This window comes from Sarcophilus harrisii, chromosome 3 (genome assembly GCF_902635505.1).
Source record: "Sarcophilus harrisii chromosome 3, mSarHar1.11, whole genome shotgun sequence".
NCBI lineage: Eukaryota > Metazoa > Chordata > Mammalia > Dasyuromorphia > Dasyuridae > Sarcophilus > Sarcophilus harrisii.
In genome coordinates, this window is record NC_045428.1 from 59,812,096 (window position 1) to 59,956,274 (window position 144,179).

Sequence of the window (144,179 nt, forward strand, 5' to 3'; positions counted from 1 at the left end):
CCTTTCCCCACTTTAGAATAAAAATTATTTTCAATAGAGAACTGAATTCATTATTAATCCTCTCTCTCTATTTTTTTCTTTCCTTTTTCTTTTTGTATGTGAGGGATGATAAACATAGATAAGGAAAGAAATAACTCCCCCCCTTTTTAAGACTGTATGTAATATTTAAAATCATGCAAGTGTTTCTTTTAAAGTTACTTTAGAATTCCTCCCAAGAATCAAAAATTATTAAAATCATAATGAATTAAAATATGATATACACACCCTTTATAAAAGGGAGGAAACTACATTGACCTATATAAATACCTTAATATTATTGCTCCATTTCTTCCTTCACATGGACATAGTACATCTTCAGTCATAAGCAGAATGAAGTCCAGGCTTCAAAGGCAATCTCTTGCCCCAGAGTTTCCATTTTCAAAGGCCAAACCTTTTTCTTCTCTCAGGCATATTAGCCTCATGATTTGTCTCTGACAGTTTAAAAGTTCCTTAAAAAAGTTTCCCAGAAATATTAATGAAATTTATTTGGAAGAAGACTCCGAATCACTTTTGTTTCAAAACAGTCTCAAAATGGCAGATGTTGACTGAAGGAACTGAAGACAGAGATATATTCAACTTGGAGAAGTAATTGAAATTTATTAATGTTAAGAGCAGGAGCTAAGTGGGAGGTCCTCTGTGAACTAGAGAAAGTCACTATACAACATTGTAATCAAGTGCTTAATCATTAGTTTGCTTCAAGGCTCAATACACTTCCAACATGATGTCTTTCTTCAGCATCACAAGAATTCGTGCTTTTACTGTGTCTTCATAGTGCTCCCTTCCTCCTTCCTTCCCTCCTTCTCTCTCTCTCCCTCTCTCTTTCTCTTTCTCTCTCTCTGTATATTAATGTATATATAAATGTGTACATATTTATGTGATATATATGTATATTTATGTACATATGTTTCCAAGTTTTATCTCTAATTAACATGTAAGTTCCTTGAGGCAAAAGCTACTTCATTTTTGTTTCTGAATCATAGGACCTAGTACATAGTAGATATTTCGTAAATGTTTATTTATTGATTCATTATCTTTTTACATTAAATCTCATTTTCCCTCAATTATAAGGAAACAAAAATTTTTAACATTTGCATTTTAAAATTAAATTCTTTCCCTCTCTCCCCTTGTCCCTCCTTGAGAAGTCAAACAGTTTGATATAGATTACACATGTGCAATCATGAAAATTAGTTCTATATTAGTCATGTTACAAAAGAGAATGTAATCTAAAAAACCCCGAAAGAAACCAAGAGTGACATAGAAAGTTTTTTTTAAGTATTTTTTCAATCTGTATTTAGATGCCACTAGTTCTTTTTCTATAGGTAGATAGCATTTTTCATCACAAGTTCTCCAGAATTGTTTTGGATCATTGTGTTGATAAGAATAGCTAAGTCATTCACAGTTGATAATTGTGCAATATTGCTATTACTATGTTTGATGTTCTTCTGGTTCTACTCTTTTCACTTTTCATCAATTCATGTAAATCTTCCCAATTTTTTCTGAAACCATTCTCATCAACATTTCTTATAGCATGATAGTATTCTATCACCATCTACTTGTTCAGTCATTCCCCAATTAATGGACAACTCTCACTTTCCAATTTTTTGTCACCACAAACAGCTGCTGCAAATGTTGCTTTTCCTTTTTCTTTGAACTTTTTGGGATACAGATGTAGTAGCAGCGTTGCTGAGTCAAAGGGTGTGAAAAGTTTTATAGCCCTTTGGATATAGTTCCAAATTGCTCTCCAGAATGGTTGGATCAGTTCACAATTCTACCAACAGTGCATTAGCATCTAAATTTTTCTACATCCCCTCTAACACTTGTCATTTCCTTTTCTGTCATGTTAGCCAATCTGATAGGTGTGAAGTGGTGCCACAGAGTTGTTTTAATTTGCATTTCTTTAATCAATAGGTATTTAGAGCATTTTTCATATAAATATAGTTTACTTTGATTTCTTCTGAAAACTGCCTGTTCATATGATTTAACCATTTATCAATTGGGGAATGAGTCATATTCTTATAAATTTGACACAGTTCTCCATATATTTGAGAAATGAGGCTTTTGTCAGAGAAAATTGTTATAATTTCTCCCTTCCCCAGTTTCATTTTTCTCTTCTAATGTTGATTAAATTTGTTGAGTTTGTGCAAAAACTTAAACATTTGACAATTAAAATTAGGGTGTAGCTAGTGACTCAGTAGATGGAGCATTAGGTCTAAAGTAAGGAACACCTGAATTCAAATCTGGCCTCAGGCACTTAATATTTGTGTGACCCTGTGCAAGTAACTTAATCTGTGCCTTAATTCTCTGAAGAAGGAAATGTCAAAGCACTATAATATCTTTGTCAAGAAAATTCCATGGACATTATGGCATTCTGTCCATCGATTCACAAAGAGCCAATACAACTAAACAACAACAACAATCAAAATTAATTTATATATTACTTTATACATGTGGACTTTGTAGGGCTAACATTTATGAGGATTTTATTTCCTCTTAAATATTGTGCCCATAACTTGACAAATTGCTACCTGGTTGGTGGTAGTGCTCGAGATGTGATCTAGAAGTCCAAACACTTGGACTTTTCATAGACATTTAGTATAATTCAGTTCAATTCAATTCAACAAATTTTTGTTTAGTGCACAAGACACTGTGGGAAGCTTTGTGGACACAAAACCAAGAAAAAAAATGAAATCACCAATCAAACGGCTTGAGCTGACCACAAAAACCTTAGCACTTGTATCCTTTCCCCAAATTGGGAAAAGAAGAGAGGAGAAGGAGAGGAGAAGAAAAGAAAATTGTAGATCTTTTTGCCACTGACCACTGAGGTCATGCTGAGGATTGACCCAATTACATCTTTCTTCTCATTTTCTCAAAATTCTTGCTATATAGGAAAAAAGGAAACGAACAAAATGTTCTGACCTCAATCCAAATCTCACATTAGATTCCTCTCTTACCAAGCTGGGAAAAAAAAAGAATCCAATTACGAGGTCTTGTGGCCAGCTCTAGATATGTGTTGGGGGTGTGTGTATGTGTCTGTATGTATGTATGTGGTGTTTACACATACAAAGAAATTTCAGGAAGAAGAGTGTGCTAATTACTGGGGGATCAAGAAAATCTCTATGCTGAAGGGGGCATCTGAATTAGGTTTCAAAGGAAGATAGATCTTCTTTAAGGTAGAGGAGAAGATATGTATTAACTGTATGGCATGTTTTTCCGCTTATACATTTTGGTGTATAATATGAGCATGTGCAGTTCTCATCAACTTGCTCAGATGGTGTCTCCACGTTAAGATAGTATAGAAATGCCATCTGCCTTCCAGCATCCTCTATGGGGAGATGCTATCTGAACAAGCTCCTTAATAAAATATTTAAGTAATACTATTAAAGTCATATCATATTTTAAAGCAATATACATTATAGAGCAAGCTCTAGAGAAAATATTTAAACCACCTAAATATAATTAGATACATTAACAAACCCTTTAATCATTTTTATTTAGTGCTTGTTCCATTAGATTCCTCTAGGCTGCAGTAGATCTAACTCACTTTCTAGCACAATCAGGGAGGCAAGATGACTGAACTTTGAGAGGAGGAAGGTAGCAGTTTTTGACAAAAGCACTAATAAGGCTACTCCCACTGTGAGACCATGTATAAACAGCATTATAGAGATAAGCAAAGCAGAAAGAGTCCAAACTTTTGGGATGATGCTTCCAACTGGTGGATCTCTCTGACTCTTTCTCTCTGACTGTCTGTTGGTCTGTCTCTCTGTGTTTCTGTCTCTAAAACCCTTTTAGGATGTTGTGGTATATGAAGATAATGGAATATTATTGCTCTATAAAAATGATGACCAAGTCGAATTTAGAAAGGCCTGGAAAGATTTACATGAACTGATGCTGAGCAAAACAAACACAATTAAGAATACATTATACACTAATGCCAAGATTGTGGGATGATCAACTATGACATACTCGGTTCTTCTCGGCAGTTTCATGATCCAATGCAATCCCAATAAGCTTTGGATGGAAAATGCCATCAGCATCCAGAGAGAAAACTAAGGAGATTGAATATAAATCAACACATGATATGTTCACTTTTTTCCCTTTGTCTTTTGTTTTATTTTTTTTTTTCTTATGGTTTTCCTCTTTTGTTATGATTTTTCTCTCCCAACATGATTCATAATATATGAAAGTGTGAATTTATATGAATAACCAAAATATGTATTTTTTAAAAAAATGTTTAAAAAGAGAAAAAAAGCTACTAATAAAATTTTGCTCTTTAGAAGTGCTAAGGTCTAAGTTAGCTTTCAAGTTCTCCATCTTGTCAACACACAACTCTTGTCATAGTATACACAGATAGAGGCAGAAAAAGAGACAGAGACAGAGAGAACAAACTACTTCATTATTCTTAAATTTCCTCATCTTAAAAGTGATGGGGTTAGGTTAGATAAGCAACTGAATCAAAATCTCAAAACACCATGACAAGATAGAAACATAGGTTGCATCTACTAAAATGAAATTTAGAAGTGGTAAATATGAAGTCTTACACTTGGGTTCAACAAATCATCTTTGCCAGTATAGAATTTGATAGATGTGACTGAACTGTAGTTCATGTGAAAAATATCTGGAGATTTTTAGTTGATTATAAATTTGATATGTTGTGTGTGACATTATAGTCGAAAAATGTTAATGAAACCCATAATTAAGAGAGGGAGTGTCCAGAATAAAAGTGGTGATAGTTATGACCTAGCTAGACTAGTCTTGTACATTGCAGTACTATGTTCAGGCTCATATTGCCACAGTTTAGTAAGGATGTTGAAATCCTGGAATGTGTTCAGATAATGAAGAAATTAGAAATCATAGTATATAAAGTCTTTTTGGAAAAACTAGGAGTGTTTAGTCTGAAGAAGGTTTTGCTGGCATGTGGTGACTGACTTTATGGAAGAGGAATTACTTAGTCTGCTTGGCTCCAGAAAAGTAAAATGGAAGCTGTGGATAGGATTTGAAAAAACAGATTTATGGGAGGAACATCACAGCACCTCCTGAATAAAATCCAGAACCGTGGAAAGAATTTTATACAACAATGGGAATAAAAAAAATGCAAGTATATAAAGAATATATATTGACCAGATTATAACATGAGAAATCTATTGAATTAGATTATTAGTATATACATACATATATATGTATTTATACATACCCATGTCCATATATATGTGTGTCTGTATATGTACATATATACATAACTATGCATGTATTGAATAGGAACTTACATACAATTATAATGTATAATGTATAATGTACAATGTACAATAATACAATATAGCTGAATCTAGAACTATATAGAAGAGAAGGTTCGATTATATTTTTAAAACTATGCTATGCTTTTAACACTCCTAAACTGTGCCTTACCACCATTTTTGACATAAGAATTCTTCTGAAGAGCTATTTTGCTGAGATTTATGAAATATCATAGTTTGAGAATGATGTAATAGGGAGATATATGGCAAGTAAATTAAATAATCTACATTGTATAACAGAAAATGATGAGTATTCATGAAGTGCTCTTAAAGACATAATTGAGAACAGATATAATTGAAAAAGAAAATAAGCATGTTCTATAGTGAGAGTAAGGTTAATAGTTGTACAGCTCAAGTTTTATGTTTATATTTTTGAAATATCAAAAACTCAATTTCAAAAATTTAAAAAAAGCTCAGAAAAGGCTTTTGATGTTGCATAGATTATCTATGACGGATTTGTGGTAGGACATGGACACTCATCACACAGAATGAGAAGAATGACTGATGAGCCATATTGGTGGTCCCATATCAAAGATATTCATACATTAATCTATACAAGTTTAAGGGAAAACTTTTTAATAGTTAATAGATGTTTAAAAATTGAATTACTGGCTTTTGGATTTCCCTTACCTGGAGGGATTATAGTAAAAAAAATATAGTAAAAACTGAATGACTACTTAATGGATATGCTATAGATTGGATTTCTATTCAGTTAGGCTAAGTTTTGGGTAACCATTTGGTTGTTGCTGTCTCTTCCAAATCTGAGTTGATAGGATTCTGATTTCTAATACCCCTACCAGTCCTAAAAGTCCAATGAAAGGAATACATACATGCACGTATGCCTATATATGCATATATGTATATATAAGCACACACATCTGTCTATATTTATATCTTTTGAGAGACAGAGACATAAAGACAGACTTAGAGATAGAAAGATAGAAATACACACACACACACACACACACAGAGAGAGAGAGAGAGAGAGAGAGAGAGAGAGAGAGAGAGAGAGAGAAATTTTTTGGTCTTGTGATTTTGTCAGGGAAAAGAGAAAAAAGTGGGGAGAGGAGTTTCTCTTGTGAGGAAACTTGCTTCTACCAATATAACTCAGTTATTTTTCTTCACTTGAATTAGAGAATTGTTTGGGCTTATTGAGAGGTGAAGTAACTTTCATAGAGTAACACAGCAGAGACAAGACTTAACCTAGTTCTTCATTACACTGAGGATGGCTTTCTATTTGCTATCTCTATTGCTTCTTCATATATACTTTTTAAAAAGTCTCAATTGGATATTTATTCTCATTAAGTCCACTTTTTTGGGGGGCAATTAAAAGAAATAATTTGGCCATTACCATTTGAAACCTTGCCCCCAAATAGAACTTTTGGCAAGAGGGAGGAGATGCTTTTATAGTGGAAAGATACTTGAGCAAAATACAACCATAGTACTGAGAATTATTGTGTTGTATTGTTGTTAATTGTTATTGTTGTTGTTAGGGGTGGTGGTGGTAGTGATGTTATTATTGAGTTGTGTGTGTGTGTGTGTGTGTGTGTGTGCGCGCGCACGCATGTGTATTTGCTTGAATGGTATAGATTAGCCATGTGGTCTGGGCAGATGGAAATAGCTCAAATAACAACTGGATGTTTATAAATGAAGTCCTTGACTCCAAAAAAAGTCTGTGTTTAGTCTTATCTGACATTCTCAAGACTAATGCCATCATAAAAAGGCTCTAGTTCCCTTTGTCTAACTCATAGCCATGTCTCAAACCTTATAGCCCCTAGAATTTGTAGACTGTTGGTGGTTACAAAAAGTCTATATTCTGTCAACAGAGAAAGGGGTGGTGGGGGGAGAGAGTATTTATTATGTGCCTAATGCTAAACAGTCACAATATTAAATGCTGAAGATTCAACTATAAGCAAAAGATACAAAAGCCAGTTACTATTTTCAAGGATCTTATATTCTAAAGGGGAAAAGGAGCTGAGAAGGAAAGGGAAGGGAAGGGAAGGGAAGAGAAAAGAAAGGAAAGGAAGAGAAAGGAAGAATGGGCTCAGGGCACTGAATCATCCTGGGGCAAAACAGAAAAGCCTGGAGAATCATGAACAGAGCCAGGGGGGAAGTCAACATGGATGGTTTGAGTTTTTCATGAAATAGTGTCACTAGTCAGGAACTGGCCAATCAGAAGAGAAGCCACAGGGAAGAAGAATCTTCCAAGTAAAGAAGGCTGTGGATGCAGAAAAGTAATCAAGAGCAGAGTTGGGAGAAAAGCTTACAAATGATCCTTGTCCCTGGACCAGAAAAGATGGCAGTCGGGCATTGGACAATGAATGATATATGCTTGTATTTTTGGACCTTTCATATATAAATAATTATGCCCTCGTGGATTGTGTGCTATTCAGTAAACCTTGTAGCAAACTTAGTGAGTAACTGTTATGTTATTTGAAATTGCAAGAGTGTATCACCACAAGTAGTTTAGTTTTCAATTAGACTAAATTGTACTCTTCATTAGGAACATCAGATGATCTGCTTTATTATTAGCCATAGGACCTAGTAGCATCTAAATAAATAGTTGAAATACCATTTTAACTAAGGGATTTCTATAGTGAATCATACCCATGTTATTATTATTGTTTAATAGTTATTGGGTACTCATGTTAAATTCATAGCCTCTGTTAACATGTAATCATATTTTCTAGTGTTCACCCAAGTCATTCATAAAATGTCCTTTTGATTCTAAATTCTATTGTCAGTCATTTCAAAACCAAATTTCCACAAGCTGTTCATCTTTTCATTACACTGACCCCAAACTCAAACAATCAAAATTGGCTGAAGTAGTGAATTAGCAATTGAGAAGACATAAAAAATTATTTCTCAAACATAATCATCAGGCAAACCACATATATGAACTAGGGAGGACCTGAAATGGGATGCAGATTGTTATTCTAGTCTAAAACAATGAGAAGTTTGTTTATGGAACAATCATCCTTTGATTTCATTATTTTTATTAAATTACACTCATAAAGAAGTGAATAGAATGCCCTGTAGAAATACAATATCCTTATAAGAAAAAAAATTCCACCCTTTCCATGTACATTTTAATGATTAGAAAAGCTATCATATGGTTTGGATAGAGGCCCAGGAAAAGATCCAAATAGGATTATATTTTCTTAATCTATTAGGGTAATGTATGACTTCCCTCCATTCTCCACTCTACCCCATTCTAACTTGGCAGGCATTATTAGTATGCCCTGCAAAGTAAGATTCCAGAAAAAGGCTCACATGTAGTTTATCATCTCAAGATGCTGTTGGTGTCACAACCTGAAACCTTACAATGAACACACTACTGACTCTGAAGGGCATGTATGTATTTGAGAATTTGATTGATTAGAAGTACCCGGCTAGTAGTTAGTCTAATCAGCACTATGCAAACATAGAAGGGATTATGATCCATGCCCTCCTTGGGGTACTAGTCATGCTGAATATTTATATCATTTTCAAAACTATACTAATTTATGAAAACTGGAAAAAAACCCTAGTGTATGAAACAGGAATCTTTTGTACTAAAGAAAACATGAAATATGTTAAGTCTAAAATAATGGAGAAAAAATGCTGAATAATGTCAAATTCTAAATGACATTTTGTCTGCCTATCTTGCATACCTAAAAATGGCACCAAGCTGGTGTGGAAAGTTATTGTGCATTCAAATGAAAATGTTGATGGAGATAGTATTTTCATTATCTATGAAGGAAGAAACAAACATTTATTAAGTATACTTTAAAAATATCTCATTGCATCTTTACAACAACGCTGGGAGTTAATCCTCATTTTTACAATTGAGAAAACCAAGGTAGACAGAAGTTAAGTGACTTGTTCAAGCTCACAAAGCTAGTAAGTACTGGAGGTTAGGTTTGAACTCTGGTCTTCCTGATCCCAAATCCATCACTTTATCCACTGTTCAACAGCCTTTCAACTTCACAGGGTTATAAAATTGTAAGGTACTAATTCTGTGAGTCACAGCCATTGATCTTCCTTAGATTGTGCCCTGCATCTAGTCATTCTTGGTGCTATTCTTCATATATACAACTTTCTATCTCTTGTCTAAATGCTTTTGCATCGTCTTTATATCTGGGATGCTCTCTCTCTTCATCTCTATCTACTGAAACTCTTGGCTCCTTTTAAAGGATCAACTAAAATGTCACTTCTTTTATGCCCAGAGAGTATAAAACTGTTCGTCTCCTTTGATCCAGAAGGCTCACTACTGGGTCTATATCCCAAAGAGATCATAAGAGAAGGAAGAGGAGTCACATGTGCAAAAACGTTTGTAGTAGCTCTTATTGTAGTGGCAAGGAACTGGAAACTAAGTGGAAACCCATCAGGGAATAGCTGAATGTAATGGAATATTGTTGTTCTCTAAGAAATGATGAGCAGGCTGATTTCAGAAAAACCTAGAAAGACTTAGATGAACTGATGCTGAGTGAAGTGAGCAGAACCAAGAGAACATTGTACAGAGCAACAAGATTATGGGATGATCAACTGTGATGGACTCGGCTTTTCTCAACAAGGGGGTGATACAAGGCAATTCCAATAGACTTAGGATGGAAAATGCCATCGATATCCAGAGAGATAACTATGGAGACTGAATATGGATCAAAGCATAAAATTTTTACCTTTTGTTTGTTTTTTTGTTTTCTTTCTTGTGGTTTTTCCCTTTTGTTTTGATTTTTTTTTTTTTTGTACAACATGACAGATATGGAAATATGTCCCCTAGATGGCAAGTAATCCAATATATGTTAAATGTGTGCAATTCTTCTATACACATTTCCACAATTATCATGCTGCACAAGAAAAATCAGATAAAAAATGAGAAAAAAAAAGCCAGCAACAAAAAAGAGCGAAAATACCATGTTGTGATCCCACATTCAGTTCCCACAATCCTCTCTCTGGGTGCAAATGGTTCTCTTCATCATAAGACCATTGGAACTGGCCTGAATCATTTCAGTATTAAAAAGAGTCATGCCCATAAAAATCGATCATCATATAATCTTGCTATTGCCATATACAATGATCTTCTGATTATGCTCACTTCACTTAGTTCATGTAAGTCTCTCCAGGCTTCTCTGAAATTATACTGTTGATTGTTTCTTATAAAACAACAATATTCCATAATTTATTCAGCCTCTCTCCAATTGATTGGCATCCAATCAGCTTCCAGTTTCTTGCCACTACAAAAAGAGCTGCCACAAACATTTTTGCACGTGTGGATGCCTTTCCCTCCCTTATGATCTCTTTGGAATACACTTCTGTATCCCAGTAGAAACACTGCTGGATAAAAGAGTATGTAGAGTTTCATAGCCCTTTCAGCATAGTTCCACATTGCTTTCCAGAATGATTGAATCAGTTCACAATTCCACCCATGTATTAGTGTCACAGTTTTCCCACATCTCCTCCAACATTCAGCTGGCTTTGATTCTTTAAAAAAATATAGATAAGCATTTATTATTTAAGTCTATTTGGCTCAACCTCTGTCTATGAGGCTGCTAAAACTTTTGCTTTCTATTCACTATTTAGGACAATTTCTATGATTTGTTGACTATTGGCTTTTTTTAAAAACTTTCTCTTTGACAATTGTAGAGAGACCTTGAGTGAATGGTATCAATTGCCCAGTATTCACTTATTCCTTTCCTTTCTTTCAGTCATTGTATATATATATATATATATATATATATATATATATATATATATGTGTGTGTGTGTGTGTGTGCATGCATGTGCATGCACACATGGGCAGATTGTGGAAGTATGGTGGCCACTAAATCAATTATCTATCCTTGTCATTAGATTTAGAAAATAGTATATACCTCTAGCAAATACTTGACAACTCTGGCAAACCAGTTACAACTTAACATACTTATTCAATGCTTGCTATAGGCAGGGCACTGGGCTAGATGCTGGGGACATGACAAAGGAGAAAAATAACCAGATTCCAACATCTGACTTGACCTTCTAGGTCCTCTATCTCCCCTCCAAAAAAAAAAATGGGGGTTGGACTACATGATATTTAAGATCCTTTCTAGCTCTTAATCTGTGGGATTGTAAAGAGGATCCTTGTTCTCTCTTGGGGAGGAATATGGAATAGGTGACCTCTGAGGTTTTCCCCCAAGTCTCTGATTGCGTGATTTTATGACTCATGGATTTACTTTACCACATACCTGAACTCCTTTGGCCAGGAAGGCTGTTTACTGACTGGACTGAGTCCAGGCATGGATTCTGAGAGTCTAAGTCAACACAGTTGTCCACTATGCTTTCTACCTTGCCAATGGAATCTCAAAAGTTCATTTGCCAGATCAGCTTTTTATTGATGAACTTCCTTTCTGTGTATGATCCCAGCAAATGATAGGACCAAGTGATCTGACATAATTTCCACAATATTTCTGGGAGATGCAATTTCTGGGAAGAAGCACAATGATGTGTTAGAATTTTAGAATGCAGTCAGTTTAATTCATTAAGACCTATTCTACATAAGAGGCGGACAACAGGGAATATCAAGTTTTTAACATCCCAGATGTAGGCAGTTCCTCTTCTCATTTGCTTTTCCTTCCACAGGGTAATAAATAGGCCATTGCAATGTAGGGGGAACAATCCACACCTACCTATCAAGCCATCTGGTTAAGAGAACTTGACTAAAGCTGGTTAAGTTATTGTTCTCTTAGGGGCTATTTGTGCTGTGGAGTATCTACTTCTTCTTTAGATCTTTAACCTTTAGACAAGTCTGCATGTCTGCCATGATTTATTTTCGGTATATTTTCTTGACCTTCTCTTGGCAGATGAATTTAACATTATCTGTCTTGAAAATGCTGCTGACACCGGCTTGAGAGATACAACTGTGTTCTGTTTATGCCATGTTGAAAACCCACTGTCCTTTTTTGGAAGCTGTCGCTATATATCACTGTCAGGGTTCTGAACCACTAAATTGTTATTAAAAATTCAGGGGCAATAATCCATTTTGAGAATAGCATGAGGGAGGTGAATCCTGTAATAACTGATTGACATTTCAGGAACAACATAATTCAAGGCATGCTAATTCCCTTAAACCCCACTTTCCTTGGATAAGTGTACACTATATAAATAACTTTGATTTCCAATCCCTTCCCAGCAATCCCTTTAGAGGAGGCCTGGATTTTAAAAAATCAGGTTAAATGAGATTTGCTCTCACTCTCTGCCGTACTTCAGCCAGAGAGATATGCCAGATTCATGGCTCTGATAAGTGACACCCTAAACAGTCTAGTATCTTGTTACAAATGACTTTTATGATTACTTTAAGAAATTAGTCTTTAGTAATAGTATCTGAATCTTCTCAAAGAGTAGCACTCAGCATAGTGTAATATGACAAGCTTTGGATGGGGAGACAGAAAACCTGACTTTTAATTCTATCTAGGCTATGATCTTTGGCCAAATTATTTTCCCTTTCTGGACCTCAGTTTCCATGCTTGTGAAAATAGTGAGTGGGGGAGGGGCTTTAGATTAGAGGCTGATTTAGATCATTTCACCTTTATTGGACTTTAGTTTTCCCATCTATGAAATGGAAAGATCATTTAATATAAATGATTTCTAAGATTCTTTCCATCTTCAACAGTCTATGAGTAGCTTCCAGCTCTAAAATTGTATCATCTAGTATTTCAACCACTAGCTTGATGGTGTTATTGTACAAGTTACTTGACTTGTTGGCAGCAGTTCCAACCGGCTTGGAGAGCTGATTTTATTTTCAATATGAACATTTAAACCTTGCAGATTGGTAAATGTTACATTTACTTTATAGTTTTGTTGACTGTTAAGATATAAGAAAGTGTTGTAAAAGTGTTAATGATGCTAATAACACTTAAATGTATGTCAGGGGTAAATTTAGTTCAGGTGTCAAAACTCTGATTTTACCTCTGTGATTTAATCCTTTATAAGGGATTGAGTCCTTCCTCTGAAAAATGAGGGGTTGGACTAGATGATCACAACAGAATTTTGTAGATTAGTCTCTAAGTCTAAGGTCTAGGTTTTTACCAAGAGATAATTATTGTTTTCTGCTAAGGTGGATAAATATTCCCTTATTTAAGAGGTTTTTGGGTATTTTCATCCCATTGACCATTTTGTCAAGATAAAAAAGCCCTCATCTTCCTAAATAAAAACAATAAACCAAAATTCCACACTGTTTATTTCATCTGCCATACTTGTCATTAAAGCATCGTATTATATCAGTGTAAACTGAAGGAACTGGGGACATTTAGTATAGAGATGTGTGTGTGTGTGTGTGTGTGTGTGTGTGCGCGCGCGCGCACAAAAATAGTCTTGAAGTACTTAAAGGGTTGTCATATCAAAAAAGTATTTGACTAATTCCTCTTGGACCCAAAACTCAAAGCAAGCAGTTCATGTACAGCAATAAACTAATTAAGTGCTAACATTTTGTTAGGTACTATGCTAACTACTGGGGATACAAAGAAAGGCAAAAATGGACCCTGACTTCAGTGAACTTACATTCTAATGGAGTAGGCAGCAGTACATAGGAACATACAAGGCAGATGGAAGATGACTTTCATGGGAAAGCCCTAACAGCTGACTGAGTAGGTGGGAGTGTAGCAGGAAAGAACACCTGTAGAAAGTGGCATTTGAACTGGTCCTTGAGGGAAGCCAGGGATTCTTGTGGGGAGATTAGGAGGGAAAATATTGCAGAAATGAGGAATAGCCAGGTTTATATTGCCTTCCCTCCAAAATAGGAACAGCAATGGCTGACAATTATATTATATTTATTGCATTTGACCAGAAAGTATCATGTAAGAATATATTCACTATATAAAAGTCAAACAAAGTTGTGCAGTAAATAGATGCTGGGCTTGGAGTTGGAAAGATCAGAGTTCTAATCCCACCTAGTTATTAGCTGGGTAACTAAGGTAAATTGCTTAACTTCTGTAGGTCCCAGTTTCCTCATTTCTAAAATATGTGTGTGGGGGGGTCCCTTTCATGAGCCTAGGCAGAAGGTAATGTTCTATACAAAATATTGTAGCACCCAGAGGAATGTAGCTATCCATTTTTGTGTATGTATTTTGGAGGGCAAAAGCAATGATGAGATGGCTTTTATGGAGATTCTCAAATAAATAGATTAAGTGGCTTCTTTACCTACTTCTAAGGCAGTAGCTGGCTTTACTCCAGTATGTCCCAGGATCACACTAGGGACAGTGCTTCGTCTCTATTGACATTTTGTCCTAGATTGGTCCTGCTCGGTACATTTGTCTGTCTCCTGTCCTTTATTGATTTCTTTCACCTTTACAGATTTAACACTTATCCTTGGCAACTTGACAATTCTTGTTAAAATGAAATGTGTGTACCCCTCTTGGATCTTGAGAGGATCTGTTGAATTACCAATGGATGGTGAGATTTGAGTATCTTGAAGATGGGAAGCTCTAACAGGACAAGCTGTGGTTATTAGCACATTTAGAATTGAAATGCCTGCTGATAGAATCAAAAGTGTCTCTAGATTTGGAGTAAAAAATAGTTTTGGAGGCATCTCCATTTATAGATGAATTTATCTCTGTCAACTCAAACTTAACTTTTTGCCTGTTAGTAAACTGGAGAATTATCTATTTTGTTCCCAACAATCAATGGACCCTCTCTAATGCATGAACAGAAGATAATAACAGTGTCCCCTTCTTGTAGCATAGGTCAGGCTCAAGAGTTGACTGATAAATGATAGTTAAGCATTTTGTAAAGAGAGCTCTAAAAATGCTAAGTAGTAATAATCATTCCCCCAGACAAATAACAAGTTGAGCCCTAGAACAAACACACATTCATTCTTGCTGTGGCAGATTCTGAGCTTCTTAGATAATTCCACTGAGGGCTGAAATCCTTCTTTTTAGCCCATTTCTATGAAGAGAAAGGTCTTTTAAAATCCCCCATTGGTCTTCCTTTCTTCTTATGTATTCATCCTCCAGCTTAACTTACAACACATTCAACAGAAGGACAGGGGACTCAAAGGTAGTTGGGGGTCCAGCAGGTGTCATAACATGTTGGCAGGAAAGTACTTTCCAGTTTTTGGTTGTATCAAATCATTCCCATTGGCTCAGGATAGAACATTTGCTAAATAGGTACTGGCTGTTAAAACCTGGCATACTTTCACCTGATGTGTTCTATTCCTGAAATACTACTTTGATGCCAAGAACAGAAAATGTTCAAGGATGAGCAAGGTATCTTCTAAATGCAATTTAATGAGTTATCCCCTCCCACCTTTAAAGGAAGCAAGCCATTTTATTTTGCTTTTAAGAATGAACAAGAATTCAATTCAACAAACATTTTTTGGGTGTTTACTATGTGGAATCAATTCTACTAACAGAATCCTTGTCTACTTGTCCATTAATTCTTGTTCATTCTCGTCCTCAAGAGTGATTAGAGAGGATTTTTGTTTAATCATGGGCTGGATTAGATATTTTCTAAAGCCCCTTCCAACTCCTTCATTCCATAATTTAGTGAAGGAGTTTACCTAGAAGGAAGAGAAATGTACACAAAAGGCTGCAAAACAAAGTAGAATGTATGAGGCAGGCAGTGTGTTACAATAGAAAGATTAATATTTTTGAAATTAGAGGATCTTGGTTTTAAATTCTGACTCTGTCACATATGGACAATGAAGTTCACTTTTCTGGACTGAGTTTCTGCAAGTGTAAAATAAGAGAGTCAGACAAAATAAACTAGAAGCAATCAGATTAGCATTTTAAAAACTCCTACCAAGTGCCCTTAATTGTCCCAGATGTTGGGGATACAAAAACAAAACTGTTCTTGCTTTCAAAAAGCTTACATTCAAAGGAAGGAAACAACATAAATACATATAGGCTTATATAAAACATATATACATAAATATGTGTATAGATAAAAATAATTTTTATAAGGGAAATAAGTAGCATTTGGAAGAACATCAAATGTTGTTTTTAAGTTATTTTAGTAATATCTGATTTTTTTGTGACTCCATTTTGGGGTTTTCTTAGAAGAGAGATATTGGAATAATTTGTAACTTCCTTCTCCAGTTCATTTTACAGGTGAGAAAACTGAAGCAAAAAGGGTTAAGTTACTTGCTCAGGTTCACACTGCCAGTAAGCATCTAAATCCAGATTTGAACTCAGGAAGATGTTTTTCAGGTTCTAAGCCCAGTGCTCTATTCATTGCACTACATTGCTGTCCCATTGTTTTACCTAGCTGCCATTGAATGTGTTCATGCAAAAAAAGTGGGGGGGGGGGGAGAGAGGGATTAGGTGAATCTTGACTTTAAAAACCAACCAACCAAACACAAAAGATTCCAAAACATGAGGACTGAGAGAATTCCAGGCATGGAGGGCAGTAAGTATTAAGACAAAGAGAGGGGAAATGGAGTGCTTTGAGGAATAGTAAGTAGATCATTATGGTTGGATCATAAGGCATAATTTGAAAAAGTAGGATGGAGCCAAGCTGTGAAGAGCTTTAATTGCCAATCAGAGGAACTTATTCAAATATTATTACTTGATTCTAGAAGTAATGGGGAACCATTAGAGTTTATTAAGTAGGGATTCAGAGTCATTCCTGCACTTTAGCAAAATCACTTTACTGTGATGGATTGGAGTAGGTAAAAAATGCTTATCACACAGTAGGTGCATACTAAAAGCTTGGTTTCACCTGAGGGATGGAGACCAGTTATTGTAATTATAATTACTATTGTGATTTTCCAGGTAAGAGATATTTTCAAATTATGCCTTATGATCCAACCATAATGATCTACTTACTACTCCTCAAAGCACTCCATTTCCCCTCTTTATATCTTAATACTTACTGTCCTCCATGCCTGGAATTCTCTCAGGGGATGAATTAGGGTAGTGGCTATGTGAGGGGAGCAAAAAGGTATGTCATAGAGATATACCAGGAGGGCCAGTTAGATAGTGTAGTGGATAGAGCACTGGCCTGGGAATTGGGAGGATCTGAGTTCAAATCTGACGTAAGATACTTAAAATTTACTAGCTATGTGATCCTGGGTTAGTCACTTAATCCCAATTGCCTCTTAAACAAAAAACAACCAAACAAAAACAAAACCAAAACAACAACCAAAAACAACAAAAACAACCAAAACAACAAAACCAAAAACAACAACCAAAAACAAAAACCACCAGGAAATCTTAAATTAACAGAGACTGAGGTAAGAAGGAGGTATAATCTGAGAATGGAGAAAGGCCAAAACAAAGGAAAGACTGTTGTGTATCAAGGAACAAAGAGACTAGTTTGACAAGATTCAGAAGTTTGGGAGGGGAGGAATAATGTTTGTAAGGCTGGAAAGACAGGTTGGGATCTCTTTGTATAAGGTTTTTAATGTTAAACAGAGGAGCTGATAGTTTATACTAGAGGCAATATGGAACCAACCATTGGATTTGGTAAAGTAGGAAAGTCATATGGTCAGGTTCTGTACTTAAGGAAAACTACTTTAGCAATGGTGTGTAGGATGGACTAGAGTATGAAGAGAACTGAAGCAGAGAACAGTTAGGAGTTTATAGTAAAAATCTAGATAAGAGATGACAAAGCTTGAACCAAGCAGCCATGTGAGTAAAGAGAAGAGGTGAGATTCCAGAGATAGAAATGGGGTCCTCCAGTGATGGAGATATAAGTTAAGCATCCTGTAAGCTTTGATAAGGTAAATGTATCTCATATTTTCTTGAGCATTTATCAGTTTCCCCTTTCATTAATAGATGGGGAAAGGGTCATGCTGAAGTCATGAAGAATAGTGCTACTTTAATTTAGATGCTCATGGATTTTTGTCATACACTGTCTCATACAAGCAAAGGTAGCAAAACATCTGGAAGAAGCAAGTATATAGGCAACATCCTTTGATAATGTTGAGATATATACTGTATGAACCTCATATGTTAGCAGAGAAGAGGAGCAGGATCAATCATTTCTACATGAGAAGATAAATAAACTGATTAAGAGCTGGGTCCTGAAGTAAATAAACCAAGATGAATTTATGCAGTTACTTGCTAATTCAGAGTAGGAAGAATATCATTGTAATGCCATATTAGTTTGATATGGGCAAATTCAAAGATACCCAAGAACCCCAACAAATTTGGAAAAATTTATAACCCAATCTTAGAATTTGACATGCCAAGAGAGGGAGAAATATAATTCAATGACAGAGTTAAACAGCTCTCACATAATATTTAATAAACGTTCTCATTCAGCTAATATCCACTTGACATTTCTTACAGTTTTTTTTTTAAAGAAACTATGACAGAAACAGGAGACATTTGAATATCCACTGACCTACTTATTTGATGCATTTTTTTAAGTGGTGCATTTTGCTATCCATTTCAACATCTTTAAATAACTGGAAATGGTTGACTTCAAATTGAACTTCTTGAGGAATGATTTCTTAATCGAGCAGCTTTAAACCTAAATTAACCTCGCCAATGACCATTCCTTCTTCCATAGCAAGTATAAATGCGACTTTTGAAACTCTAGTCACATTTTTTTTTTTTACCAATTATGTGGAAAGGACTTCAATTTCCACAACTAAATTTTTTTTGGTCTTAATTAAACTCTTACTGAAGACCTACTCTATTTTCCTCCTGGGACTGTTGCAACTAATGAAAGCATCAGTGTATTTGCAAGCATCTCTGCTATTGAATTCCAGCTACAAATTGAATGGTAGACTAAATTGGTTCCAGAGGGAAGAAGAGAGAGGAAGGAAAGATAGCTGAACTAGGGAGTCCTCTCCATTTGTACAACAACAGCTGATTTTTTCTCTTTGTAAACAGTTGCTAGTAAATACCAGGGCTTTCAAGACAAAATTATAAATGAGGGGAAGCAACAATACCCTACAAGAGCAGAGGGAGGCAGAACCTCTCACCCAGATCTTACCTGATGTCCCTAAGGCTGTTGGCACAATGAACTAAGCACTAGATTTGTAGTGGGTAGACCTGGATTTTTAAATACTGACTCTGCTCCTTATACTTATATAAGCAGCATATACTCATGGCTATGTCATGTAAAAGCTGAATTAAAATTTTGATTTTTCCATATGCTATTAGTGTAATCTTTAATAAGTTGCTTCATTGAACTCAGATGGCTCCTGAGGAAAAAGGGAGGCTGATGACCATGTACAGTTCTCCCTCCCTTAAATCCAATTCATTTATACATCATGGCATCACCTACCTGATGTCATGCTCATCTTCACTGCCACACCGAGGACCAGGCAACGCTTTTATTTCCCTTCTTTCCTTGCTTGTTTGTTTCTTTTTCCTTTTCTATCTATCTTGGGGCTTAAGGGCTAGATATTATTTTTAAGGACCATCCCTTAAACCCCAGCCACTCTGACTCTCATTGATCCAAAGGTCCCAGTCTAAGTCCAGTTGGTCTTTGTTTTGGCCCAGATTGGCTCAGATTGAATGTAAATAGAAATTGTTTCCATTTTGGCCAGAAAACCTGAGCATCTTCAGCTCCCAGACTGATTTTTTTTTTGACTCAGTGAAAGAAGCCATTCACTGCCCATTTCTTATCTAGCCTTTAATCAATGAATAAGTGTAACCTCAGTCAAACCGAGACCCATTGAAGACCTTAGCTTAAAAAGGCCAAGCTCTCCCACTACAATCTGGGCCATCTCTAGTCATCATGATCTATATCTTGACACTGGACCCAAGATAGTTCCAGGGGAAAGAATGAGGCTGGTGACTTTGCACAGCCCTCTGTTGCATCAATCCAATTCACTTGAGTGTCATGGCGTCATCTCCCTGATGTCACAGTGTTTTTTGAGATGGAAGGAGGAACAACAACTTCACTTGTAACAAGGTAATTTAACTTTTAATTTAGAGTTAATTTAATATTTAACAAATTAACTTGATACCTAAGTTTCCTTATTTGTAAATTTATTTGTGTTGGACTCTATGACCTCGAAGGGCTATCTTGGCTCTATAATAAGTACTAATTACTAGGTATATCTTTGCTGCTACTGGACATTTTCAGCAATGAAATAATTTCATAGGGCATGGAAATGATACCAAATGATACTTTGGTGGATCTCATTCCTTAAGTGATATAGACTGAAACCCTCCCAGGTATTTTCAGCCTGTTTGATTCTGATCTGTTTCTTTAGTAAATCCTCCATAGAGGATTTTCCTAAGCACTCAAGCTCTTCTTTTAGGATTTTTGATATTTTGTGGAAACTTTGGAGACTCATATATCATTTCTTGACCTCACAGTTTGGCCCATATAAACAATAATAATTGAAGTGAAAAAAATCTATCATGCTTACTATTTGTATGACACTGGGAAAGCTATTCATTTTCAGCCACAGAAAACTCCTGATAAATATATTGCAATCTGGAAATTAGAGGGAATTCTTATGCTAGAAATGTCCAGACAGTCAAAAATCACAGATTCTTGGTGGAGGGATTAATGAATAATAAAAGCCATAAAAGGCATGATCAAAGATATATATAACTAGAAAAGAATATGACCTGGAATCATGTAATTAAATTTAACTTGCTAAGCATTAACAACCTACTATGTGCAGGGTACTATGCTAGATGCAGAAAATATCAAGAAAACAAATAAAAAGCTAAACATGAAAGACTGCACTCAATAGGTTTACGTTCTGAGGTGGGGAACTTGTAAACAAACAGAACAAATCTCATCTGACAATCTTTCAGATATCTGAAGGCTGATGTTCTCCCTTTTTCCCTCTTTTTTTTCCTTTTTTTCCTCTCCTTCCTTCCATCAGGCTTGTGATTTTAGCGGCTTAGGGAATTTTCAGGAAGAATGCTGGCTCTACTAATGCAGATTGACATCTGCTTTACAACTTAAAGTTTTAGAGAGTTGCCTGAAAACTTATTTGTAAAGGGACTTCGGCAGAGCCTCACAGTCAGAAAATGACCCAGAAAGGCCTGATTCCAAAGCCAGTTATCCCTTTACTCTACCAAAACTGCCTCTGTTTTCAGTGTCAGTCCTCTCTATTATGATTACAAGGAAAAAGCAAGAAAAAAAATTTAAAGGTATCTATTGCGGTCCCTATCACAACAGAATGAGGATATTATTTGTAGGACTTGATTTACCTTAGGTGGGGCCAGCAGGTAGGATGTTTTGTGTATATCTTCTGCACCGAAGGTGTCCCTTTACAAAACTTCCTTCCTCTCCCAAAGATCTCTCTGATCTGCCTGCCTGCCAGGTACCTTAAATTTCTATCTCACTCCCTTGATTAGGTGATATTGCTGAAGCAAGCCCTGCTGAAATGATAAATATTGGCTGGAAGGGGTGTTTTGTAAGCCACTGTGGGCTGGACAGGCTGACCAGTTCAATTCAGCATCTTATCACCTAACCTACTTCTTTCTCAAAGCTTCTGGAGATTAGAGCTGTCACCATGGTGATAGGCAGAGGTTGGGTGAGCCACTGGCTATATGGTGTCATGGTTTCATAGGTTCAGGAAAGGCGTGAGAGATGCTACAACCCCAATACTTTGTCCAAGAGTTGCTGCATTGGCTAAAATTAATATTTTACCTCAAATGAACTTACTAGATTAATCAGCCAGTCTCCTAGTTGATGCCTGAGGGAAATGAGAGGCCAAAAGAAAGCTGGCATATGTGCATGCTGTCCAGGAGTGCAGGTTGGAATCTTGGATGGCTACAGAGCATTGGGGGGGGGGGTACAGAGTTCATGGAGATAAAGATTAATGTTACCCAGTCTGCCAGTTTGCCCAGAGCCAGCCTGGACAATGAATATGTCTTGTTTAGACCCGTTTACTGATTCATTTGGTAATAAGTAAACTCATCCTCATTCTCTACCAAAGCACAGGAAAAGACTGAAAACCTGGGAATCCTACTCTTAGTAATCCCACCTAATTAGCCTAGTTGGATTTCTTCACATTGAAATCAGGTGATTTTTTTGTGTGTGTGTGTTTTAATATAACTGATAGGAATTGGAACAGAACTGGCTGTCATTTGCTGAATCAGGGAAAACAATCATAAACCTTGCTGAGGAAAGGAGTCCCTTTTGTACTGAGGTTTTGTTCAAAGTGAATTTTCTTGCTAAAAACATCTCTGAGGTCAATGTTGATTATTATTGTTATGTGTGCCATGGCTGCTAACAAAAAAAATCACTTCATGACAAATCTGCAAAGCCTGTATGCAGTGATGTAGGCTTAAATTCCACATCTCTAAGCAAAATTATACAAAAACCTATCTCTGTTCCATTATCCTCAGAAATGACTTTGCCTACACATAGGGGTTACTCTACTAGGACCTACTTATGCAGTAGCTATAGTTACCTGTACAGGAAAAATAGAACAAATACTTCAACAAGAACCTATAACGAGGCCAGGGCAGCTAGGGCTTTGCCCAGGTTGCAGAAATTTAAATGGTACTGACAGCACTTACAGCAGGAAAACAATTGAGTTTAGCACCTATTTAATAAGAATAGCTAGTTAAAATTGGAAGCTATCTGAAGGTACTTCCTCCTCTAAATGAGCTCCTTCATTTCCTTGCTGGAAATTTTCTTAGCAAATGTCTTACAGTGTCTTAGTATCTTTGTCTCACCTCCAAATATACACACATACATTATATATCTATGCATATACATATATATATATCTATATGCATACATTTATAGTATATATCCATACACATATATATCTATGCAATACATATGTGTATATGTATGTGCATATGCTTACACTACATATTCTATACATACATTATATTTCTGTACATATGTGTAGCTATACGCATACACTTATAACATACATTCTATACTCACAATATATGTCTATGCATATACATATATATGTGAATATGTACATATATGCATATATATCTATGTGCATCCACTTACTATATATATAATATATATACAATTGTGAGCTTCTGGGTAGTAGAGACTTATTTGTGTTTAGTTTTTGCATTCTTAGCACCTTAGGGTACTATGCTTAAAATATATTTTCCCTACTTGACTCTGAACTATAAAAACAAATTGCAGGCTTCTGGTCAATCAAAAAGACTTTGGAAATGATACCAAAGATAGAACTAAACACAATTTGGTTATAGGCAAAGCAAAGAACACTATATCAAGGTGAGTAAAACTGGGTATTGCATGAAGCTTGAATGCTTCCAAAAGCAAATATGTGTAGTTTACCATTTATGGAACATTTGGTAAATATTGGACAATGCAGAGAATGTATATTCACAAGTCTCATCATGTTGCCCACATTTCAGTAAATTCTAGTGACTCTTGATTATCTCTTTCTATCTTTCCAAATTGTTACACTTTTACTGTACATTCATAATCTCTTTGATCCAGTAACTTTGGTCTCCTTATAATGTTCTTCACATCAGATATTCCATTGAATGACTCCATGGTCTTTCACTGGCTCTCTGCCATGCCTGAGTTCCCTATCATCCATCAAGTGTCAATAAAAATATCACTTTCTGTAGGAAGCCTTTCATGATCTACCTTAGGGCTAGAATCTTCCTTCCGAGATTGCTTCCAAATTTTATATATATATATATATATATATATATATATATATATATATATATGTGTGTGTGTGTGTGTATGCATATATATATATATACATATATATACACACACACATACACACACACACTTACACACACATATACACATCTTCTATGTATCATATATATATATCTTCTATCCTATATATGTATTGCCTGGTACTTAGTAAGCACTTAATGAATGCTTTTTGACCAATTCCTCACCATATTTATACTCCATTTGTCATCCTCATTCCCTCCCCTATCACTCCATTACCTTTGGACTCCCCAGCATGGGTCATAGTCTTGTGACTGTAATAGGTGAGCTTTTGCCTGATTTTGCCTCTCCTTTAGACTTTCCAGACATCTTCACATCATGTCATCATGCACTTGTCCCTTCCTTCTCTTTGTATTGTCTCCTTCTAATAGAATGTAAGACCCTTGAAGACAAGGAATTTTTGTCTGGGCTGAGGTTTCCCACTGCATCTGGAGCCATTCCAGCTGTCCTGGATCTTGCCATTGTATCCAAAGAGCTCCAAAGAAGAGGCTGAGGCTGGTAACTTTGCATAGTCTTCCCTCATACAAATCCACTGCAAGTCACAGCATTACCTTCCTGATGTCATGGTCTTCTTTAAGAAAGGACAAATAATAACAATTTCTATTTATATTCTTAGTGCTTACTAGAAATCCTTCGTCTGTCTATTTGCCTTTTTCTATCTGTCCTCTTCTCTTGCCCTCCTCTATTTTTACTCCATTCTTCTCTCTTCTCCCCTACCATTTCTATCTTTCCTCTCCCTTTTCCCCTCTCTATCTCCTGTCTCTTTGTCCCTGTCTATCTTTCCCTTTCCCTTTTTTCTCTTCCCTTCCCCCTCTTTCTTTCTCCTTCTCTTCCCTTATTCTTCCCCCCTCTTTTTTCCCACTCCTCTTCACTCTCTCTCTTCTCTCCCTTCCTTCCACTTTGTCTGTTCTTGTATTCACCTCTCCTTTTCTTCCCTATCCCTCCTCTCTCAATTAAAAATTTATTTGTTTATATTTTCTGACTATTTATCCATGGAGAAAAACTTTTCACTTTTTCTATAATAGTTCCCTAAATATCTTTGATATCAAACTCTCATCAGTGATGTTTGATGTAAACATTTTTTTTCAGGTTGATCTCTTCCTAATTGCTCTTCCTACTCCTAATTTCTGAGTCACTTAATCCATCCTCCATTGTAGAAGTGTCAAATATGTCTGATGCCAGTCCTAGTTATTCTTGAACCAGGTTAAAATATAACTGAGAAATATTTGGTAAAATAAAATGAAATGTAATATACATAGCATATTTTAAAACTTGTCAATATGTGGCCAGCAGGGATCCTCACATAAAGATTTGTTAGCCATGTTTCTATTTGGATTGTATACCACTTCTCTACAGAGCTGCCAAATTAATATTCCTAAAATGCAGATCTGATCATGTTACTCTGCTGATAAACCTTCATGGATTGGATCACTTCTAAGAGTGTAAATGGTACATTGAATAGAGTGCAGTGCCTGGAGTCAGGAAAATTCATTTTCCTGAGTTAAAACCTGGCCTCAGACATTTATTAGCTGTGTGACTCTGGGCAGGTCATTTAATCCTGTTTGCCTCAGTTCTTCATCTGTAACATGAGCTGGAGAAGAAAATGACAAAACCACTCTAGTATCATTGCAAAGAAAAGCCCAAATGGGGTCATGAAGAGTCAGACATGACTGAAAACAACTTAACAAAATTGCTTCTAAGATAAAATACAAAAGATCTCCAGAATATAGTTCCAACCTTTCTTCTTCACTTTATTTTAAATTAGTCTTTTTCATAAACTGTGTAACAGCCAAACTAGTTGTTCCTGGAAATGAATGTTGCACCCACCTCCTCCCTACATCCCTTTATACAAGCTGTTGCTCAGGCATTTTGATGTAATGTGTCTTCATCTTATCCTTTCAGAGCCCTTTTCTTTAAGGCTTTCCATATCCTTTGGTTAATTGATGTTGTTGTTTTCTGTTCTTCTTGACTCTTTGCTATCAAATTTGTGGTTTTCTTGGGAAAGACACTGGAGTGGTTTGCCATTTCCTTCTTCAGTCCCTTTTATAAATGAAGAAACTGAGGCAAATAGGGATAAGTGACTTTCCAGGGTCACATAACTGTAAGTGTCTGGGGCTGGATTTGAACTCAGGAAGATGTCTTCTTGACTCCATGGATAGTGCCTTGTTCACTATATCCCTTTCTTATTAATACTCTTTCCTTTTTTCAAATGACAATATTGACTAATCTGTTCACTTATTTTATCCTTCAAATAGAATGTAAACTCCCTGAGAGTAGGAACTCTTTTATTATTGTCTCTGTATTCTAGGTGTAGACCAGCACAATGCTTTGCACACAGTAGGTATTTATTGTTTAACTAAATTGTTTGCCATAAGAGTATGCAGTGTAGGTTCAGAAGATGATTCCAAAAAAAAGTATTTGAAAAATATTTTGAAAATGATTACACTGGTGATGACAGATGCCAGCATCTCATCACAATCTCTAATTTCTTCTCTTTGTCTTTTAATAAAGTTAGGTTTTTAAAAGATCTTTCTATATGCCAGTGAACATTATGGACTGTCTCCTTCTGTTAGTTGGTCTTACTAGAGAGACTTACTCTCTCTTACAGAGGGTAGTAGGGCTTCCTCTACTACCTTATATAAGGTAAACAGGAAAGTGAAACTACTCAAGGAAACTCCGATTTCCTGGGCAATTCAGACAAGGGAAACATGTCTTGAACTAAGAATCAAAATTCTAGGCTTCACAGGCAGACCATACAAGCATCCCTACTCTGAATAAGTGGCTCAGAAAACTAATCAGCCAACCATTTTGGAAAACAATTTGGAACTGTGCCCAAAGGCCATATAAAATTGGGTATATCCAATTAGCAGCAGTAATTGTAAAAAAAAAAAATTGAAGCAAGTTTCTCTAATGGAATATTGTTCTCTGGGAAATGATGAGCAGGATGCTCTCAGGAAAAAACAAACAAACAAACAACAACAACCTGGAAATTCCTTCATGAACAAAATGAAATATACTTTATACAAAGTAATAGAAATGTTCTGGGATGACCAGTTGTAAATACTTTGTTATTCTCAGTAGTACAATCATCCAAAACCACTACAAGGGTTTTATGATGAAAAATCCTATCCATACTCTCTCTCTCTCTCTCTCTCTCTCAATCTCTCTCTCTCTCTCTCTCTCTCTCTCTTTCTCTCTCTCTCTCTCTCTCTTTAACATAATTCTTGAGAGTTTTTATTTTTATTAGGGTAGGAGATCTTTGTTTGCTTTTACAACTTTACTTTTATGGAAATGTTTTGTATAAATTTACATGTAGTTTCTTAATTATGTGTGGGGATAAGGGAGAAAAACCAGAACAAACTTAAAAATTTTGTTTTGAATGTTACTAGGGAAAAATATGATAAATAAATAAATTTTAAAAAACTGGGTATATATATCCTTTGAGCAACACCACTACTGGGCCTTTATTTTAAAGAAAACAAAGAAAAAGAAAAAAGAATCTATATTTACAAAAATATTTCTAGCAGCTCTTTTAGTGGTGGCAAAAAATTGGAAATTTAAGGTATATCCATTAATTGACTGAACAACTTCTGGAATATGATTATGATGGAATATTATTATGCTATAAGAAAGAATGAATAGAATCTTCTGGGAAGATGTATATGAACTGATGCAAAATGAAGTGAGCAGAATCAGGAGAACACTGTACACAGTTACAACAACACTATATAATGATGAATTATAAATATCTTAGCTATTCTGAGTAATACAATGATCCTAAGTGGACCAAGAACATGTATTAGAACTGATATGGTTAATGCTGATTGAAATGGGTTTAGCAGTCTAACATATTTGCTTATATAACTGTGGGGAAATATGACCAAAAAAGGTATAAAGAAAATAAGGAGAAGGGAACATGGAACTGTGAGAAATGGGTGATGTATACAGGGACAGAGACTCACAGAGGGGAGTAGGGGCTGCAGGGGTGTTAGGTGCTCCAGAGGTGTTAGGTGCTCCAGATAGGCTATAAACCTTGAGTACTCAGCCAATGGGGAAACTGAAAAATGAAATGAGAATAGGAAACAGAGAATAAATTGCTATGTATTTATTTTAATGTGTGTGCCTATATTTTTGAACATTCACTCTTGCAAGAACATTAATAAAAGTTCTTCCTGGTTCAGCAGTGACTTCATGGAGTTCTTGGAAATACATTTGTTTCTTATAGATGAAGTAAGAATACAGATCAAAGTATAACTTTTTTAAACCTTATTTTTCTTTTGAAATGTGGATAATATGGAAATATAGTTCACTTTACTACATTTGTACAATGGATATCAAATTGCTTACCTTCTCAAAGAACGAGAAGGAGAGAGAGAAAGAGATGGAGGAAAATGATTTGCAAGTCAAAATTTTGAAAAATGAATAATAAATATTTACTTGTAATTGAGAAATATTCAGCAAAATAAATCCATATATGTAGATACAAACATATTCACACACACATTTGTATGCATAGATATCATACATGTGCATGTATATATGTAAATGTGTCCATATATGTATGCGTTTATAGCTTTCTCTTTCTCTCTCAGACACACACACATCACACACACACATATGTACACACACACACACACACACACACACACATAATTGCAAGGAGCCATATCAGTTCTCCTCTGGAGACTGCTTTCTTGAGATACTAGTAAAACTTAGGGAGACAACTTCCTGCCTTCCTAGCAACCAGATGGCCCAGTGATAGAGCCCTTAGTCTGAAATCAATAAGACCTAAGTTCACATCCAGCTTCAGATACAACTGTGTAATCTTTGGCAAGTTATTAAACTTGTTTGTCTCAGTTTCCTCATCTGTAAAATGGGGATAATAATTGCACATGTTTCCCAGGGGTGTTGTGAAGGTCAAATGAGATAATAATTGTAAAGTCCTTCATACAGTGCCATCAAAGAGTAAGTGCTATTATTTTAGTTCTTCTTTATGTGCTAATGTTTGAATAAATCAGAATTCTCAGGGGATCAACTCATAAGCTAGGTGTGGCACTGCTATGCATATTCTCCCAGCACTGTTCCTGTATTACTAGCACTTCAAATTTTGAAAATTGTATTAAACTTCCCAAGGTGACTACTTTAAAAGGAATAGTGCTTATTTGGGTGTAGACAATCTGGATCGTTTATTTAAAAATTGATCTTGTTACCTTATAGTCATACCTTGAATTTGTTGGTGACAGCTTCCTTTAGTATGCAATTCCTTTTATCAAAAGATTTTCCAAAAGAGCTAAAAAAAAATTTTTTTTTTGGTACCTGGCTTAGCTACTGGCAGGGCTCATCTTTAAGTACCCTCATCTTTCATCTGAAATGGTTCTGACTGAGAACATTGTTTTTTTGAAGTAAACATTAAATCATTCTGCTTGATTTTCAAAGATATTCGGCCCTTTAGAGAGCTTTGGGTGGCTGGGTCATGCCTTTGTGCACACTCTGTCTGAGACATTCTCTAATCTGCTTTTTTTTTTTTTTAAAAAAAAATATCTTGCCTCAATAAGATTTGATCTTCTCTACCTTTTTTTTTTCAGTATTTGATGTAGTTTTCAAATTGTCTCAAAGTATAAAAATATACCCTCCCCTCACTTCTCCTGGGTGAAAATCTGGGGGATTTTAAGAATGTGTCTGGTCTTAAAAATATGAAATCCTTTGTTAGTCTTAGAAATGTGAGATCAATTACTTATTCTTGTAATTCCCTAGCTCTTTAGTGGCCAACAAGAAAGCCAGACTCGGAAAATAAGACTAGGCTTTGCACTTGGACAAAGAATCCAACGAGCTCCTGTGAATGCATATGCTCCCTTTGGTGATGGGTTTAGTCTCCACTGGACCAATAAATCCCTCCTAAGTCTCAGCTTTTTAAATCCTTCAAGGAGGACTGGAATAAGGGTCATCAGTCCACTCCGAAAGATTCTATTCCTTTTATGTTCAATAGAAATAGTTGTAAGAAGTAACAGAACTATCGTTCTGTACTTAAAAGAGTTTTGTAGCATTTACTTTCTTGGAAGTTAATGATCATTCAGAGGCCCACACATGTGCACACGTGCACCTGGCCTTCCAGTCTTAGGTAAATCACCTTTGGAGATCTGGTCCAAATATAATGAGTCTGATTCTCTGAATGTCTATTTGTGCTACTATTTCCTGTACTTATAGCTTCTTTTACATCTTCAATGTGATTTGGATCCCAGCTACAGTATTTCAGGGGTTGAATACATTGTTTAATGAAAATATCGTAATCTAATCTGTATTTTCACTTTCAGTCTAAAATGTATTAGAAAATCTTTAAAGAGTAGATCCATTCGGGCTATTGGAGAGAATACAAATGTTTAATTTTATGACTCTGGAGTTGTTCTCTTCACATTCCTAAAAATATACCTTATTTATCACACTATTACTCTGCCCTGGAATGCCCTCCATATCCCTGCGTCCTCCTCACTTAGACAAACAACAAGGTGACTGTAAATTCAGACTCATGGAGTAAAATCATTTAATTCCTTCTAAAATGTACAATATCAATGATACTATGAAAGTTAGCTTGAGTTTTCCTGTTGCTGATAGGTACAATGACTAAAAGTCCCTGAGTTCCTGTTATGACATGGGATATTGTGTCAGTAACGAGTTTCAGGATAAAGTTGTGAAATTAAATTCTGAATGTCTTAGACTAGCTATTCCTAAGGTACTCTGAAAGTAATAAGTGTGTTTTCATTATTTGCTGTACTGTCATTTATCCTCAAAAGGCATTAACTAATTAAGCCTCCTAACACTCCTGAGAACAGCCAAGTCTTGTCTATGGGTTCTTCCTTCAATATACTTAAACTTTAGTGAAGATAATCATGAGTCCAAGGACTTTTTTGGCTACTTTTATTCTCTTTGATTTTGAGAGCTTTCCTAGTCCAAAGAAAATCTGATCCTGTGATGATTTTCATATTAGAAAATAGACAAAAATTTACTAGAAAATCAATGGATGAAGAGGAGTAATGGGAAAGATCTCAAAAGACAGGTGAAAGCCAAATCATAGAGGGCTTTAAATGAAAAGCTGTGGATTTTTTTATAGAAGTAATAGGCAGCTGAAGGTGTTTTATCTAGAGAATGATATGGAAAGACCTGCATTTTACAGATACTAATTTTGTAGTCTGAAAGAAGTTGGCTTGGAGATTGAGTGGAAGATGAAAGATTAATTAGGAGGCTGTTATTGTAGAACAAATAATGAAAGTCTGACATAGAGGGATGCCTGGGTGGATGGAAAGGAGGACATACATTCAAGAGAACCTATGGATATAGGGCTAAGAAAGTATGATTAAAGAGATGAAGCTGGTGAGGGAGAGAAGAGGTGAGTTTTGAAGTGGCAAACTTGGGTGATGAGAAGAAAAAAGGAAGTTTGGAGGAGGAGTTGACTTAGATGAGAGGATGGCATTGTTTTGTGAAACCAATGGAAGATTCACATGGAGATAGCTAACAGATATTTTGTAATGTATATATAGATCCTAACTCAGTCATTGTGTGGACCTTGATGGTTCAAAGTGAGTCTAAATAACAATATTTTCTCCTGTTTTGGACAGAAGTCCTGGCCTTCCCCTCCCAGGCTGTTTTTTTTTTTTTTTTTTTTTTTTCTGATTAGGTTTAAAAAAGACCATTCTTTTCCTTATTTCTTATCTAATTTTAATCACTGATTGGGTATTGTCTCAGTTAAAATGAGTCCTGGAAAAGACCTTAACTTAAAAAGGCCAAGGTCTCCCATTGCATCCAGGGATATTGCCATCTATATCTTGCCTCTAGAACCAGATGAATCTGGAGGAGAAAGTGAGACTGATGACTTTGCATAGCTCTTCCTCCTTAAATCCAATTCACTTGCATTTCGTGGCATCACCTCCCAGATGTCATGTTCTCTCTGAGAATGAAGGTCAAATAACTCTAGATTAGAAGAGAAATTAGAGTTGGATTTGTAGATGTTGGAGTACTTTGTAGAGATGATAATAGAATTCATGAGAGCCTTTGTAATTACCCAAAAAGGAAGTACACAGAGAAGAAGAAAAAGAAAAGAGAGCCTCAGGGGGCATTAATGATTAGAAATTTAAAAGAATGAAGATGACAAAGTGAAGGAGGCTGAAGAGGGGCCAGATTAATAGCGTTAGGGCCAAAAGAGAAAAGTGTCATGGAAGTTGAGGGAGAAGAAAACATCTTAGAAGATGGAGAAGGTTGTTGGTATCAAAAGCTGTAAAGAAGTCAAGAAAATGAGAGGAAATCAGAAGATTTAACATTAAAGAAATTCTTGATAAATTTAGAGAAAGCAGCCAAATGGTGAGAAGCCAGATTGTAAGAATTGTGAAGTGAGTAGGAGATGAGAAAATGGAAGTGAGAAGTGTAGGTAAATCTAGAGCGGCTTATTTTGGGATGCTGTTTGGCACTTTTTTTTTGTCTTTTAATACCCTCCTTGAATAAATTACTCGTGTATATTAGAAACTTCTGAATTGTTTTTGAACCATTGGCCTTTTTAATTTCTTAATGTTCAGTTTCATTTTCCTCCATGTTATTTCTCTCTTCTCCAATTCTCATGTTTTCTTGAAGTCACTGAGTATTTGGATATACATTGACTTAGTTTGGAAAATCTCCTTGAATTTTCCATGATATTTATTTCATTTCTTATTCTCTATAATAGATGCTTATATGTAAGCTATAATTTACCCTCATTCTCCTTTAACTTATATTTACACATATAGTTTGGGTCAATCAGTCAACAAATGTTTATTAAGCACTAACTTTGTACAGAGCATTATATTAGACCCTGAGGAGACAAAGGAAAAGAACAAATACAATACTTGCCTTCAAGGAGCTGAAATTTTGATAGAAGAGTCAACATGTATAAGTCAGAACAAAGAAGTTAATTACAGACTAGAGGGAAAATCACCTTAGAGGAGATGATGTCAGTGGCTGAGGTAACTAGAAAAAGCTTCCTAGAGTAGGTGATCCTTGATCAAAGTTTTAAATGAAGTCAAGGAATCTTACATTTAGTCTACTAACAAATAAATATTTATAGAAGGTCTAAAAGAATGTATAATTCATAGTATCCTATGCCTGCTTTTCCACTATTTCATTGCTATAATTTCAGAAGTGAAAGGGGGGACATGCTGAACTGGGGATCCTATTAAGTTTTCTTTGTTTCATTGGTTGCAATAAGCAAAGCACTTGTCACCCAGGAGGCAACTTACCAGTGTTTAGCCTTGCTTCCTTCACTTAACGAAGCAAGTCTTTAGATAGTAGATACCCTCTTTCAATGGAACCATATCCTAAATCTTTCTAATATAGCAGAATGTGCCAGAACTTATGTTCTATTGACATAGTTTTCAAGAACCCAAAGTGACTTTAATACTATCATGAACTACTAGATTATGACTTTTGAGAAGATTCATTTACCTTTATTCTTATGCTCTTAAAATTGTATCATCAAATCTTCGAGTTAAATGAGACCCTATAAATCATCTTGACCTTCTTCTCACTTTAAAGATGTTCTGGATTGGCAAGCCAGACCTTCAGTAGTTAGTGCTTCATTTTGTTCCAGTATAGAATGCAGATAGGCCATCTGATAGTTGATAAAAAAAAAATTATTTAACCAAAGTAGGAGAAGGATATTCACCAAGGATAGGCATTGGAAACATTCAATGGATTTAAGGTTCCTTGTCTCTGAGTTTCCCATTATGGTCCACTAGTCAATGATAAAAGCATACCAGGAACTCCTGTGAGCTGCTTTGTATATTGGTGATCAGAAGTGATATCATCAGCCTAAACCTTTAGTCCCATGAGCCAATCAAATCTGGAGTTTGGTTCTGATACTTTTCAAGTATTACTTGCAAAGGGGATATAGGGGAGTGATTACAACACAGATCCCATCATAAAAGGTGAGTAAACAAAGAAGAGAAAAGTCAAAATGAGACAAATAATTAATTATTGGTAGACCAGGACCAAAACCCAGATCTTATAACTCTCCAGTTTGATGCCTTTTCTACTATAATCCTGGTTCCAAATGAGTTGTTTCATGCAGAGCTCATCAAGGTGTACAATGGAATGAAAGACCACACAGACTTTATTAGGCTGGATTGTTCAACATTTTGTTAGTATGTCTCATCTTTGACTGAGTCTGGCACCATTTTAGTTCAATAGACTTGAGCTATCTCACAGTATAATGGATAGAATGCCTCTTAAAATCTCTCTTTTCCTTTGGAATGAAACTCAAACACAATATTCTTTCTTGATTCCTCCATCTGCTAATGGCCCCCCTCAAAGTATTTAGCATTTAAACTACTTTGAATCCTTGAATTTACTTATTGACTCCTTATTTATGCTATATTTATTTGTGTACATACTTTTTTTTCTCCATTAGAATGTAACCTTCCTTTGTGTAGGAATTGATTAATTCTTTAGTGGTGTAATCTTAGCATCTGGCACAGTTCCTGATACATAGTATAATGAATACTGAGTTGATTGCAGCTGGAATCGGGAATCCTCAGATTCAAATTCTACTTCATATGCTCAGTAGACCCTGGAAAAGTCATTTAATATCTTTGTGCCTCAGTTTTCTCATCTGTGAAAATGAGACTTTGGATTGGCTGGCCATCTTGTTCAACTATAAATCTATGATTCTGATTATATGCCATATTTGGAGAAAGAAGGAAAGAGGAAGCTACACATATATGTATTTTAGCCTTAGGAGAAGATTATGTTGTTAGGTGTACAAAAATGATTATGGAAATCAGTATGCAAATGAGGTTAAAAGGGGCATTGTTATAGTACTTCTAACCCATCACTTGTGTCAGTCTAGCACTCTTCCCTGGAAGAAGTTGAACAGTGCTGTGTTAAGCTAATATTGGCTTACACAGACTTTTTCAGTGTGAGCATACAGTAGTTATTAACCCATCAGAAAATTGTTTTTAAATATAAATAAGCCAGAAGCATGTCATCTGTTTCCCTTAAATTATAGACATTTCACAATTATGGGGAATATTTGGCAAAAGATTAGTTGAGGGTCTTATAAGTCAAAACCATTTGCAAATTAGTTTTATTCTCAACTCTCCTCCCCCATTAAAACAAAAAACAAAACAATACTCATTTCTGGTCTCTGATTTTTCTTTACTATATTTATATATCAATTGTTTCTGTCTTTGGTCTCTAGATTTGTTGATTGGTTATCATCAGAAGACAACAAATTCTCTCACTTTGGACTTGCTTTTTTATTTTTAAAGTTAAAAAATTATCTCATTTCACACACACAGACATAGCACCTAATTATTTCTATAAGCAAAGGAGACAGTTATGCAGATGAGGAAGCAAAAGATGAGACAATTTAAGTACTTTCCCAAAGTTGTACATCTAGTCAAAGATCACAGCTGAAAGCAGACCCAGATCTCTTACTAATTTCCCTATTTTGTATCAAGGTCTGTTCATACTTTGGAAATGCGTGTTCTTCAGTGTTGAGGATGAAGAAAGATGAAGATCATTTATTTCAGTGATTGCATTTGAATATGACTAATTTAATTTATCTTTTGCTAATCCCTCCCATCTCTAATGAAATCCCTTTCCTCTGCCTGACCTTGTCATAAAGATCATCCTGGATTTGCAAAGACTATGTCAGTGGACTGTGATCTCTGGCAAGTCACCAAATCTCTCTGGGGCTCAGTTTCCTTATGAAAAAAATAGTAAATTGTATTAGATGTTCCCTTCCAACTCTTGATTTATGTTTCTATGAGCTGGAAAGACTTCATATATAAGGAAACCCTACGTCCAGGGGAATAAACCTAGTTTAACTCCAGAAAAGCTCATCACCAGAAGGTTGGCTTCCAGTTGTTGGGTTTTAGTAGTGGACAGATGCAGAGCCTGGAATCAGGAAGACTCATTTTCTTGAGTTCAAATATGACCTCAGACACTTACTAGCTAGGTGACCCTGGGCGAGTACACATTTGTCTCAGTTTCTCATTTGTAAAATGAGCAGGAGAAATGATAAACCAGACCAGTATCTTCACCAAGAAAATCCCAAATGGCATACAAAGAATCAACAAAACTGAAAATTACTAAACAGCCACAATTACAGTTTCTCAAGATTAGAGGAGTCACCACCAGTATATGTGTAAGAAATAGCCTCACTAATCAAATCAGTTTAACATCTACTTAATACTAAAATTCTTAATATTCAGTGTATTGAAGAAGAATTTATGGGACTTAAATAAGTACTGAAGTAAAAAGAACATCTAGCAATGATTGATTTCTGTTGAAACAATCTCTCCTATTAGATAGCATTTGCATATTAAGCTTTATATATGATATCTCATTTGATTCCTTGTAAGTTAAGTGCTGGCATTATTATTCTAATTTTACAGATGAGTAAGTAGAGAGAGGTTAAGTGATTTCTCTGGGCTCACAGCAGTATTTGAATTCAGGTCTTCCTGACTTAAAGTCCACCACTTATCTACTATAATACTGAACTGCTTATCTACTGTAGTACTGAGCAGTTTCCTTACCATTCCTGCCAGTATGGTAAGAAGATGGTAAGAAGAGAAAAAAAATGGTTTATTTCTAGACTCCATTTCCTCTTCTGTGTTCAGTGAAGAAGTCATAAGGATAGGAAGAAATTGTTCTCAAGGGAGTCTAGCACAATTAGGGATATGTACTATAAATAAGCATGAGAGGCAGTTTGGTATACTTGACAGAAATTCAACTTTGAAGTTTGAAAACATGGGTTCAAGTCTCTCTTCTGACATCTCACTGTTCCTTTGACTCTGAGCGAGTCTTTTAATATTTCAGCCTTTCAGTTTCTTAATCTTAGCTTTTACTTTCAGCCTTTTACCCAGAAACAACTTTCCTTTTTTTCGTAGTAAATTTATTTGTTTTTAATATACATTGCTTTATGATCATGTTGGGAGAAAAAAATCAGAGCAAAAGAAAAAACCATGGGAGAGATAAAAAAACAAAACAAAACAGAAAAGAGAAGTGAACATAACATATATTGATTTACACTGAGTCTCCTTATTCTTTGTTTGGATGTAGATGGCATTTTCTGTCCAAAGTTCATTGAGATTGCTTTAGGTCGATGAACTACTGAGAAGAACCAAGTCTTTCATAGTTAATCACTGCACATTCTTCCTGTTATTAAATACAAAGTATTTCTGGTTCTGCTTGAGAAACAACTTTCTAAGAACATCAGTTATAGAATAGTTCCTAATCTGCTTCAGTAGTGTGTTTTACTCATTGGAAGTTTCCTATTTCTACAATAATGAAATTCCAACTCTGGCTCCAAATAAATTAAAATAAGATTTTCTTCATTGTCAGACATTCAATAAAAGTTTGTCGTTATTGTTCAATTGTTTCACTTGTGTCCAACTCTTCATGACCACCATTTGGGATTTTATTTTTGGCAAAAATACTATAGTGTCTCACCATTTCCTTCTCTAGCCATGTGCCAGGTTCTATGCTAAGTGCATAGTAGAGTTTTAAATTCATTTTAGCTCTCTGGGATTCACCTTCTTCATCTGTAAAATGAGGAGGTAGACTAAATAGTATGTATCATCTCTAAAGTCATGATCTTTTGAGAATAGTGAGAGTTGGGGATGGAAAAATCAAGTCTATTTGGAAAGATTAAAGAGGGCTTTGTTGTGCCGTAGTTCTCTTTTATTGTTCTGTCTCACTTTCCCTAAATTGTTCTGCCTCAATTTCCTTAATTGTTCTGCCTCAGTCTCCTTAGTTGCAAACCCCTCTCTGGTTCATTAAGACTGGTATAACTCAGAGGTTAAAAATTGTCAATGTGTAAACTCAAAAAGGGGGAGTCCAGACTTTCTGGTTCTAGCCACTTTCTTAACTCCCCGTAAGTAAGAATTTATGGTCCTTTCCCCCAACCTGTTAGAACCAAATTAATGGTTCCTGCCTGGAGATTCCCTGATCACCAGAGTTTGGACTCCACCCCCTGCCTTTGTTTAGCTACTGTATATAAATATGTCAGGGAGAACTCACATTTGCTGCTGGATGTTGGATTCTTGGAGATGATAGTCTCATTCAGCCCTGGGACCAAACCATGGATCCATTTGGTCCCAGTAAATCTCTTCCTCTCAAATAAAATATTAAAAACTCTCCAACCTATCTTGCCTCAGTTTCTGAGGCATCACAGCTTCATGGAAGAGGTAGAATGTGAACTAAACAATGAGCAAAAAGAATATCAATATGGATATTTGGGGAAAATCCTTTGTAGAAATAATCTGGGGAGAATCTAAAAATATCTAGAAGCAGGAAATGTTGGGACAAGATCAGAGAAGAGAGAATAGTTCATTTTGGATGAAATACTGGGTACATGAAGTATTGTAATGTGAAGAAAAGTTATAAACCCAAAACAGTTAAACTGTGCATGGAAGACATATAGTGCCACACTAGAGAAGTTTGTGTTTTCAAGAGGCAATAGAGAACCACTGAAGATAATGAGATCAGATATGTACATCATGAGGATAACTTAGACATCAAGGTAAAGAGTAGACTGGAGAAAGCAGAAATGAGATGCCAATAGTCAATTCAGAGGCTATAAATCAGTTGAAGTGGGTGAGGTTTACTTCTGGACTTCATTTCCTCTTCTGTGTTCAGTGAAGACGTCATAAGGCTAGGAAGAGATTGTTCTCAAGAGAGTCTACCACAGATAGACTTATGTACTATAAATTATTATGAGAGGCAGTTTGATATAACTTGACAGAAACTCAATTTTTTTTTAGGGGAAGGTGATGAATTCAGTTTGGATATGATGACTTTGAGATGCAGGCTAGACGTCCAGATAGGGGAGACACTGCCAGAGAAAAGTTTAAAAGGGAGTCAGAATTCTGGGTGTTTGTAGAAGACTGGTCTGAAGCTACATCTTGGAGCATTGCCATTGGTCTTTCCCTTTTCCCTAAAGGAAAGGGGTATACTTTAGTGCATGCCTAAGAATAGAAGCTGGATGTCAGATTAGACTTAATCCAATAATATATGATATGGGAGTGAATAAACTGACAAAAGAGAAAATAAAGAAGATAAAGGAACTAAGGACACTGTTTGGGAGGAGCATGGGAGGATGAAGAGAAGTTACTAAGATTGAGAGGCAGGGATATTGGGAAGAGGATAAAAGTCAAACAAACAAAGAGTATTAAGAAAGAGGGAGTTGCCATGTCAGATGTTGTAGAAAGAAAAAGGAGGATGGGGACTGACAAGAAGAAAGCAATCGTTTGTCCATTAAGTTGTTATTAGTGACCTTGAAAAGAGTATGGTGGAAGGGTCAGGAGCCACAGTGTAGGAAGTTGAGGCGCAGGTTAGGTTAAGAAAAATAGATAGTGAGTGTAGACATCTTTTTCTAGATTTGACTCTAATGATAAAGAGGAAAGAGAAAAAGACCAAGATTATGGTTTTAGAGGTAAGATGAAGGAAAGAGTTTTCCCCTCTCAGGAGAGAGGGAATCTGAGCATGTTTATAGAGTGAAAGACAGGATTGTCTTTCAAGATAAAAAACTATAATTGCTCTAGAATTGAAGTTCTGTGATTGCTAAGAATGACATTTGAAATATAGGGGTTGGGAAATTCTGGTTTAGATGAATTAAATTTTGGCTAGAGCATGCTGAACAGTACAGGGTAAGACCTAGAAGAGAATATACAGAGAGGATGATGTAGTGACAAATTGTACTAGCTTCTCATGTAGCTAGTTTATAGATACACAAACTAATTGTGTGACTATGGATAAGTCACAAATTCTAGGAGAATCATTTTCCTCATTTATAAAATCAGGTGATCTCTCAAAATTTGTAAACCTAAAATAGAAACCAAAAGTGGCTGGTTTTTTTTTTTTCCAAATATGTCTGCTTCTTAGGTAACATATATAAATCCCTCTCTGAATTTTAAAGCAATATATAAATTCTAGCTATTTTTATCATTGTTGATTTTATTATTACTATTAGACTAGTCATAGAGTTTAGGGCTGACCAGCATTGCTTACATTGTCTAATTCAACGTCTTCATTTTATATATGTGGAAACTGAGGCCCAGAGAGGACAATTAACACATTTATTGTCACACAGCTAGTAAGTCAAGATTATAAAAAAGGCCCCTTAAAACCCAAAGTCAGTGGCTTTTCCCACAGTTCCAAGATAATCCTTTTGAACCAAAGGTGAATTGGAAACTCCAGGAGGACAGAGACATTTTTGTTTTTGTATCCCCAGCAACTCATGTTTTGCTTGGGGTTATTGTAGAAACTTAATAAACATTTGTTGAAGAACTGAATGGATGAAAATGGTTGCTAAACAGAGAGTAAAAATAGTCGTACAATTTTACCCAATATTTTCCCTTTGCTGTTCATTTAAGCCTGTTTACAAACAATTAAGGCTACTTGGAGAAAAGGTGTTAAATAATTACAGTGTTATTAGGGACTTCTTTTTGGTAATTGACACCACTGTTATGTTAGAAACAAAGAGTGTTAATTCTATTTTAAGCTTTTGGGGAATGAAAGAAAACAGTAATTTTCCTGGGGCTACCGAGCATTTTCTGTCTGCTAGGAGGCTGGTACTGGCTAATATCTCCAAATGGCTCTGTAACCTTGCTCAGATCCCTCTTTTCTAGAAAGCCATCTTTCTAACAAGCTCCGGGTCTTCTTCAGCTCTGTAGCCTAATCATGACAGAATAATACCACATCTGGGTTGTTTCCAGTTTATCTTCCAGTTGTAGACATCTGACCAGGTCAAAGCCCAATCATTGCATCAGTCATTGCAGTTGGCTTTATGGTTTATCCCCTGCTAATTCCCACTTATCTAGAGATCCTCCTTCGCCTCCAAGCATCTTCTAAGAACATATACTGGGAGGCTGAGGAAGATTTAGAGAATAATGAGTTGAGAAGAAAAATTGTCTGAGAGAGAGAATATATGTGTGTGTGTGTATAAATATATATACATATATGTGTATGTATATATGTATGAATAAACACAAATATTTATATAAATTCTATATGTTTGTATATTTGTACTTAATGCACTTATATATGTAATATATAATAAATATATAAAATAATAAAAAATATAAAAATAAATATATATCTCTCTATCTATATAAATACATCAAGTGGACTTTCCTTTTTACTCCCTCCACTCAAATATCAAAGAATCAGAGATTTAGAGAGACAGCAAGTCTAACTCCTTGATTTTATGAGAGGGGAAATTGAGACATTTTCAAAGAGTCACATAGGTTTTAATGTCCAAGGTAGGGGCTGGACTCAGGTCTTTCTGACTTAGGATATAGAGTTCTGCCCACTACTTCATATTGGTAAGGCCTGGAATCACTGGAAGCCTAGATGGGTGGGATCAGGGATTTGAGTCTGCCCTTAATCCACATTTGGGTCGATCCAATTAACCACCACCATTTTCTTCTGGTTGCCTTCCTCTTGCTCTCATTGCTCCCTGACAGACATTTTAGCATCTTGTTTCCCTGCAAACTCTAAATTGCCACAATCTTCTCTCTTCTGCTTGTAGGGTTATGATCTAACTGCTAGACAGCAGGGGGCCCTGTCTGTATGTATTGTCCTCAGGTAGGGCTGGTGGTTACCCGGAAAGCGGGCGGGCAGCTTGCCTAGACTTTGTTCTCTGTGGGTATTGCGCTGGCTGCTCCTTCTTACACTTCCCTCGCTTAATAAAAACAGCGTTAACTTTACCCACATTTGTTCTTGGCTTCCATTACCAAACAGCCCTACCCGCCACCCCCAACCGCACGACTGCAGACATTCAGCCGGGCTGTTCTTAATGTCAAGCCTCCCTGGCCCTTGGAGCTCCTTCCCACACACGTCCTTTTGGTGGGCTTCACCAGATCCCATCTGATCGCCTGTGTGGAGCCCGGGGTGGGCAAGGAGTGAATGAGTGAGCTGTCAGCTCTGTCCCCTCCCCTAAGTTACCCTTTAGGCAACTTTTCAAAGAGAAAATTCAAATTTCCAAAGGATTAAAGTACATTTCAAACCCACAATCTCCCAGCAGTTTAAAACCTCTTAAAACATTACCTTGGATCTGCTCCCTATGTGGAGTAGAATTGAATAGTACTTGAATAGCTCAGAGGGCTACCATCTTAATTCAGGCTTTCATCACCTCTTCCCTGCACTATTGCAATAGCCTCCTAATAATTCTCCCTGCTGTAGTTTTGCCCCCTCCCCAATCCATCTTCCGTGCAGTTTACAAATTGATCTTCCTAAAACACAGATTTGTCCATGTCACCTCACTACTCAAAGACCATCAATGGTTCTTTGTTGCCACCAGGATAAAATAGTCTTCAGCAGGGTGCTTAAAGTCCTTCACACTCTGGTACCCACCTACCTTTCCGGGCCTGATTGCATTTTATTCTCCATCACACACATTCCATTCCAATCAAATGGGCCTGTTAGATGTTTCCCATGAAGACTGTTCTATTTCAAGCGTTGGCAGACTACTGCCTAATGGCCAAATCTGGCCTTCCACTTGTTTTTATATGGCCCCTGAGTTAAGATTGTTTTTTTAAAACCATTTTAAAGTACAATAAGACTTTATTTAAAAATATAAGAATTAATAAGAGGTTTTCCCTGTTTTAAAATATAATAAAACTTTATTTAAACATATAAAAACATTCTTAGCTTACTGGCAATATAAAAAAAGGCATTAGTTTGCTGATCTCTGTTCTATCTCCTGACCCAGCCTATATACGAGGGGTTCTCATGACTGAATGCTGATTGCTTTGACTCTATCCTCCCAGATAAAGTGTATCACTTCCTCAGAATTCTAAGATATTCTTCAGTTAGGTTATTGGTCTTTTGAATACCAGGCAAGAAGATAAATCCAAAAGGACCTTGAGTTTCTAGTTACCTAATAGGGTCATGAAGAGTCTAATATGACTGAAGAATAATTGAATAACAGCAAAAAAGTTAATAGACACTGGAGGAATGCAGGAAAGTGGGGTGATGGTAGCTAATATTTGAGACCAGATTTGAACTCAAGAGGATGAATCTGACTTCAGGCTGATCAGTCTATTCTCTGTTCTATCTCACTGACCTTATACATAGTAAATGCTTAATCAATGTTTATTGAATGAATTATTAATATTTAAGACTTTCCTCCCTTTCTTCCTTCTTCCCTCCCTTCCTTCCTTCTTTTCTCCTTTCCTTCCTCTCACCTTTCCTCCCTCTATTCCTTTTTTCTTTCTTTCCTTCCTTCCTCCCTTCTTTTTTTCTTTTCATTTTCCTCTCTCTTCTCTCTCTTTTTTCTTTCTAGGATCATTTTAAAAAATTCTTGCATTCAACATCGTTTTCATTTCCTAATACACCTCAACAAACAATTTCCTAATACAGCCTTCCCTTAAAACAAAGATTAAAAAAAATAAAGTCCTGCAAAACCAACCAATACAATGATTGTTGTCTATCAGCACATACAACATTCCCTCCATTTTTTTCTTTTCTTCCATAAACTACCATTCAAACCAGTCAAGCTCTCAGTTTCTGAAAAGCACTTCCTCTATTTTCTGAGCAAGTTAATACCTAGGAGGTCTCCACTAAAGAATAAATACATAAATTCAATGAGAAATGTGAATAAATGTAATTAATCTATACATAATCTGCTTTCCTGTTACTTTCCACTCATTTCAATCTATAAGATGGCCTTTCCTTCTTCTGAACTGAAATCCCTGTGTTCATTATCTCTCTAAAAATGGAATCAAATTTTCTGTTTCAGACTCTCAGACTCAAACAAGAATTTAGTGCTCATCTAGCATGCCCTTTACCTGATTTAGATTTGCTTCTGGGTCCCATACCTCACAACAAATGCTTACCCAGTCTTTTCTTGAACACCTCCAATGAGAAGAATTGCCCTTATTCCACAGCAGCTTTTCCATTTTAAGATAGGTTTAATGGTTAGGAAAATTTCCCAAATATAGTGAAAAATCTGCTTCCAAGGTACTTTTATCTTTTGCTTTCAGTTTTATCCTCTTGGGTCAAACATTAATTTTAATATTTTTTCATATCACTTCTTAAATATTTGATAAAAATTATTATATCTTTTTAAAAACTTTCTCTGAGGTAAATATCTCTCTTTTTTTACCCAACAGGTAAACTAGCAGTTATTAAGCACTTACTCTGCGTCAGGCACTGTGCTAAGTGGTGGGGATGCAAAAAAAGCAAAAGCCCAGCCTTTGCTCTCAGAAAGGTCATGGTCTAAAAGGGGAGACAACATTTAAACAATTATTTACAGCACTATTTACAAAGAAAACAGAATAAATTGTAGATAATTAGCAGAGGGAGGAAACTATCATTAATAGAGTTTAGAAAGTGGGACATTAGCAGGGACTTGAAAAGAATATGGGAGCAATAAGAAATTAGGAAAAAGAGTTGTAGACATGAGAATTAACCAGGGAATATTCTCAGCTTTGGGAGATGGAACAGCAAGGAGAATGATATCCTTGACTCTGAGTATGTGAGAGTGTGTAAGGTATTAGGAGATTAAAAAAGATAAAAAGGGACCAAGTTATGAAAAACTTTAAAAAACCCAATAGAGGGTTTTATATTTGGTCCTACAGGTGATAGAGGAAATGGCTAAGTGGCTCAGTGGATAGAGTGCTGTTAGAAGCCTCAGCTTCTTGAGTTCAAATCTGGCCTCAGACACTTACTAATTGTATGACCCTAGGCAAGTTACTTAATTCTGTTTACCTCAGTTTCCTCAATTATAAAATGATCTGGAAAATGCAGTGGGAAACAACTCCAATATCTCTTCTAAGAAAACACCAAATGGGATTGTGAAAAGTTGAACACAACTGAAAAATCAGTGTACAATGACAATAAAAGGTAATAGCCACTGAAATTAATCTAATGTGAGGAGTGGAGTGATGATATTGACATTGTCAATCCTGTACTTTAAGAAAATAAATTTAAGAGCCTCCTGGAAAATGGATTTGAGCAGGAAGACACTTGAGTCATGGAGACCAAATGTTAGATCATTATAATAATCCAGGTATGAGATGATGAGGCTTATAAGGAGTTTGAATCAGAGGAGAAAAGGGGAATAAAGAGATGCTGAGAAGACAGAAACAACAATATTTGACAATGTATTAGATAAGGAGTAAAGTGAAAAAGAGTATGGAGTCAAGGATGATATTTAGGTTGTAAGCTTAGTTGAATGGGGAGATGGATATCCTCAACACTATTAAGGAAATTAGAAAGAGGGGAAATTTTTGGGAAAAGAATAATGAGTTCAGGTTGAGACATGCCGAGTTTGTCTTTGAGATATTCAGGATGCCAATAGATAATTGGAGATAAAAGTTTAGAGATCAGCAGGCAGTTTAAATCTAAGAATTATCTGCAGACATAATAATTGAATCCAAGGGAGCTGATAAGCTCATCATATGAAATATGAAGGGATAATAGAAAAAGATCCATGATTAATGGACATGACCTGGATGAAGGCCCAGCAAAAGAGATAGAGAAGGAATGGTCAGACATGTGGGAAGAGAAGAAGATAAGAACAGTGTCACAAAATCCTAGAGAGAAAAAGCTATTGAGGAGAAAAGGGTAACAGTGTCAAAGGCTACAGGAACATCAAGAGGAATGTACATTAAGAAAAGACCATTAAATTTGTTCATGAAGACATCATTAATGATTGTGAAGAGAGGATTTCAGGTGAATAATAAGGTTAGAAACCCAACTGAAGAGTTAGGAAAGGTATGAGAACTGTTAATTGCAGGTGACATTGTCAAGGACTTTAGGCTGAAAATGGAGAGAGCTATAGGATGATAGCTACTGGGGATAGATGGACCAAGAAAGAGATTTTTGAGAATGAAGAAGATATATATATATACACACATACAGTAGGAAAACAGTCAATAGAGAGAGAGAGATTGAAGATAAATGAGAGAGGTGGGGGGGGGGGTTGATAAAGGATACCATGTCCTGGGGAAGATGGGATGGAATGGGAAAATTTACACCTGGCAAAGAGAAGGGCCATATCTTTATGTGAAAATAGTACCTATAGGGATTAGTCACCATTTTCCTTATAGCCTCTGTCACCCTCCTTGCTATCTTCCTTCCAGCTTCTCAAAGTGGTCCATAAAATGTAGCACCCGAAATGGAACTTGATATTCCAGATGTTATCTGATTTTATTCTGACCAGATATGCTTAGAAATCAGAGGAGCCATCACCTCCTTCATTTGGAATCCTTTTTTATCCTATCCCATTCCTTATAATAAAAGTTTTTTTTTTGGGGGGGGTATCCTAATATGCTAATCTCTCATACTGAGTTCATTAAAACCCTTATTATATATTTTTTTCTGATGAATGGTTGTTTATCTATGTCTTACCCTATATTATACTTAAAAAGCTGATTCTTTGAATTCATGCACAGACTTCAAATCTATCTCTGTTAAATTTCATCCTGTCAGCATTTACTATATAACTTGTTTGTAAATTTGTTTATCCCAAATAAAAAAAATATTGTAGGATAGAAAGATGAATTGTGATCTTTTTTCCCACCCTCTTGGTAATGAGGTCATTTGGGAAGTTGAGTGTTTCAACTTATCCATAGCAACATAACAATTTTGATTTAGCATTGATGTGGAAGCTCTGAGTATATCTATGGACTTTCCATTATCAATTCAGGATCCAAGAAGCATTAAAATAAAGTGTTACTGTAAGAAGCCCTATCTGCTTAAACATTTCTCAGAAGAGCACTGTGTGCTTGAGATGGGCTGGATGCTCAACCTTCCCATTTTCATGAGTAAGAAAAAAAAAGCCCCAGCCCTCTAGAACTGAAGCTTTTTAATTGATTATAAAAACAGCAAGAAAACATAGCAGTGGGGATTGTTGGCAGGGCTTTAGAGCAAGTGGCAAATCATTGCATATTCATTTGTTTCTCATTGGCCAAGATGAATCCTCTTTTGGTATTCAAACAAATGTGCTGTGAAGTTGTGGAGGACAAGGTTTCACAACTTTTCCTGGCTAGAGGCCTGAGTAGTTTCTAGGTGAAGTGACAGAGGGCCAGAAATTGGTGGCAAAATATCATAGTCAGGGGTGGGAACTGTGGTATGCTAAAACAATTCCTGGAGAATGAGAAAAAAAATGTTTCATTTGGGGTGTAGGGAATAAGAAGTTAGGTGATGGTCAAAAAATAAATGGTGAGCTTTGCGTGTGGAGAAAAGATTTTTAAGGGGGCAGATGAAGGGATATAATATTGTTTAAACATTTGCAGGGCCATAATGTTGAAAAAGCATTTGATTTTATCTGCTTGGCTCCTGAAGGGAGACATGGGAGCAATGGGGGAAAGTTGCCAAAATCAGACTTAGAAATGAGGTAAGGTTGAATTTCCTAACAATTAGAGTTGTGCCCAAATGGAATCAACTACTTTGGGAGGTAGTGAGTTTCCTCTCCCAGAGAGACTCTAAGCAAAGACTGATTACAGAGGGAACTATTTTTAGGCTATTTAGTCTTCTTGTTTCATCTGTACTCTGATTATCTGTTCCTCTAACCTGGAATACTCCTCTTCCTCCCAGTATACATAAATCCTCTCCAACCTCCTACCTCAAGCTGTATTTCCTCCATGAAGTCCTTTCTGAGAGCTTAATCCATGCTGAGCTTTGAATTTCTATTGCATAGTCAGCACACCTAATTAAGGACTTAATTATTCCATGAATGTAAATCTTTCCATATTTCCCATAATACCATAGCATAATTCAGCACATATTTGAATGTAGTATGGATTTGATTTATTCACTGACCAATGAAATCATAGTTTCCCCCAAATATTGATGTAAATCTATTACTAGTAGCAAAACTATAAGAAAGAGTGGAAAAGTTATTTGGGACTTAGTGATGTTGTTGGTATGTGTAAAGCATCACCAGTCTCTGGACCTCAGTTTGCTTATTTGCAAAATGAGGTTATATGGTAGATTAGAAGTCTGAGGATGCTTCCATTACTAATTTATGTAATTTGGGAGTTTTATCAGATTCAAGCTAGTCCATAAAGTCAAGTTGTAGAAGAATTTCTTGCCAATGCAGAGATCATTACAAAATTTTTAAAAATGAGAAATTGTGGGGGTAAAAGAAACAAAAAACATAACATATAGACAACCTAATTATAGGAAGTATATTGCAAACTAACCAATAAAATAGAATATATCATATTTTAAGACCACAGCAGTCTGGAAAAATCCACAATGCATCTAAAAATTCTCTGACAAAAAATTCCAGAAACTTGGGATCGTTAGGAGTCTTGTCTATCTCTATTAATCTACATCAAAGGAATGCTTCTTAATGAACAATTTTGAGCAAAATCTTATGGCATTGAACTGTATTTGATAGATCCTATTAATTCCTTTGTTTTATAGATAAAGAAATTGAAGCTCAGAGGTGTTAATGACTTATCTAGGGTCACACAGCTTAAAAAAATCAGCATAACCAAGATTTCAACTCATATCAACTAATTTTTAATCTAATATTCTTTCTATTGTACTGTAAAGTTTCTTTTCTAGAAGAGTATACACCTATTTGGGTAGGGATGGGTAGGCAGGATTAGAATTTTTCCTTTCAATATCTTTCTAGAATCCATTCTTTCTGCACATTAAAGATCAACAGGAAGTAAAAGCATGATCCGGGTGTGTTGATAATTGTTTAACAACTGGATCACTGAAGAAAAAAAAGCAATAAACCATTTAAACTCATGACATTTACTTTAATCTATATTTTCCCTTTTACTTTCTTAAGTCTAGAAATCAACAAAACAACAATTTGAGTCCTGATTTATAGTGTTTGCCAATTTCTGAAGTGTAAATGCTCACATTGAAAATTCAAAAATTGCACTCTCAAGACTAAATGGGCTGTTTCCAACACACCCCTGCATAAGACTGCAAATCTACAGGTATTGTGAACACAACTCTACCTTTTTCCATTTTCTCTGTGGATTTCAGTTATTTCGAGACATTGATGCTGTTTTTTTTTTTTTAAATCACGTTCTCTACTCTGGAGGGAAGGATTTACATATCATGATTCCAAGAGTGATAAACAATTGACCTCATGTGCAAAAATATATTACAAACAAACAAAAAACTTCCACTGACTAGTTGGTATCTTAAATATCACCTTTACTTCTTTACCTTAAATATAATGAGTCTTCAAATGAAAACACTCCTAAAAGTGGATAATACTATAAGCTGCTAGCAAGGTTTTCTACTTTAAAGGCTCTTATAGCAAACTTTCTTGGCAAATTGAGAAGCTAGTTGAAGGAAAATAGAAGAGGAGTTTTTGGTAGTTTGCCCCATGTAGCCTGGGAACTGTTATAGAGAAATAATAAAGGTTCATCAAAGATATTTCACAATTGGGACAGTCCTGTTAGGATGACTATTGGTCCTAGCAGAAGAGAGAAGATGCAGGAATGCAGAAACTCTTTTCTATTCTTCCCTTCTCTTTTCTTCCCAAACTAAAATCAGATAATTGGTAATAGTCATGGAAATAATAATAACTTCAAGAAAACCTGGTTTTTCTCAGGGTTAGAAGATTTTCTTAGTTCCTAAAGGCTGGTGGATGGGCAGATGGTGGTAGGTGGTTTCTACCAGAAAAACTGGAGGCTTTAGAATTTTGCTGAGTAGTCTGTGAGTACAGTCATTAGTTGAGAGTGGTAGATTTTTCAAATCCATCTGCTGAGATGACATTAACTATGTTGCCTTTCTCCATTTTCTTATTCACAATGGTTTGAGTGGGGATAGTGGAGGCAGCCACCTCCAATATTCACCATTTTGGGGCTGATTATTCCAACCTATCTTCAAAAACATACAAGAAAAATTTAATAGTAAAAAAATACTATTTTCTACAGTATAGAAATAGGTAGCAAACCCCTTACAGCTAATAGGAAAGGGAGACGTTTTTCATTCTTACCATCACTATTCCCATTATGGTGCAGTGGAAAAACAAGCAAAGTAAAAGCCAGAGGATCTGAGTCCTAGGACTCAATGTCCTGTTTCTTAGCTTTGTCACCTTAGATGAGACCTGTCCTCTGTAGGCTTCTGTTTCCCCCATCTGTAAAATGAATGGGATTAGATTAGAGGATCTCTAAGATCTCTCCTACCTGTAATATTCTGTGACCCTCTCCAAACCTGGAAGCCATGTTTCCATGGGAGCTGGATTTTGCATTGGGCATTGGAAATGGAGTACAGGGGAATGGTGAAACATGGTCACATGCAAGATGGATTAAATTTTTTTTGTTCAGCCTTAGAAAGCAGCAAAAGGTGGAGATTGCAAAGGGATAGATGTGTGCCTGATCTCTAGAAAAGCTTTCTAAAAATTAGGGATATCCAGTACTAGAACAGGAGGTCTTCAAATAGCATTTGGATGCCCATTCACCAGATTTGCTATGATAAAGATTTCTTCTATGCATGAATTGACCTATTTTACTTAAATTAAACTGCCACTAATCTATATATAAAGATTTGTGTGGGTCACAAGCACTTAGGAAATTTGATGATCTCTGGCTGAGTTTTCAGGGACCACTGGTTCACAGATGGGCACGAATGGGGAAACTGACATTGTCTGGTAGCAGCTAGACTATCACAGAACAGAATAGCTGGAACCACAGCCAGCAGCCAGTTCCAGCAAGGAGCTTTCCTCTGTGTAGTGTGACTCTGTGTTTCTTTCTCTCTGACCTTACCACCAATTTCCAGTGCATTTGCACTAAATCATTTCCTTTCCTGCTGTTCCTTGCAGTGGTAGTAGTAGGGTGAGGGGACATAGCACTGTGCTTCTGACTGGTAGCTCAGACTATGCACAAGGCTCAATCCTGTGGCTACTTCTAGGGGATAGGACCACCTAGAGAGCATTAGAAGATGCTATTTCATTTCACAACCCAGTTCCTTTTCTTTCAAAGATTTTTTTTTGACTTTATAGAGTATAACTTTTTAGAAGACCCTCAGTTATTTCAAAATTATGGTCTGTGACCAACATTGTTGATATCATTTTGAAGAAGGGTAAATTAGCTTCATTAAAAAATCATACCCTCAATTTGTGATCCCCCCACTTAGTCACTGATTATGAGAAACCTTGCTAAATATTATTCAGCATCATAGAGAAATCAACTAGGAGGGGGTGGAATAGGGAAAGACAGAGACAGATGGAGACAGAGAGAAAGAGACAGAATGACAGAGACAGAGAGAGTTCTTGGTGTTAAGAAAACTCTAAAGTCTTTGATATGGTTGAGACTTTTTTGTTGTTGTTTTAAACAGAAGGTGTTAGACAATGTTAGTTAATCGCCTTGGGGCATGGACATTGGCCAAACACCCACCCTCAGGCTATTGGGTCTATCAGTCCTCTTTGAGTCACAGTTTCATATGCTGGTAACTTGCCAGTGAGGTGAGAAAGGGATGGGAATGGAAAAATTTTAACTTCATTTTTCTGAGAAAGCCAATTTATTTGAAACACCTGGAGGAAAACCATAAGAAAGCACAAACCTCAAAATCATTAATATTTCATTCCCACCCAGCTCTACATATATTTCTGATTAACTTCTGGCAATACTGTCCATGAAATTGATAGTATCCTTGTGATAATTAAATGAGTCCCCCCCACAACCTCCAATCCTGATCCTTCTCTCCTACATTTCTTGTGAGAAACAATTCACTTGGACCCCTACTCTACTCTAATCAGGATCCATCAATTTGATATGATTCCACAATGGTTAGTGATTGTAAGTTCTGTATATTAAGCCCCAGAGCTATGAGCTGAAGTTGTAAGATCACTTACTCAACTGTTGGAAACTAGTTAACTAGAGGCCCCTCTATCTCTGTTTTTCTTTGTCATGATGACCAAGTCCAATATGGTAGAAGTGACTCAACTATATGGAAAGTCTTACAATTTATTTTTGTACTTCCGAATCATTTTCTCATTTTCAACACAAATAAGTAACTATCTTATGACCACTTATTCAGTGGAGATACCTTAGCTTCACCCAATCTGTGACAGTTCCCTCCCCCTGCTAATATGTCATTTTTGTACTTCAAGAGCAAGGTCTGTCAACCAATGGTATTCTGTGTTTCATCATTCATCTTTTGTGTATTTGAATAAAAAAAGCCTGTAAAAATAAAATCTCAGAGGAATGGGTCATCTTTAGAAGGGACCAAGGACCTTTTAATAAAATGTTATTGGCTCAGAGCTCTGTCTCAGACTCTTTTATTGTAAGTTGGACAGTTTTAATATCCAAACTCTTCCCTTTTCCTTCTCCCTCATTCTGTCTTTACTTCCTTCACTCCTCATTATCTATTGGTCTCTTGTTCCACTTCAGTCAGCAAGTTCCGGTATTTGATTGGTCCATGGTCCCTACTGATTATATAACTGCCTATATCTCTATCTTCACTTTACCTGTAGATTTCCTCCTCCCCCACCTCCCGACCTGTAAACAGTCCACTATCTTTCATCTAAGTGTTTAAAAGGTTTCACTAGGGGCAACTAGATGGTGGAGTGGATAGAGAATCAGCCCTGAAGTCAGGAGGACCTGAGTTCAAATCTGGTTTCAGACACTTAACACTAACTGGCTGTGTGACCCTGGGCAAGTCACTTAACCCTAATTGTCTCAGCAAAAAAAAAAAGATTTTACTAGAAGCATCATGGAGAATGGGGATAGCAATAACCAATGGAAGGATTTATAATTCATTTTCCCTAAATAGTCATTCCTCAATATGAATTTATAAGGAATTAAATTTGTCTCTTTCCTAGTTCTTCATCCTTTTATCCTGTGGACAAACTACTTCTAAATCTCCTCAATTCTCAGCCTACAGTTAATTCCATTTGGCAAAGATGTAGGTGTTTCAGCCCTTTTAAAATTCACTTTCTTAATTCTTAGACCTCCCCCCCCCCACACCAACTCAGTCATTTTGAAGGAAGAGAGACCCCCTTCTTTCCTTTGCTTCATCCATTGGTTCTGGATCCAAGGAAGAAACATGCCTTTATCTCCTGGCTATTTAAGTGAGAAAAACACTCTATCTCAGACTCCCTAACATTTTTCCTTCTTTGCTTTCAGTCTTAAGGTCAGTCTTACTGTTGTTTCACTTTTTAAAAAATATCAGTCAATAAACATTTATTATATGCTTACTATATGCCAATGACATGGTAAGAGCTAAGAAGAAAATAAAAGCAAAATCCTGACTGGTATTCATTGGGAGAGGTCTTTGAAAAGTGATAGTGGGTTCATCCTTCCTGGAGGTCTTTTCAAAGTCTGATAATTACTGTGTTGGTTAGAAGATAAAAATAGCTAATTGGCAGTTCCTACTGAAGATAATCTTGTTCAGGTTTAGCATTTACTAGATGTTCACTGAGGTTTCTCCTTGCTTGGAGATTCTATGATTCTGAATCATGTGTCTTCTAAATATGGAACAGGCCATAATCTATCTAGTGATGTCCAAGTTCAATCCTTTAGGCCTATTTCTACATATACTAATTTAGGGAATCTCCTGGATTATTCTTTTAGGAAAGATTACTGTTGAAATTCTATTTTACTGTTAAATTGAGTTAAGAATTATCTCTACTAGAAATATTTTCATTTTAGATTATGAGGCAAAAGATCTTGTCCCCCAGTAAAAGAATTCCAGGCTTGAGTTAGCAGGAGAAAGAAGTATTTTTGCTTGATAGAGCTTTATAGCCTCTGGAATCATAACACTTAGGCAGAATACCACTCAATCTGATCATATCTCTAGCTAATTGAGACAAACCTGATCCTTATGTAAATAAAAGTACTTTATGTTAATGCAGGTACCACGGTCATGTAGTTTAAAGAACTCTTCAATTGGTGTCAGATGACCCAGGTTTAAATCCTAGTATGAGATTTAAGTATATTCCCCATGTGGCCTTGAACAAGGCTTTTCATCTCTGGGGGTCCAAAGTTCTTTATACAATAAAGGGTTTTGCCTAGCTAGTTCTAATTTTCCAGCTAACTCTAAGCCTGTGATATCTCTATTTGGACTATAGGCTTAAACTACATGTGAGATATCCTACGATGTCTTCTGGGAAACTACTTTAAAAAATTCTTTTTTTTCCACTAGCACAGATAGATATGCATTATTATTAAATAACGGCTTTAAAATTTCTTTTTTCATTAGCACACAGGTAGATATTCATTATTATTAAATACTGTCTTTAAAAAATTCCATTTTTCTCTAGCACATGGGTAGATATTCATTATTAATAAATACTGCCTTTAAAAAATTCTGTTTTCCACTAGTATACAGGTAGATATGCATTATTAAATACTGTCTTAACAAATTCTATTCTGAATATTTAAATTATAGGAAGCATGATGTAATTTGAGAACCTTCTTGGTTAGAGGCTTATTATTATACAATTTATTAGCACCGACTTTTAATTAGTCTGTTAGCAAGCAATTGCTAACACACAATGCTAAGCTACAAAGGGGAACAAAAAGACAGTCACTGCCCTCAAAGAGCTAATATTTAAATGAGAGCATCTCTAGCCACTCTTTTTCTGAGGCATCAGATGCCTACGGCTACAGCACAATCCTTAAAAAATTCTGCCAAACTTGAGGGCTTTCATTAATGAATAGTGATGGATAGTTGTCTGAGGACCAGTCAAATTAAGCTCAGAGAACCTCATCACTAGAAATCTGGTTACCAGGTAAAGGCTTAAAAAAAATCCATATCAACTCATGAAACTTGCTAAGTTATTAAAGGAACTTCCAGGATACACATGCACATGAAGAAATACCCATCCCTATATGTATAAAAGATTGTAATATATTGCACACCTACGTACATATATGTATATACACACAAACACAAATAATATTTTAGGTAACAAATAACACATATGTTTAATATAACATGTATATATGAAAAATAGTCATATATTTTATAAGCATATATACCCATTAAGCATAATGGCTTAATAGGTCATATATAACATACATCAGGTTAATCAATTATATACCACATGCACAAACACATGGATACATATGTGCATGTACTACATACTTAAACACCATATATATCTAAATATATGTGCATGAATATGTATGTATATACATACATACACACAATATACATTCTGCTTAAATATAGGTTGTGATAATCTAAACACTAGAGCAGGTTGCTCAAAAAAAATTAGGAATTAGCACATACATGTTTATATTGCAGTCTATATATTGCGTGTACATGCATTTGTGCATACACAAAATATGGAATTGACAGTAAATATATTTACATTCTTATATATGCATGCTTACATGAAAGATTTAAAATATAAATTTAGACACTACACAATATTCATTTACAGAAACACACATGCATATATGTACATTCACATAAAAATAAATGTATTAGATTCTCACCAACCTATATTTAACCAGAGTGTATGCAATTTAGAACCTTTTCTCTCTGTCCTATTCTCTGTTAAAATGGTAAATAGATGGTTAGCACGCTCTGTGTAATAATCAAGGGACCTTGACTCCTCTAACCTTTCTCTGTAGGCTGTATTTGACACCCTTATCATTATTTTTTATGATTTTGATGCTCATTATTGGAAGATAAATAATCACAACGGCTTGGTGGTAGTAAGTGAAATCATAGTCTATTTCTGCATGGAAAACATTTTAATCTGTTAGGAGCTGCCCTTTTTTAGTTAGATATGGTTCACACCTAGTGAAGGTCTCCTAGTAACTCAAGGCTTTATCTATGTTAGAAACTGGAGGATATTTCTTCTCCTATATAAATTATAAATATATTCTTTAAGCAGTTCCATGACTTCTAACTAGCCTCTCATTTTTGTCTGTAAGACTACCAAAACTCATTTACAAGTTGATTCCATGTTTTCTGTTATTTTATGCTTTACTCGAAAAGTACTTATTATACTTATATGTATATACAGTTTATTTTTTCAGTTCAGGTGATCATCTATTCCTCTTTTTTTCTTTTTCTTATTTCTTGTTTTCTTGGGGTTATTCTTCAGATAAACTTCGGGACTTAATGGAGTTGTTTTGTAGCAGTGTCTCCTAGGTCTCCCTTATGTCTCTCTATTCACTAAGCCAGAACTGGCTCCCCTATCTGTAGTTTTAATGGTAACTGTAGACTACAGGATATGTGGAGACTTTGTTCTAAAATGCTCAATATTGAGAAATCCATGGTTATACAACTTTCAACTTAGAGAATTGATTTATTGTATATCACAGAAAGTTGATCTGGAAGCATTTCTGACAAATACTGACTGTGAGTCCCTGACAAATCCATATTGTCTGTGATTGCTCTCTGCAACTAAGGTTACAGAGAAGGGTTTCCCTTGCAATAATAGAGAGATTTTCCTTAAGGAAGGATGTTTGGGTCTGGAAAGTCATAAGAATTATGAGTAAGAATTGGGATATTCATAGACATGCCTTTTACATTCTCAGAAAAGAGGTAGAAGACAGGGATGGGGTGGATCCCTCAAGGGGTATTGTGGGACTTTTGCTATGGCAGTCAGGAAATGTCTAGGATGAGATGAAGATGCAGAGTACCAAGAAATTCAGAGTTCTTTGGCACAGTGTCTAAAAGTCTACTTGGGGGTAAGGTGGGGAAAAAGAGCATTTAATATTATTCAATAGCTAAAATTCAACTAAATAATAAAAGATGCTGTTATTAATGAGGATGGAAATGAGTTGATTTTCTCTGTCCATCCATCACAGAAAATCATTTTGACAAGCAGAATTGATTTTTTTGGGGTCTTTCCCCCCCATTGTTCTTATTCTATCCTAAAGAAAAATGCAATCCAGCATGTACTAATGACTTTGGGTGTATTAATTAATTACTTTGAGCCTCAGTTTCCTTATATGTGAATTGAGAAGAGTGGTTTATATAATTGCTAAGTCCCCTCCCAGTTCTAATATGCCATGGGTCTAAGATTCCATGAATTTCCATATTTAGTTCAGGAATATTTTTTAGAGAAGAGAATCCATTAGGTGGGAAAAGGGAGATGTATCAGACCAAGAGGAAGAGCAAGATCCCTTAGATAGGACTACTGCAAATTCCTCACCTCCCCAACACACACACACACATACAGACACAGACACAGACACACGGACATACACACATATACCATGAACCCCATCCAAAGTGGCTTTTAATTTTAGACAATACAGTAAAAATGGACATCTGAACAAAAATTAAGATAGATATTATGTTATACACACACACACATATAAGAGAGATTTATGTACAATACATCTTGTTCTAATTAAATCTTTAAGGCTTGTAGATAACATAAAAATGTGTTTGGAGGACCCTAGTGGTTTTGCATACTTTTTGAAATGTTTGAAGGGAACATGATTTTTCATGAACTTAGTATTCCAACATGCTGACACCATAACTGTTCATAGCCCAGGAGAGTAAGAATAATTGAGATTCAGTTATTAACACAACAAGCCTGGCTAATTTGTTTTGAAGGTGTTTATATCCAAGGACAAAGTGATTGGACCCTTTATTTTTGAATATTTTAAAATAATTTCAAAAAACGTTTTATTTTTAATTTATGGAATAAAAAAGCAATTGCATGATAGTACAGTAAAAAGATTACTGTACATGAAACTACAAATTTGCTATGCACAATTTATAATACAACAAAAGTATGTAAGTTTTTTTTCTTTTTTCTTTTTTTTTTATTTCCTTCCCCTTTCCCGCAATAGAGATAACTACCAGTGGACACACACACACACACACACACACATACACGCACATAATTATTCCATATATACTTCTATTATATCAGTTATTTCTCTGAATACAGATGGCATCTTTCTTCATATATACTTTACAGTTAATTTGGGTATTTGTAATAGACAAAATAACTTATTTGCTCAAAGTTATTCTAAAATAATATTTCAGTAACTGTATACAATAACCTATCGATTCTGCTCATTCCACTCTTTATCATTTTGTGCAAGTCTTTCTATGTTTTTCTAAGATCATTGAATTCATCATTTTCATAGCACAGTAGTATTCCATCACTATTGTATACCACAACTTGTTTAGCCATTCCCAATTGATAGATAATCCTGCAGATTCCAGTTCTTTACTATCACAAAGAGAGCTGCTATAAATATTTTAGAACATATAGATTCTTTTCATTTTTCCTTAATCATCTTTGGAAATGGACCAAGTAGTGGTATTGCTCAGTCAAAATAATTTTCTTAGTGGTCAGACATGTGTCTGACCAGGTCACTAATCTAACTCAAAAATCCTTAGCATTTCCATACTGGCTAAAGAATAAAATATAAAATCCCTAATCTAGCATTTAACCTATAATTTCTTGAATCTATTTGTTCAGGCTTAGATCACATTATTCACTTTTATGTGTATCATTTTCTTGATTGTGCCTACTCCAAGGAAATTAGGATGCTGAAGATAAATGGCCCCTGGACAGGAAGGAAGCCCCTTTCCAAGTCCCAAGATTTTTTTTCCCCTTGATACTACGATAGGCAATAAGGGCTGTTAGGTGGCAACATGAATAGAACTCTAGGCTTAGAATCAGAAAGACAACTTCCAGAATTCAGATCTAGTCTCAGACACTTCCAAATTGCATGACCCTGAACAAGTTACTTAATTCTGCCTCAGTTTCCTCATCTGTAAAATGAACTGGAGAAGTAAATAGGAAAACACTCCAGTATCTTTGCCAAGAAAACCCCAAATGGGGTCACGAATAGATGGAAACAACTGAATAACAATGAAAACAACTGATCCATAAAACAATGGATCCATACATCACTCCTTCACATCCTAAGGGATTGTGGGAAAGAAAGAGGCAGCTTGGAGATTGAAGAAGGAAAATTTTTCACAAAGGAAAGCCCACAGAAATAGTCAATACTGGATTCTGTTTTGTTTTTAATCTGTTTTTTTTTCTATTCTGGGTAACCTGTCTGTATCGTTGGCCATTGGTACAAACTACTCCTCTTTCTCCACTCCTATTTATTTTACTTCTTATTTTTTAATAATCACATCTCTTGGGGAATATCAGGAAGAGTGTTAAATCCCTATATTCTCCTCTCTGCTTGCAGAATTTTTTTCCTTCTCTGGTTGCTGCACTTCTCTCTCTACTATTTCCCCTCACTTTCTTTTTTTTTTTTTAAATTTTCTTCTCAACTTCCCCCTCCCCATCCTAATTCTATTTATTCTGTATCTTTTCTTCATTTGCTTTCTCTTTTTTCATTCTCCCTTCCTCTCTTTCTCTCTTCTACCCCCTCTCCCTTTTCTCTTTCCCTTCCTTCCTTCTTCTTTCCCTCCCTCCCCCACTTCTCTCTCTGTCTCTCTGTAGATAGATAAATAATTGGGACAATCAGGGTTAAGTGACTTACTGAGGGTCACACAAAAAGTGTCAACTGTTTAAAGTAAGATTTGAACTTAGGTCTTCTTTTGCCTCCTATCTGTCCTTTTTCTATCAATATTCTTTCTATTTTTCATATCCCTTCATTCCTCCTCTATCTCTCTTCTTTTTTTCTTAACTTTTCTCCCTCCTTCTCCTCTGCCCTCCTCTTTTGTTTTCTTTTTGTTTCTCCATTTATTTTCTTTTCATCCTGTCATCTTTCTTTTTTGTTCTCATTTCTATTTTCCTCTTCTTTTCACCACTATCTGTGAATATTCCTCCTTTATTCAGATGAATATAAATTCTTTCAACAATTATTCAAGCTAAATAATCCATACACTGGCCAAATCTGTAAATGTGTTATTCTATATCTCTGGTCCATCACTCCTTTGTTAAAAGGTGGGTACCATTTCATTATCAATCTTTTAAAGACATGGTTGGCTATTGCAGTAGTTAAGGTTCTATAGACTTTCAACCTTGTCTTTGTATGTTTTGCTGTACATCTCTTCACTGTATAAACCAGTTTTATCTTGCTCACTTCATCCTGCATCACTTCATACAAAACTTCACATGCTTCTCTGAATCTCCCCTATTTATGATTTCTTACAATGAAACAATATTTCATTAATCCTTGTATCACATTCTGTTCAGCCATTACCCAGTTGATGGAAACATACTTTGTTACAACAAAAATAACAATTGCAACAAAATTATAATTGCTACAAAAAGAACTGCTAAAATATTTTTAGAAAGACATAGTTTCCCATTTTCTTTGACTCCTTTTGGAGCTACTGCTGAGGGTTATGCTTAGAAGTGATATTGCTGAATCAAAGGTTATGTGCAACTTAGTGACTTTAATGTAGAGTTGAAAATTACATAATCATCAGGTGAATTCATAGCTTCATTTATTGTCCATGAATGTATGTATACCGTCTTTTCATAGTTCCTTCAATAATGCCATTACATCTTTCATTAAATTCGTTATTTGATGGGTATGAGGTAAAATTTCAGAGTTCTTTTAATTTGCATTTTTCTCATTATCAATGCTATGAAATCAGTTTCATATGGTTGCTGATAATTTGAGGTTTTTTTTGAAAGTTACAATTTATACTCTTTGGTCAGTTATCTTTTGAAGTGACCATGTAATTTTTCATTTTTGTATCACTGACAATTTGCATATTGTCTTGTTCATATTAAGTGTTTAACAAATGTCTGTTGAATAAAATTACTATTTGAAAGATATTTTGGGAAATTTAGTACCTTACCTTATGTTTCACCTATATGAAGTCTTTCCTCAACCCTGTAGCTATTAGTGTATTATTCCCTAATCATTCTCAGGATCTATTATATATTTATCTGTATAACTATAAGTTGCTTCCCTTAACTCTTTTGGTGATAGAATTCAAAAAGAAATTATTTGAGGACTACTCAGTACTTTCTTATTATTCTCTTACATATAGTGTGTTACAGAATATTGTGCAGGTAGAGAAACATAATTTTTTGGTAATTGAATAATGGAGTTGAGATGCCAGCTTCTTTTCTATAGATTCACATTTGGGATAACTACAGTAGCAGAAGAGGGACAGGGAAAATATACACCTCATCCTAGCAGTTAACTAGTATTTGCTAAATGCCTAATATCTGGCAGGTCCATGTTAAAACACATATGGTTTTAGTTTCTTCCATTATGTCTCTATATTTCAAAAGTTTTCCATTCCATGTAGTTTGAAAATTATAAGGATTTATATGGAAAATCTTTTAATAACATTGTTCTTAAATTTTTGTGGATCAGAGTTATATATCTGGGGAGTTGTGAGAAGCAGTTCTGTCTTTAATGATGGTTTGTTGCTAGTGCAGTTCATTTGCAAAATTCTTAAAACATATTTTGGGGTTTGTATATGTAGTATGAGAATTTTTCCTCTATAAGTTTAAAAGATTAACAAATATTTACCACACAATTCAAGTTACGTGTATCTTTTTAATATAATTTAAAATATATTTTATTTTTAATTGATAGAATAAACAAGCATTTCCATAACATAGCATACTAATAAAAGATAATTGCATATAAAATTGAAAATCTATTACATACAACTTGCTATTCTTCTAAAATATATAATAAACTTGTCATGTAAATTTCTTTGTTTTTCTTTTTTTCTTTCCTCCCTTCCTCCCTCAGATGGCTAAGATTAGAAACAAATATGTGTGTGTATATATATATATATATATATATATATATATATATATGTGTGTGTGTGTGTGTGTGTGCATATATAATCATTCTATGCATACTTTTAATTAGTTCTTTCTCTGGATTCAGAGTGTTTTCCTTCATATGGATCATTGTATTGATCATAGTAGTTAAGTCTTTCACAGTTGATCATCTTTACAATATTGCTGTTACTATGTACAATAATCTCCTGGCTCTGCTCATTTCTCTTCACTTCAGGACATAAACATCTTCCCAAGTTTTCTAAAATCATCCTATTTGCCCATTTCTTATAATACAATTATTTCCATTACAATCACATATTACAACTTGTTCAGCCATCCCCTAATTAATGGATGTCTCTCAATTTCCAATTCTGTGCCAATACAAAAAAGCTGATATAGTTTTGTACATCTAGGTCATCTTTCCTTTTTTAAAAAAAAATCTCTTGGGAATATAGATATAGTGGTGATATTGTTGGGCAAAATGGTATACACAGTTTTATAGCCCTTAGTTCTAAGTTCTCCAGAATGGTTGAACCAGTTTACAACTCTACGAACAGTTCATTAGTGTCCCATTTTTCCCCACATTTCTTCCAGCATTTGTTATTTTTGATACATGTGAAGTAATATGCCAAAGTCATTTTTATTTGCATTTCTCTAGTCAATAATGATTTAGAGTATTTTTTTTCATATGACTATAGATAGCTTTGATTTATTCTGATTATATGGCCTTTGGTCATAACAATTGGGGAATAATTCTTGTGCTTATAAATTTGACTCAATTCATAGCATATTTGGAAAATGAGACCTTTATCAGAAAAACTTGCTGTAAAAATTCCTATATTACTTCATTTTTATGGTACCCTTTTAGCAAAATGTAATCTTTGATTAACCCTTTTAAATTAGGTCTGTTCTTGCTTTTGTTTTGTCTGAGTTCATGATTGCTATCCCTTCCTTTTTTTTTTTTTACTTCACTTAAAGCATTAGAGATTTTACTCTACCTCTTATTTTGTCTCTTTATGTCTTTCTTTTCATGTATGTCTCTTTCTGGTATGGTTTTTTTGAGTGACACAATTTTCCTCACTCTTCTTCTCCCTTTCCCCTTCTTCTAGCACATCCCTCATTTTCATTTTTTGATGATCATTCCAACATAATTAAATTATGCTCATGCCCTCTGTCAAGGTAGCTTTCTAACTGCTTTAATAATAACAGAATTCTTAAGAGTCACATATGTGATCTTCCCATAACGAATGCAAACGGTTTAACTTTATTGAATCCCTTATGATTTCTTTCATATTTGCCTTTTTTATGCTTCTCTTGAGTCCTGTGTTTAAATGTCAATTTTTCTATTCAGCTCTGGTCCTTTTGTCCTTTTGTATTGTCCATGAAGCACCATTTGATTCTATTCTTGTCATACATTGTCAGTCTGTACTTGCTTATTGTCGAGTGTTGATGTGCCGTGCTGCTGTGTACCATATTACCAACCATTGCTATTTGTGTTATTTTTTTCAATAAGAGCCCTTAATAACATGGACAAAAAGAAGAATACTTTGGATAGAAATATTGTCAGCACATAAAAGAAGAGGCTTGTTATCACATTAGAACAAATGTTTGATGTGATTGAATGGCATCAAAATGGTCTTAGTAACTCAAAAATAGGACAAAGTGTCCGAATGCTTGAAACTATGGTACAGAACATAATAAATCAGAGGTGGAATAAGAGAAGAAGGAAACATTGCTTTTTGTGATTTGCAAACAAGTATAAAGAATAAATGCTTCTTTATTGGCAGTTTACAACCATTGATTACTTCAAGTTCTTTGGAAGTTACATAAGAAAGCATGGGTGACTAAAGCTGTTTTATAAAGACTGGTTTTCAAATATATATATAGACAATATGATACACACAGGTACACACAAGGCACTCATATGTATACACATAGACACAAGTATGTATATATACACAAGGCACATATATGTATGCACACATGTGCCTTACATATATATGTTGTATGTATGTGTATGGATGTGTTTGTGATTTTTTTCAATGGAATTGCATTAAAGAATATTCATTACCATATGCTTTGCTGATGGCTCCTAAGCATTTATTGTTTCTTTCCATTTAACTTGTAACTGAAACCTCCCATATATGTTGACTTCAGAATGCAAACTTCCTAAGGGTAGGAATTGTCTTGCTCTATTCGTAACTCTGATGTTTGACATAATGCCTCACACAGTGCTTAAAAAATTATTTTTTTCCATTTATGTGCAGCACTGTTATTAACAAAACACTCATATCTTTAGTTCATTTCATGATTACTCAAGGTTTGCCCATTTTAACAGTCAGGATTAGCTATGCTAAAACATTTACAGAAGTTAGGACAATGAGATTTCTTATTTGTTCTTATATATCTAGTGTTCTTTTGGTACCAAAATACCAGAGTACTACTCATTCTACTGTGCTCTGTGTCAAGTGATCATCCCAACAGTTTTAAGGATGGTCAGGCTGCAGCATCCCATGAGAAAAAAGGAAGGGAACAAGCATTTGTTAAGGGTCTAATATGTGCCAGGCACTATGCTAATAATTTTGCAAACAAGAACTTTATAACGTAGGTTTGCTTAACACTGAAGGTTACTGAAACTGGCCGAGATTAGGAGATTTTCCGAGGCATGCAGTCAACAAGTTTCTGAAGTGAGATTTGAACTTAGGTCATCCTGACTTTATTTATTATACCAATTAGCTTTCTATGTTATCCTATTTCTTAGATCCTAATAACAATTAGACTGCATTGGCTGCAATCAATGGTATTGCCACAAACCAGATAGCTAATATTTCAGGGTTCCTGCCAGGCTCCCATACTTACTGTGGCAATTTCAGGACAGAACGAGCTCTATCATATATCACTTTATCTGACATTCCCCTACTATCTGTTGCTACTCTCACTACATGGACCACATATAGAGCTTTAAAGGGGTTGTTTCTTAGTACAATTAAAGGAGAATTAAGTTCTTTATATTACAGTGGATTTCTAAAACCCACCTCATTATATTTTTAAGCCCTATAGAATTTTTCTCTTTTGTTTTCTATACTAAAAAGATCATTAAATTGAGCTCTTTCTCATGCTATTTTGGCATTCTCAAGAAAGATTCATGATTGGATTATGTTCCTAGGCAATATAAATCAAACTTGATGTCAGGGATATGTTGATGGTTTGAAGTAAGTGAAGAATAAATTAAGAAAAGAGAAGACCTGGAGTACCAAAGACATAAATTTAAAATTTAAATCTCAAAAGATGAAAGATTACAAAAAGCCATTGTAAAAACATAGTTTGGACTCCTTCAAATTTGGCTTATAGAAAACAAATCAGAAAAATCTAAATTGGTTTCATTGCAACTCTTTGGAAGGAAGAGTATAAATGTTTCAGACACTACAGTAAAATCTTTTCTAAATGTATTGTTTCCTCAAAGAAAAATGGCTTTGAATGTTTTAAGAAAGTTAAGTATCATGTTAGATTGCTTGGGTCATTGATAAAGAAATCTTTAAACTTAACATATAACCTAACAGCTGTACAAAGATCTTTTGGATTTTTGTTTTTGAGCTTTTATATTCCTTGATCTTAACTTTTCCAAATCTGTGTTTTTCCCCTTGTTCTAAACATATAAACTCAGGCTTATAATCTTTCTAAAGGATATTGATGCTGACGCTAATATTTTGCAGCTTAATGAATTGAACTCTTTTAAGTATATTCCATTGAAAAGAAAATCTCATCTGTCCTAATGGGGAAAGGAGGGGATACTCCCTTTTTGGCAAAGATGAAAGCTGATTTTAAAGTTCTATAAAATTAATGAAAAAGCTTATATAGGATTTACAGTTTAAACTGTCTTAAAGCTATCAAAATATAGGCACAGGCTAGGAAACTTATGGAAAACCTAGAGTTCAATATTTCCTGTTTTCTTTGTTAATCTCTCCCTCTCTCTCTCCTTCCTCTCACTTTCTCTTTCTCTCTCCCTTTCTCCCTCCCTTTCTTTCTCCCTCCCTTCCTCCCTCCTTCCCTCTTTCCCTCCCTCACTTTCATCCTCCCTCCTTCCCCCCCCTCTCTCTTTCTCTCTCTCTTTCTTTGTGTGTGTGTCTCTATTTCTCTGTCTATGTTTCTCTATTTCTGTCTGTCTGTCTGTCTGTCTCTTTCAGCAACTGGTTTGTAAGTTACTTTTAAACAGTTAGTTGGGATACTCTGAAGTTAAGTGACTTGCTCATATTCACAGTTGGCATTTACCAGAAACAGGACTCCACTTCTGGGCTTCATGTTCCAAAGTCAGCTACCTAGCCATTATACCAAGCTGCTGAGTGACAAAAATCAATAAGCTAACTTTCATCTCTTAGCTATTCTGAATGAAAAGTGAACTATATCTAGAAGACAATTGGTTTAGGGATTTTGATTATATTATACCTGGTTGTCTTTTAGCTCTAAATTTATGGATACTGAAATTTAATTTTGGGGGCTCTACTTTTTATTCACCAATATATCAAGTCAGGAAAGAAAATATTTCTGGCCCTGAGATCACTTTATGTAATACATGTTTCTAGTGAATAAAACACATTTTTAGGGGCTTAGATTTCATAATTTTTGAAATAATTATTCCCTTTTTTTGACAAGGCTCAAAAGTCTCTTATTTCTTGAAAATTACCTTAGTTGCATTTTCCCACAATTGTGAGGTATATCCCTCTTAGTATATGAGACCTTCTGTTGGAGAAATAATGCATTGGTCAAAATTGTTGAGTATTTAGATTACAACTCCCACATATATACACCTTTCTTCAATGATAACAAAGTTAAATTTAAAGTCAACAAAAGCAAGACTAACACAATAAATTAGTGTCAGCTGATGGTGAAAGTAGCACAGTATTTATTTAAAATATGTGTAAATAAGATGAAATGTATGTGTGAGTGTGTGTATGTGATATATTGGTGAATATTGTGATATATTGGTGACTTAATATATTGGTGAATAAAAAGTGGAGCCCCCAAAATTAAATTTCAGTATCCATAAATTTAGAGCTAAAAGACAACCAGGTATAATATAATCAAAATCCCTAAACCAATTATCTTCTAGATATAGTTCACTTTTCATTCAGAATAGCTAAGAGATGAAAGTTAACTTATTGATTTTTGTCACTTATCAGCAGCTTGGTATAATGGCTAGGTAGCTGACTTTGGATCACGAAGCCCAGAAGTGGAGTCCTGTTTCTGTGTGTGTATGAATCTTATTATGGGCATAGCATGTTGCTGTCACCAAAAATTGCAACTTCCAAGAGAAAAGGATCCACATGTGCAAAAATGTTTCTAGCCGCTCTTTTTGTGATGGCAAAGAACTGGAAAATGAGTAGAGTATATCAATTGGGGAAATGGCTGACTAAGTTGTGGTATATGAAAGTAATTGAATATTATTGTTCTATTAAAAATGATGAACAAGCTGATTTTGTAAAGGCTTGAAGAGATTTACATGATATTGGACTACCTAACATCTAGGGGAGGAGGTGGGGGGAAGGAGGGGAAAAGTTGGAACATAAGGTTTTGCAAGGATCATTGTTGAAAATTACCTATGCATATGTTTTGTAAATAAAAAAGCTATAATAATAATAATAAAAAGATTTACATGAATTAATGATAACTGAAACAAGTAGAAACAGGAATACATTGTACATAGTAATAGCAAGATTATGCTATGATCAACTATGAAAGACTTATATTTTCTCAGTGGTTCAGTGATCCAAGGCAATCCCAATAAACTTTGGAAAGAAAAATGACATTTGCATCCAGATAGAGAACTGTGGATGACATTTGAATTTAAATCAACACATGATATGTTCACTTCTTTTTTTTTTTCTGTTTTTTTTTCTCTCATGGTTCTTCTCTTTTGGTTTGATTTATAAAGAAATGTGTTTTAAATGATTGCTTGAACCTTAATCTCATTGGATTTGAATCAAAGAGTGAGTAACTTACATATTTAGTTTGGTATAGAAATTTGCCCTTTAGGGAAGTAGAAGGGAAAAGAGGAAAGGAAAGGGGGAAGACAATAGAAGAAAAGGCAGAAGTAGAAGGAGAAAAGGATAAGAAAGGGGGGGCTGAAAATAGGAAGGGAAGATTGAGGGAGGGGAGGGTCAGAAACAAATCACTGGTAAGGTGAGAAAGGGTGAAAGGAGAGGAAAAAGTACAACCTGAGAAAATAGGAAAAATGTGCACACAAAATATATTAGCAAGATAAGATTTTAGATAAAATTAGATACTTTTAATAAGCAAAACAATAATTTCAAAATTTATATCTTTGGCATCAAAATTATTGTCTTCATCAAATAAGTTTATTTATAGAATTACTAGGTGTAAAACATCTCATCTGATAGGGAAAAACACTGATGCTACCTGCAATTATTGATATGGTCAAGAGGAAGTTTGGTGAATCATATCGCTCTGCTTGGAGACAATAATGTGTTTTAAGATCCTTGCAATAAATTAATTTAGAAAATAAAATGTTTCTTGTTTGCATTGCAACTGGTTAAACCACTATATGTAAAGATGCTTTTTGATTATATAAGCAAAATATGTTGCTGAAACTGATGCTAGGAAAGATTTTTTTTTATTTTGCAAAATATACCTAAAGTAATAACACGCCAACACAAAATTTTAATGAGATTAATGGATTTTAAAAATAAAAATGGTACAATTGAGAACAATTTTATTGGAATTTACAATGATAATTCTTTTGATTAAAGTCGAAACCTCGATCAGCAAACATTAGCAGAAAATGTAGCATGTCTGATTGTGTGTGCATGTGTGTTTGTGTACTGCATAATCACAAAAAATATGAAAGAAAAGCTACATATAGTTGGTCATATTTTATAGGAATAATCAACTTTACAAAATGTTCAATTAAAAGGAATACTTTTTTGCAAAACTGTGTGACAATATGGGGACAAGTCATGGTGCAATTCTATAAAATTGTAACAATGATGGTTTTCTAATGCTAAAAGACGTTGAAGATGGTTGAAATAAAAGATGAATTTCACATTTGTCTTAATGCCAATAATGAATAATAGAATTAATTTTTCAATAATTTTCCCTTAATCTTCTATACTTGGTATATCTTTTTTTTGGAAAAAGAAAATTCCATAACAGGAATAAATCAATGCACAATTTTCAGATTCATACTCTAATCTACAAAGTTGACTGCATTTGTGAAAAAGATCTCCAAATGACAAATTTACAAAATAATATTTTTTAAAAAATGAAATAGAAGTAAAAACATTTATTAATAATTTGAGTAGTCTGCAATAACAAATCTCATTTTAATTTACTATATATTTATATAAATACATAGAAATTAGTTTGCCATGGAAAAATCTGATATACTTGATCTTCACTTGAACAAGAATGGTTTATACATTTGTCTTGTGTCTTATTTCAACTGAATTTTAATAGCTAGTGAGTAGGAGTAGAAAAGGCAGATGGGGTAATTCAGGGTTGGAGTTTGGCAAGACAGGAGCTGTATTGGACAAGACAAGAGAGCAAGAAAATTGGGAATAGTGTTTGTTTACTTAACATAGTTACAGACTGCTTTTCTTACCTTGAGAATACTCTGCTTATTTTCTTAGACTATTTACCAATTAGAAAATGGCTCTTATTCTTACAAAATTTGAATCAGTTCCTTATATTCTGGAAGTGAGACATTTATTGGAGAAATTTGATGCAGAACATTTCTCCTCTGCTAACTATTTCTCTTCTAATCATAGCTACATTGGTAATTAGAGAAATGCAATTAAAGCAGTTCTGAAGTTCTATCTCACACCCATTAGATCGGCAAGCAAAAGCAAAACAAACAACAAAAAAAGAGAAATGTTGAATGTGCTGCAGAAAAGAAGACAAAACAAACCAGAAACATTGTTGAACTGTGAACTGGTCAAACTATTTTGGAACAATTTGGAATTATGTCTCTGAAGTTGCTAAACAGGAAATGCCCTTTGACTCAATAATACTACTGCTAGATTTATACCCAAAGAGCACAAAAAATGAGGAAAAGGTCCTCTGGATACAAAAATAATTATAGAAAATTTATGTGTAAAGGAAAAAATGGAGAAAAATTAACGAGATGGCCACCATGTAGATAATCACTTAACATGCAGTGGAATATGAACATAATGAAATATTGACATATTGTTTTGGAAGAAATGAAAAAATGATTTCAAAGGGACTTAAGGAAAGCTTACATGAAGTGATTTAAAATGAAATGAATAGAATCAAAAGAACAATTTATACTGTAGCATCAACACTGTAAAAACAAACTATTCTGAATAAAACTCTGATTAACAGAAAAATCCATTATAATTTCAGAAGGCTGAAAAATAACTTTGTTCATCACATGACACAGAAATGATCAACTAATATACAGAGCAAAGAAGGAATTTTTGAACCTGACCAATGTGGGAATTTTGTTTTGCTTTACTTTTACTTTAGAAAGAAGCTTCTTGTTGTATTGATCTGGGTTATGCCTTGAAAAAAGCTAAGAATTCTAAGAGGAAGAGGTAAAGAAAAGGAGACCCAAATGGCTGTTCTTTGTGACCTTCAGCAAATCATACCTCCTCTCTTCCCAATATCCTCATTTGTAAAATTAGGGAATTTACAGAAACTAGAAAGGTTTTTGAAGGTCATCTCTCTGTCTCTGTCTCTGTCTCTCTCTCTCTCTCTCTGTCTCTCTGTCTCTCTCATATATATATATGAAAAAAAATTGAAGTTGGGGCAGTGCCTTCTCCACTCTGGGAAAAAGATCCTAATTTTAACTTTGTGCTAAAGTTCTTTGAACCAATTCCAATGAAGAAATAGTACTATTAATTGGGCATAGAAATCCATCTGATCCTGCCCAATAGAAGAAGAGTGTAAGAAAAGGCAGGACTAATAGAAGTGAGGGTATATTGATGGAGATGATATTCAGAGGCAAAACACTTTTGAAGATGGACATGGTAAAAGAAATTAGTGAATAGGATAAATAGATAAAAATAAAGTTAATAATCAATTGTGAACAAAAAATCACAGCAAGTCTCTTTAATAAAGATCTTATTTTTCAAATATATAGGGAACTAATTTATAAATTTATAAAAATGTTTAAATTTATAAAAATAATTTGTATTTATAAAATTTATAAAAATAAGAGCCATTCCCCAACTGATAAATGGTCGAAGAATATGAACAGGCAGTTTTCTGATGATATAATCAAAGTTTTCTATAATCATATAATAAACCTCTAAAACAGTAGTTATTAAATAAATATGAATTAAAACAACTATGTGGTACTACCTCAAACCTATTAGATTGACCAATAGGATAGAAAAGGAAAATGACAAATGTTAGAAGGGATATGGGAAAACTGAGAAACTAATGCATTGCTGATGGAGTTGTGAACTGATCAATTTGGAACTATGGGCTATAAAACCATGCATACCCTTGGATTCAGTAATAACATGATGAGTCTGTATCCCCAAAAGATAAAAATCCAAAAGGAATACATAAAAATATTTATAGCAGATCTTTTGTGGTGGCAAAGAATTGATAATTAAAGGAATGCCCATCAATTGGGGAATAGCTGAACAAATTGTAATAAATAATTGTGATGGAGTACTATTGTGCCATTGTACACAATAACTGCAATATTGTACAATGATCAACTGTGAATTACTTAGTTGTTATTGGCAATGTAATGACCCATGGCAGTACTGAAGGACTTAGGATAAAAAATGTGATTCACTCCAGAGAAAGAACTGATACAATCTAACTGTAGACTGAACTAATATGTAGACTGAACACAATATGACTAATGTGGAAATGTGATTTGCATGATTGAACATATATAATCTATATCAAATGGTTTACATCCTCAAGAAGTAAGAAAGGGGAAGAGGAATTTGGAATCTGAAATTTTAAAAAAAGAATGTTAAAATTAATTTTACATGTAACTGGGAAAATTAAATATTTTAATAAATTTCTCAGACCCTAGATTAATAATTCCTGTTTTAGCTCTACTGTTTCTTTCAATTTTAAAATCCTGTGTCCTCTAAGATTATAAATTGCTTAGTGGTTTTAGCCACTTTGGTTCTTCAATGATAAAACAGACTCTAGTTTTGTTTATATAAACCATTTCATCGTTTGTGACAAAGATGCAGGAAAATAAAATAAAACAAAACCCTAAGAACTGTTTGGGGAGTCTCTTAGATCATAAACTGTGTTAGTAACTTTGTTGTTCAGGAGTATTGTTTGGGCCTGACAATTTATATTACTTTATTTATAAATATAAAAGCACATAAATAAAATGTAATTTAAAAAAATTCTCTAAGTCTTATAGAGTATATGAGGAGTCCAATAAATTATTCCAAAAATAGTATTTTAAATGACATTTTACAACCACTATGATTTATAAAGAAGGGTAGGGAGTTGTCAGAGGCTCAGAACTGTGGCAAGAATGATTCTTTCACCATATCCCTGAGGGTCTCTCTTTGGTCTCTCTATGACTGGAAGGGAGATGATGAAAAATGAATTGCCATAATATTGTGAATAATATATCCAGAGTTCTTACCTTCCTCCTCCCTAATTTGGAACCTGCCAACCAAAAGATCTTCAGGATAAACTATCTAAAAGGGAGAACACACTGTGAATAAACATTCCACACTTCTCTGAGTCTCTGATTTGAAGTGTTCGGAAGTGAGAATTCCCAGAAGTGAGTCCTGTATATCAAGGAAACACTCCCTCCAAGGCATTCTGTAGCTGACAACTCAATGACAGGCTTCCTAAACATCCCAAGAAAAGAAATGTCCTGAATCTCCTGAAATATGTGGTATGAGCTAGGTCATACCCTGGACTGGCTAAATTGCCCCTTCCACTTCTGATGGTGGAGCCTTGAATCATTCATTGTGCTTTCTCTCTGTGTGACTCTGCATAAAATAAAGCAGACATAACACTTATCTGTGTGGCAAAGATGTTCTTGATAATTACCTATACATATTTCCTCTGTCTCAAGCTAGGATGTTTAAAAAAAATGACAAGTCTACTTATAGTATTAAAATGAAACAAAGCAAAACTCAATACATTTGAGGGTAATTTTTTTTCATTTTCTTTTATATATTTATTGCATTAGAATTGGATTTTGAATAGAAAATCTCGATCCAAATACAAGCTCTGGTGTTGACTATGATATGTGACTTGGAAAAATCATGTAAATATCTATGTCTCTCTCCATATATATGTGTGCATATTTGTACACAGTTATGTGTATATTTGTGTTTGTATGATGTACACATCCTATACACATTACACATATATATGTGCAACTCTCTATACACAAATTATATACACATATATATTCATACATATACTGTTCATAAGATAAAATGAATTTTATGGTCTTCCTTTTAAAGAAGATATGTTACTATGCTGCTATGAAATTATAACTAATCAATTTTTTTCATGATTAGGAGGAGATAGAATGCACATATAGAATTTCATATATAGGAGGAGATGTAGAAGTAGAGAATAAGGGTGTTGAGAAGGTTACATCAATTAGGATGAAATACAAACTCCTAGTACTTTAAAACATTTCAGAATATGATTTTAATCTATCTTTCCAGCCTTTTTACACTGTTAAGACTTTTCCCTACATTCTGTACTGTATATTCTACTCCAGTCGAAATACAGCTCTTTCTCCCATTTCCTTTCATTTACACTATCCTCCATGTTGGGAATGAAACTATCACTCAACCTCACCTTTTAGAATCCTGAATTTCTTTTAAGGTAAGGTGTAAATGCTGCCTCTTATGGAGTATCTTCCCTGATTCCTCTATTTTAGTTTGTTCTCCCCCAATTTCCCCGAGCACTTTGATTTCTGCCTTTGCTCCTTTACTCCTAATTCCTCATTAAAAAAATAAATGCATAAAAATAAAATTATTTATATAGCTGACTTGCAAAGTTTTATATATGCTAACTCAGTATAATAGCTTGTTTGAAATGGCATTTCAAATTTTTGAGTAGAATCTAGGCTCTTCGAGGACTTTTTTTTTTTGTTTTTGCCTTTGTAGTACCTTTGTCTAGTGCTGCTCCTGAAAATGTGCCTAGAATAGTTGAAAAGATAAGGACTTTGGAACTAGATAATTATTTACTACCTGTGTGATCTAGACAAAGAATTTAACTTCTTTAGGCCTTAAGTTTCCTTATTTGTAAAAATAAGAGGGTTGAGTAAAATGATTCCTGATGTCCATTCTAGAAGTAATGTGAATTGAACTTGAATTACCTTTTTGAGAGTCCCTAAAATTTAATTTAGGTTGTCTCTTTTTAGAACAGAAAGAATATTTTGCATCATCTCTACTTTTGCCTCCTATTTTGAGTTGAAAACTACCCCAAATTACTCCCCCCATTTTGTATTCTTTTTAGGGGAGTTGAGAACCATCTAACAGAAGTTCCTTGCAAACTCACTTTGTTTTTGCCTTTGTAAATACATATGGATCCTATAGAATGGCAGAAATGTGATTTGGGGCAAATAAGATGATGCATACATATTGTTCAGGGCTTATATTTGGCCCTATAAAGTCATATAAAGGCTTTCTTCCCATACTAGTACCCAAATCATTCACACCAGGTGAAAGCATCAGGCCCAAATAATCCTTTAGAGCTCTTGTTTCTAGATAAAATACTAGTTAAGAGTTGGTGTTTTTTTTTTTTAACAACTTTTGGGTTATTATTCCTTTATTGTACTTATTTTGATGGTAAGAAATCATCCTGGGTTAATAGTATTAGGGGCCCCTTATTCATTGCCCCAGAATCTCCTGGGGGTCATTGTCTGGAAGAAGAGCATGTACTTGTCTGTATAGATACAAGCAGATCTTAAAGACTTATGGGAGTAAGGGTGGATGGGTAGGTGAGAAGTGAAGCAATGATTATATTAAATAATAAAATTTAAAAATAAAAACACACATTCCTACATCACCTAAAATCAACTAGTAGGGGTAAGTGGTCCTTTATATTAATTAATACAATAATCTTTAAAATAGTCTTTATTCTTACATCACCTAAAATCTCACAGATTGAATTTTTCAAGTTTTCTAGTCTCCAAGAAATGAATTTTTCTCTGGCATCTTGCTTATTCTTTAATTGAAGTGTTTTGCAAAATGCTGCTGGAATTAAACAAATTCCTTGGTGAAATTTCATACAGAATTGCAGCTATGCCTTTTGGTAGTCTTGTATTCTTTCCAGAGAATGTTCCATAGTCATGTATTCTGCCAGGAATTGCCATAATTTAATCAATATTATAATTAAACATCTCCCTACTGTAGGGCTGTATTTATATACTATTCATTTGACAGCCATTTTCAAGGGAGATTCAGATTTAAGAATTTGTTCATCATTTACAGTAGCTGCCCAGCAACACTGACATGATTGATTATAGTCACAATAAGGAATTATGTCCTGCCCAGAACATATCCTGAATTGGGAAGAATTGATTATATTCCCCTGGGGAGGTCAGGTCTTATAATGCAAATGTTAATTAATTTTTGTATTAAAAGCTAAATGCGAAGATTGAATCACTTTTATTAGGAACTTCTTTTAATGAATTCATTGTCCTTTGAACCCAACCAGTTTATCTTTCTGCCCATGAAGCCCATTAAAGAAACACAAAAACAATTGATTGTGTAACAGTCCCTATGGCAAAGCATTGTTGCCACTGGATTTCCCCGATATAAAGCCATTATCTCTTAGTGACTGTTTAACATCATCTCAGTTCAGTAAGGTGCTTTTCTTTCTTTTTCTAAACCACATAGAAGAAATGAGCCAGAAAGCAAAAACAGATGATCCTTTTATACCAATTAATTTGAAAGTTTTCTATAAAATAGAATTAGTGGAGTTATTGTTTTTCTATCTTATTGTGCTTCAAAAGTACCATGTCAAGGATTATATAGTACTGTCGAGTATATATCACTGTGTAATTAAAACAGCAAACCACTGCGATCTATTTTACAGACTGTCCTGGGTAATAAAAGGACATAACTCTCTAGCAGAGACTACCTCATAAGTATTTTACTAGGAATTCCACTGGAATTTTAAATTAAAACATAAGTGAGCTTGGTTCACAGTTGATTGGTCTTTGTAACGATTAGACCTGTCTGCTCTAGGCCTGTTTTTCAAGCTCTATTATGATCTGCATTTACTGATTAAAATCTCCTAGCTGATGAATTTAATGAAAGGCAACTCATTTAGGGCTAGGATTCTGGGATCAGAGGGTAGCCTTGTCAAATCTCCATAGTCTCAGATTTAGATGGGAATTTGGGATCTTAATGCTATTCTTGTCTCCTGGTAGAAAGTTATAGGGAACCTGCAATTAGTTGGAAAAATCCCATTAGGCAATAAAAAGCAAAAGCTTTAAATGTGCCCCATTGCTCTGGGTACTGGATCCTTTGAAACCCCTATTTTGTTTCAAAACCCAGAAGTAGCACTGAGATATTCAAAAACAATCCATAGGGTTTTATATTGTGTAGAATGGAAAGGGTAGTGAATTTGAAAAACCTGGATTGGAATTTTGGTGATGCTATTTAAAAGCTGTGTGACCTTGGAAAAGCTGATTAAACATCTTGGACTTCAGCTTCTTCATCTGAGAAATGAGCACAATGGATGTTGATGCTCATCCTTCATTCTCACAGAGGAACAACATCATAGTTTCAGGTTTAAAAAATATTTAATATGCATTATCTGCCTTTTTACTAATTTTCTACTGAACTGATTCTGAGAGGTAGAGAGGAAGAATATTCTTCCTCTCTACCACTATCCATTGGGTCCCCATGATGTGTGGATAGAACCTTGGGCCTGGAGACAGGAAGAAGTAAACTGAAATCTGGCCTGTACATTTATTAAATGTGAGGCACTGGAGAAGTCATTTCATTTCTGCTTGCCTCAGTTTCTCATCTGTAAAGTGGGGATAATAACAGTATCTATTCTTTTGGGTTTATTCAAATGTGATTATTATAGTGTTTAACAGAGCATCTGGCACATAAGTGCTTTAGAAATTATTATAAATAAGTTATTACCATTGTCATGCCTATTTTGTAGTTGAGGCAGCAATATCTTAGTAGAAGAAGAGCTGATCTTAGTGTCATGAAAACTGGTTCAAGTTTTTTCTTTTGAAATGAAGGATTAAATGAGAAGTCTGAGAAGGTTCCCTCTCTTCTCAATTTTCTAGTTAACTGTCTTAAAAGAATGATTTGCTAAAAGGCATGCATTAGGAGAGGGGACCACCCTCAAGGATGGAATCCCAGTTTTGGACCACACGAAAGAAGTTAGTCTTCATGTTCCCCTATATTGTGTACTCATTATTATTTAAGATAGTCAGTTTTTCTTCTTTCCTCCCCTTCTCCAACCTAACCACATTTATAAACTTAAAGCTGGAAATTTATAGGCAGTTTATAAACTTGTTTTCCCCATGACTTGCTTTTGTAAATTCAAGTTTGTGAATTTATTGGGGAATAAGGGATGTTGGGAAGGAGAGATGGAAGGAAGCCAGGAAGGTTCAGGTCTCTAAAGATGAACCTAGAGAAGGCTTAAGGGTTTTGCTCTGGGACCAAATCCAGGAGACCTCCAGGGGAATTGTTTTTAATTTATTAATGTAAAATATTGAAGCTTTGTAATGAAATTACAACCGCCTGTGACCCTAACCTTTAGAATAGACCAGGTCTTTGGGAAAGAGCCCCAAAAGTAATCTGTTTTCCTCAAAGTCTATCATCCCATGACCTAGCCTAGTTCTGGAGAAAATATTTAGGATATTTGTAGATTTTACTAGAATGTTGTGTACCTGATCCAGGTGAACTGGAGTCAAGGTGATCCAGTTGGATTTCTTTCAACCCAACAATACTGATAAAGTAATTATTGGATTGGCCAACAAAAATACCCCATGACTCCTGTGAATGTGTATGTGTGTATGTATGTGTGCACCATTTTCTTGTTATTGTAATTAAGTGTTCTAAGCTCCTGGAATTCCAATCTAGAGATAGTCCTCCTTCCTTCAAATTGTACTTTCTCTGCTGTGCCTCAGGCTCTGCCATCTTCACAGTTAGTGTGCCCAAGGCTATGCACTGTGCAGCAAAAACCCAACAAAACCAAAACCAAACAAACACCAAAATGCCCTAGTACATTTCCACTTGATTTACTGAAAAGTTCACGCTAGAGACCAAGTGTATGTGTGTGTGCACATGTATGCAAACATATGCTTATGTGTATGAGATAACCAATAAATTTATTGTCCTAGTATTTAAACCTTGGTAGCATAAATTGCCTTTTCTGTAGAAAAGACTTATTTTATTTCTCATTAGCCCCTGGACTCTTAAGTAATTTTATTCCAAATACAAGATAGACAAGATTATATACAGTTAACTTGAATAATACTATTTTATCTCTGCATTCATTTTGAGCTTATCAGTTCACAAAGATCCATGGAAAATGGCACCTATGTTCTAAATAATTACAGTACTTTAACTTTAATTTAATTATGGTGCATTGAACAGGAGACCTTTAAAAGTGTGTAGTGATTTGCCTCAGTGAGTTAGACTAATCAGTACAACTCATTATACTCCACACATAAAAGGATACATGTCTCCCACTTTATAACACTTTTCTTAAATGTGCACCCACAGTGATTCATATGCGATCAAAACTGGTGCTTGCAAATTTGCATAGCTGGTGTTCTGCCTTTGAAATATGAAATGTTTTAAATGTAAGGGATTGCAGGGAAGAGCTACAGTCAGGAAGTCATTGATGTGAAAGAGCAGTTTGGCTCTGGAGACACTGAGACACTCCAGGCATCTCAAAGTATTGGTGATTTAATTTGTTTTGTGACAGGTGACAGGGAGGTGATCTATAGAGTCATCACGATCTCTGAGTGAATGGCAGAGGTACCTCTGTAAACCAAGATGAAAAGAATGGCATTGTAGAGTCCCAGAGATGCTCAATTGCAAATCCCGAGTAAGTAGGAATGGAGGGGGCTTTTTTTTTGTTATCCCTTCACACAAGAGGCTGGCCCCAAATCTGTTACGAGAAAGCTGACAAATGGTGTTTTTTCTTTGACTCATTAAACAGTTGAAATCTGGAAGATAAGGGTTTCCAGGACTGGACTGGGAGTTGGTTCTGCCTAGAATGAAAGTAGCTTCAGGGATGATCATCAAATTTTGACAAGAGCCCTTTCATCAGGAAAACATAAGTTTAAAGTATGTCTTGGACAATTGAATTACTGGCTGGGAGGGCATGAAGAGATGGGAATAAGCATTTATATAGTGTCTATGAAGTACCAAGTATAGTGTTAAGTGCTTTTTTTTTCTTACTTCATTTGATCCTCAAATGGCCAAAGGAAGTAGATACTGTAATGATTTTTATTTGAGGAAAGGGAGGCTTAAATTAAGTGATTTGTCTAGAGTTATAGCTACTAAGTGTAAGAGTTCAAGTTTGAATTTAGGACTTCCTGACTTAAGGAACAGAGCTTTATCTGCTGCCTTCACTGGCTGCTGAACATAATCTGTGTAAAGTGCTTTGTAAACCTTAAAGATTGTGATGATGCTGGTGCTGATTGTGATGATACTAGATAGATTGTATAAAGTTTTGGAGGTGATGGTAAGAGCAGATGAAGAAAAGCCAGGAAGATGAAGCAGGCTTGGGGCAATGTTTAAGGAAATTAGATTTCCTTTTCTAACCTGACAGTGATTTTATTTTTTTTTTTTGCAGAGAACTTCCAATGGAGAAATTCATTGTATTTAACCAAATCTGCAACCGTTGGTCTCTGAGTGTCTACTGGAGCATTGAGAGGTTAAGTAGGAAAAAAAATAAGCATTTATTGAATGCATACTATGGCCCAGGAATTGGAAACAAGTACACAATAGGTGCTATGCATGGTACTACATGCTTTATTGACAAAAAGTAAAATCTTTCTTTTTTTAATCGAATTTGCTTCTCATAATTAGTACTGGAGGAAGGTAATTTTATTATCTTCTTTTTTACAGATGAGGAAACTGAGGCAAAAAGTTAAGTCATGAGCCAGGGATGGGGAAGGGACCCCAAAACTTAGATGGAATGAGAATTTACATGGAGGGAGAGTTTATCCAGGGCAAAGACCTATTTGGGTCCCAGTGCCTCCCACTCCGGTATCTTTGCCAAGAAAACCCCATATGGGGTCACAGAGAATCAGAAATAATAGAATAAAAAAGTTCTTCCAAAGAGAGGAGACCAGGCTGCCAAGCTCTAAGTGGTTCTGGTAGAAGAAAGCTTGTATCTCATGGTAGTGAAAGGAAAAGGGCCAGATATTGAGGAAGGAAGTATGAAGCAGTGACTGAAAATAGAAAGAAAAGGCTGAAGTGCAAAGAGAATAAGAGAAAAAGGCTGGGGATAAGCTCAGATCCCAAACAGATTTCAAATATACTAAAATTTATAAAAACAGAAGGAAAAAAAGAAGTAATTCAAGAAAAAAAAGGTAAAATGCAATGAAATAGTGTTATACTTTTGACCCTGCTAAAAGAGAATTTTGTAGATTTATTTTTTTAAAGTAGTATTTGCAATTTTCTTGTCAGAGAAGGAAAAAAAAATAAAAAAACACAATATCCAGAAGACTAAAAAAGAGAAACTATATTATAAATAAAGGCAAGATAAACAGTATATACATGTATTATATATATGTATTGAATGGCAAAACACCTAAATTCCTAGAGAAAAAAGTTAACTGAAATACAAATAAAGACAAAGAATAATGAAATAATCATAGGAGACCAATATTTCTCTGATAGGACTAAATAAAGCAACAGAAATGTGCATAAAAATGTAAAATGAAACCAATAGTTGGAAAAAGATTTGAAAGACTCATGGTGTCTTCTGGATGAGAACATTCAAAAATAGACATATTCCTCAGTATCAGTTATATGTTTTCAAAAATAAATGATGTCCTAGGGTATAAACTAATTTTAAGTAAATGTAGAGAGACATAACTATTAAACACATTCTTTACAAACTATAGTGCAATAAAATAATCATTAATACAAAAAATATAAAAGATAGATCTGAATGGAGACTATGTAAAGACTCTCAGTAATAAGTATAAGAAGTAATAAGCAATAACCAAAGAACAAGTCATGTAGACAATAAAAGACTATGAAAACAGTCGCTATGGTAGGTAAGTGGTACAGTGCTTGGAATACTAGGCCTAAAGTCAGGAAGAGTCATCTTCCAGAGTTCAAATCTGGCCTCAGACACTTCTTAGCTGTGTGATTTTGGGCAAATTACCTAACCCTGTTTGTCAGTTTCTTCAGTTATAAAATAAGCTGGAGAGGGAAATAGAAAACCATTACAGTATATCTGCCAAGAGAATCCCAAATGGGGTTACAAAGACTCAGACATGATTGAAAATGATAGAATAAAAAAGTAGTCCTTGGAGGAAAATTTATTTCTCTGAAATCAAATGTTATTAAAAATAGAGGAAAAATGAACTGAGAATGCATTAAAAAAAGACAACTAGCAAATCAACAAATCATCAAACCTAAATAGAATAAAAGGCAGCATCTTGTAAATTACTGGGAAAAGATCAAATAAAAATAAGAAGCCTATATACATATATATATATATATATATATATATATATATATATATATATGATAAATCTAAATAAAAGTTTTTTTAAAGACTAACAAAATAAATGCATTTTAACTAAACTAGATTTAAAAAAAAAAAGGAATAAAGTCAGGCAGATATGAAACTTTGTGCTTTAATGGATTCAACTTCCCCTGGATAATTTAGAAGAAATTCAAAATATTTAAACTGGCCAACCAAATGAATGCATCTGTGTATATCAAACAAGCTATGTATAATCCTTAGTATATTAAGCTGTAAAAATTCATTTTTCCAAATTTTCTATTAGTTGATGGAAGAGATAGTGGTGGAGGTACAAGTTCTATTTGACCTGAATTCAAATCTGGCCTCAGACACTAAATGCTTTCTAGCTGTGTGACTCTGGGCAAGTCACTTAACCCCAATTGCCTCAAGGGGGAAAAAGAATCTGGTTTAATTTTCCTGTGGTAACTGAGACTGGACAAAATAGTTCCATAAAATGTCAGCCTCTGTGATAAGGATGCATTGAGATTTAATTGTGATGAAGCAAACCCAAAACACTCCAAACCAGAAGAACGTCCCTTTAATAAACAAGACAGTGAATTTGTGGGGAAATTATTGAATTTGAAGTTAGAGGAGCTGGGTTAGAATCATCATTCTCTCACTGACTGCCTGGACAAGTAATTATCTTACTACCTTATTACCTTAATTAAATTGCTACCTGTGATCCTGGACAAGTCACTTAATTCTCTGAGTATCCTTATTATAAAATGAGGGTATTGAAATAGTGGTCATTTAAGGACCTTTCCAGAAATAAATTTGAGGTCCTTGGCAATATTCTATTGCTACTTATTATCCACACCAGCACTCAGACACTCCTTCAGTAAAGACAATAACTGTGACATCATTATTATTCCACTTTTGCTGCTGTCTCTTCCTTAAAGAATACAGGACTAGAAGTCAGGAAACCTGGATTTTATTTTTAGCTCTGCTAAAATCTTGGCAAATTTTAAATACATTTTCTTCATCTAGTTTTATAATCTTGTCAAAAAGGGTAGTGAGAATTGTCTAGCATCACTTATTCTTGATCAATTCATGCCAGCTTTTTGTAGCTATATCTTCCTTTAATAGATACTTGTCAACTATATCCCTTATGATTTATTCTAAGATTTTCCCCAGAATTAAAGTCAGCCATATATAATTGCTAGATCTGTTCTTTTTCCTCTTCTTTTTTGAAAACTGGGATATTTGTCCTTTCATTGAGAGGTATCATTCTCATTTTATATGATCTTTCAAATATCACTGTCAGTGGTTCAGCAAATATATCTGTGAATTCTTTAAAGATCTCATGGTGCAATTCATCTGAGGCAGGTGATTTGAATTCACCCAGGATGGCTTGGGAGTTTTCTATCTCTTATCTTGGATCATCATTTTTGTTTTGCCATTTATAATGTGAAAGTCATTTTCCTTTATAGAAAAAGGAAACAAAATGTGTATAGATCCACTCTGCCTTCTCTCTGTAGTTAATTATCAACATCCTATCCACCCCCCAAAATGATCTGATTCTTTCTTTAATCTTTTTTTATTTCCTCTCAATATAGGTAAAAAAGAAACCACTTTTTTGCCTGGAGGTTCCTTTGCTAGATCACTCTAAGCTTTAACATTCTGGACATTAATTGTTCAGGACCATATAACACTCATATTAATTCTCTGTTACCTGGTTTTGCTTCCATTTCTTTTCAGAATTTTATTTGGTTGGTAAGTGTTCTCCTTTATGTTGGTCACAATGGACAAATCCTATTGCCCCATCTTATTGGAAGTTTGTGTGTGTGTGTGTGTGTGTGTGTGTGTGTGTCTCCAGAATCTCATTCTTGACTATGTCTAGTCAAATTTTGAAAGCACTGGAACAGTATGGATCATGACATCCTGCCCATCTTTTTTTCCTACACTCTTTGAAATCTGATTTTCCAAAGTTTAAGGTACATGTCAGACTATACTCAGATTTCTTCTCCATCACAAACTCTAGGCTAGATGTCATTTCCGCACAGATTTTCCATCATTTTATGACTGATTAGTGAGAATCAGATTTAAAATAAACTTTTCAGGGAGCCACTGTGTGGGTGCAGACCAGAGGGATAAGGGTCTGAATAAGAGTGGTGACCCTGTGCGAGGAGAAAGGGGGACAGATGGAAGGATTCTGTGGAGATAAACTTGATAAAACTTTGCCACTGATTGGATATGGTAGAGGTTAGTGAATTGAGGGATAAAGGAATGAGGATAACTTCAAGATGGGAAGCTGGTTAACTGAAAGAATGGTGGTGATATCCAGAGAACTGGAGGGATTCTTTGAAGAGACATGTGTTCAGTTTATACAGAAATAAGAATATGAATGAGTTTTAGATGTCTATGGAACATTAAGGTGAGAGTATCTAGCAGGAATTTGCTGACAGAGATGAGTTTAGGACAGACATGTCTTTTGCATACATTGAATGGGAATTTTTTATATAGAGATGACAATTGAATTCAGGGTTATTGATGAGATCAAGAGAGGAGAAAGTACTGATAAAGAAGTGAGCCTCTAAGCTATTCTGATCAACATAATGATCCAAGATAATTCTAAAGGACTTAATGATAACAATGCTATCCACCTTTATAGAAGGAACTGATGAATTCTGGAGATTGAAGCATATTTTTTTCTAATTTATTACTTTTCTTGTTTTTTTGCCAACATGGCTAACATGGAAATATGCTTTTCATGGTTTCAGATGTCTAATTGCCTTCACAGTGGGTGGAAGAAAATTCAGAACTCAATTTAAAAAAAAGAATGTTAAAAATAAATGTTAAAAATAAAGAAATAAAACTTTTTAAAAAAAATAAGTGCCCATAGTACAACTATGGGGTACATTATTACTCCATAAGTAGAAGGAATTTGATGACTCAATGAAGAACACTGGGAACAGTGTAGACCAACAAGAGAGAGTGATACCAAAAAAAAAAAAACCAAGGGGGAAGAAAAAGAAGAAGTAGATAACAGTATCAAAAGTTGCAGGGATGTCAAGCCCATATTTATACCTGGAAAATTCTTTTGGTCTGTCAGGGAAAAAACAAACAAACAAACATTATAAAATTTCCTTCACAAAATGAGGGAATGATACTAGATGCTTCACAGTTCTAAAATGCTATTACCATAAACAACATAAATATATGAAGTTCAGTTTTGTCGATGACAAATTTTGTATTAACAAAATTTGAGTTGAAAATATATATATATATATGGATATATAGATTCTGATATATAAATATATCTGCATCTGCAGATATGAAGCTATATCTTTGTTGTTATTTTTGTTCAGTTATTTTCAATTCTTCATGATTCCAACTTTTCAAAATCCATAGAGTTTTCTTGGCAAAGAAACTAGAATAGTTTTCTATTGCTTTTATCAGTGGATTAAGGCAAATGATGACTAAATGGCTTGCACAGGGTAACATAGCTTTAGTGAATGTCTGAGACTACATTTGAATTTAGGTCTTTCTGACTCCCCAAGTGCTCTATCCACTGGGCAACCTAGCTGCTTCCCTATCTTTATCATATATCTCTATCACTCTGTCTGTCTGCCTATCCATACATCGGTCAGTTCATCCATCCTTTCATCTATCCTTCCATCTTTATTTATCTATCTATCTATCCATCCATCCAAATTATCCATCTATTCATCAGTCTGTCCATTTGTCTAGCCATCCATGCATCCATCCATCTATCCATTCATCCATCCATCTTTCTGTCTATTTGTCCATCTGTCTATCCATCCATCTATCCATCTATGTATCTATATAGCTATCTAAAAGTTATTACCTAAAGCAGTTTTACTGTTTTGTTGTTTTTTATACAGTACTATGATTTCTTTAATATAGGGAATGTCCAGTAAAGAAATTCCTTCTAAATACGCAAATCATTAATTCTTCTGCAAATTTTAACCACAGAGAGTTCCCTGGTGTATTAAATGATTTGCCTAGAATAACTCAAATAGTGTGTAACTGAGTTAGGATTTGAACTCTTTTTCCTGGCCCCTACTCTTTTTCTTTCTGAAGTTGGACACACTCCCTTGTACATTGTGGGCATTTGCTAAATTGAATGAAATACTATCAATGTACACAGAATTTTAGGCACTATACAGAAATGCACATGACAGGCCCTGGTAGTTAGGGGGTGACATTTTAAAGTAGCAGGACTATTGTCGTGCATCATAAATTCTACATTAGCACCAAAACCATGTTCACATTATTTGGGGTTTTTCATTGGCTGCTTTTCTGTTTCCTTCAAGTTCACATCACTATTATTTGCTATCAATGTGGGAATATGTGAACAGACATTCAGGGAAGCTAAAAATGAAACATATCATCCAGGCCTAGGTGATGGCATTTTCATACCAGAGTGATGGCTGCTTTTTTTTTTTTTAAAAACATGTGAACTTGGATTTAAGGACATATTATTTTTTTTTCTTTTAGACACTTGTGAACTATGAATAGAGGATAGGTTTGTACAACTGAACAGATGATTAAACCATTTAAACATTTGCTCAAAGAGCAATGATGTGTGGTTTCTGTCTCTTAAGTTAAAATGTTTTGAATATCATTCTGGTTGTGTTCCATGTTATGTCTTCACTGTGCTAAGTAACTGAAGTTTTTTTTCTTTTATTTATTCCATACAGAGATTATGACCTTTTTCAAAGCATTTCAAGTGTTTATTAGCTAAAATCAGTTGTCAAGAGTGCCTCTAAGGATTTGCATTAGAGATACTTTAGTCACTGGAATCTGCTGAAAGAATACATTTCTGGGTGGAAATTCATTCTGTAGTCATGAAACTTTTCCTGAAAGCTACCGTAGTTCCTAAGATCAAAAATCAAGAGCTAAAAGAGACTCTAGATGATATCTAATATACTCCACTCATTTTACAGGTGAGGAAACTGAGACCTAAGAAGATTAACTCACTTGTCTAAGGTCATAGAGAGGTAGGATTTTACCTCAATTCCTCTGACTCCAGAGCCTTTCCATGATACTATGATGATTCAAGCAAAGAGGGAGTAGAACCATAATTTAGGAATTGATCTGAGATTAGAATAAGAAAAAAAATAATTACTGGATCCCCAAAAAACATGGACTGGAGAATATTTTAATGTTTTGATTTTATGAGATAGTCTATTTTCAGTTATATGAAAAATGTATCAAATGAGAAAAATTATATATTTATGGCATTGTGTAGTATTTCAATAAGATATTTGGAATTACATCTTCCTTCCATTTCCTGTCATCCCATTGGAACCTGGAATTGTTGCTGGGAAAATAATGAAGAAACAAAAACAACCTAAGGAGGTTAAATTATTTTGTAAAAAACTGTTATAAATGATTCACAGGGAAGAAGTTTAGAAAGGGGAGGGAGGAAAGAAGGAAAGATATGAGGGAGGAAAAAAGGGAGGAAAAGGAAGAAGGTGGAAAGAAGGAAGGGACAAAGAAAAGAAGAAAGGGAAAAAAGAAGGAATGGAGGGACTGACAGAGAGAAAAGGAAGGCAGAAAATGAGGAGAAAAGGGAAGAAGAAAGGGACAGACAAAGGAAGGGAGGGAATAAGAAGGAAGGGTGGGAGGAAAGCAAGGAGAAGAATTCCAGCACAGATTAATACTCCCTAAAAAGCCCAACTCAACATAAATAAATTAACTTTTGTCTTACTTGGAAGGAGTTGACAAATAGGATTTTCTGTATTACTTTGAGGAAGATAGTTAACAATTTCTGAACTTAGAGAAATCAGGCAGCTATCTTTAAACATGATGGGTTGTATTCAATTTATGCAAAGGTCAACAAGTTTTGAAGCTCTTATTGATAATAAAAGATACCAATTCTATCACTCAAAGAGTGGAGATGACAGTGAGGCAACAAGTTTTATTAAGCTCTTACAGGCAGTGTGCTAAGAACTGGGGATGCCAAAAAAAAGAAAAAAAATAGTCCTTGCTTTCAAGAAGTTCACAATCTAATAGGAGAGATAACAAGCAACTAACTATGGAAAAAGCAAGATATAAATAGTATAAATGAAAGATAATTTTAGTGGCAATGGACTTGTCAAGTCTTTGAACTTAGGATGGGAAATTCTGAGAATGAGAGTAAGTGAAAATTTAGGGAATTGTGTCATGGACTATTGTGTTTAAAGAACATCAAGATTAATGTCACTGCATCATAGAGTTAGTGAGTATGAAAGGAGATTGAGATTAACATTTAGTTTGAAAGCTTGGATGACTAGGAGGATTATAGTGCCCTTGACAATAATAAGGAAGTTGGGAAGAAAAGATGGTTTTGGAGGAAAAGATAATGAGGTCAGTTTTGGACATGTTGAATTGAAGAAATTTATGGAGCCATGAGTTTGAGATGTCCAAAAGGAAATTAGTGATAAAAGACAGAGAAAGACTAAGGCTAGACAAATAGATCTGGTAATTATCTTCATTGGAATTATGACTGAAGCCATTCAAGTTGGTAAAATCACCAAATGAGAAGAGAAGAGATTTCAGGATGGAGCTTTCAGGGACATGACAGGGATTCAGAATGCTTTGGAAGAAGATCTGGTAAAGAAGACTTAAGAAGAAGTTGTCAGATGGATCTAAGGAGGTCTTGCTATTTTAACAAAAACCTAGAGAGGAAGGAGTATTCAAGAAAATAGAGTAAATGATAATGTTAAAGATTATAGAAAAGTGAAGATGGATGAGGACTGAGAAAAAGCCATTCAAAATGGTAATGAAGAAATCATTAGTAAACTCAGAGAGAAGTTTTAGTTGAATGATGAGATTAGGGTTTGAAGAAAAGTGAGAAGAGAGAAAGTGCAAAGGCCAGTTGTAAATGGCTTTCTCAAGGAGTTTAGACATGCATTGAAGCAGAAATATGGACAGACAGTAAGCAAAAAGAGTTAGATCAAATAATGTTTAAGTATTGGGGACACATAGTTATATTATAGAAAGCAGTCAGTATGTGTGATGAGATGGAAGATTATTGAGAGAGTGAGAATAATAGATGAGGCAATGTGTGAGAAAAAAATGGGATAGAATGGGCTCATTTGTGTGTGTAGAGAGTTTCTTTGGAAAAAGGAAGGGCCACCTTTTCATATGAGAGGGGTGAAGGAAAGATAGAGGGGAAAGAAATATGAGTAATGTGAGATAAGAAAAAAGTATAGAGAGCCCTTAGCAAATGGCCTCAATTTTTTGTGGTTGAATTCAAGGTCCTCAGCTGAGAGGGAAGAAGACACAGCACCATGGACGATTAAAAAAAAAAAAACAGTTCAGAATAATCGCTCTGGTGAGTATGCTAGTGAATCAATATGGAAGAGGTAAAAATAAATGCCTTGCTGCACCGAGAGTATAGTTAAGATTGTAGAATATACTTTCCCATTTTTTATACCTTACTTCTCTCCCTGAACTCTTAATTCTATACTCAAATGACTCTGGTATCCTTGATATTTTTTGCAATGATATTCTATTTTTTGACTCTGGGCACTTTCAGTGGCTATGCCCCCTTGCTAAAAATTCTCTCTCCTTGGCTCTACTTCAGGGTTTCCTTCAAGTCTCAGCTAGCTTAATCTTCAAAGTGCTAGTGCCTTCTTTCTATGATTATCTCCAATTTGTCTTGTATATATTGTGTTTTGTCTGACTCTTTGTGACTCCACTTGGGGTTTTCTTGGCAGAGATACTGGAATGGTTTTGCATTTTCTTCTCCAACTCATTTACAGATTAGGAAAGAGGTAAACAGGGTTGGTTGAACATCTTGTCCAATGTCACACAGCTAGTAAGTGTCTGAGACTGGATTTGAACTCAAGAAGATGTATCTTTCTGACCCTAAGATTAACAGTCTGACCACTGTGCCAAATTCTTGTTGTCTTGATATAAATTTGGAGTGGACCCAGTTGTACTGATTTCAAAGTTTTCTCCAGTTGCATTTAGGGGGACATGAATAGGTGTGAAGGCAAAAGATGATGATAGCAAAGAATGACTGGTCAAAATGGCAAAGGAAGGAGAAGGTAGCTAATGTAGGGATGCTGGCTTGGGAAAGAACCAAAAGATAGAGGAATTATACATAACCATGAGAAGGGTTAAGGGTTGTAAGGCAGAGGGAAGATGAAATGTAAAATACGGTTATCACATAAAAGAATTTTAGAACTTATGAATGTGGAATTGGAATTCTTATGCATGATAGGAAGATCAAGGACATGAAAGTCTTTGTATGTAGCTGTTGTGAATTAAAGGAATAACTTGTGCGGCTTGAGTAAATTTAGTAACAGGGAAATTAGAATGTTCCAGGGTCAGTAAGTGAACTAGCAACTTCAAATTTGCCACCATTAATCACATGGATAGTGTTTTAGGTGAACACATTTTAAGAATTCTTTAGTCACAGATTACTAGCAAATTGAGAATCATGAAAACTGTTTTTTACGTTAAAACAATATAGATTCAACTTAAAGCATTGGGGATATGTGTGTATAATATTTCCAAAAAAGAAAGAGTAAACATCTTTTTTTCCATATTCTCAGAAGAGGAAAAGTTACATGGGAGTACAGAAAGGAAGTCTAAGCTCCTTTTTGACATGCCAGAATTGGGTCTGAAGTGTTTGAGGTTGGATCTTGTCCTGGCTTAATTATTTAGAAAATTGTTAACCTAGCAACAGAGTAACCAAAATAATCCTTCACTTTAACTGCAACTGGAGTCCATTATACATAGGTGACTAGGGCACTCTCCCTCAGACTCAAAAATTTCAAAGTCTAGACAGAGCAGAGAGAGAAAGAGAGACAGAGATAGAGACAGAGAGACATAGAGGGGGGAGGGAGGAGGAGGGAGACAGGGAGAGAGAAGGGGTGGAGGGAGGAGACAGGGAGATAGAGGAGGGAGACAGGGGGAGAGAGAGAGGGAGAGGGAGAAGGAGAGAGAGAGAAACACAGAGAGACACACAGGGAGACACACAGAGAGAGGTAGAGAAAGACACACAGACACACACACACAAAGATAAAGAGAGAGAGAGAGAAAGAGACAGAGAGAGACAGAGAGAGATTCAGAGATAAAGACAGAGAGACAGAGAGAAAAATACAGAGACACAGAGACAGAGGTAGAAAAAGTCGGGGGAAGGGGGATTCTCCTTTTTTAACCCTGGCAGGCCCTTTTCACTGGAAGGGGAAGAATAGGAGCCTTGAGAAGCAGGAATTTCCCGTTTTTTGCTCTGCATCTTGGAATTTTCCTTTATTTTATGGTCATCTTTAACATCATTCTTCCATGTGACTCTGCTACTCTCCGTAGGAGTAAGATGATATGCTTAGAGTTTTGACTATTCTAGGGATTAATACAAAAGCTTTTCCATCATCATCTCTTTACCTTACTTCTGGGCTTTCTGGAACCCTCCCCCCCTTCTGGGCTGTAATTGCCCATGTCTGATCTCAACCTATTTTCCAAATGCTAAAGCTATTTAAGCAGTTTTGAGTTATGGGAGCAAGGGGGTGGAGGACCAGCAAAAAGATGAATGTGTTTGCGTTCCATGAATCTATGTACATAAATATCTCTAATCAATGAAATATTAAATCTTCATACTTTTGAAATGATTACTCCCCTATGTAATATTGAATGTGTAAAAAAAGTTGCATCTTTATAACACTGCATTACCTAATTAACCATTTAATTGATGCATGTTGCTATTAGACTAATATCAGTTTCTTATTCTTAGAGTGCTTTTTAATAGAACCAGGAATTTAGAGCTGGAGGAATCCTTTAGTCTAAATCCATTGTCTTACATATAAGAAAGCCCAAGAGGTGAAGGGACCTTCCTAAGTTCAAATAGTGAGTGGAAGAGCTGGGACCCTCTGTTCCCAAATCAGTTCACCCTGCCTCATGTGCTGCTTTCCCATGTCCATGTCTTTCCTTAGTTGTTTCATATGTCTGGGATCCACTCAGTTCTTCTCTCCTACTCTTCCATCTTTCAAGACTCATCTCAGTTGCCTACCAAATCTCTACCAAAATTCTCTACCAAATCATCCTTACTCCTTCTTTAAAATGAGCTTTCCTTTCTCACATTTCTCATAGCATATTGGTTGGATCTCTTCTTTAGGCTTTCATATCAATCACTTTCTTAACTCTTGTTTGTGTATATTTTCTCCTGTCCTTCTCCTCTACCCCACCTTATATTGTAAGTACTTCGAGATAAAAATCCTTGTCATATGCATCTCTGTATTCCAGGCTCTACCTTGCCTTGGTTGAATAAATGTCTTTAGAAAGCAATTGAATCGATTTGTGATTTCATAAATGTAGAGATTCCCTCTTTTCATACGATTGCAGCCTTCCTAATGTCTGAAGGCTTCCAAAGCCAGAAAAATGAATCATCTTAATGCCAACCTTCTATTAATGAACATCTCCATAACAGGCAAGTCCCCATATGAAGGGAATGTGGGCTGTCACCGTGTATGATGCCCCCAAACCTCATGCACCATTGACAGCCTTTGGGTATCCATGCATTCAATGCGACATCAATAAGACTTAGAGGAAGCTACCAGCATGCTAGAGTGTAATGATTTCTTTTCTGCCACATTTCCTTTTCTATACATAATTTTGAAAACATAAGAAAAAAACTAAGCTAAAAATAGAATCATGATTAAGGTAAGAGCCATTGTTAAAGGAACGCCTTGACCTTGAGCATATATACCACATTGGTATCCTTTGACAAAGTATGCTGTGTAGTCAGAACTTGTGTATATTTAAAGGGAATCCAGCAAGAAATGGAATTCCCCCCAAATAAAATCTACGCAGGCTATTAAGGATCCACAAATATGAGCTGATAGGTGATTGCTGAAGCAGAAAGATTGCCATCAGAAATCAATTTGGTATTAGGTATGCAATTTATTTCCTCCATTGTCTGAATTGTAGCTAAACACACAGCTTAATTCAGCTGTTTTTACTAAGTTAGATAGACCAATCACTCTTATTTAGAAATAAGCTATGTAATAATCTGCTAAATATTTTAATAGGATTTCAAGATGAGAGCTATTTTCCCCCAATTCCAATTCATTTCTAATTTCCTTCCTATCACAAATGTACAGCTCTTTCTCATGTATGATATAGTCTAGAGTTTTACGCACAGATTCCTGGGAAGTTATGGTTCTAGAGATCACAGAAATCATACGGTCATAGAACTAGATGGGACCTTAGCAGTTACTTGGTCTGCTGCCTTATTTTACAAATAAGCAAACTGAAAGTCAGAGAAATTGTGTCTTATCCAAGATCACCTAGGAACAACTGGCAAAGGAAGGATTTGAACCCAGATTCTTTGACACCAAAGCTATCACTCTTTCTGCTGTTCACATGACTCTTTAATGTTATAAAATTTGTATAAAATCATTTATATAATATGATATTATTTGTGATATTTTCTTGGCAGAGGCACTGGAGTATTTGCCATTTCCTTCTTCAGCTCATTTTACAGATGAGGAAACTGAGGCAAACAATTAAGTGACTTGCCCAAGTAAATATCTGAGACCATATTTTAACTCAGGATCTCCTGATTCCAGTACCAGCACTCTGTGTACTATGATACCACCTAGCTGCCTCTATATTCAGTCTACATTGAGTTGTTCAGTCACTCAAGTCATGTCTGACTCTTTGTGACCTCATTTGGGATTTTTTGGATAAAGATATTGGAGTGGTTTGCCATTTCCTTCTCTAGATGCTTTCCCCATACAATATAGGTCCATGATACCACTAAGCACTTTACAAATGTTATCTCATATGATCCTCATACCTGGTCCAGAATATTATCCCCATTTTAAAAATTAGGAAATTGAGGCAAACCAATGAGGTGATATGCTCAGAATCACATAGCTAGAAAAAATCTGAGGCTGGATTTGAATTCAGTTCTTCTGGACTTATAGTCTAAGACTCTGGGGTCTGAGGAGAGTTTGTAGAGTACATGTGTTAGATTTGCTTTATAATTCTTCAATCAAATGGTCATTTACCACTATGACCCCCAGACCAGTGTGCCAGAATCATGAAATCATTTGACAATCAATTACCAATATTTGTTAAAGACTTCCTATGTGTTAAACATTATAGTAAGGATTCAAAAACAAAAATGAAAAAGTTATTTCTCCAAAGAAGTTTATTTTTATTGGAGAACCCACATGTATGCATAAATCAAATTATGCATATATACATATATTTTGTATATATATATACACATATACATATATGTATATAATATATGTGTATGTACACATATATACATATGTATGTATATATAATATATTTGTGTATATCAAGTAACAATTTTGTGCAAGTACATTTTAAGCAGTAATACTTGTTTTTCATTCTTTGAGTTCTAACAGAGCCCACATGTGATTCATGATTCTGGAGTAAAACAATTCTTAAAGTAATACCGTCAACACTAACAATTGATATTTATATGAGGAATGCTTAAAGAGCTAGGAAGCACTTTTCCCACAACTATACAGAGTCTATGAATTCTCCCTATTTTGTGGATAAGGTAGTAAAATGAGAAGACTAGCCTTTGGTCCCACAATTAGTAAGGTGTCTAGGGTGAGATTTGAAACCAGATCTCTAGACTCTGAAGTCCAATACTCTTCAGACTCTGCTATAGTATCCACAAAAGGACTGTCCTGCATCTGAATATTACCCATTGCCAATGTGATATGCGCTTTTTTTGGGGGGGGGATATTGTTTTTCCTAAAGTAACCATTAGCTATCATCTTCCTATCAGAATTACAACATTGGATGGGATCCCAAAGGCCATGTAGTTCAGGTCCTGCCTGAATAAGAATTTTTTCTATACCCTGTCTAAAATTGATCATCTAGTCTTTCCTCTAATAAGATGACTTTCCAATGCAACTCTTTTGACTTTGTGTTAGCTCCAGTTATGAGGGAACATGTCCATATATTAAGCTCAAACTTGCCAGTTTTCATGTATTCCTTCTACTTCTGCCCTCTATGACCAAACAGAACAATTTCCCTTAGGATTTTGGCAAGCATATTCTGGTGGGCCGATCTAGGAGAGGGATACTGGTAATAGTCCATAGCTCTCAGGATTGTCAAGTTAATTAGTCTGTTTGGGGAAACAAATTCATGAATTTCAATGCAGGTCAACAAACATTTATTCAATGCTTAATATACCTAAGATACTATTCCACGTGTAATTGATGCAAAGATCAAAATAACATAGAACTTACTTTCAAAGAGTTGACAGTTTATTAGTGTAGAGAGACAGGAATATAAAGAACCTAGAAACAATGGAGGATGAGATTAGTGCCAGGAATGATGAGAAATTTGAAGAGGGAGAAATCATTTTCATTTAATGGGAGAAAGGTGTGAGGAAGATGCCAGGAGAAGCTTTATGGAGTAAAGTGGGTTCTCCTTTGGAGCTTGAAGAAGGAAAAGATTTCGATAGATGTTGGGAAAATAGGGACAAGAATGCATACTGCAGACACAAAGAATTATGATTAAAAGCAAGTTTCAGATGAAGAAATTAAAACTATTTCTGGTCATATGAAAAAATGCTCTAAATCACCATTTATCAGAGAAATGCAAATTAAGACAACTCTGAAGTACCACTACATACTTCTCAGGTTGGCTAAAATGACAGGAAAAGATAATGATAAATGTTGAAGGGGATGTGGAAAAATTAGGACACTAATACATTGTTGGTTCAGTTGAGAATATCTCCAACCATTCTGGAGAGCAATTTGGAACTACGCCGAAAGGGCTATTAAACTGTGCACACTCTTTGATCCAGCAGTGTCTATACTGGGCTTATATCCTACAGAAATCATAAAAAAGGGGAAAGGACCCACATGTGCAAAAAATGTTTGTGGCAGCCCTTATTGTAGTGGCAAGAAACTGGAAGTTGAATGGATGCCCATCAGTTTGGGAATGACTGATTAAATTATGGTATAGGAATGTTATGGAATATTATTATTCTATAAGGAATGATCAACAGGATGGTTTCAGAAAGGCCTGGAGAGACTTAACATGAACTAATGCTAAGTGAAGTGAGTAGAACCAAGAGAACATTGTATATGGCAACAACAAGATTGCGTCATGATCAATTCTGATGGTCATGGCTCTTTTTTAAAAAATGTGGTGATTCACCAATTCCAATAGACTTGTGATGGAGAGAGCCATCTGCTCCAGAGAGAAAACTATGGGGACTGAATGTGGATCACAACATAGTATTTCCTACTTTTGCTGTTTGTTTGTTTTTTGTTTTTTTCCTCATTTATTTCCTTTTTTATCTGATTTTTCTTGTGCAGCATGATAATTGTGGAAATATATATAGAAGAATTGCACATGTTTAACATATACTGGATTACTTACTGTCTGGGGAGAGGGTGTGAGGAAGGGAGAGAGAAAAAATTGAAACACAAGGTTTTGCAAAGGTGAATGCTGAAAACTATCTTTGGATATATTTTGAAAATAAAAAGCTATTATTTTAAAAGGAACCATATAATAAAGAAGTAGCGTGCATTAAGATAGTCTCTGATCCCTTTTCTGTCTTGAAATTCCAGACAAAAGCATCATTGTGAGCAAAAGCACAGTTTAGAGTGCCTTTACTTCCATAATATTCTAGATATCAGAGTCATTGTGAACAGAGTCATGGTCTATAGTGCCTTTACTATCTTTATACTCTGGACATTCAGGTCATTGTCAACAAAAGCATGGTCTATCGCACCGTTACTGACTTGATGTCTTGGGCTTATCAATTAAGTTCACCACTGGCTCAGTAAATGTCCCTGGGCTGAAGTATTAAGTTAAAGAATCTGTTTTTAAGGAACAATATCCCTTTTGGATAAAATAGAATTACATTTGCATATAAGTCTCTGTACCTCTCATTTTCTCCCTTTAATGTTATCATTATTCTATATACTTTGAACAGTCTGGAGATATGCCTCTGGCAATATTTTAATGTCATTATAGTTTCTACACCTAAATGATTATAAAAATTTTACCTGCCTTACAATCTCTTGATGTGAATAATTCCTTTCATCTATAACATCAATGAGTTCTTGGGTGGAATAATCATCTTTATATATATGTATGCTTTTTAAATCAACTGTCTGCATTTCTGATTCCTGTACTGCTAAATGGGGTGAATGTATCATGACTTATCTAGACTAAGGATTCTTAATTTTTTTGTGTTGTGAACCCCTTCAGCAGTCAGATGAAGTCTGTGAACTTTATTAGGGGAAGACTCAATGTCAACACTCTTGTTAGTTTAGGTTTTATTTGTGGATAAAAAGAGGCACTTGTCTGTCATTGAATAGTTAAAAGGAGGTTTATTTTGCCCTAAGGCAGCAAGGGAATGCAGCAAGGACACAGTAGCCCCTTAGTTTAAGCTTAGGAGATATAGTTTTCTTTGCCTCCTAATGAAAACGTGTCTATTCAGAAGAGAGGGTATGGTATAGTTTTCTTTGCCTCTTAATGAGAATGTGTCTAATCAGAAGAGAGGATATGTTATTCACATGGACTTAGGGTCACAAATTAGGAAATATGAAAAACACTGATGCTATCACAGACATGTTCTCAAAATAATGTTTTTAAATGTATTAAATAAAATACATAGAATTACAAAGGAAACTAATTTTACTGAAATGTTATTATACTGAGACACACATATTCCAATTGCTCTGGGATTTCTCTTTAGATGTTATAGATAGAAATCTATTGATACCAGTGCATCTTGCTAGACTTCTGTCCATGATCTCCAAAGGGCATTATATGGAAAGGTCACTGAACATGAAGGAGTCCTTTCTTGTTTTCTTTCACTGAGGAAATGAACTTGGCAGAATAAACTCAAAATATCAATTTGGTAAAGGAAATAGAGACTGTACTTTTGTTCACTGTTACCTCAAGTCTAGACTTATGTACTGTGTAAACTCTAGCAGCATCCTGGAGTCCTCCCTTGCTTTTTTCCCTTGACACACAGTAAAGGTACGAGCAGAATGCTCAGCTCTCCACCCATTATTGCTAGCTCTTGCTCGCCATCATCCACATTCTCTTCTAATCTACAGCCCCTAGATAACACTCTTTACTCCAGCTTTGAGTTCCTCCTTGGTTTTGTGTTGCAGACCACTCACACCCACCATGGACCTTTCCATTAGCCTCTGTGTGATACTCATTTTTAGTTTTTTTGAGGCAGCATTGCTCCATGTCTCATTGCAGCAAAATGTAAGCATTGAAAGGATAGGCTTTTCTTTTCATAGGAAGCCTGGGGTCAGTAAAAAGCTTTGCAATTTCCTGAAAGCAATCCAGCCCACTATCCTCCTCCTGTTCAACCCTGTTGTATCTATAAATGGTAAATGGATCTGTGTGTGTGTGCTCTATTACCTGCCTCACAACTGCCTTTGTAACACTCTGCATTATTAATATTATGGTTTATGTCACATTTGCTAAGGCTAAAAATAGGTTTAGATAAATCCATGGATAGCAAGCCCATGCTGGATTACAGGGAAAGCCGGGGTAGCTTTGTGTTATATCACTCACTTTTAGCAGTTGATAGCAAGGGAAATAGCCATGTTTTCCCACAAAGCGGCCATCAGCTGGACATGGCGCCGCACTCCTATAATCCCTGCCCCTGGTCTAACATGAGGTTGGATCATTAGTTAAAGGGCTAACGCTGATTGGGTGTCTGAACAAAATCAGGGCACTCCTCAGGAGCAGAGAGAGCCACTGGGAGGGAGAAGCAGTCCCAGCTGGAGAAAAGGAGGTCACAGCCAATCAGCAGGAGGGGCAGGCTTGTAAGTGGTCAAGACACTGCCAGCCTGGGTAGACAGAGAGGTGCAGTCTCAGAAATAAAAATGAACATAAAGGCTGAAGAAGACTTACTGTGAATCACATTGGCTCTGTCAATTCTATTTTCCCCCCATCATCTGTGAGATAATGAATAAAAGCCCGAAACTAGGTATCAGAGAATTCATGTTCAAATTCTGACTTTTCTCCTTATTATATGCAAAAACTTGGCCAGATCTCTTTACCTGGCCAGGTCTATTTTTTTTAACTATAAAATGAGCGGTTTAGGAGGTGGACTGTGAGCAGCTAGGTGGAGCAGTGGTTAGACTTGGAACAGAAGGTTTTGAAGGGTCAATGCTGAAAAATCATCTATGTATGTGTTTTGTCAATAAAAAGCTATAATAAAAAATAGAATATTGATGTGGAGGTTGGATTTGAGAGAGGAAAATCTTAAGTCAAGGAGACCAGTATGGAGACTATTGTTATAATACAGGCAAGAACTAAAATCTGATGAGAGTGTTCAATCATTGTTCAATTGTGTCTGACTATCTATGATCCCATTTGAGGTTTTCTGTCTTATAGAGTGGTTTGCCATCTCCTTCTCCAGGTTATTTTACAAATGAGGAAACTGAAACAAACAGGGTTAAGTGTCTTATCCAGGATCATACAGCTAGTAAGTATTTGTGGCTAGATTTGAACTCAGGAAAATCAGTTTCCTTAACTCTAAGCCTGGCACTCTATCCACTGTGCCCCTAGCTACCTTAATGAGGGTTAGTTCTAGTAACTGTGTGTGCAAGTATATATAATCATACATTATCAATTAATCAATTGATTGACCACTATTTCCTAGGCATTGGGTGTGGCACTGGGGATGATACCAAAACAAAACAATACCTGCCCTCAAAGAGTTTATATTTCAAAAAGGGAGACAATACATATTTATAAGAAAATACAGAGCACAAAGTAGATAAGATGCACATATATAAGAAAATACAGAACACAGACAAAATATATACAAGATATTAGGGTTAGAGGAGACACTAACAATTGGAAGCACCAATCGTGGCAATTGATCTGAGTCTTAAAGTAAAATAAAGATTACAAGGGGTAGACTTTAGAAGGGGGAATTTATTTCCAGGCATAGTATACTTTATTTCCACCCATCTAGTCCTAGGCTGATGTTCCATCTTGATTTAGAGGTGTCCTTGAGTTCTTACAAACCCTATGAAGTTGGAAAGATTTTGTATATGAGCCTTCAAAAGGATTAAAAAACAAGTACCATGTAGCTAAGTAAAGACGTGTCTATCACCAGAATGTTGCCACTGATTTTTTTTTTTAGCCATAGCAACTTATATAACGCCTTACAAGCCATGGAGTGGGTTGGTATTTGTACTGATGGACTATACCAATAAATCATGGCTGTTTTAAAGTATTAATGAAGTAGGCTTTGTTTATTTAGTCCTATCAGTGCCCAGAGTATTGCAACCATTTGGGGATATACAGTAAGGTTATAGTGAGCAACACAGATTAAAAAAGAAAAGATCCAGAGACATAGCTTTGAGCTTGCTTATAAGAGAAACAATTTCTCATGCACCAAAATGATCCTTATATATCTTCCTTGGAAGTCTGGACTATCTCACATAAAGATTATTCTAAGTCCAATTGAATGAGGGAATGAGTAAGGAGGAGGACTGTATTTATGCATTCCAAGATGCTTTTTTAAATTTCAATTATCTTTAAACTTTTTTTTAAAACTTTAGAGTAAGTTATAGCCTTCCCAACAAAGAATCCGCTTGACAACTCTAACAAAAGCTATCTATTGGCTTTAAAAATATTTCTGGAATGATGTTTTGCTAGAAGTGTCCTCCCACTTTTATTGTCTATCACTTATAGCTACAATAGTAACAGTGGCTGATTAACCTTTTAGAAATAAGGACACCCATCCTGGCAGTGTTGAAAGTGCAAGGATCAGTCATTAGAACAATTGGAACAAAGTTCCTTTTGGAGTCAACTCTACTGGTATCCCTTTTGAATGAGAACTAGACATGGGAATGACATATGTCCTGATTTTATGGTCACTAAAAAGAACTCGTACCCTGAATCACTGGATCTTTCCACATCATCCTTTTTTAGTAATTTTATGTCTCTCATTATTAGCTTTCAAAGAAGCCTTAGTTGTTAAGATTGATAGAGGAATTAATCAATCAATCTGCATTTTAAGCATTTTGGTTCTGAAAAGTACTATAGTGTCATGGATGAAGACTTGAAGTCAGAAATCCAACTTTTGACACATGTACTGATGGTACCCTGACTTAATACCTTAGTAACATAGGGTAAGTCTTTAAAAAGATTTTATATTGAGAAGGTGATAAATTACATTGATAAAGGGAATTTCCTCTTTGAAATTCCCTATACCAAGCAATTACAGGACAACTGTCTAGTTCTAACTATGTTTCAGGTACCATGCTGGGTCTTTCTTTTTTTTTTTTTTAATAACAAATACTGTATTTTTGTAGTTCAAAAATAGCACTGTCACATATGGATGATTGATTTAGAACTGAAAAGAATCTTGGAGGTAATCTAGTCTTTGACACTTTACTGGAGGCATTTCCAGTATCTTCTAAGAAGGAATATTGATTCATTCAGAGATCCAAGAATTATGGACAGTAGGAAAGTCATTTTAGAAACTTTTGGGGTATATACAAAATTTATTTTCCTTTCTAAGGATGTTAATAAATGTATCTGCAGAAGATATGAGTTGCTCTACCTGCTAAAGAAGAAGATGAACAAAATGTAGATTTCCCTCTAAGCATTCTGACTTAATGTCAAGGATAAAGAATCTTTTATATATGAAAGAAATAAGTGAAAAGGAAGAAAAGGAAAAATAAAAGCCTTAGGAGACATATAAGACAATATATGTCCTAAGTGGGAGTGGATACAATGAAAGGTGAATAGAAAAAAATTATATAGTGAGGAAAAAGAAAGAATTTAAACTCTTCACCAGAGAAATAATGCAAGTGATACAAAGTTCTCCAGAGGGGTGATTCTAGAAAATGAAACATTCCAGGGTACACCCTATTTTAAAATTGCATTGGCAAGCACTAGCAAGTGAAAGGAATCTTGTTACTGCTGCAAGAAGGATTTGTGAAAATATGATAAAAGGCTTACCCAAAGTCATCAGACCTTCTGATATTGCTCACTGTTCTGGATTTACACACCAATATGTAATGGAGTTCTGGAAATTTTAAAGTCCATGGAGGAAGACTGAAGGATGTGGGTCCAGAGATGGTGTTTTCATCTCTTGCAGTTAATGGTCATGACTTTTGTGGTGAAAGGAAAACATGAAGGAGATGAATGACTGTTTGTATGAAAATTAATACTGTTTAAGAAAAAAAGATTTAATTTCCTGGACCAGTGTATGTAATGTGAGAATAATGGACAGCTATCAAGGGATAAGGTACCTTGTGTGAAGACTGAGAAGAATGTATTTAGCAGGGGACTCATACACACACATATGACTCATTAAACATGTTTTGAACAGAATTTTGACATAGGGTAAAAGAGTCAGATAAAGTCGTGAAGTTGAATAACAATCTCTATGATATAGAAATGTAATAAAGACATGGGCCTTTTCCTATAATGTAACTCTCCAATGTGGCTTCCATTGTCCCAAATGATGAGACAAAGCAACTACTTTCATTTGAGGAGGGAGGAAGAATGTCACAGGGCATGATAATTGCATAAGAGTCATGGCTATAATTTGAAAGAGGAGCTAGAAATAAAAGGATGGCAAAGTGGGATTTGTCCAGGCCCAGCTACAATTCCAGCTAAGAACTAGTTGTTTATATAATTAGGATAAAGAAATAACTTTGGGTCATACTTTGGGCAGTAAAAAATTAAGTTTATGAAAAATAAGAGTCACAGAAATCATGGTTTTGACAATTACCCAAGGGGCACTGGCATCTGGCATTTGGGAGATAAAAGCAATTGCTGGGATGTACAATCATTGTTCTTTTAATTTCGGAAAATCTTCACTTTTCTAAAGGCTTTTATTGACATGTCTAGAATGTTTCTATGTGATAGAGTCAGTAAGTCACAGGGTAGCATAGTCAACTGCAACTATAACACATTTGACTTTTCATTATGTATCCATCCTTAAGTGGTAACATTTCTTTTTTCCTCATGGTCTTGGTAAAGAACTAATTAATATAATTGTATTCATTTGAGTCCTATTCAGAACTAAAAGCCCTTATGGATGAATTTACTAGTAGTGTCACATGGAGAGGTAACTGAGCACAGTGTCTAGGGAGTTTGGAGGTATACTCATGAACTGCCATGAATAGAGAGAACTGAAATGTTGCATCCTGTCCTGTGCAACCTGTGCCAGAGGGAAGGAACTGAATCAACAGGCACGGACTTAGAGAAGGAAGATAATAAAGAAGGAGAGGAAAAAGAAGGATTATTATACCTTTATAAAAAGACATCCCTTTCCAAAGTGGACTTTGAACTAACAATTACTTGTTGGACCTTAACAATGTACTGAGCTGTAATGTTAAATATTAGGTCTATCTATTCTCTTTTTCGATTGTGCATCTACAAGCCAGCTGTTGTTTAGTCCTTTATCCTGAGAATGGGATTTGGAGTCAGAGGATCAGGAAATATTTGTACTGATGGTCCACTTGACACATTCAGGTTTCAAAGGGGAAGGATGTAGATCTACTCTATACTGGGGAAATCTGGCAGCCTAGATTCCAAGCCAGGTTAATTGTAATCCCAAAATACTGCAGAATACTTCAACCTTATAAGAGAAATCTCTGTTTTGAATAGTAATCTTGGGGTGGATTATTGAGACATAGATATCATTGCTTATTTATTTACTGTGCCTATTTATTCTTTCTTAAATATTTTGTTATTTAATTTGTGCTTCTTTTACAGTTCTATGAATAGTTATAGTTGGGGCTTTAATTATTACTTTCATAATTAATTATCCAAAGTAACCCATGGTGAATGTGAGAAAGGGATGGGGGATCCCAGCAAATACATTCTAAAGTGGGGAGGCACAATGCTACAGGAGAGAATAACAAAGTGACAGTAATAACCAGCAATTCCCATGTAAAAATAGTTGAGAATATGGTAGTGAACAATCCTTATGACTTCAGATGCTCACATGAACATAAAAATATGGATAACAAGCCAAGAAAACTAGAGATTTCAATACACTAAAGTAAAAACAATCTTATAAGTATCATTGAGCTTAAGTAAGATGTAGCATGGCTTTAATATGAAGATGAAAGGGTCTACGTTGTTCAAAAGAAATATCACACAGGGAGATCATTGTGTATAAAGAAAGCACTTCTATAGAAACTCAGATAAGAGAATGGACTTCCAGTGGAAAAATTTTAGAAGAGGATAAAGGAAAAGGAGAGATGAATCAATGTTAGGGTAGGGTTATACCACAGATCACCAGATGAACAGTATAACAGTTTTCTAATTCTCATCACAAACTTGGTAAAAACTGAGGTATCATTATATTAGAGGATTTATATTGTACTAATTATTTTACTAAGAGTTGCTGAAATTTTAATTCTGTAAAACAAAAACATCTGAAAAACTCAAATTTTTTCCAAAGGGCGAAGAAGACTAGATGGAGTAGGAGTGGACAATGTTATTCTATACTTAATCCTGATAACAACAAAAAAAAAGTAGTTAATGATGGGGAGAGGCAGCTAGGTGGCATAGGGGACAGAGTACTGGCTGTGAAGTGAGGAACTCCTGAGTTCAAAATTCAGCCTTAGATATTTGATTCTTAGTAGATGGACAAGTCATTTAATTCCAATTGCATCTCCCTAAAATAATAGTAAAAGATAACAAAGAGGAAAGTGTCATAAATACGGAACCAGATTTCTTGGGATGCTAACTATCAGGTCTAATATTCTCTCTTTTGATTGTGCATCTAAAAGCCAGTTGTTATTTAGGCTTTTAATCCCTTCATGACTCCATTTAGGGTTTTCTTAATAGAGATACTAGACTAGTTGTCATTTCCTTCTCCATATCATTTTACAGATGGGGAAACTGAGGCAAACAGTATCAAATAACTTGCTTAGAGTTACCCAGCTAGTGTCTGGCATCAGATTTGAATTCAGGAAGATGAATCTTCCTGACATCAAGCCCAGTTTCTGTGTACCATGAGCCACCTAGCTGTACCTCTTTTAAGAGCTACGGGTATATAATTGCTGATAAGATATTACCATGAGAAAATCCTTTCTCACAGGAAAAAAATGAACAAACAAAAAACTTTGCTGCCTCCATAAAGAACAAGGAGTTCTTATGTAACTTGCTTATGTAATTTCCTATACCAACAATCACCCTACCCCCCGAAAAAAACAAACAAACCAATTTTGAGTCTTGGTGATTTGAGTTTGTATACTGATATCATTTTGTTTACTTTGTATATATCTATTAATCTCCCAATTTGATATGTCTAGTAATCTTTTTAAAGATCTTGGTGTGTTTTTTCTGCTTCAAGCAGTATAAAATTTTTTAACCTTATACAGGTCAGGAAGAAGTTTATTCCCAATACTAAATTTCTTATTGAGGGCTCTCTTCTTTATGGTCATAAGAAATAAAGCTATGTTTTAATGAAGTTGAAAAATACAGTGTTGGAATTGATTCCTTCACAGGATCTTTGCAAGAAAATGAACATGTTACTTTAAGTGAGGAAAGTGAATACTAAGCATAGTTTCACATCATCAAAGAATTTTGCAGGGAAGAGCCATCAAAAATCATATAGTATGATGTCCTCATTTTTCAGATAAGGAAACAGAGTGAAAAAAATGGAGTTCTTAAGGATGTATAGCAAATCAATGCCAACGACATATAGAACATAGACAGTCTAATTCACAGGCCAATTATTTTTCTTTGACAGATATATTATCTATCACAAAATAGATTTCAAAATTTTTAAGCAGAAGGCATGATTCAAGACAACAATTTCATTTTTCGCTTCCACCAACAATTTGCCTACCTAGAACATGCTTATACTACATCTACTCAGGAGTATTTGAGTTAGCTTTGAGGAATTGGGGGCTGTCTTTTTAATTCTGGACCTCATGAGTATCCACTGGTATGTTTCCCTTATGGATTAATAATTGATATCAGTTTGTCAGATGGACTCAGTAAGTATTTTTAAAAGGGCAGGATGGTAGCCTTTACTTAGGGAGTATAGTATTAATATTTGGTATAAAATATCCCCCTCCCAAAGTCTGTGACACATTCTCTTGCAAATACATGCAGAGTCTAAGAAAAAAATAGATTTGAGTTAAAGAAGCACATGTGCAAAAGGTTAATTTATAGGTGGTGAAATAATATTATCATAGTGATGGACCACTTGAACAGAAAGGGAAAATAGATGAAGATTTAGAGAAACATCACAATCTTGGTAGAAAATAATGATAATAATCAGAGGATTTGACTATCTGTATATACACTTGAACTTTCTTTGAATATAAAAAGTAGCGTGGCCATTGATTTTTTGATTTGACAATTTCTTCCTTTAAAAATTAAGATTGAATAATCAAATGAGATAATCTTTGTAAAACATTTAGTATAATCCCCTGCACATAATAGGTTCTCTATAAATGATATTTCCCCCTCTTTTTTCTTTCCTTAAGAGTCAAAAAGAGAAGACCTCCAGTGAGACAGAATTCAGTATTTTTGAAGGCAGACCATTCCACCTCTTTGAAATAAGTTTAATCTTTCTTTCTTATAATTGCCCTTTAAGTTCTTGAAGATCATTACCCTGGCCATCTTTAAACTTTCTCTTCATTAGGGTAAATATCCATAATTCCTTTAACTAATCCTTGTATATGACATAAACTTGAGTCTCTTCATTTTTCTGGTTATCTTCTTAGAGTACCAATCTTATTCTTTAAATATATAATCAGAAGTGAATTCAATATTTTAGAAATGGTCTGACTGTGACTGAGTATGGCTATATAACTTTACTCCTAGGCTGACACTATCATTTTCTTAACATTAATGATAACATTAGATTTATTGGCTGTCATGCCATACTGTTGACTCGTATTACATAGGCAAACCATTAACTCCTCAAATATTTCCCCCCCCCAGTCCTCAAGGAGTTTTTACATTTTTTTTCCTTCAATACTAATTTATTGAGCATATACTTTCTCTCTCTCTCTCTCTCTCTCTCTCTCTGTCTGTCTCTCTGTCTCACATACACACATACTACTATAATTCCATAAATTATTTTGTTTTTCTGTAGTTGTTTATGAGAACTTTATAATCTATTATATGATTTCTTCTGTCTCAAGTCCTATTTTCTTTTCCCTCTATACTGTTTCATTTGGTAATATTGCTTTATATGTATATACACACATTTGTATATGTATGTATATATGTATAAACATGTACACAGAAGCATGCATATGTTTATATATCCCAATTACACGTTAAGACAATCTTTAATATTTGTTTTGTTTTTTAAATTTTTGAATTCCAAATTCTATCCTATCCCTCTGGCCCTCCCTCCTTTCTCCTCTCCCTGAGATGGTAAGCAATCAGATATAGGTTATATCTGTGCAATCAGCAAACATGTAAAATATTTCATATTAGTCATTTTACACAAAGAGACTCAAATAAAAGAAAAAGAAAGAAAGTGAAAAATAGCATGCTTCAGTTTATATTCAAACAATATCAGTTCTTCTGTGCCCAAAGGGCTATAAAACTGTGCATACCTTTTGACCCAGCTGTGCCATTATTGGGTCTGTATCCCAACGAAATCATAAGGAGGGAAAAAGACCCACATGGGCCAAAATGTTTGTAGCAGATCTTTTTGTGGTGGCAAGGAATTGGAAAATGAATGGATGCCCATCAATTGGGGGAATGGCAAGTTGTGGTATATGAAGATAATGGAATATTATTGTTCTATGAAAATGATGAATAAGTTGATTTTAGAAAGACTAGAAAGATTTACATGAACTGATGCTGAGCAAAAGAAGCAGAACCAAGAATTCATTGTACACAATAATAGCAAGAAAGCATGATGATCAACTGTGAAAGGCTTGATTGTTCCTCAGTGGGTTCACTGATGTAAAGCAATCCCAACAGACTTTGGATAGAAAATGCCATTTGATTCAGAAAAAGAATGAAAGAGATTGAATATAATTCAACACATCCTATGTTAACTTCTTTTTTCCATTTAAAAAAAAAATCTCTCCTATGATTTTTACCTTTTGATCTGATTTTTCTCTCCCAGCATGATTCATAAAGCAATGTGTGTTAAAAATAAAGAAAAAAATAAAACCAAAAAATATCACTTCTTTTTCTGAAGGTGGATAGTATGCTTCATCATTTGTTGTCACACTCTTCCTATCTTATACTTCTGAAGCTGAATTTTTGAGCCCAAGTATGATGCTTTACATTTATTTCCTGCATTTACTTTCACATTAAAACTCATTGAGTATCAAGGAAATATTAATAGAATTTCAAATATATTATTGAGTTTTTTAAATAGAATATTCTCTGCAACACATGTTGGTCTATAAACTGTGATGCTTTTCACAGTGATCTCTTTGCTTCTGCTAATTGTAAATAACACACACACACACAAAAAGAACAAAGGTGAAATGAAATGTCTCTTTTTGCCTCTAGGCAACCATCTCTGTCAACTGCAAGAATAACATATGAAATTATTTTCTATTTAACCACAACTTTTTAAAAATACTTTCTTGTTTTATATTAAGTGAGAATGTGAATAAAGGGATGATTCTATTTATTCAGGAGTGTATTTTCTTTTTGGATATTGGGGGGAGGAATATCACATTTGAAAAACTAATAGTTAAATAAATATTTGTATATAGTCATTGCAGAAATAGGAGGGACCTTCCCTAGACTGCTTGCTTTCTTATATTTTTACATATTACATAGGTCACTATAGTTATCTCTTCCACAGAGTGGGGATCTGTGATCTGCAAAATCCAAGTAAAATTTTTTGGCTCTCCCTTCTTACCAGTGAAGAAGTTTGAATTTTTCTTTTCTTTCCTGGGTTGTTGTCAGTATCTTATTATAAAATCTGGGTTGATGTTATCCAATACTACACATATATTTTATGAATTTCTGAGTTTCTAAACTTTTTTCTATGTTATCTGCTGACATTCATGTATTGTCTGTGGCTTCTGCAAAACTCTCCCCAAATTCCCATGTAATTTCTTATGCCAACTTATAAATACATCAAAATTGCAATGGGGAAAGTGATGATGTGGAAGAGATAACTGTACTTACAAAAGCATTACATTGTAGTCATGCCTTCTGACCTTGCATGAGCCTTCCCTAGGCTTACACACAAGCAACAGATAGTCTGTTGTACCTGTTCAGGAAACCTTTTCAGCCTGTCAGAACCTGCCAGATCTTATGCTCTCTATGTATAGCCTTTGAGAGCCTAGGGAGCTAGAGCTTTGAGAAGGCTCTAAAGAAATGCCTTATTTAATTGTGCAGCCTTTTGACATTGTATCAATATTCATTCAACTATATTTAGGATGTGTCAGTGATTTTCCTTCAAATGCTTATTTTAGAGGCTACAACAACTTGGCCAGAAAGAAAACACATTACTGATGAATATCTGTATAGGCAGCCACAGCTTGAGATTGGTCTTAAATGACAAGAGTATGAAACCCCAAATCAGGTTTTTCATATTTGAGTGACAGGGGTGTCAAAAAGACAGAAATTAATCTTTCAAAATGTTGGCTTTTTTTGCTTATTGAACTCAAACCCCTTCACTTTGGAGGATAAATGATACATCCTAGGTACTAACTTAATTGCTGTAATAATTTCAGAAGAAGTTAATTTTAAGACTGTGTAGCAAACATTTGTTAGGCTTAACTAGTATAAATTCAAATTAACAACCATATTTTTCCATATGATAGTTGCATGGAACCATTTGGATAAAGCAGTGCCTCAATTAATACATTCATTCACTCAAATATTTATCACATTCCTAGTGTATGTAAAGTACTGGGCTGGGAAAGTGCTGTGTGCTACCGAGAAAAAATGCAAGGCAGGGAGGCTACTCCCTAAGGACTTTACAATCTTGTTGGAAAGACAAGATGACAGTTATCCTTTCCCCTTCATTGTTTTGATACATCATGGGTCGGCATAAGAAATTAAATGGCAAATTTGGGGGATATCTATCTATCTATCTATCTATAGAGAGAATATTGCCTAATATCACAAAAAAAGAAGAAGGAAATCCACAAAATAAAAGATTTTATCTCTGATAGGAAGGGAAGGCCAAAACATTTTATGCAGATTTTCCATATCTTATACCTTCCCTTCTCCCCAGATGTGGAAGGGATTACTATAAAACTATAACTATATACATGTATGCACATATATACACACATACATATACATATGTATATTATATTTATGTATTTATATATGTGTGTATGTGTATGTGTGTGTATGTATGTATGTGTGTGTATATATCTTGGAAAATGCTATAAAGGTTGCAAAGCACTTTGTGTGTATTACTCAGTCATCCTCACAACAACTCTGGGAAGCAGATGCTATTATCATGCCCATTTTATAACCAAAAAAACTGAACCTGAGAGGTTAAAAGTTTTCTCAGAATTAAATGTCTAGTTTTTGAGCATGGATTTGAACTCAGTTCCTTCTGACTTCAAATCTTACATTCTATTCCCTTGCGCCACATAACCTCATTTTCTATCTGAGTTGGAAAGCATATTCTTCCATGATTCCTCTGTCTTCACTACTGTTTATTGTAGATATTAGAACTAAAAGACACCTTAGAAAGCTTCTGGTGCAATCCTTTCATTTGATAGAAGAGAAAAATGAGGCCCCCAGAGATCACTGAGTCACTGATCATAGTTAAAATGTTCCATACGTTATTTTCACTTTCCTTAAATTCCAGGACATTCTGATTTTCTCAGTTTCTAGCAGTATCTTGCATATATATATATATATATAATATATATATATATATATATGTATATGTATGTGTATATATGTGTGTATATATATATACATATATATCTTGGAGAATGCTATAAAACTATATATATACATATATATGTATATATATATACATATATGTATGTATGTATTCATTCCTTCATTTAATGAATAGTACCATTTATTATATACAAGTGACTAGTCAGAGACAGGTATGATTGAGGTCTTACTCTAAAAAAGTTGAAGCCAAAGTTGCTCAAAATTTCTGAGTCAATAAATTAATGCTATAAATATTTAGACACAATTAATAGTACACAGACATGAATCTAGGAAGGAAGATTCCTGAGCACTTGGGGAGCAGGGAGGAAGGGACATAAATTCAGGATGCACTGAAATCACAGGAAAACCTCAGTTTCATGAGAGCTGAAACTCAGTCTTTCCCTAAACATTAATATAGCCTGATATATTAGATAGAAGGCTGAACTTCGAATTAGGTAGATCTGTGTTGATAGTTTTCTTATAATATTTATTAGCAGTGTGACCTCAGTTTCCTCATCTATGAAATGAAGATAAATTCCCTGCAGAATGTTCCCCACAAAGTGATTTGTTAGTATCAAAGGATGTAATGTATATGGTGAGTTCTGAATTGTAGAGTACTACAGGAAAGTCACTTATGATTACTATTGCACATACTAGGCACTTCATAAGTAATTGTCAAATGAGCATTCATGTTCTGTGAGATTCCCAGTACTTAATGTCTACATTCAAGATGTCAAATAATGTTTCAGTTAGTCCTGAAGAAGAGTTATGGAATGAACCACTCTGCCTTCTTTGGAGAGGGGAGAAACTATAACTCAGCAACACTGCATTTAATATCAGCCTTTTTCAATGTGTTAGCTAATTTTGTCAAACTGTTATTTCCCCTCATTTCTCTTTTTTTTTCTTTTTCTATTTTTTTTTCTTTGTTCTAAAGGATAGCTCTTTGTTGCTTGGAGATGAGGATATGTGAAGAAATAAAAGTGATGTAAAAACAAAAGATATCAATAGTTTTAAAATTTGTCACAGGGCTCATAGCTGAAAAAGGTCTTCATGATTGTCTTTTACATATGAGTAAACTGAGACCCAGAAAAGGTAATTTACCTTGGCTAATATTGCACAGGTAGCAAACAACTGAGATTTGCACATTAAACTATTAAATCTTCATCTTGGATGGATCCCCTTCATGAGAGTGTCATGATACATTTAAGTGTTAAAGGAACCCAGAATGAAGGCATCCAGCAGCATGCTTGGTACAGAATGCAATAATGAAATAACTCTTGTGATCTTTTGATCTTTTTCCCCCTAAATCACATTTCCACTGATATGGCTAAGAATGACCTATGTTTGTGCTAAGGCATGATTAGACCAAATATAGACTTTGCTTTGATTGCCATCCCTCCCTCCCATCAGTCGGATGGATTTAAATCATGCCCATCATATTATTAACCTCCACAGTGTTTCTTTCTGGCGATAATGTGGTACCAATAATGCAATGTTTTCTTTTTGAGCGCCGATCTCCTAATGGAATGAATGTGATATTATTTATCAACTGTGAGGATGATGGAATAGATCACATAAATCATCTCAAATGCTATTTGCCACCTGCCTTCCCTATTCTGAAGTGCATGCAGGCTTAATTAATCTAATTAGTCAACGCATGGATCAGGAACACATTTACAGTTTCTCTGTCATCATAAATAAAGTAGTTTTGTTTTCATAGGCTAAATAATTCATTTTTAAGATGAATACTAGAAAGAATTCCAGCGAACTGACCTCTATTATATTAAAACACAAAATAGCGAGGACAGCTTTTTTTTTTTCCTTTTTGTTCTTTGTGCCCTCCATTAACCTTCTATTAAAATATTCCTTTGTGGGGGAGGCACAGGGAGTTGAGGTGACACTTTGCATAAATGTCATGCCCTCCTACCTTGGTAGGCATACCTGCCATTTCCATGAGATAAATGAGAGTACCAATTTTAAACCTCGTGACTAAGGATCCATGCATTTTCAAATGTGTCTATGGAGATAGGAACAGATGAGAATAGTAGGAAAAGAAGAGAAAGTCAAAACTCACATGGGCCAGCACATTGATGGCCCCAGCTACTAACGAAAAGTAACTCACTGGAACAAACTTAGTCATTGTTATCTGAGTCTCATGTCTAGAATAGCTACTGGGTGTCAAGAGATAGCATGTAAAATGGCAACTCTTGGATCCATTTCCATTTTCTGAAGGTTTTCCCTTTTGAACTTAACTTCTTACATACCAGAACTGTATTCCTCTTTCCATTACACCCACCACTCCTATGTTTACCCAAGACAACTTTTTAAACAAAAGATACCATTTCTATTCCTTTGTTTGCATTGGGCTGGTGTCAGTCTTGCATCAAAGGGTCTAGAGCAGAGATCTCAACACTGCCAACAACATTCTTGAGTGTGGACCAGAACCAAATTAAAATGTAATAGGGAAACAATTTAACAAAATAAATAAAAATGCAATAAAACATAGGTAATAGTAATTTGTGGTTTCCTAAGTCAACATGCCCTCAGTACTAATTCAAATATATGCTTTTTTGTTGTTTGCTTAGTTCAGACTTTTCTTGACCCCATCTAGAGTTTTCTTGGCAAAGATACTGGAGTGGTTTACCATTTCTTCCTGCAGCCCATTTTACATATGAAGAAACTGAGGCAGCTAAGTGACTTATTTAGAGTCACATAACTAGTATCTGAGGTCATATTTGAACTCAGGAAGATGAATCTTCCTGATTTCAAGTTTTCCTGGTGCTTCATCCACTGTGCTTCCTACCTTTAACATGTGTGGTTTAATAGCCCCAATTTCTATTTGAGTTTGACACACTAGAGGCTTAGATGCTTGGTTCCTTGCTTCCAAGATACCTTACAACCAAGTGGAACTATCTTATTTCTTTTATATAATTATATATATATATATATTATATTATATATATATATTATATTATATATATATATATTATATATAATATATATATATATTATATTATATATATTATATATATATATATATATAATTACATGAAGGTATTGGTAAGTTTCTTCTATTTAAGATCCATAGAAGCCTCTCTTTTGAGTTCTCTTATCTATAATTAGAAAGATGTTCTGGACACAGTATTTAGCTGAGCAACATCTTCACTATTTCTAGTAGCCACTAGAAAATGGCTTCTTTTTTTCATAGACCAATTACATATATATATATATATATATATATATATATATATATATATATATATATATTGTGTGTGTGTGTCTTCAATTCTTGAAGATACATACAATACCCTGAAACACTTTATCCCGTCTCATGAAATCTACTTTCTCAAGTTTTACTGTTCTCATTATTATGCTCTAATGTTAACTGTCTACTCTTGCAAACTCAAAGGAGCTTTCATTTTTCTGAAATGTGAAAATAAAGTTGTTTGTGATTCTGCCTCACCAATACAAATGGGCTTTTTAATTTTTACAAGCATTCTTGCTAAGAAACTTCAGGAATTTTCATAGATTTTTCTGAGTCTGAAAAGAGTATCTTTAAATCCTAGACTATTATGTCTTTATTATTTATTTCTCCCTGTGACTTGTTTAAAATTTTCTTTAAATATTTAGAATATATGACACTATGTATTTTGAGTATTGTTGTTTATTCATATTTATCGTGACTTTATGAATAATATAGTTACCCTATTTTTAAAAATTAAGTAATATATATGTGTATATGTATATATTTACTGATATCTTGATTTGTACTTCTCTTTATGTTTTTCTCAGCTGAAATATAATAGATTTTATTTCAGACCTTTATTTGATTTCTATGGAAATTTTATGTTTCAAGTGTATTTCATGTAAGGAACATATTGTTGAAATTTGCTTTCTAATTCATTCTGCTATCCTTTTCTGTTTTATAGGTGAATTCATCCCTTCTCTATTCATAATTATGATAATTAATCATGCATTTTTTCTCTATCTTATTTTGTTATATTTATTTCTCTTTGCCCTCATTCCCTTTTTACAAAGAAGAGTAGTGAGATAGAATTGTGTTCATCATTAGTATTTTATGTTTGATATAACTTCTTTCCACTCCTCTGCCTGTCTTGTCTTTCCCTTGACCAGACATTAGTCATTAAGTTCTTATCCTTTTTCCTTTCTTCTTTCCTGCCTCCCTTTCTCCCTACTTACTCTTTTTATGTTTTTAACTATTGTTTATATGTCAAAGTTTCTCCTCAGATCCGGTCTTCTCAACAGGAACTCTTGGAAGTCTTTAATTTCATTAAAACTTATTTTTTCCTTTGTATCATTATACTCTATTTTGCAGGAAAAGTAATGCTTGGTTGTAGGGCTATATACTTTGGTTTTTGGTATACTCCAAGCTCTTGTGTTCTGTATGGTGGTAGCCACCAGAAATCTTTCTCTCTCTATCTAGATATGACTTCAAGTGAAAAATGGTACTTAAGTTATATACACACTCATACACCCATGTATATACATATATACATACATATATATATATATATATATATATATATATATACATATACACACACATTTTTGCAAGGCAATCAGGGTTAAGTGACTTACCCAAGGTCCCACAGCTAGTAATGTGTCAAGTGTTTCAGATCAGATTTGAACTCCTGATTTTAGAGCTAGTGTTGTATTCCACCTACCCACCCTACTCAGGTACATATTAAAAAAATAGAGGGACTCCATGAGGTAAAGGTAAAGAGGGAGTGCATTAAAAGAAATTGGGTGGCCAGGGTTAAAACAGAGATGGGATATGGGATGTAATGTGGAAGGAACAAAGAGGACCAGTGTATCCAGACTGCAGAGTGTGAGAATGTCCAATATCCAATAAAGCTGAAAAATTAGATTGAGACCAAATTGTCCAGGGCTTCAAAAGCTAAACAGAGGGGTTTATATGTCATCCTAGGAGCAATAGGAAGTTATTAAGGCTGGTGAAATAGAGATATCAAGTGGTTATAACTTAAGAGAATTAATTTGGCATGAGTGTATAGCATGCACTGGAGGCAGGAATTCCAATTAGGAAGTCGTGGCAAAAACTTAGGGATTTAATTAAGATGGTAGCTATATGAATATAGAGAAATCAGATGCTAGAAATAACATAAAGATAGGAATATCAATATTTGACAACTGACTATTCCCAGGCCAAATTGAACCTCTCAGATTATTCCTTAGACCTAGATTAGATCCAAGTTTCCAGATATATTCAAGCCTTGGGTTAACTGAGGACTAGATAAGGTTTCTGCATCTGGGTCAGAAAAAATAAAATGTATTTGTAGTTAGCCTAGAAGAATATATCGCAGGACAATTATGGATGTCCCTAGAGAAGGTTCATAGAATGGTCTCCCTAGGCCTTCTGCACTGCAGACTAAAAGCAGACTATAAATACATTTGTTCTTATAATATCTCTGCTCCACCTCCCATGAGCAAATAGAAACCCATATGAAAAGTTCGACAATGAACTTGGCTCTCTAAAAGCTAAACAACGTTGGGAGAGAGGGATTTAAGCTTAGTTCTTACTTGGCTTGTAGCAGGCACAATATTTCACTTCAGGATTTCTGATTCTAAATCTAATGATCCTTTCTCTGCTGCATGAAATTGCATGAGACAATGGATGATGATGATCTAGGTTGCTGAAATTCGTGATTCGGGAGTTATCTGACAATGGAGATCACATTTTCATGTCTCCTCATCGAATACAACACTAGTCCACTCTCAAGGAGTCTACCTAACCACCTGGAGACTTTTCTCAACTTCTCTTGATATTACAAGGATACCAGTGGAGCTCTTTGATCATCAATCTGCCACCCCTCAATCTTGTTATATAACCAGCTCATTTTCTCTTTCTATCATACAGTTTTTGAATAATGTCTGTTATCCATATATTTTGATTCCCTTCTTGGCTTACGTGGCAGCCTTGTCCCAATTACCAAGTACTTCTTCAAGTCAAGTCAAATCAGTAAGCCTTTTTAAGTGCGTACTATGTGCCATGCATTGAGAGTACAAAGAAAGACAAAACAATCTGCCCTCAGTTTAATAGAGAGACAGTATGTAACAACTATGTATAAATAAGATAAAGACAAGGCAAATCAGAGGCTATTTCAGACAGAAGGCACTGATATCAAAGTAGACCCAGGAAAAGCTTCTTGGAAGGATCTGATTTCAACTGAGACTTAAAGGAAGCCAGAATGCTGAGACAAAAAAGGAGAGTTCCACATTTGGGAGACTGTCGGTGAATATGCACAAAAATGGGTGGTTGAGTAGAACAGCAATAATTCCAGAATCATTTGGTATTCGAATATGAGGAGGGGAGGAAGATGTAAATAGACTAGAAAATAGGAAGTAGGTTACAGAGAATTTTGAAAGCCAAAAAAATATCTTTTCATTGTGTTCTTTGTGATGCTCATTCTTAATTCTTTGGAGGCAGTAAAATTTCATCTCTTTCTGCCATATGGCAACATTGGTAAATTAGTTTTGAGAAAATAGGTCTTTACTTTCATGGGAAGCTTGGGGTCAATAAAGGCTCTTTGCAACTTCCTAACAGTAATCCAGCCTGTTCCTCTTTTCTGTTCAACTCTGGGCAATCCTCATTATCCATCTGGTTTGGAAAGTGCAACAATACCCTATTTCACAGAGGTACTAAGGACCAGAGGATCATAAATTTAAAGCTGGCAGAGACCTTAGAGGTCATTGAGACTAACCTCCCCGTTTTGTCAGAGGATGAAGCCGAGGGCCAGAGAGGTGCAATAATGTGTTGAGATTTACACAATTTGTCTGAGGTGGATTTGAATTTAGGTTTTCCTGATCCCATCACTTTATTTACTAAATTCCCTGCATTAGAGTCAAATGAGATTCAAATTCTGATGGATCCTCTGGCTTCAAATGCAAGACTTTCCAGACCACCAGAAGGATTACAGATTTGGAGTTAGATGAGACCTTAGAGGTCATCTGGTACAATTTCATCATTTTATCAATGAGAAGAACATGGTGCAGACAGTTTAAACGATCAGCCCAGTCATAGCAGCAGTAAGTTACATATCGGGGATTTGATATAATCATAGATTTAGAACCAGAAGAGGCCCCTTCCTCCTTATTCACTAATGAGGAAACAGGTACAGAGAGGAAGCCTTTAACCAAAATCACAAGAGGAAGTAGTATCAGATTAATGATTAGAACTCTGCTATGCCCAGAGCCTTTTTCCCTCTACCCCATTGTTGCCTTCTTTTCTTCTTTTTTTTTAAAAAGGTTTTTTATTTTAATAACTTAAATATATGCAAAAATAGTTTTCAACATTCATCCTTGCAAAACCTTTTGTTCCAAGTTTTTCTTTTTTCATTTCCCCAATCCTCCCCCCATATAATCTGTGTTAAACATGTACAACTCTTCTATATGTATTCCCACAAATATTATGCTGCATAAGAAAAATCAGATGAAAAAGAGAAAGAAAAAAAAAGGCAAGCAAACAATAAGAAAAAGGTGCAATACTATGTTGTGATGCATATTCAGTCCCTAGAGTCCTTTCTCTGAGTGCAGATGGCTTTCTCCATCACAAGACCATTGGAACTGGTCTGAATCATCTCATTGTTGAAAAGAGCCTGGTCCATTAGAATTGATCATTGTTTACTCTTTTTATTGCCTTGTATAATGATTTTCTGGTTGTATTCATTTCATTCAGCATCAGTTCATGAAAGTCTCTCCAGTCCTCTCTGAAATAATCCTGCTTATCTTTTCTTATAGAACAATAATATTCCATAAAATTGATATATCATAACTTATTCAGTCATTCTCCAGCTGATGGGCATCCGCTCAGTTTCCAGGTTCTTGCCACTACTAAAAGGGCTGCTACAAAATTTTTGCATGTAGGGGTTCTTTCCCCTCCTTTGTTGATCTCTTTGGGATACAGGTCCAGTAGAGATGCTGCTGGATTATAGGGTATGTACAGTTTGATAACCCTTTGGGCATAGTTCCAAATTGCTCTCCAGAATTTTCGGATCAGTTCACAATTCCACTCACAATGTATTAGTGTTCCAATTTTCCCACATTCCCTCCTATATTTATCTTGATATTTTCCTGTCATCTTAGCCAATCTGAGAGGTGTGTAGTCTTAATTTGCATTTCTCTGATCAAAAGTGATTTAGAACATTTTTCATATGACTAGAAATGGTTTAATTTCTTCATCTGAAAATTGTCTGTTCATATCTTTTGACCATTTATCAGTTGGAGAATGTGTTGCTTTATTTTCTAATGTGGAATTGAATTGTCATTTCATTTTTTATGATTTTTCTGAGGTAATTGTGTATAAGTGACTTGTTCAGGGTCACACAGTTAGTAACTGTCTGAGGTCACATTTGAATTCAGATCCTCCTGACTCCAGGGTTAGTACTCTATCCACTGTGCCTAGCTTCCCTAAAAATTGATATTTGAAAAGAAACAGAGATTTATGCCAAAAGAATGAATTTCTCACTTTTTTTGCAAGACAATTGAGGTCAAATGAATTGTTTGGGGTCACAGCTAGGAAACATTAAGTGTCTGAAGTCATATTTGAACTCAGGTCCCTCTGACTCCTGAACCTGTGCTCTATCTACTAAACCATCTAGTTGTCCCAAAAGAATGAATTTCTACTGCAAGCACTAGTATCCTTCCCATAGATAGGGTAGGTTTTTGCCAACTAAACGGGGGAGTTTAAATTATTTATAAAAGAGGTCATAAGCATTCATTTGTAATAAATGGCTAAATTATTTTATGTAGACTAGCATCTGAATATTATACTATCCAACCAAACAAAGCTACCAGGAGAAAATTCTGATTACTGCATGATCTCTATATTGTTTGCTAGAATTTTAGAGCAGTAACTTGTAGGAGGCAGAAAAAGGGAAGAAAGATAGTGAGAGGGAAGAACAACAGGTATTGACAGGCTAGCAGAGCTTTGCTCTCTTTATGCCCCAAAGTGCCAAAGTTCTTCTCAGAGGGCACTCTGAGCCTCCACCTAGAGCTTTGGTCTATCAGAATGAGTGGCTGCCTGCCAAAATGTTGTAATTTGTGTTTTAATTCAACCTTCTCTTTGTCCTCACTACAATGACCACTGTGCAAACCCTTTTTGATTAATAGCCACTCCAAGAAGTTCACAAGGATGAAATAGAAAAGGACAATAATAGGGGACAAAGGAGATTTATTTCAGCATTCCTTAAGGATATTTATAAATAATTGAGAGTAAGAAAACAGGTTACACTGAAAATAAATGTCATGCGCAAAATTAGCACAACAAAAAATGATTAAAATATGTCCAGAACCCTTATATGTAACCACAGGACCTCCTGTTGTCTCTGAAGATAGTCACAATAAACAGCTCCTGTGGCTCCAATGTGCCAATTAAACAGTTTGTCTCTGCCACAACCTTCATTTGGCAGACAGCTCTGTCTTAAATCTGCAGACTGAGATAGAAGAAAGTTGTTTCTTAACTGGGCCCCCCAGAGTTTACTCTTTGCTTAACATGCAATGTAAATATGCCATTTTGATGACTAGAAATTGACTGGAAGATGCCAATTGAAATAAAAACTCCCAGATTAATTAAGGCTTGTAACAGTCCAATCTACAACTAATGGTTTGCATTACTGAAGAACCTATAAAGACCTAAGGAAATGCACAGCGATAGAAACTTTGGTGCTTCTGGGAAGGTTAGTCCTTATGCAAGGACTGAATTATGCATTCTACTTTGCCCAAGGTTGATTTGAACACAAGTCCTCTGAATTCAACTCTGATACTCTTACCACTGTACCATGTTATGAAATTAGGCAAAGTTTAGAAGAATTATAAGTCTCCTCAAATTCTCTCCTAATAGAAATTCCTCTTTGAACTAGCCTCTCCTATGTGATTTTTGTCCATGTCTTCCTATAAATTTACTACCTAGGGGAAGAAATTCACTTAATACTCTGGTGAATTTTCACTTGATTCCTTGACATTGAATATGAAATGGAGACTGGGAATGAAGGATCAATCCTGGGAGCATGTGAACTTGGTCCTCTTGCTTCTGGAAATGACTAATGATGTAGAATGGAGGGGTCTGTATCTCCGTTTCAGAAGACGAAAAAGAATTCTGTAATGTTTTTCTGTCTGCTTACTACTTGGTGAAGAAAAGGATATTTGATTGGTGGCTAAACTAGAATTGGTTATATACACAAAGGGATCCAATGATAGGGAATCTGCAATCTGAATAGAAGTAGAAACCATGAGTTATCCAATTTCTATTCTTTGTCTGGATCACCAAGCAACAGTTTTTGTGCATTTTTATGCATAATTTTTTTGGTAAAGTGTTGCAGCATTATTCATAGCCATCATGAGCTTCTTCACTGATCTTCATATGATCTACAACTTTAGTTCTTTATAAACATTGGAATCCTAAGACTCACAATCATACACCACTACCAACATTGTTTAAAAGTTGGGCCTTTGTTTCAAATAAAAGTTGAGGGTCTTATAAAATATTGCAAATGTTGCAGTCTCCCTAAATCAATCCAGACTGCTCTTCTCCTTTTATTTAATTCTGGATGCAGATCAGTGTTATTTATAAGACCTTTCAAACATATATGTGCTACATATCCTACCATATATACTCTTCTAGTTCTACTTAATTTTTCCTGAGAGGAGAACTGAGTCAAATTCTTTTGGGTGATTATATATGTCTTCTAGAAGGTCCTCTCTCTTTTGAGGTCTTGATACAATCATCGCAGTGTCAAACACAAAAACTATGTGGAGAAAGTCTTTATATAGCGGGATATCCTCTTCTCTTAAATCTCTGCATATCCCAAGGTAGAATAGCAACCACTTTAAAAGAGCATTTGTCTTCCAGACTTGTACTTTTCATCATCTTGATCATAATTCAATAATAACACATATTATTATCCCCATTTTACAGATGAAGAAACTGAAGCAAATAGAGGTTATGACTTGACAATATTCATAGAGCTAGTAAGTATTAACATTGGAATTTGATTTCAGATTCAACTTTCTTTTTACTTTGTGCCTTTGATATTCACATTTTATTTCAAAGTAGGTTATCTTATTTGATACACAAAATAACTCTGTATGCTGACAGGTCAGGTATTAGTTTACTTATGTTATAGATGAAGTCATAGTGATAAAATATCACTAGAAAGTTTCTTAATAGTTTCCTATAAACAAAAGTAGGAAAAATTACTTTTACAGTTTATTTTTAATTAAGTTTTAAAAAATAGCCCTGTGAGATTGCTTTAGTTTAGAATTCTGTATTTAGTGACGTAGTCAGGATAACCCAATCTAATCATGCTCAGCCTTTCCCCTCCCCCAAACCAGCTGAGAATTACAGAAAGAACTGGGTCAGCTAACAGAGATAGCAAGACATTCAACTGTATTAAATGAAGCACAAAAATGGGTCTATATTCCATTGCCCTTTTAAAAAGTGTGAAGAAATATTCACTGATGAAAATAGTGAGTAGCTTGCAATGATTAGGTAAAGACTTGTCATTTCCCTAGTGACCCTCAAAAATCTAGTTTGAGCAATGGATATAGTTAAGGCAAGAGGGATTTATGAAGTATGACACCTTGCAACAAAGAAGAAAATCAACTGTAAAAAACAAGAACCCACATCTTGAAAAGAGGTCACTCTTTGCCTTTGCCCATATGCTTCTAATAGTGAGTTGTATTTATTTCTTTTTCCCCATCTCAATGATCATGGTGTCTTATAGAAGAATTACTCTTCTGTAGGAGATACTGAACTCAGCAGAGACCAGATTCAAGTAGTCAAAGAAAGAATCAATGGGAAATAACTTTAAGAGGTGGGAAACTTGGAAGTATAGAAGAGAGCCAACTATAGACTCAAGAAAGAATTGGCTTTGGAAGGTGGTGATTGAGTTTTAGAGAGAAGTAGGTCCCAGTAGCCCAGATGAATAACCTATCCAGAAGAGATGCAATTCCCAGAAAAGAGCATTGTAAGGAAAGTCTAAGAAAAGAAAGGACATCTTGTGCCAGGGAGGGAGTTGTCTGGGCCATGGGTATTCCTTATGTATCTGTTGAATTACTAGTGTACTCTAAATTTCTACTACTTTTCACAGACATTAAATGCCTGTATGTGAGAGAGTATATTCTGGCTTTATGGGGGAGAGAAGGACATTTGTAGCAATGGTGCTTATTATGTCATCTTAGGGAGTGCTTTTATTTTAAGCTACAAATGTCTGCTGGCTAACTATTAAAGGTAATTTACCTGTAGGGACTTATGACTTAGAAGTAGAGATACATAAACATCTAAGCAGTAATCACCCTCTGGATGATCCAACTTGCAAGATAGGACAGACTCAAAAGGATTACTGAATATAGTTAATCAAAGTATTTGAACTGCATTTTTTCTCCCATTGATGTAATTAGTCATTTAGAGTTACTAAGGAACATTTTTCATGTCAAGCAAACAATGGCAAGAATCAGGACAGAACTGCAAAAAAGGCAAACAAAGAAGATGAGTTAGTGCATGATGTTAGCGCAACATAGAAAGCATTATAGGGAAGTAAATTTTTTCAAATCATTGGCATTCTTGAAGAGTTGAAAAGTTTTCTCCCCTTTTCTTTGTTTCTTCTCATTTATCGCTACTCAAAAAGATCAGTTCCCATTGAAGGCTTAGCAGAATCTCATTTCCTCCCTTATTTTATTTTTATTTCTCACTCATGAAAACAGACACACTTACCAGGAGCATTGTAATCACTAATGCCAATATATATCGAATTGCTTCTTGTTCGTGCGGTTTCTTAAGTTCTCAACTGAGTATCTCTGGAGGCCTTTCTTTGATTCTGAACTTGCTATGGATGCCAGGGCAACACTCAAACTGTCTTTTTGTTATTCTTTGATCTTATTATATAACTGGCCCCATCTCATTTTGTGGTCAAACATGCCCTCATTGCTGTCTTCTGCTACTTCCTTCAAATCTTAACTCAAGAGACACCTCCTCCACTATACTTGTCTCTACCTCTCTAATTGCTAATATTCTTTCCCCATACTCCTCAATTGAAATTACTTTGTGGCTCCATTGCCCCACCCTTGTTTTTCATCTTTTGCTTCTATCTTTGCTCTGGGTATATTAATCAAAGAAGGTTCACTTTAACTACTGGAAAAAGTGAGAAAAATCTGCTTTATTTGACTTCCATACACAAATCCTTTTTCTGAAGCCTTAGAACAGTTAATCCCCCCTCCTTGTGTATTCTCCATTAGAATAATAACTCTTTGAGGGCAGAGACTCTTCCATATGTATTACCAAGGCTGATCACAGAGCCTGAAAAATAGTAAATAATAAATACTTTTTCTTTCATTCATTTTGAACTTATTTATTTGTGTACTTGTTTGTTGTAATCATTCAGTATCACAAAGTTACACTTTTTGCTCCCATTTGGGGTTTTCTTGGTAAATATACTAGAATGGTTTGCCATTTCCTTTTCCAATTCATTTTATAGATGAGGAACTGAAGCAAACAAGTTAAGTACTTGCCCAGAGTCACAGAATTAGTAAATATCTGGGGCTAAATTTGAATTCAGGTTTTCCTGACTCCAAGCCAGGTTCTCTATCAACTGTTCAGTGAACTTCTTATATCTCTCCAATAGAACAGAAGCTTCCTAAGGACGCTGTATAACTGAAGATGTCCAATACATAGGACAGACTCTGATATATTTTAAAAATCAGACTTGTCACTTCATTAAGGTAGGGAGTTCCAGATGAGAGACTTCTTTTTGCCAATGCAGACATGCTCCTTCATTGTAATTTGCAGTAATAAAGGATCACTTGGGGCACTTTGAGATTAAGCTTCTATATTCAGTATGATTCAGAGGCAAGATCTGAACTCTGGACTTCCTGACTCTTAGCTGGTTAGCTCTCTATCCATTATGCCATGTGGGCTCTTGGAAATAAAAGTTTACATGCTAATGAGGAAAAATGATATGTATACATATAAATTCATATGTATATATATATGTATACATAATAAATTCAGCTAGGTGTCACAGTAGATAGAATCAGGAACCTCTGAGCTCAAACATTAATTAGGTATATGACCTGGACAAGTCACTTAATTTAATTTCTGCCTCTATTTCCCTCAATTGTAAAATGAAGTAATATAATGAAGTAGCACCCCATTTTCCAGTGCTGTTATAAGGATAAATGGATATCATATTTGGAAAGTTTTACATTAATACTAGCTATTATAGGGTTCAGCATTATTGTGAAAGAAAACATAGAAAAATAATGTGTTTACTAAGTTCTAGACTATATGTTGGGTCCTTGTGATACAGATAACAAAGTGAAACAGTGGCTCAGTGGATAGAGTGCCAGACCTGGAGTCAAGAAGATCTGAGTTCAAATCCAACCTCAGATAATTACTAGCTGTATGACTCTGGGCAAGTGACTTAATTCTCTTTGTCTCAGTTTCCTCACCTGTAAGATGAATTGTAGAAAGAAATAGCAAATCTCTTCACTATCCATATTTAATAAGAAAACTTCAAATGGGGTCACAAAGAGTCAGACATGACTGGAAGGACTGAATAACAAGCTTCAGTTTCCTCAACAGTAATAGCACCTACCTCCCCAGGTTGTTGTGATGATCAAATGAGATAATAATTGTAAAGTGCTTAGCCCAGTAACTGGCATGTAGTAAGTGCTACACAATTGCTAACTCTTTTCATTATTATTATCCCTGACACATAGTAGGTACATTATAAAGAAGTGTTTATTAAACAAACACATGGTTTGTTTATCCTTTTTTTGGTGGAAAAATGAGATCAATTTATAAATTAACTTCAAAGAAAAAGTAACATCCATTCCAGCTTTTGTATACCTAAGGTTATTTTCAAGTTGAAACATACTGACTTTGATATTGAAGTCTGGAATGAATTGTGGGAGTACGCATTTTAAAATAGCCAAGGCCATCCTAGATGGAAGCAATAAAATATGACAACCAGCACGATTCTTCCACCTGCATGAACAAAATGAAACTTGTCTGATGAGCGTTAATATTGAGTCAGCCACAGTATATAACACACGGCACACTGCTTGCTGCATTGGTTAAAAACAAGCCAACAATGACAAAGGGGGAAGAATCAACATGAAGCAATGAACTAAATTCAAATCTATATTACCCATCCCTCTACAAAGTATTTTTAATGTCTGGATAATGTCTTCTCATTCCACCACAGCCAATTATCCCTTTGTTCTGCTTCAAATCAAATATATCATAGAATCTGTTTTTTTGTAGAAACAGCCCCATGACCACTAATGTTGGGGAAGAGAATACCATTTTAGAATGAGTACCCAGGTGAGAGCTTTACGTCTCTACATAAATGGTTTAAATCTGAATTATTTGCTCTTAATGTTATGTGGCTGAGACCTTTTGGGGGCATATTTCTGTGGTCTTAGTAAGTTAGTCAACAAGCATAGGTTTCTCACTGTGCCAAAGGCTAAGGATTACAATGAAATCCTCCCTCAGCAGTCCTCCATTATCCCTCCAATATCGCTATGGTCCCTTCCTACACTCACCCCCCATCCCCCCACACCCTTACATATGTGTATATGCATGCACACATGTATATGTGCATGTGTATACATTTATGTACATATATGTTTATATATGTATGTGTATATACATAAAGATATTGGAGGTATAGTGTATATGATATGTATGCAATTATATATACAATATGTATACATTGTAAATGTGTGTGTGTGTGTGTGTGTGTGTGTGTGTGATACTAGTCCTTTGAAGTCTCTATTTGTCCATCTGGGAAAAAAGGATGAAAATTCCAACAATTTGATCCTTCCATAGAATCAAATATGAATTGAATGAGATAACATGCCAAAAAATTCTATAAATCAGTAATCTCTGCAAATCTGATAAAATTATAATCTCATATTTTAAACCAAATTAAATTCATTAATAGCTCAATTATTATTATTATTTAGGTTTCCTGGATTGATTGCTCAGTACGTTCCAGGTCACTCTGTCCTATTTATTCTGAGACAGACATCGCAAAAAGCCTCAATAGGATGGAAGGCTGCTAATGGATTTTTGTCACTTTGCTGAGGACTGAAATATACAACCATTAGTTCTAGGGTACTGTAGGTGTGAGTGAGTGTACATACAAGCAAATCTAACACTCTATAGATCACAATATCTATCTATCCATAAATATGCCTATCTATATATGTACACATGTCTATATCTATATAGATAGTTCTAATTGTAATAGTTGATTGCAACAGAAAATGTATATATTACAATTTTATTTATTTATTGTTTTTAATAGCTTTTTATTTTCAAAGTATAGGGCAAATATTGTTTTCAACATTCATCTTTACAAAACCTTGTGTTCCAAATTTTTCTCCCTCCCTTTCTCCCACTCCTTTCCTGGACAGCAAGTAATTCAATTTGTGTTAAATATATGCAATTCTATGATAAACATTTCCACAATTATCATGCTGCACAAAAAAAGTAAGATCAAAAAGAAAAAAATGAGAAAGAAAAAAAAGTGAGCAAACAACAAAAATGGTGAAAAAACTATACTGTGATCCACATTCAGTTCCCACAGTCCTCTTCCTGGATTACTATAGTTTTAAAACAATGTTTTTAAACCATTGCTAAAAGTCTCTGTGATGCATTTAGTACAATAAATTTCCTTGGAAATTACAATAAATTTCAATTCAAATTACAATAAATTTCAAAATTACAATAAATTTCCTTGGAAAGGAGGAATGTCACCAGTTTCTTTGAGAATAGAAAAAAGGGGAATAATATTTATGAAGAAACTGAAAATTTCACAGGAATGGAATTCTGATCATAATAGTCTCATCTTTTCAATCAAGTAGTGGTGGGGTGAAAATATAAGTGAAACTGGAATTTTCAGGAGAGAAGAGGAGGTTTTAAAAACTTTTGTACAGAATATGATAGAGTTAATAAAACAGTTAAAAGAATTTCCATGTAGGAGTAAATGCTCCTTTAAAGACAGTATGTTATCTCTGCTTATATCCAAGTCACCAGTAGATTTATTGAACAGAACAGATGTCTGGAGTACTTCACTGGAGACTTCCCAAACTGACAAGGAACTATTAATGACTATTCTCTGGGTTCAGGCATTTAACAATCAAATAATATATAATCAACTGATCTCAAGTTCTAGACTGCCAAGATTTTTTTAAACAATATTTGCATAATTTACCAGATAGATCTATATTTGAAGCAATGCTTTATAAATATGAATTATAATGAGATAATTGATCTATTGGTTGAGGTTGGGAATTTTCTGCTGGTGTTTCTGTAGAGCATTTTTAGACATTTATCAGGGGGACCAATGTAAGTATGGTAACTCTGTTTTTCAAAAAAAAAATCAAGGACATAGTCTGACAAATGAAATTCCTTTTGAATCATTTTAGTATTTTGTCATGATACCAAATTGCTTATTTTGTCAGGAAAAAATGTCTCTGATATATTTTCTAATTGTTGAATCTCAGACAATTTAGTTTAACAGTTGTACCTGCTTCATTCATTTATTCAAAAAAGATTTTTGAGTACCAACTATTTGCAAGGCAATTCCATTTTTAGGAAAAGTTTCAGGGCTGGCACCAGATAGAAGAAAAAAGAAAAGACTGCTAATTCTGAAATGAAATTTAGTTTAAAATGCCAAAGAATTTGTTCTTAAGGAAAACTGTGTATCCATGGTTATTTTTACACTCACTAAGAGTAGATTTTAAAAATATGTTATATAATGACATAATAATAAATAATATATAATATGTTATAAAACTCAGTAAATTCCATTTCTCACAATGTTGCACTTTTGCAACACTCAGCACAGACCACTAAAAACATCTCAAAGAATGATTTGATAATAAAACTTGATTCTGAGGAGTACTAGAAAACAGTTTTCTCGGTAAATTTTTTTTAAAAAATTGTTTCTTCAAGCTTCCAGTATACTCAGACAACACTTAGACAGCTTTCAGGCAAAACAAATGCCTCCTCCAGTCAGCTTTGAAGTGCCAGTGACAGCTCTGCATAGCTACCAACCTGGAATTCACACCTATTCAATACTGTACCCAGATGATGATAAGCATTCTAACTAATGATCAGAAAGTGTGAAAACAAATTGAAGCAAAGTGAGAAAACAAGTTGCCCTATACCCTTTGCCAAAATTACATCTCATAGGAACTTCAGAAAAAGATACTTTTCTTTCTCAAACAGAGCTATGACTGTAGTTGAAGAACAGCAATTGTTTGTGCATATCATATCCCCAAGAGGCAAAGATCTGAGTATTTCTAAATGCTATCTTTTGCAAAAAATTAACCCTTTAAATACATGTATAAACATTAAATTATCTGACATAAAGTTTGAAAGTACAGCCATTTGTGGAGTTTTCTTTCTTTTATTTTTCAAAAACAAAAAACAAAACAAAAACAAAAACTCTGGCTCCTTTTTCTGGAAGACCTGTTACATCATATTTTGTATACCTGTAAAGCCTTGTATGCTCTGAGGAGCCTTATCCCAACAGGCTTGCTTATAGTACTTGTTCCCAAGGTAAAACTACTCCTCCTCTTCGTGTCCTAGAGGGTACACTTAAGAAGTTGGAGAATAGTTAATCTAATGCCATTGGCTTAAGTTCCCACTGGAATTCTCTACCTCAAGATTGACAGCTGAAAATATTTTAGTGAACCAGCCTTACATAGCTTTTAAAAAGCTTAGGTGGCCCTGTGGATAGAGAACCAGGACTGGAGTGAAGCTTTGAGTTAGAATTCAGCCTCAAACACTTAGTAGCTAGTCATGTGACTTCATTTCTATTTGCTCCCACTTTCTCATCTTTAAATTGGGAATAATAAAAGCACTTATCTCCCAAAGTTGTTATAAGGATCAAATAAAGCAGATATATATTTGTAAAAGCATTTAGCACAGTACCTGGCACATGGTAAGCACTTTATAAATGTTAGTTAATATGAATAAAATTAAGTTATTAGAGTTATTGGTACAAAGCATCTCTCCCAAATGTCTGATACACTGTTCCACGAATGCATATGGAGTCCAGATAACTCCATATGCATTTTAGAGAACATAGGTAGCAAAGGGGTACCTCACATTTCTTGGTAGCTGCAAGTCCTTTGTTCCCATTTATAAGATGCTCAAGAAGTTCCTCTAATAAAAAGCTTTTTTTTTTTTTTTAAATCTGGCACTTTGTGAAGCCTTGGATCTGCATTCAGCATGTCCTTGGATCTTAATGAAGATACTGCCATCACATGATGAGGGATGCTGGTAATATACCAGCAGGAAGGTGCAACACCTTATAGATCCCTTTGAGCTCACAAGGACCTTCCTTAGCCACTGGGGGAAAGAAGGATTACTAAGAAATAATGGAATTCTTATTTAATTTATTTATTTTTACCTTAATTTCAGACAAGAACTATAGGCATATAATTGTATGTTAAATCTATAGCATGAAAACATGAAATTGAACAGGAAAGAAGGAAACAAATATCTGCTAAGATTGTTTACAAGTACATGGTGGATTCAGGAGTGACTAAAAGATTCATTTACTCTGATTACACAGAGGCTGATAATACAGCTTTGGGAGCAGAACATTTTACATTCCCCACTTCTGACTGTTGCTTGCAGGACTGTGTATCTCATGGCTCTAAAGATTTAGACCTGGCAGTAGCCTCAAAAATCATTTTGTTCTACCCTGTTATTTTACAAATGGGGAAGCTAGAGAGGTCATTCAATAGTAAAAAATCATTTCAAACCACCAAATCATTTTATAGCATAATTCCAACAATTCCAAAAAATGGCCTAAAATAAAATTACTCTCAGCACAACACTAATTGCTGACCAATGTCACAGATGGTCAGTTAAGGTTAAGCGTCTGAAGAATGGCGGTATTCTCCCCACTATTATTCCTGCTTCCAATCCAATTCCTTCAAACATCATTTCAAGGAAGAACACCCTGTGAAGAAGGACCTCACCATTTCTGATACCATAAATTCTAACTGACCAAATGCCAATAATGGGCCAGTGAAACCATCTAATTGAGGTGACTAGGAGTCCTGAGGGAGATACAGGAAACAAATGCTCTAAGCTGGTCAATCATCTCTTCATTCTTCTACCTCAGTGTCCCTTATGGGACCTTCCTCTACCTTCAAAGCAGCTATTGGGCAGATTTGTCCTTGGGTTGTCCCAGTGATGTTCTCAAACTCTGGACTGTAATTTTATATTGTTGGACAATTCTATCTCTGTTTAACTGTGTTCTGGCCTTCCTCAGGTGGATTTTTCTGTTCAGGTATCTCTCTGCTAAAGTTTGCTAATCTTCTGTTGAATTATCATGCTATGTGACTTTTTCTATTCTCGGTAAAGGATTTTCAGTTCTTTAGCACATAGCTTCAGGGTTATGTTCTCTTTTGTGATTTAAACCCTCAAGCCTCAGCAGGTCAAGATTAATTCTATTTTTTATTTTTATTTTTTTTAACTCTTACCTCTTTTGGTTCTGAACTGCCACTTTGTGAATTCAGTTACTTATTTTACTAAAGAAGGGAAAAAACCCTTTCAATTCTTCTTCATTTCTGTGATATAAATGATGGTCTGTGCCAATCACCACCCCAGGAGATTTTGTTAATAAGAATAGAGGTTCAGGATGATTTAGTTAGCTACCCTCATGCTCTTTTCCACATTACTGCCAATAGCAAAATCAATCTCTATGTAATTGTTTGACCTGACTACTATCAAATGCATTTAATTTGTTCACTTTTCACTTGGCTTCTGCTTTTCTTCTTTTTCTTTGACCCTTTATTTTTTTTTATTTTTTCATTTAATTTTGTTATTTTCAGACCTATATCCTCTTCCTCTCATTTCTCCCACTCACAATGAGAAAGTAACAAACCCCTCAATGCCATCATGCAAATGAAACAAAATACAGCATTGCCTATGTCCAAAATTCCAATGAAATATGTATCAGTCTGCATTCTGAGGCCGTCATCTCTGTATCAAGAGGTGGGCAACTTGTTTCATCTTGAGTCTTATGGAATTTGGTTGGTCATTGAGTTGATCAGAGTTTCTAAGGCTTTCATGTTGTTTGTTTTTTTCCAATATTGGTGATATTGTAGAAATTATTTTCCTGACTGCTTTCTTTATTTTGCATCAGTTCATGTAAGTTTTCCCATCATTTTCTGAAATGATTCTCTCCATAATTTTTTAAATAGCAAAGTTGTATTTTATCTCATTCACATACTCAACCATTCCCTAACTGATTGGGTAGCTCTTCAGTTATTACAAAAACAACTGCTCTAAATATCTTTATACATGCCGGCTACTTTCCTATTTATTTGATCTTTTTTGTTGTATTTTGTTTTGTTTTTCTGATTGGAACCTAGGAGTAGTAATGCTAAATCAAAATTTATGTATAGTTTAATAGCTTTGGGGTATGATTCCAAATTCCTTTGTATAATGACTGAACCATTAATAGTGATGGCATAACTTTATTATTAGGGCATTTAGTGTAGAAATTTTTCTATAGCTCCTCCAACATTTGCCATTTTCCATTTTTTATAAACTTTGCCAATCTGTTAGGTAAGAGATGGTACCTCAGATTTATTTTAATTTGTCTTTCTTTAATTATTAGTGATTTTAGAGCAGTGGAATCAAACTCAACATAAGGATCCCTACAGCTGCAAATTGACTTAGTTTTTAAATGTGATATCATCTGTGTTTCATTGAATTTTCATTTACTTTGTTAAATATTTCCCAATTACATTTCTGTCTGGTTAAGGAGTACTGTGGGTTCCATGAAGCCATTGGGCTATGTATTTCACATCTCTGAATCAGATCATTTTTTCACATATTATTTTTCAAATTTCATTTTCACCATGGAAAGAAAATAATCTTCTACTATTTTATTAATAATTTAGTATTAATTTGTGATCCATCCTTTTTCTCCCATTTTTGTTAACACTCCACTCCTGAAAAAAATTAGTCTGTGAAGAACATGACTAAGTGATAAGATTACTCTCTCTTCTCCCTTCCTTGCTTGCCCTCTTTCCCCATCTGAAGCACAAATTCCTCAAGTAATTTGGGCAGGATCCCACCCAAATGGGAAATATAATTTCTGTTTAGAGGATAAATGGAATCAAGTCTGGGGGATCCCTTTGGCTTGGGAAAGGAACTATTGGTCTTGATCACTTCGATTAGAGTTTAGGGTGAACCAGCTCTTAAATAAGAAGACTAACCAGAGAAGTCCAGATGGTAATGGCTTCCTCTGCCCAGATTACTGGAGGGTGCTGAGTCTCATGGCCAAGCCACATTTTCAGCAAGAAGAACTGGAGACTTTTAGCCCATATCCTCATTAAATGTCCACTAATCAGGGTTGAGTTTCACTTGTCAGGGAAGTTCCTTGTTAGAATGTACATACTAATTTAAGGTTCTTCAGTACCTCTTGACTTTTTTGGTTACTGACCATCAATTTATTATTACCTATCCTACTAATAATAAATTATTAATTACATGGAAACTCTGTCTCTCAAAATTTTTATTTGTTATATTACTCTTAAACTGCCTATTCCTAACTCTATTTTTTACTTGAAGTTACACATAAACATCATAGATTTAGAGTGGTCAAGAACCTTAGAAGTTAAGCATTATACATAATGATCCCAAGAAAGTATGTGACTTGCACAATGTCACCCAGGCTGTAAGTAGTAGAGTCCAGCTCCAAATCCAGATCCTTGACTCTAAAATCCAGCATTTTTCCAACTATACAAAGCTATCTCCCAGTGCACTGAAATTCTCCAAAGCTTCCAATGATTCTGTGTTCTCAATGATAAGAACATTCCATCCAATAATACAGATTACAGCTCATTTAAACCTATCAATCCCTTGTCATTCTCCATCTCACTGTCATACCCATCTCCAACTTTACATAAAATCACCACTAGAGCTCCAGCTAAAATGCTAAATTGCTTAGCTAAAAAGTTGGCTTTTCATCTGTTACTCATTCTCCCTCTATTTTCCTTGTCATACATTTCTCTAATGGCATCCTTAATCCTGCTTCTTTTAAATAATTCCTCATTTGTAATGTGTTTTAGTTTATACAAGTCCATCATATGTCTATCAGTTATCTTTTGGTGATTCTCAATTTCAATTCTTCAGAGATCATTGTGTTCAATTCAATGACTGAGCATATATATAATAAATATATAGAGTACTAAATATATATGAGTATGTGTTTACACACACACACACACACACACACACACACACACACACAAACAGTAGTACTAAAAGTAGTACCACTGAATCAAAGTTTATACACAGTTTCATAGCTTTATCTCTAACCATCCACACCTCCATGAGCCATTGGACGAGGATTTTGGGGAGAATTCATTGATGAATTCCCATGGAGTTGAAGGTGTGTGGGGATGCAAAAGCACTGAACCCCCAAAATGCATTGAGGTATTCTCCCTGTATGGGCCACCAATGCTGGTTTGGGAGTTGGACCCTATAACTCTATTGAGATTATAATCTGGTGACACAAAATGTCTCAAAAGAATTTGTAGGTTTAGACATTCTCCAAATAAGGAGGCAAAGATTTTATTATGCTGTTGGCAGTGGGATAATTTCCAAAGGGGAGTTTTAAAGATTAACCAAGGGAGAGATGCCATAAAATGAGGCTAAGTTCCCAAAAAGGAGTTAGCTATTGTGACTTTTAGTATGTAGGCTAATGCTAAAAGGAGTTAGTGTCCTAAAATGAGTAAAAGAAGTGGAGTCTCCATAGTTTTTTTTTTTTCTTTTTTTCATATTTAGAAAAATAACCTCAGGGGTTGACATCATAACTTGGCCTTCTGGTTGGATTCAGTAACTGTGGAGTCATGATAATTTTATCAATGCAAGGAATTCAACATCGAACAAAAGATCCACTTGAGGAGACAGTGTTCCTTCCTGCTTGCCTCAGGGAGTAACTTGGATGATAATTCAGGTCCTCTCCTATAAATGATTTTTCTTATGACCTACTTATCTACCAAGGATCTGGGGTCTTTATTCACCCCCGTCAGAGTCATAATCAAGAAAAAATATTAATATAAATAATTTCCTGCTCTGTGAATATAAAAACTCCATTCCTTTGGTGGGTGGTGTCTTGAAAATGCTGAACTGCTTTCCTATAAGGGTATGTGATTCCTAATTGGATGAGCTAAATCTGAGCCATCATACTTCATGAGCAGAAAAAGGACTAAGTCAATTTATTGTTCACACTTTGAGAAAAGACCTCAAGAGAGAAAACTCAAGATAGAAATACAAGATATGAATTTGGAGCCCCACATCTCCAAATGTGATGGAGAAAGGGTTATATCCCCTATATGCCTGCCACTCTGAGACTCTAACCTACTATTCAAAAATCTACCCCTCATCTCCATCCCCAGTGTGTGGCCAACAAGTTAAATATATTTTCTCTTCAGGGCATTATGGCTTAGCTATGTTTTTTTTTCCAGTCAACTAAGAGTTATATCCTCTTCTTAATAGTGCAGATTCTTTCTTTCTTTCTTTCTTTCTTTCTTTCTTTCTTTCTTTCTTTCTTTCTTTCTTTCTTTCTTTCTTTCTTTCTTTCTTTCTTTCTTTCTTTCTTTCTTTCTTTCTTTCTTTCTCATTCCAAGTGGTTGGAAAGACACTGGGATAACACTAAGGACTAACAATTTAAGTAGCTTCACCTTAAGACTGGGTGCCAAAAAAACCCAAAACCAAACAACAAACAACAACAAAAACAAACAAAAATTTCATTGGTTCTGCCTCAATTAAGAAAATGAAATGATAAAACTAGATAATTCATTTCCCAAATGATTTTTCTCCAAATTAAAACAAAACAATGGAAAATTGGTGATTGAAATAAAAATGCTTTTTAGTTCCAATTGCCAAGCAATTTCCTCAATTTATCTATCTGTCTATCTATCTATCTATCTATCTATCTAGTTATCTAGCTATAAACATCCACAACAACACAACACTTTGATTTTTAAATTCCAAATCAGTTCAAAATTTATGGAAGTGTACCTTTTTAAAAAAAACTTATTTTATACTCACTTTCCTAAGAATTTGATAAATATTTCTTGGATATAATGAAATACAAGAAGGAGTGAAAACAGAGGTTTTTGTTCTTTGAGTTACCAGGTATATCAACCCTCTAAGGAGATTTGCAGGAAAAAAATTCTTATTTCTTTCTTCATGTAGTGTCACATTATCAATTAATTGTTCTTTATTTTCTGATTTGAGCCAGTGTTAGTGGCAAGGATTCAGTGGCAAACCATTAACTTCCAATGACAAAGAGTGTGAATCACAATTCAAACCCTGCTAGGTACAAAATTTGCAAGTTGAATTCTGGGAGAATAATCTTTTTGTCTGGCTGAGTCCTGCTGGGTAGGCCATGCACACATACTCAGCACTTGCCTCCTTTCTAACCTTTCTTCTGTTTTGTGTTCTTTGGTTTCAACCCCTGGTGGAAGGGCTTTTCCTCAGTGAGCCCTCCTCTGTGTTCTTGCCTTATCTTATACAAGCATGGTTGAATTCCTAGGGAGAATGGGAGTATCGTGGGAGGAACAATGCCAACCTGGTGTTTGTTCTGTCACTGTGTTCTGCTCTGAGGTTTAAAGAAAGAGCTTTTAAATCAAACAATATAGTCTGAGACGTGGAGCCAATCCAAGCTCAACAAACTCTCTTATTGAAAAAGGGACAGAGGAGGAAGAGGTAGCTCTGGCTTGCACAAAAATTATCTAAGGAAGCAAAGGATTGTCAATATCTGTCTTATTTAACCTTTTTTTTTTAAAGGCAGAAATTCATAACCTGGGGTATATGGAATTGTTTTGTTAAAAATCTATTTTGATAATTATTTAATATAAGTAATTTCTTTTGTAATCAAGTGTACTTTATTTTTTGCATTTAAAATCATGATTCTAAAAATATATCCATAGACTTCACCAGACTGCCAATAGGCATCTCTGACACTGAACAAGTTTAAGAATCCTTGATTTCAGGATACAATGTTCAGTAGCTATGACCCCAAATAGAAGAGCTATTAAGTGCTGATGAAGGTAGGTGAAACCTTCTATGTCCTTTTTCTTTGAAGAAGAATGTGTTAAATCTATCCAAGTCACCATACTCTAATAAATATTTAAGTGCCCACTACTCAGCAGGCATTAGGGGATACCAAGACCACAGTCCCTATCTTTAAGGAATTTATAATATAATGGTCAAAGGGGGAAACTGAAAATAAGATAGGAGAAACTCTAGAAATAAATTTTTTCATTTGTATAAAATGGATGAGATGATCTCTGAGACCCATATTAGTTTTAAATTTATGATCCTGAAATATGTATAATCACATTTAATTATCAACTCCTGAGTTCATTTAGGGCTTATAGTAGAATCAGAGCTCCTTGAACTCATAGATGGACTTTCCCTTTCTTCCTTGACATACTCAGCACCTAAAATAGCTCCTTGCATGTAATAGAAGCACAGATATATAGGGATGAGGAGCAGGGAGCTGAATGACTCACATGTCAGGTCTGTTCACACCTATAATTAGGTGTTTAATGTATGTTGGTTGAATTAACTTGGACGGATCTAAACTATATTTACCAGCCATTCTCCCATTAATATGATATTTTCCCTGAAATCATCTTGCTAGCCTTGAATAATCATTTTTCCAAGTAGAATTTTTTTAAAAAAATTCACATTGGCAAAAAACTCAGTGACATTGACTCTACCTTTATTTGTAGATTTGTATATAGTCACAAAAAGTAAGTTTATAGAAGGAATTGAGAAGAGAGGAGACAAATAGAGGAGAGGAGGACATCAAATTATACATCCAAAAGAAGCTCATCTGCCACGCCAACTAAACTGGGAAGCAGAGAACATGACCTTGGAAGGAACCTCAGAGGTCATAGACCTCTAGACCTGGACCTGGACAGGGATATTTAATTTAATTTTTAAAAAGGATGATACTGAGGTCCACAGAGATGAATTGACTTTCCAGGGTCACATAGGTACCAGACAATAGAGCTGAGATTCAAGCTTGATTTTCAATTCCAAATTCATGTTTTTCCCTCATAGCACCTCTCACAGAGGTCTTCTAGCTGGGTTTTCTAGGGTTCTGGTTGACTTTGACCTTGCAGGTAACCTGAGGGATTGCTGCAGGACATTTGTGAGTAGGCAGGACACCTAGCTAGCAAGAGGCATGTAGGGGCCAAATGGTGCTGGAGGGGAGCAGGGTTTAGAAAACTGATAGATTACATTTGATTTTGCCAAAAAAGCTTCAGGCTCATTCTTGTTCTGCCTGAATAAGTTAAGTATCAATGTTAACAAATGGCACCATAATAACAGCTTGAGTGTCTTACGACAGTCATGATGAAAAGGAAGGCAAAGCCCCTTCCCCCCCACCAGTGTACACAAAACCTTTCTGTGATTTCTCCTGAGCTCAGCACTGCTGTGCTGATCATCACAAAGGTCAAAGCAGGATGCCAGTGTAAGTGTTTATGCGTAGCAGGGTGCCCTAGAAGCTAAAACCAGTTTTGTCTTTGAGGGAACACATGAAACAAAAATCTCTGCAGGAAAAAATGATTTTATTTTCAGAGCTTCCCTCTTGTTTTGCATGCTTCCCAGTGGAGCTGGGAATACAAGAGATTTTCAGGCAGTGGCTTGAGATTCTATTAATTTTGACTGGAGGAAATGACCTCTATTCACATACGTCATCTAGTGGTACCCAGCTGCTGATGCTAGAGGTAACTTATCAATGGTAAAGCCCTTCAAAACTGAGTTGAAAATTCTTTTCTGGACCTCAGTCAGTGGGGTCAAAACTGCCTCTCGTGCTTATTACCTCTATGATTTGGGGCAAAGTATTCTGAGAGCCTCAGTTTCCTTATCTGAAAAATGAAGGAATTGTGCTAAATGGACACTTCTAAAACTATGAATTATATAAGTGTTTTAAAAAATAACCTGGTAACAAAAATAAAACAAAGCAACAAATAAAATCTGGTTTTTTGAGTCTAGATTTTCCTGTAATAGGTTTTCTCTACTCTTGATGGAAAGCAGGGTGATATAGTGCATGGAGGACCTGTCAGAGAATTAAGAAGACTCTCTTTTAGAGATCAAATCTGGCCTCATGACACATACAAGCTGTGTGATCCTGGACAAATCACTTAACCCTGTTTGCCTCAGTTTCCTCACCTATAACATGAGTTGGAGAAAGAAATGGCAAATCGCTTTATTATCTTTGCTAAAAAAAAAAAAATCCTAAAAGGGATGACAAAGAGTCAGACACAACTGAAGGAGTACAATCAAATCATATATATATATATATATATATATATATATATATATATATATATATATATATATCTTTGTATGTATTTGTTTGCATGTTGACTCCCTAATTTGATTGTAAGCTCCTTGAATGCAGGAACTGACTTTTACCTCTTTTTGTAACCCCAGTGCTTAGCATAGTCTGGAAACATAATTAGGTACTTAATAAATATTGACATGAATTTCCTGACCTTAAGTGAATGAATCCTGCAGATGCGGTAGACAAGGTTAGGAGTTTGAAAAGTCACAAGAATTATTAAGGATTCAGCCATCAATGTTCCTTGTCAAAGGTACCACCTGGGGCTGGCAGCTATAGCAACTGAGCCCAGTGAGGATCCAGATTTCAGGAGCATGACTCAGTCTACCATCAATCAAGCATTGAAGACACCATGTCCTGAAAGCAAGGGTTATGACAGAGCCATTAATGAACTTTATGGGAAGGTTAAGGGCAAGAAAGGGAAAGGAGGTATTTTGTAATAACCTCTTTAAATGTGAACCCATTCTCCCAAGAATTAAAATGGTAGGGAAGAGTTTGAGCTATTATTGGATTATTTGTGATATTGTACCGCGAACTTTGCTATAGCTTCTCAGCTTTATAAAAGCTAATTGATGTTACTCTGGGAGATTTTAATTAGTGATTGATATGGGGAGGGGAGAAAAGACGTGAACAAGTCTTTGAATGGTATTAGAAATCTCCCAACCTCTCCGTATTATCCCTAGAACCCAGGGATCACTTAACTTTTTCATGTGGATTGAGATAGTAAACCCAGAACCTGAATACATGCATGAAAAATCCCCAACCCCTCTTAATTCTAATGTTTTACCTCTATCAACAATTTCCTATTTATCCTTTATTCCTTGTTTTGTATATATTTGTTTGCATTCTGTCTTCTCTGTGAGATTGTAAGCTCCTTGAGGACAGGAACCGTCTTGCCTCCATTTGTATCTCCAACACTTAGCAAGATGCCCAGCTTTTAATTGGTGTTTAATAAATATTTATTGATTATCTATTTATCTATTGATCACCTATGTTATCTATTATTTGTAGATTGACTATTACTGTAGTTGGGTGTAATGCTAAGAGCACTCCACAGAGAGTTAGGAGACTTTGACTGAAAGTCCCTTTGACAGCATTGACTGGTTATTATCTATTTTAGATAATCACTTAACCTAGCCTGACCTGCCATCTTCTCCTTAAAATGAGTGGCTTGAGCTAGATGACCTTTAAGGTCCTTCACAGCTCAAAAATTCAATGTCTCATCTGATTTAAAAGTAAAATTATCTTAATGTCAGCCAATGAACAGAAATGTCCTGCTTGTAAGATTTAGGTGGGGACTGCTGAAAAGAAGAAAGAAATGAAATTCATTCTTCCCGCATTTCAATCATCACCAAATAATATTTTGGAATGCAGAAAGTTCTTGCTACTGAAAAATCTATTTAAGAAAGTCACCTGAGAAGATTCCTGTTGCCGTCTTCCTTGGTGATAAACATTGAACAGAAACTCAGCTTTAATTTACAGTGAGATGCCATCAGTTGGATGTATACCAAGTTGTATCATTTGGCACTCACTGTGGAGATGTGCTTAGTATTGGAATCTCTGGAGTCCTTGTGCATACAGTGGCAGATGCTGAGCTGAGGATTAAGTAAGGGGGTGGGGAGGATTTGATATCTCTCCTTCCCAGAAAGCAGTCTTTTCAGAATGACAGAGAGAGTGGGGGAGGTGTGTCTGTGTCCTATTCTTCAATCAGAGCCCAAGAAGTGACAAAGAGGGCACTTTTCCTCTCTGTCTCTGTCTCTGCTACCGAGTCCCTAAGGGTCAGAAGGCAATAGCTCAGAATTTCAGGCTCTTGGGATGCAGATTTGCAACAGTGCTCTTTCTTGTCCAGGTTCCAGTGGCTCAGGGCACAACTGTTTCCTCTGGCTTGATTAACAGAACAAAATAAATGATTCCACAGTGGACCTGCACTGTCCACTGAAGCAAGCATGCATGGAGTCCAGAGCTCAGCAGTTCTGTCCCACCCCACTCCCCATCATGGTTTCTCTGTTAGAACTGTATGGATAAACAGCAGTGTTTGAATTACGATTGGAAGAGAGAGTGGGGTGGGGCACAAACATGAAGATGCTGGTTCATTGAAAAAGGATACAGCTGCTTATTTGTTATCTCTTGAGAAAGTTTTTTTTTTTTAATTAGGAAATTATTTTATGAATGTTGGTGACTATTCATTTGTATTTTATGGCACTAGACTGATATCTTTCTGATGTTAGCCATGTTAATGATTAATCATGTTCATGATAAAGGCATAACTCTCATGATTTTTTTTTCTCAATGCCATTGGGGCAACAACCCCGGTCCACTTAGTTCAGTCCTTAGTGCATGAAACCTATGGCCCCTACTAGGGAAATGACTAGACTACATGGTCTTTGATGGAGGATCAGTGGGGTCTTATTCTTGCTCTTACTCTTTATTCTGACTCAGTTCTGTTCCTATATCATTAATTGCCCCCATTAAACTTATTTACTGGTCACTTAAGTATTTTAGCCTGTTCTAGAACACAAACTTCCAACATCAATGTTATCTCTGGCACTTGGTGCTGAAATGACGCTATTTAGCACTTGGCATTTTCAGTACTTTAATGCCCTTTCACTCCCAAGTACCTGCACTACTTAACTAGTGATCATGGACAGTTGGTTTTTTTTCCTAAAAATGCATAAAATAACATGGTGATGGGTATCCCCAAACTTCGTATAACTGGTTCTCTGCTCTAAGACTCTAAGACAATGCTCTAAGTCCATTCCTGGGCTGGTATAAAAGCCCATCCAATTATGGTGAGCTCCATCTCTGCTGCCACAGTGGAGTTAGTCAGTCAGTCAGTGAATAAACAGAAAAACACAAAAGAAAGCCCCTGCTGTCAACAAGTTCACAATCTATTCACAGAGATAACATACAATTTGTTTTTGTTTCTGTCCAGATTTTTCTGAGTCTTTGTGACCCTATTCAGGGTTTTCTTGACTAAGATGCTAGAGTGTTTTGCCATTTCCTTTTATTTTACAGATGAAACTGAGACAAACAAGGTTAAAAGCCTTGCCCACATAGCTTGGAAGTATCTGAAGCTGGATTTGAACTCAAGAAAATAAACCTTCCTGACACTATGCCCAGCACTCTAGACAATGGACCAATATAACTTCCAATGCAAAAAATTATGTAGAGACAAAATATATACAGGATAAATTGCAGATAGGGACACTATCATTAAGGGGAATCAAGAAAAATTTCTCATAGAAGATCAGGGGTTTTTTGGACTTGAAGGAAGTCAGGAGTCCAGAAGTTTACTTCCACGCCAAGATCAGACATTTCAAATACTTAGCTAACACAGACCCTCAAGAATTCTCTCTGACAGCACTATTCTTAGTCATGCATGTTAAACTAGGTTATAGATTGGAGCCCCCCCGCATGATTGTGGTACCTTAAACTGAGGATCTGATCTAGGGCTAGAAGAGACCGTGGAATTAATGTCATCCAACTCATTTACTCTGTGGATAAAAAAAAATTGAGGTCCACAGAGACCATTTTCTGGGCAAGTCCTTCATCTATTTGCTTCAGTTTTTCTATCTGTAAAATGAACTACAGAATGAAATGACAAACCATTGCAGGATTTTTCCAAGAAAATTCCAAATGGGGCCACAATATGACTAAGATGACTGAACAAAATTTTTTTAAAAAGTCCATACATATATGTATATATGTATATTGCGAACATTTTGTGTGTATCAAAAGGCAAGGAGCATCCATGGCACCATAAAGCTTTCAACTACCTTACCTGTAAGAATGAGAATAAAACTAATCAACTGCAAATTTTTAGGAGTACAAAGCTCAAGCTGGCAATTTTTGTGTATCTGTCAAACAGGAGGCACATACCAGCAAATACTATACTTTTGCATTTATCTTTAATAATATATTTGAATTACATTAATATGCAAATAGATGCAGCCCTTAGGCACTTTTGAAGTTGTCAGAGCTGCTCTCTGGCAACAAAGTTTTCATGTCTCTGTGCATTCTGTAATATTCCCTTGATTTTTAAAAATGTACTCACCTGATGTATTGTAATTATGGGATCAAAAATGACAGGGTGATGTTATTCCAAAGTTAAAATGAATGATAATGATACCTTGGATTTATATAGTGTCTTTCTTCTGAAAAATTCAAAGAGCTTTTGCATATGTTATTCCATGTCTCCTCACTACATTCTTCTGAGGTATTATTATCCCCATTTTACAGATGGAGAAGCAGAAGAATAGATTCAGATTACCAGACTCTCCCAAAAGACACCAAGAGAATGTGACAAAAGAGGAATAGGAGTTAACTTCTTTTGACATTCAGTGCAATACTTAGGTGACAAAGAGAGGAGACTAACTTTTGAGGCTGTGTATTCTTTATAGTTTTCAGACTCAACCAGCCAGTCCAGTAAAAGTCCTTCCAGTCAAATCTATCTTTTTGATGGACCTTGCATCCACTTCATAGGGAACTCCATTTGCTTGATATTTAAATTGAAGCAACTAAATTCCTTTAAATTTTTATTATGCTTTTGGTAGTTAGCTTTCTACTATCTCAACTGCAGATTTTTTAAAGGATAAAGATTGTAATTTTTGTCACATTGACCCAAGGACCAATTCCTGGCCAGGAATGTACTAAGTGCTTCACAAATGCTTGTTGTTTGATTAACTGATTGATTTACTATTTTTCTTGCCTTTTCCATGATCCTTAGTACTGTCCTTGTCATGTAGGAATTGATCAATAAATGCTTTTTGCATACATGAATGAGCAGCTGAATGAAATTACAATCTCAATGAAACATTCCTCAGTTTTTTTTTCCCCTAACAACTTGAGCCAAGTAGAGGGAAGAAATTTTAAGGGAAGGAATCTAAATCAACAGAATTCATCATCTCCTCTGGGGAAAAAGGAAAAAGAGAGATAAGAAACGTATTGTTTCATACCTTCTAGGATATGCATGAGAGAGAAATCTGTCACCAACAGATTATTCATTGTTTAGTACAGTGGTCTATAAAGTGGGGGCCATGGAATAAGCCCCAGATATGATCAACCAATCAGAGATGATTCCCATTCTGATCCCTCCTCTCAGATTCCACCTCCACCTCCAAGGATTCTTGGACTAATTTCCAAAGCAATTGTTCTATTACATTTTAAGATTTCTTTACTCATTTCATCTTATCCTTTAAAATATCTATTTAGGGGATAATATTTATGAAATACATTATTATTAATATAATATTTAAAATTTTAAAAACACAGGTAAATATATATGAATGTATATATGATTTAAAATTTTAATTTCAATACGAAAGATATGTGATTTCAAACATCTGCAGACTTTTGGTTTTAGTAGGTAAATCCTAATGGTTGTCTAAAGTTAAGTCATTTGAACAGATTCATACAACTAGTAAATATCAGAGATTATTAGGATGTGAATTCACAGTTTTCCCCGAGTCTCCCAGAAATCTTATTTGACAATGCTAATTACTTGAGATTCATGTGTGTGATTTCTGGGATATTTGGAAAAAGAAATATGATCATAATAGCTATTTCCTTATGACTTAGGAGAAAAAAAAGAAAAAAATGTATTGAACTGAGAACATTTTAAAGTAGATCACTTAAAAAGAAAATGTTACATGTAGAAAACTCATAAACTTATTCTGAAAAAGTTATCATTTTCCTTTAGGATTTAGAGAGTACCATACAATTATAGATTGCTAAATTCTGAGTCAGAAT